The 122,320-nt window shown below is 33.6% G+C and overlaps 18 protein-coding genes across 19 annotated transcripts in view; 11 read left to right on the top strand and 7 right to left on the bottom strand.

Annotated features, from left to right (window-relative positions):
- Positions 1 to 923: 923 nt before the first annotated feature.
- Positions 924 to 7,049, bottom strand: LOC134256610 (C-1-tetrahydrofolate synthase, cytoplasmic-like; the record flags this gene model as incomplete). The annotated part of the gene is made up of 16 exons (XM_062739288.1): positions 6,908 to 7,049; positions 6,610 to 6,694; positions 6,236 to 6,349; positions 6,075 to 6,134; positions 5,893 to 5,969; positions 4,950 to 5,050; positions 4,350 to 4,486; positions 3,685 to 3,796; positions 3,428 to 3,597; positions 3,254 to 3,312; positions 2,948 to 3,121; positions 2,579 to 2,715; positions 2,197 to 2,426; positions 1,704 to 1,806; positions 1,471 to 1,547; positions 924 to 1,064 (listed from the first exon to the last, which is right to left on the bottom strand). Coding segments are annotated over exons 1-16 (1,812 nt in total), but the record flags the coding sequence as incomplete, so codon positions are not given.
- Positions 7,050 to 9,217: 2,168 nt separating this feature from the next.
- On the top strand, positions 9,218 to 12,138 carry LOC134256597 (tetratricopeptide repeat protein 12-like). Its single transcript, XM_062739275.1, has 2 exons — positions 9,218 to 9,329; positions 9,863 to 12,138. The coding sequence occupies exons 1-2, from the start codon at positions 9,252 to 9,254 to the stop codon at positions 11,990 to 11,992; spliced, it is 2,208 nt and encodes a 735-aa protein (XP_062595259.1). The 5' UTR covers positions 9,218 to 9,251; the 3' UTR covers positions 11,993 to 12,138.
- A 973-nt stretch (positions 12,139 to 13,111) lies between these two features.
- Positions 13,112 to 20,159, top strand: LOC134256609 (signal recognition particle subunit SRP54-like). The gene is given in 15 exon segments (XM_062739287.1): positions 13,112 to 13,483; positions 13,906 to 13,997; positions 14,552 to 14,636; positions 14,982 to 15,086; positions 15,284 to 15,408; positions 15,493 to 15,643; positions 16,111 to 16,170; positions 16,325 to 16,413; positions 16,731 to 16,831; positions 17,129 to 17,173; positions 17,176 to 17,192; positions 17,843 to 17,951; positions 18,212 to 18,382; positions 19,159 to 19,254; positions 19,594 to 20,159. Coding segments are annotated over 15 exon segments (1,416 nt in total). The 5' UTR covers positions 13,112 to 13,405; the 3' UTR covers positions 19,686 to 20,159.
- A 2,145-nt stretch (positions 20,160 to 22,304) lies between these two features.
- Positions 22,305 to 49,126, bottom strand: LOC134256612 (BTB/POZ domain-containing protein KCTD3-like). Its single transcript, XM_062739291.1, has 20 exons — positions 48,976 to 49,126; positions 48,790 to 48,843; positions 38,212 to 38,257; positions 38,047 to 38,120; positions 37,716 to 37,774; positions 37,277 to 37,357; positions 36,867 to 36,975; positions 36,410 to 36,555; positions 36,196 to 36,283; positions 35,790 to 35,974; positions 34,282 to 34,397; positions 33,690 to 33,777; positions 33,481 to 33,597; positions 33,017 to 33,187; positions 32,509 to 32,664; positions 32,189 to 32,285; positions 31,689 to 31,821; positions 23,686 to 23,734; positions 22,750 to 22,899; positions 22,305 to 22,443 (listed from the first exon to the last, which is right to left on the bottom strand). The coding sequence occupies exons 1-20, from the start codon at positions 49,014 to 49,016 to the stop codon at positions 22,340 to 22,342; spliced, it is 2,064 nt and encodes a 687-aa protein (XP_062595275.1). The 5' UTR covers positions 49,017 to 49,126; the 3' UTR covers positions 22,305 to 22,339.
- LOC134256600 (uncharacterized) lies at positions 25,388 to 28,829 on the top strand. The gene is made up of 2 exons (XM_062739279.1): positions 25,388 to 25,415; positions 27,014 to 28,829. The coding sequence occupies exon 2, from the start codon at positions 27,014 to 27,016 to the stop codon at positions 28,745 to 28,747; it is 1,734 nt and encodes a 577-aa protein (XP_062595263.1). The 5' UTR covers positions 25,388 to 25,415; the 3' UTR covers positions 28,748 to 28,829.
- Positions 49,127 to 49,868: 742 nt separating the features above from the next.
- On the top strand, positions 49,869 to 51,109 carry LOC134256599 (phosphatidate cytidylyltransferase, mitochondrial-like). Its single transcript, XM_062739278.1, has one exon. It carries the CDS (start codon positions 50,007 to 50,009, stop codon positions 51,093 to 51,095), a length of 1,089 nt encoding a protein of 362 aa, XP_062595262.1. The 5' UTR covers positions 49,869 to 50,006; the 3' UTR covers positions 51,096 to 51,109.
- Positions 51,110 to 55,427: 4,318 nt separating this feature from the next.
- LOC134256593 (actin-binding Rho-activating protein-like) lies at positions 55,428 to 58,176 on the top strand. Its single transcript, XM_062739272.1, has 2 exons — positions 55,428 to 55,509; positions 57,672 to 58,176. The coding sequence occupies exon 2, from the start codon at positions 57,685 to 57,687 to the stop codon at positions 58,123 to 58,125; it is 441 nt and encodes a 146-aa protein (XP_062595256.1). The 5' UTR covers positions 55,428 to 55,509; positions 57,672 to 57,684; the 3' UTR covers positions 58,126 to 58,176.
- Positions 58,177 to 59,142: 966 nt separating this feature from the next.
- LOC134256595 (uncharacterized) lies at positions 59,143 to 62,268 on the bottom strand. The gene is made up of 4 exons (XM_062739273.1): positions 62,150 to 62,268; positions 61,635 to 61,715; positions 59,977 to 60,051; positions 59,143 to 59,755 (listed from the first exon to the last, which is right to left on the bottom strand). Exons 1-4 carry the CDS (start codon positions 62,222 to 62,224, stop codon positions 59,522 to 59,524), a joined length of 465 nt encoding a protein of 154 aa, XP_062595257.1. The 5' UTR covers positions 62,225 to 62,268; the 3' UTR covers positions 59,143 to 59,521.
- Positions 62,269 to 63,647: 1,379 nt separating this feature from the next.
- On the top strand, positions 63,648 to 67,300 carry LOC134256611 (uncharacterized). 2 transcript variants are annotated; one of them, XM_062739289.1, is made up of 6 exons: positions 63,648 to 63,811; positions 65,857 to 65,931; positions 66,042 to 66,098; positions 66,243 to 66,317; positions 66,495 to 66,661; positions 67,117 to 67,300. In XM_062739289.1, exons 1-5 carry the CDS (start codon positions 63,761 to 63,763, stop codon positions 66,642 to 66,644), a joined length of 408 nt encoding a protein of 135 aa, XP_062595273.1. In that variant the 5' UTR covers positions 63,648 to 63,760; the 3' UTR covers positions 66,645 to 66,661; positions 67,117 to 67,300. The 2 variants fall into 2 exon arrangements, with proteins under 2 accessions (XP_062595273.1, XP_062595274.1); XM_062739290.1 differs by lacking the exon at positions 66,042 to 66,098.
- A 3,210-nt stretch (positions 67,301 to 70,510) lies between these two features.
- LOC134256608 (cartilage matrix protein-like) lies at positions 70,511 to 72,712 on the bottom strand. Its single transcript, XM_062739286.1, has 4 exons — positions 72,638 to 72,712; positions 72,361 to 72,424; positions 71,564 to 72,136; positions 70,511 to 71,241 (listed from the first exon to the last, which is right to left on the bottom strand). The coding sequence occupies exons 1-4, from the start codon at positions 72,710 to 72,712 to the stop codon at positions 70,610 to 70,612; spliced, it is 1,344 nt and encodes a 447-aa protein (XP_062595270.1). The 3' UTR covers positions 70,511 to 70,609.
- Positions 72,713 to 73,144: 432 nt separating this feature from the next.
- On the bottom strand, positions 73,145 to 85,966 carry LOC134256607 (neurogenic locus Notch protein-like). Its single transcript, XM_062739285.1, is given in 24 exon segments — positions 73,145 to 73,156; positions 73,581 to 73,702; positions 73,803 to 73,834; positions 73,836 to 73,912; positions 75,207 to 75,266; positions 75,550 to 75,563; positions 75,666 to 75,779; positions 75,894 to 76,007; positions 76,040 to 76,219; positions 76,323 to 76,430; positions 76,509 to 76,616; positions 77,349 to 77,462; positions 77,705 to 77,818; positions 77,902 to 78,015; positions 78,115 to 78,231; positions 78,305 to 78,424; positions 78,560 to 78,673; positions 78,813 to 78,929; positions 82,300 to 82,410; positions 82,650 to 82,769; positions 82,855 to 82,965; positions 83,531 to 84,085; positions 85,474 to 85,518; positions 85,671 to 85,966. Coding segments are annotated over 24 exon segments (2,913 nt in total). The 5' UTR covers positions 85,891 to 85,966.
- Positions 85,967 to 87,341: 1,375 nt separating this feature from the next.
- LOC134256606 (fibropellin-1-like) lies at positions 87,342 to 92,263 on the top strand. The gene is made up of 6 exons (XM_062739284.1): positions 87,342 to 87,576; positions 87,865 to 87,978; positions 88,568 to 88,681; positions 90,785 to 90,901; positions 91,179 to 91,298; positions 92,145 to 92,263. Exons 1-6 carry the CDS (start codon positions 87,342 to 87,344, stop codon positions 92,261 to 92,263), a joined length of 819 nt encoding a protein of 272 aa, XP_062595268.1.
- Positions 92,264 to 94,066: 1,803 nt separating this feature from the next.
- LOC134256604 (transmembrane matrix receptor MUP-4-like) lies at positions 94,067 to 97,959 on the top strand. The gene is made up of 11 exons (XM_062739283.1): positions 94,067 to 94,245; positions 94,342 to 94,455; positions 94,545 to 94,658; positions 94,849 to 94,962; positions 95,325 to 95,438; positions 95,528 to 95,650; positions 95,848 to 95,961; positions 96,047 to 96,163; positions 96,237 to 96,350; positions 96,489 to 97,061; positions 97,274 to 97,959. The coding sequence occupies exons 1-11, from the start codon at positions 94,161 to 94,163 to the stop codon at positions 97,900 to 97,902; spliced, it is 2,211 nt and encodes a 736-aa protein (XP_062595267.1). The 5' UTR covers positions 94,067 to 94,160; the 3' UTR covers positions 97,903 to 97,959.
- Positions 97,960 to 101,108: 3,149 nt separating this feature from the next.
- LOC134256603 (uncharacterized) lies at positions 101,109 to 102,169 on the top strand. Its single transcript, XM_062739282.1, has 3 exons — positions 101,109 to 101,457; positions 101,735 to 101,898; positions 101,981 to 102,169. The coding sequence occupies exons 1-3, from the start codon at positions 101,307 to 101,309 to the stop codon at positions 102,167 to 102,169; spliced, it is 504 nt and encodes a 167-aa protein (XP_062595266.1). The 5' UTR covers positions 101,109 to 101,306.
- Positions 102,170 to 103,517: 1,348 nt separating this feature from the next.
- Positions 103,518 to 108,697, top strand: LOC134256598 (uncharacterized). The gene is made up of 2 exons (XM_062739277.1): positions 103,518 to 103,700; positions 107,320 to 108,697. Exons 1-2 carry the CDS (start codon positions 103,681 to 103,683, stop codon positions 108,383 to 108,385), a joined length of 1,086 nt encoding a protein of 361 aa, XP_062595261.1. The 5' UTR covers positions 103,518 to 103,680; the 3' UTR covers positions 108,386 to 108,697.
- A 2,718-nt stretch (positions 108,698 to 111,415) lies between these two features.
- On the bottom strand, positions 111,416 to 113,186 carry LOC134256601 (von Willebrand factor-like). The gene is made up of 2 exons (XM_062739280.1): positions 112,824 to 113,186; positions 111,416 to 112,619 (listed from the first exon to the last, which is right to left on the bottom strand). Exons 1-2 carry the CDS (start codon positions 113,050 to 113,052, stop codon positions 111,985 to 111,987), a joined length of 864 nt encoding a protein of 287 aa, XP_062595264.1. The 5' UTR covers positions 113,053 to 113,186; the 3' UTR covers positions 111,416 to 111,984.
- A 3,056-nt stretch (positions 113,187 to 116,242) lies between these two features.
- LOC134256602 (uncharacterized) lies at positions 116,243 to 116,908 on the top strand. The gene has a single exon (XM_062739281.1). It carries the CDS (start codon positions 116,243 to 116,245, stop codon positions 116,906 to 116,908), a length of 666 nt encoding a protein of 221 aa, XP_062595265.1.
- A 3,571-nt stretch (positions 116,909 to 120,479) lies between these two features.
- LOC134256596 (cartilage matrix protein-like) overlaps positions 120,480 to 122,320 on the bottom strand; it is a gene marked incomplete at its 5' end in the record, with an annotated part of 2,429 nt that continues 588 nt past the window's right edge. Inside the window, 2 exons of the mRNA XM_062739274.1 lie at positions 120,480 to 121,646; positions 121,851 to 122,320. The exon at positions 121,851 to 122,320 is cut by the window's right edge and continues 106 nt beyond it. Coding sequence (XP_062595258.1) covers positions 121,012 to 121,646; positions 121,851 to 122,320 — 1,105 coding nt within the window. The remainder of the gene's footprint in view (positions 121,647 to 121,850) is intronic.

Here is a 122,320-nt window from a genome sequence, read left to right as displayed (position 1 = left end):
AGGCACTAGCTGGTGTGATCATGAATACTGTAAAACGAGAAAATTTGGCGCATACGTATTTTAGCGAAAACGCATGTTGTAATGCATTGAAGCAAATAAATTTTAGCGCTTGCACTTGTCATTAAAATATATAAATGTGATATTGTTTTTTTAAATCCACACCCGTTTTTTACTTTTTAGGCTAGTCAAGCACGGAAAAACAATAACAGTCCCGTATATGAGTAAACATTCGTCAACTTTACAATGGTGTTGCAATATTACATGGACGTGGCACAATGTAAATTTTATTCTAATTTAATTTTAAATAAAAGAAATGAAGTATTAACACATTTTACTTATATTAAAATAATGCATGCATTGAAGGTAATCATAATCAGGTAGAGTCTGCAAGCTCAATCGCAATGCTTGATTGCATTGTTTACCTCGAGGCGATAGATGATTGACACGCCGAGAAGCCAAACTTTGAAGGTGCTAATGATAAGTTTACAGCAAACAATATAGATTGATTAAATTATAATTTGGCAGAACTTTCTCGATCGATCCTACCATATGCATGTACAGTGCTAGTGTGTATATAAAATCCAACGATCCTTCGACATTATGTAATCGCACGTTCTGGTTTATATGTACTTAAGTGAAAGCTTTCAAGGCACACACAAAATAAAATTTAGGAATCCGTTAGCGCACAATAAATTTTAGCATTCGGGAGCTCTTGCGCCAAAGGCGCTAAAATTAGTAGTGCGCCAAATATTCTCGTTTTACAGTATGACTTTTTTAATCCTTGTTTTATATTAAAACAAATAAATTTGCACAAGGCAAATTTCATTGACGATTTGTGTACCAATTAAATATGCACACCAGTGTACATCAAAATGATCTTATGTGTCTGAAAATTGAGGAAAGTTATGACCATGAATACATACCAAATCATCTGCTGTGACTGGTACCCCTGCTTTACTGGTTCCTACCACCATTTGCCCCAGCCTCTCTCTCATATCTTGTAGTCCTGTTGTCAGTGCTAGAATTGCCATGATTTCACTGGCTACAGTGATATCAAACTGGCACTGAAATTGGAAAAAAATCTCAATTATATTCAAGCCATTTATACAATGTACATCGTACAGTACTCACATTTAGCAACAATATTAAACCATAGATTCTAAACATTTACAACATTAAATTTTAGTGTAGTCTTATTAGAAATACTGATATGTAGCACAAGACACAGAACAGGAGCAAAGGATTTTTTTGCCATTGGGGTGATAAATGGACCATGATGATTATACCCTCCCCCCATTGAACACTTGCAGACAGGTTTCAGGATAGCTTTTTTGTTACCCACATAAGCTCAATAAGCCAAAAAAAAAGTTATGCGTGGTTCAATTTTTTTTTTCAAAATTTGTAAAGATTCCAACCAAATGAATCACAAAGTCAGAAAACTCTCAGTCACAACAGTACTTTAATTCTAACCTCTCTGGTGTGGCCTTTCTCTTGTGGTCCTTGACCAACTGTTATTTTTCTCAGGAACCTGTCATTTGTATCCATCACTGAAAATATTATAGGCAAGTAGCTATTAAAGTTTATTCAATTTTTAATTGCTTGATTTGAGAGTTAAGCAGTTCTGACATTTTTATAAAAAAATACCATAATTACACACATAGCTGCCCATAACGATCATCTTAAGTAAAAGCCAATGAATATACCTCTCTGCCAAGTGATGGTGGTTGGGTCAAGGTCAAGACGGACAAACTTGTTAATTTCTTCTGGGGTTAGTTCATTAGGGTCTGTTTTGGAAATTCCAAGTTTCTTTAGAGAAAAAAATCAAAATGTGGTTAATACCCAAATATGTTTCACCATCACCACTAAAAACCTTTACTTTGTAGAAAAAAATGCTTCCGTTTACTAACAAAGTACAAGCACATGTATAATCATTACCTTAAATTTTGAATTTTCCTAATTTAAAACTACTGTACGTGAACATAAATTGGCATATTCAAAATTTAGCGCATTCACTAGGAATTGAGTTGTATGTTGGTCTATTCATGAATTAACGCTAGACACTTCTGCACTGTAGATTGTATTTGCATCTGAATTCTTAGTGGTATTGATAAATTAATGCATCTTTATCTGCACCAAAGCCTTTAAAATATGAAGCCCGCTTTTTTAAGTACACAAACAGTATCTACATAATTGTACCTTTAGTCTAGAAAACTGAATTTTGGAGAAGGCACGTTTTCCTTTATTGTCGGGAACAAGTCTGCGATACAAGTCCTCATCTTTCTGTGTACTTTCATGGAACATACGAGCCTCAATCTGAGCGGCCAATAGATTATTGGCTGCTGTGATGGCATGGATGTCTCCTGTCAGATGCAGGTTGAACTCCTCCATTGGAATGACCTGTGAATAACCCCCACCTGCAGCGCCACCTAGAATTTAAAACAGAGTGTTGTAAATGACTCTGTTATACATGAAAAAAGGATAAATATATTATTCAACTTTGTAATTACAATCACATTTTCTGACAGCATCACAAGATAAAGATAATTATATTTTAAAATAACTTAATACATTTTTATACCTTTAATGCCAAATGTTGGACCCTGAGAAGGCTGTCTGACACAAGCAAACACATTCTTCCTCAGTGCAGCTCCTAATGCCTGAGCCAGACCAATGGTTGTGGTACTTTTGCCCTCACCAAGTGGTGTTGGAGTTATACTGAGGTAAAAAATAGTTTAATATATTGAAACATCTAAAAGGTTACAGTGATGACAATTTTGGCCAAGAGCCATGTGCAAAAATCTAATGGCAAAGCACAATGCAGTTTAGCATTGCGACTCTGACAAAGTTATATTAACTTGTAATACATAATACACTGTACATACGTGTATATTCATGTAGAATATACTGTAATACATACACAAAGAAATTAACAAAAAAAATAATATACCCTGTAACAACAATGTATCTGCCATCTTTCTGTCCCTGCAGCCTTTTGAGGACATCCAGTGAAACTTTGGCTTTCTTCTTTCCATACAAGTCCACCTCTTCTGGGAGAAGGGCAATCTCCTGGGCTATCAGTTCCACATTCTTTGGTGTCTGTGACTGGGCAACTTCAAGGTCACTATTGAGTTAAAATGTATACATTGCATTAAAATTGCTTATCCCATTCTCATTGAGAAGTGAAATGCAGAAAAGGTTTCAAGTTCTGCATCAACACTGTAGATAGAGCTGATTTTAAACTTTGACCTCTGACCTTGGAACTGGAGTTTTGCAGTTCAGGGGCAGCAACTGTAGATTCCACATTCCACTACCCTATAAAAAGGACTATCTGTAATATACATTCTACTTAGTATGGGGAAAAAATGTAAGTAAGGAAAAGTTTCTTTGATAAAGAATATAAACAAAGATCACAATATTCACTAGTTACCCCAGATTTTTCCACCATTCTCTTAGCCTGCTCAAAAGTGTTCTGGAGTAACATGGCCACCGTCATTGGCCCCACACCCCCGGGGACAGGGGTGATCCAGGAGGCCACACCCTTAACCTCCTCAAAGGCCACATCCCCCACCAAACGCTTCCCAGACTTCTTTGTGTCATCTTCAAAGATACAGATCATCTTGATAATTTCAAATAAGTTTGAATCTTTATTACTGTAATATCTGAGAAATAAGACAATATGATTACCTGGAATGGAGTTGATGCCGCAATCTATGACAACAGCACCCGGTTTCACCCAATCCCCTTTCACAAACTCTGCTTTCCCTATGGCAACCACTAAAATGTCTGCTGTTTTCACCTTTAAGTTTAACAGGATAAATATTGAATCAATTTTTATTAATTTAAAACACATTAATCGATGAAAATTTCATTTCTGTGAAAGGTTCTTTAGTTGCAAAAAATAAATCATTCCTGCATTATAAAGGGAAGTAACTCTTTTTACGCATCTTATGGTGGGTGAACAAAACACTTTAGTTTGTGAATAAATTCTACTATATTTTTACTAAATACTAAATATCTCATTAAAATGAAACCAGAAGAAATCTAGGTAATTTACAATAAAAGTTAATGTTGGAAGTAAACGATTAAAAACCTTTTCATTTCTGTTTGTGATTATCAGAAAAAAACTCATCTCAATACAGTAAAACCCAGTTATAACGAAGTCACTGGGACCTATGAAATTACTTTGTTATATCTGTAATTCGTTATATCCGTGTACCGGTAAGAATTTGTTAAATTTATATAACTGGGGATTCAAGATAACTTCGCTATATCCGCTATAACTTCGCTATATCCGTGAATTCGCAATATCCGTGTTCGTACAGAGTTTTACTGTAACAGACTAAATTTACAATATCTGGCAGATTCTGTGTCTTGGAGTGGCACACTGTCACAGTAGCATGATTCCACTTTAAGAGGTCCGCCATAGGTGACCCCACAATCTTACTGCGCCCCAGAACCACGGCCGTCTTACCCACCACCGAAACACCTAGTCAAAATTACAACAAGATTTTATATGACACCTAGTCAAAATTACAACAAGATTTTATATGACACCTACCAGTAGTCAAAATTACAACAAGATTTTGCATGACACCTAGTCAAAATTACAACACAATTTATATAACACCTACGGGTAGTCAAAATTACAACAATAATTCATATTTCACTTGGTTTTTTATTTAAGATTCATGGATGAAAGAATTTTTTAAAGATCCCCTTTGAAGTCAAATCTTAATTTCTTGAACTGGTTGGTGGGAGCAAGAAATTTTTTTTAAGGTATTCTAGGAATCAAGGTATCAAGGGTGAAAGAATAAGTGGATGGAACTTCTAAAATCAATTCATCATATCCTTGGTATTTGAGATATCAGATATTGATGTCAAAACTTTTGAGGCCCCCGACAAAAGAAAAGTTTTCAAAAATACTTCAATTCCATTATCAGTATACTCACTAGATTTTTTAATAAGCTCTAGACATCCCCTTGGAGTACAGGGAAATATACATTCCTCAAGGTCACCTCTGGCCAGTTTTCCAGCATTGGATTCATGTAGTCTAAAACAGAATTATCAATTTTATTTCCATATTTTAGTGATTATACATGTATTTGCATGGTTAAAAGTCAAATTGCTTTTATGTAACAATTTAATTCAATGTTAGATAACCTTCCTAATGCAACCTTATTGTTCTGTGACTCCCCCCCTTTTTTTTGTACAAGTGAAAGACAACATGAGGTAATAAAAAATGTTAACATATAGGAAGAGTTAAGAAGGTTGGTTAGCTACATACGTTTAGTAAAGGAAAATTATTGCAAGATTAGATAATACTTCATACATTACTGATTATAAAATATTTCTATAAAATTAAAAGTTTTTATCTGGAAGTATTTTGACATTTGATTGTTATAGAAGTTCATCATATATGTAGTTTGAAATCACTCATAATAAATAAGAAACAGGAAAATTGAAACATGCAATTTCTGGGATTTCAAAGACTTCTAGATTGGTTAAAGATAGCATAACTATAAACATTGGTGTGTGGGGACGTTATCCTTCCACATTATAACTCCCTTTTTGCAAAAGCCTGCAACTTTGCCCCGGATTAAGGATTTCTTCTATATTTTTTTCTTAACATGTTCCATGTTATGTTGATTGTTGAAAGTCTAGTTATTTATTTTAATTACCAATCTGAAAGTACTTAACATACCTCCATTACAAAAAGAGTCTCCTGAAATTGCACATTCCATATCTATATGTATATCTATAACATTTAAGATAATGGTACACTCTAAGTGCATTTAGCTAACATTTATTCTCTAACAGAATCAGATTCGACAATTCATTCATATACACGTGTCACAAAACATTTTTTATGTGTTCACATTTTTTGAAACTTACCCATCAACATCTTTCTCTGGTTTAATGGCATTGGTCACCAAATGTGAATCTATTTCATTTACAGAATCCAGGGGTAACTGAAAAAATAGTTGTTGTTTTTTTTATATAATAAAATCAGTTGATTTTTTTCTTTTTTATTATTTGCAATTGGATGCAAAAGGTAAAGAAGAAAGGTTACTCACCTGAACAATAATTCCATGTACACTGGAATCATTGTTTAACCTTTCTACTGTTTGAAGAACCTTAAAGAAAACATATTGATTTGCAGTTTTGAGTTCATTTTATGTATATATGTTTTTTCTGTAGATATAAAAAATTCAGAAAAAATGACAACGAAGTAAACCTCTGTCTGTGTGGCTGTCTGTGGTAGTTTGACATGGGTGGCTTTAACTCCAACCGTTTCTGCATTTTTGAGCTTCTGCTTAATGTACACATTTGAATCTTCTCGATCCCCCACCTCAAAAGTAAAATAAATTACATTTTTTTTAATATCTATGATAATAAATTAATCTACATATTTTGAATTAGCTAAAACAGATCCAATAATGTTATTTTTGTAATATAAACATGTAAACGAAATACAATGGACTTTTGCTAATGCATGAAGCTAAGAACAGAAAATGTGAATATTTTCATATTTTGGAATTTAATGCAATACTTTTTATAGTGCATTAACATAAGAATGCATTGATGAAGAGGGCTGGGGCAACTTCTGACCTGTACAATGGCTAGTCCTGGCAGAAAACTGGGTTTGTTTTTCTTGTAACTTTCAATATCAGCCTTGAGTTTAGTTCTTATTTCCCTTCAATATTAACAAAAATCTTAAAATACAATCGAACATTACGTAATAAAATCAAACTTATGGTTTCTTTTCTCAATTAATTTTAATTTTTTATTGCTATCTAAATTATGTTACATTATCGAGTAAATTCGGATTAAAGATAAAAGTTCATTTAAGATTTCCAACAGACAATGACAGCAGCATCAGTGCATATTTTATAGTAGTTTATATTACTCTGAAACATCCTTTCCACTCAGAATATTTGCCATGTTGTTCCCTGCTGTATTATTTTCTGAAGTTAGGTGGATTATTGGATATCATTTCAGGTAACCCTGCACGTGAAATCATCAAGGGGCGTAACTCTTAAATTAGATTGTCCTTGAAACCGTAAGAATATTTAGGCCGTGGTAAATAACGTTTTACATCCCTTCATTCTTTCGACCAATACTGAATAGAACATATTTTTTATTACAAAAATAATGTATAGATAAGTAAATAAATTTAAAAAAATCAATAAATAATTAATTAGATAAATAAATAAATAAATAAATAAATAAATAAATAAATAAATATATCATAAATACAAAACATTTTTTATGTGTTCAATAAATAATCCACATTTATCATTAATAGTAAGCAATATCTACATTGGAATGACGAGAAAAAAGTCAGGGTGTGCTCTTGTCATGTACAGCGGCGGATTCAGAGGATGTTATATATATAGGGGTTTGCACCCCCCCCCCCCTTGGGATTCGCTAAAAAGAGAGGAAAAGAAGACCTCATCTGATATAGAGTTTTTGTCTCCAACTTGATGCAGTTTTTGTTACTATTGTAAAACCATTGTAGAAAATAAAATACATCAAGTTTCATATCATTATGACTGTCTTAAATATAAAAAATTGCGAAAAAAGTATTATCCTATGAACATTTGTAATTTAAAGACGTACAACACACTGGTGTAAAGAAAATCATTACAAAGTACTATGTAATCCTGACAATCATGACATTGCAGTTCATTCTAGAAGGCTATCATAAAGGGTGTTAAGAAAGTTTGTTCCACATTTTCTTTTTTTTCAACAAGAAATACGATGAGAAGATATTTACAGTTTGTGATATTTCATGTTTACAGAGTCCATTCTTGCCAGTCAGAATATTTGCCATGTTTTTACTGTATTTTTTCTGAATTAATAAGGGGTACCCTGCACGTGAAATTAAAACATAAATTAGATTGTCCTTGAAAAGAATATATTTAGGCCGTGGTAAATAATGTTTTACATCCATTCATTCTTTTGTAATAGAACATATTTTTTATTACAAAAAAATAAATAGATGAATATATAAATAATTTAAATAATTTAAATAAATAAATAAATAAATAAATAAATAAATAAATAAATAAATAAATAAATAAATAAATAAATAATCCACATAAATTTATCATTACTAGCATATATATTCTTCTTGTCAGGTACAGTGATTCTAGGGGAGGGGGGGGGGGGGGGGTTGTTCTTTTTGGATTTGCTACCTCGTCTGAGTTTTTGTCTCCAACTTGATGCAGTAAGAGCATGTTCTACCTAGTACCTACTTTTTGTTACTATTGTATATTATAAAACTGTTGTAGAAAATGAAATGTTCATTGGATAATACTTTTTTGGCAAATCTTTATATTTAGGACAGTCTTAATTATATGAAAAGTATTTCATTTTCTACAAGACGCACAACACACTGGTGTAAAGAAAATCATTATAAAGTAATATGTAATCCTGACAATCATGACATTGCAGTTCATTCTAGAATTTAAGGCTATCATAACTACTTATGCTAATTTTTACATGAATATTTTGAATAGCGTCCTAAAAATAGAGTACAATAATATATAACAATTGCCTTAATCAGTTCATTTCTGTCCATATTAAACTGTTCAGGTTGTATAATGATTATGTATATAAACTTAAAGTTGTAAACATAGCTGACTTCACACAATCTGATCTGTACACAAGTTTGCATATATGTATGTACTTCAGTTTACCAGTAATGTGAAAACACACTGTATGTAGCATAATTGTATGCCAACATGTTTGGTGAATCAGTAAACTGAAATTGAAAAAAATGAACGTACGATCACTTTCAAAATGAGGCAAGCTCCTGACAAATAAGTTGATGAAATTGGGATATCTCGCATATTCCACGGTAAATGATCTATTCAGCAAATGCATTGTTCAAGTTGAATGTTGACTTCTGACATTTTTCTTAAATATTTTAGAATGATTTTTTCATCAGCCCGACCATGACTAGGAACACACAGGCTATGCTCATGATAATACTTGAGCCCATGTCTCACTCTGACTGATGTTTTTAAAAAGTCTACGTTAATTCTGTTCCCATATTCTATTGTTTCAAATAGACAATGGATTTTGAGCTTGATTATTGTCCTTTCTGACATATCTTATGCTATGAAATGAAATCTGCAACATTAAAAAAAAATTTCTGATCGAGCTCGCACTTCGGTTTCCGTTAATTTTACGTACAACCTAATACCGGAAACAGGTGTGTGTGGTTGCCAGAGAAAAGCGTCAACATGGCGGGCGACGATATAACGAAAGATTCAAAGAAATTGGATGAATTCATCAACAAAGTGGATGAAATTGAGACTTTGGTACGAAATACAGATTTCTTACATACCTAATTTATTTTTTAATGTCTGTCGAATCCATCGACTGACCTTCTCGGCTTCTGATTGTGAGGTTGTGACCTAGCGAGGAAATTTCTAGAATGCTTGTGTTTGCAAGTACAAGTATTAGATATTTGGTCCCAGTGTAATGAATTTAATGAAACATATGGAGATAACGAACAGTATTCAAGATCAAAAGACTGTCCATAAAACAAAAAAAAAAATGAAATAGGAACAAAGCAAACTGTGAAACACGGACCTCTGAAACATCAGAGGTGGGATCAGGTGCCATGGAGGTGTGAGCTTCCCCTGCCGACAGTAATGTTTAAATTGGATTTGGACATTGAGAGCCTCAAGTCTGTTTTAGTTTTCATTTTTGAAAATTTTGATGAAAAGTTGTAAGGTAGATAATTGCAAGATGGGTGAATGCTAAGTAAACCACAGAAAAATATGGAATAAGCATATTTTTTAATCAATCAATTGAAAACAAATGTAAAATATATATATTTTCTGTTCAGGTGAAAACTCTCAAGTATGGAGAAGATAAGGATGTCAAACAAGCTATGCAGAAAGCTGATGAAATAATTGCCAAAAACCAAGCACAGCTAAATGAGAAGTTGAACCAGACAGAAGATGAGGAGGAGGAATCTAAGGAACCCTTACCCTCCACCAAAACGGGATTCAGTAAAACTGTAATCAACAAGTCCCCCTCCACAGCACCACCTCCCAGTGGTCCCCAGCCAATGGCACCACCAGATCAACTAGGTTTTATGGCAGCCATGGAAGCAGATGCAAGAGAGAGGGCAGAAAGGAGAAAAGTTGGTGAGAAGAAGGCTAATGAGTTGAAAGAGAAAGGAAATGAAGAATTCCGACAGGGGAATTATGAGAAAGCACTAGAGTTCTATACAGAGGGACTGACGCATATTAAAGATCATCTCGCTTTATGGACCAATAAGGCACAGACTAACATTAAATTAGGTAGATATGAAGATGCTCTTGTTGACTGTGATTGGGCAATAAGGGTTTTTAACAACAGCATGAAAGCCCATGTTCTGATGGGAAAGGCTAATCTTGGTCTTAGGAAATACAAGGAAGCAAGAGAGGCTTACAAGAAAGCTCTTGAATGTGACCCAACCAAACAAAACCTGATCAACGACTACTTGGCAGAAGTTGATAGGGCGGAACGGACACAGCAGGAGGAAGATAAGGCAAAGGAGGCTTTTCAGGCAGGTGATAAAGGCCCTGTAGCTTTACTTCAGCAACTCCAGAAGAAAGACCAGCTTCCTATTTACTACAGTGGAGGATTTCAAATAATGCAAAATTTCCTGAAAAACAATGAAGAACGGACTCTCTTTAGAACAGAGGGAGGATTCCAAATTGTTAATGAACATCCATGCTTCTCTAAATGTTTTTCTGCTTCACCAAAGAGTCTGTCAAAGGAGGAATTAGATATGTTGAACTCCGGATTGTGCATGTTCAGTTTGGCTTGTGAAGATAATGAGAAGAATCAGGAAGTTTTCTTGTGTATCGAAGGGATGCCTGACAAACTGATGAGGTTCATGGAAGTGAAAATGAAAGGTCTAGGTCGTGTTCTTAAATCCAGTTGTGTGAAGATTCTTCACACAGTGACGATATCTGTTATTGGACGATCATTGGTGTTTCAAAAGTTTGACATTTCCAGATTACTTACCATTGTGTTCAACTTGATCAGAGCAAATGATGATGCTGCATTAACCGCAGGATGTGTTCTGAACAATCTGGCCCTTGACAACAAGTTTAAGCAGCAACTAAGAGATAAAATTGAAATAAGTGTCATACCGGCTTTTGAAAATCTTTTGAAGGAGGGATCTAGTAAACAGTCCGTTCTACCCTCCTGTGTCTCCACAATCACCAACCTCTCCACTGATGTTGTCATCAGGAAAAAGATTTCCGACAGGAAAGATCTCTGGAAAATCCTTTTAGACACTGTTTCTAACCACAAACAAAAATTACCTCAACCTATCAGTGTGGAGCTTGTGGAAGCTTGCTTAGGCCTCATATCTAATTTGACCCATGAACAAACTAGTATGAACTTTAAGGAGTTTAGTCTTCCCATTTGCAAACAGTGCCTCATGATCTGTCAATCGCTGAAACACTACAAGTTGATGGTATCTCGCAGCCTAGGCATTCTCAGCCACATCTTACCCTACTCCATTCCATCAGTGGACTGGTTTTGTGACAACGTAGGGGTGGAGGTCTTGGTGTTCATTTTGAAGAACGACGAAGAATCGGCCAATAGGAAGTTTGCCCTGAAGGCCCTTACTGGCTGCACTCAGATAAATGACCATGCCCGAATTTTCGTGGTGGACCACAAAGGATTGGGGACTCTGATAAAACAACTGCAATGTGAGGATGAGACTGTGATAGGAAATGCTGCTCTGTGCCTCAGCCACTGCACCCAGGTGCCCAAAGTTTGTGCAGCCCTAGCAAAGACTGATATCATTAAGGACCTCTTGGTTTTGGCGCGAGATGGAAAGAAGTCTGGTCTCCAGCAAAATTGTGCCATTCTTATAGCTAAGCTTGCTCAGGGTGATAAGAGGCATTTAGAAAGACTACGGGAACTTCATGGAATTGACATTCTACATGACTGCATGAAGTACTTGAAATGATAAAGTATTTGAATGTGTTCTGTTAATGTAATGTTTTGGATATGTATTGAAAAATGGATTAAGTTGGGGATAACTGTAAATATGCATTCATATGAAGCATTAAAAAGATTCATAATGTTCTATTTTTTATAACCATTTGAGTGAGTCTGTACATAAATTATTGTAAAAATATATTTTCTTTGATGTTTATAGTGAAGTTTGAAGGAAGTGAGCTCAGAATATGTATTGGTTTCATTTAAAAGCAGACCCCCCCCCCCCCTCTGAGGGAAGCAAAGAAATACTTTAATAAAAAAAATTGGTACTATAAAAAGAAGTTTGATGCTAGGATCTTATGCAAGCCCCTATGTATATATACATATTTATTAACCTGTGTTGTTGTTAATATTAATAAAAATAAATGAATAATAAGTGTTTGTGAAACACTGATAAACCCCATATATGGCACTTATGGTTAGGGTTCAAATTCCTCAAATGCGAGTTTACTCCGACCAAGATCAGTCAAAATTATTGGTACAAAAGAAAAGTCTTGTCTCAAGGAATACACCAGTGAAATTTGAAAGCCCTAGTTCTAGCAGTTCAAAAGTTATGTCTGAGGTCAAAGGTTCTTGAAAGTGGGTCATAGTCTAAGGTCAAGGTTAAATGTAAAAAAATATTTATACCCATGGAAAGGGCTTGTTACAATGAATTTGAAGTATGAAAGCCCTAGCATCAAGCTGATAAACTGTTCAAAAGTTATGACCAATTAAAGTAGTAAAAGATGGTCTAACTCCGAGGACAAAGTCAAGAGGTCAAATTTGGTGGTACCCAAAGAAAGTTCTTGCCACAAGGAATACACTTTTGAAATATGAAATCCATAATTCTATTTACTCTATTAAAAGTTATGGACAGGTTCAAGTTTCTGCAGACAGACAGACGGACAGGGCAAAAACTATTTACTCCCAAATCTTTAATTACAGGGAGGAATGGATTCACTTTCAATTTTAAATTCTAGTGTTGCTTTCAAAAGCACTTGTTTCGAAAACTGGGCACTGCAAGTTATTTAGAAGGGGGTGCGAAACAAGTGCCTCTTAGTTACTTTGACCTACGTTAGCACGAATTACTTTTGGTACGAGCTGCTTATTCCGGAAGTTGGACGTGGAGAGGGGAAAATATTGCAACAGAAAATAAATTTTCCAGAAAGTGTTTGTTACTCGTATGAGAAGCGCTTTCAACAAGGAAATTTCCACTTATTTATTGGAGTGTATGTCCAAGAATATTCTGTAAACTATGAAGACTTCGTAGTGATTCAGATATCGTGAAAATTCCACTGAAAAGGAGGGACATATGGTTTTCTCATAAAAGAGAAAATCCTGGTTGCAGCTGTTTATTTATTTTTTTCTTTGTAAATTAACTGGTAAAACTTAAAGCAGGAAAATGGTTTTAGCAGATTTAGGAAGGAAAATTACATCCGCCCTGCGGTCTCTGGGCAATGCCACCATCATTAATGAAGAGGTTGGTACATGTCGATATTCAGAATATAAATTATAATCTATCAAACATTGTCATGACTGACTTTCACTAACTGGATTTGTAAATGAAAATTAATTTATATTCAAGAACTTCTTAATTCAAGTAATCATTTACACCTTAAAGTTGAATATGTTTTCCAAAAGGCTAGTAATCTCATTTAGACTAAAATTTTGTTTTCACTTTTGACGTCTTGTCTGATATGTCAGTACAAAATTTCTAGTCTCGTCAAATCATATGGGAATTAAAAGGCTTGATTAGATTGCATTTTTGGTAGTACTTAAATAGTACATATGCTACATATTGTCATTTTTCTAAATTTATGTTTATCAAAATATTCCAAAATGCAGAATAAATATGAAGAGAGTATTGAATGTAATAATTATCAATAATTCTGGAATTTGCAGGTACTAAATGAGATGCTGAAAGAAATTTGCAAAGCATTAATAGAAGCGGATGTAAATATCAAACTTGTCAAGACTCTGAGAGAAAATGTCAGGTACAGTATAAATTTACATAATCAGGTAGTACAGATAATGTTATTGCACAAAAAGTTATTGAGATGATAGGGTTTGACATTAACTTTTAACTACTGGACCAGTCAAGCTACTTTCCATAATTTTACTAGCCATGACGGAATACCAGTAGCCCTGACCTGACTTGCATATGAACTTTTTATAACCCTGAGATTGTTGTTTTAGATTCTTCCATTTTTTTCAGAGAATGATTGATCTGAAGCCAAATAATTATTTTATTTTAAACATTGTTTACTACACATAGGACAAGAGCAACTATAAATCAAATTGTACTTTTACCTGAATCAACAACCTAACAGCTCTTCTTTTGACCTGCAACTTTTTTTTTTACTGTCAAGAATAAAAATGAAGAATTTGTCATGAGGGAAATTTTCCTTAACATTGCATTGGCTGGGTGCTTACTAATCTAGTTTGGTCAAATGTGCCTTAGTGTCAAACCCTGGATGACATGGTAACATAGGAATGGCAGAAATAAAAAGAAATAGTCAAAAGATACAATGTTTTCCTCTACTTCCAGGTCTGTCATTGACTTTGATGAAATGGCTGGTGGTTTGAACAAGAGAAGAATGATACAGTCAGCTGTTTTCAAAGAACTGGTCAAAGTAAGTAAACATTGGTATAAATTAAAATAGAATTTTCAGTCTATTTTAAAGGAAAAAGATTTTCATGTAAAGTTTAAGTCTAGATTACAAATATACTTATGAACTGTATGTAAGGACTTTCTTTTGGTTTTATTCACAGACAGTAAAAAGTAAAATAATTGCAATGCTTTGCATTAACTGGGAGAGGATAACATATTCAGCTTTTCTTAATTTTATATCAGTGAGCTGGGACCTCTTAGACTGTTAATTATATAAAGAATTATTAAATAGAATAAATTATATACTGTTCTGATATTTATTAAGGGGTTAATTTACTAAAGTGTACACTTTTTATCACTAAAATAGCTGATTGATCCTGGTGTTAAAGCCTGGACACCCACCAAAGGAAAAAACAATGTCATCATGTTTGTTGGACTTCAGGGGAGTGGTAAAACAACCACATGTACTAAAGTAAGTATACAGAGGCCTGTGTGGGTAGGTTTACCGAAGGAAACTTTTTTTCTTAAAACTTTGGAATTTATTAATTGTATCTATCAAAATTTAAGTTTAGTACAAAACCAGTTGAATGGGGCTATGAGCACTGTATTCATAAACCATGGAATATGTATACCTGACAACGTACTTATAAAGAATATTTCAATTTTCAGCTTGCGTATTATTACCAAAAGAAAGGATGGAAAACATGCTTAATTTGTGCTGACACTTTCCGTGCAGGAGCTTTTGATCAGCTGAAACAGAATGCCACCAAAGCAAGAATTCCCTTCTATGGAAGGTAACTAACAAACAAGCCAGAAAAATCCATTTTATAGAATGTCCTATTTTGGGTGTTTTGTCATTGTACAATTTTTTCTCACAGTTACACAGAAATAGATCCTGTGTTGATAGCACAGGAGGGGGTAGAGAAGTTCCGATCGGAGAATTTCGAGATTATCATTGTGGATACGAGTGGTCGTCACAAACAGGAAGATTCGCTGTTCGAGGAAATGTTACAAGTCAATAACGTCACTGTAAGCTTAACTCAGTTTTGCCATATTTTATTACTTATATTAACAGATGGATATAAAAAATAATTAAACAAATAAAGTCTTTTTTCGATGCAATCCCTAAACGTACATGTATATAGACCTTACAAAAAGCACTTTTTGGGCGGACGATATGCTTATTCTGAGGTCTATATATCTAGAGATAAACCTCATCGAAAGGCTTACTTTATATAATGACTTTTTCTACCAATAAGCGATAAGTGAAAGTCAATATAATATGGTCATTAGTAAAGTCTTTAAAATTAGATTTCTTGTACTAAGATGTCTCACTCCATATCAGATTAGAATTAATTAAGGAATGGGACCTTAGTTTTTGAGCATACTTTTGAAGAATCAAAACGGAGAAGGTGAAGAAATATTCCAGACTAGGAACTTTTGTTATGTTTGTCATGTATGATATGAAAGAATTTTAAAACAAGTTTACTTTGTAGAATCCAGACAACATTGTGTTTGTGATGGATGCTTCAATTGGTCAAGCATGTGAGGCACAGGTAAGCTTTATAGAAAAAATGCATTCTTTATATCATTTGTATGCGTAAATATGAAGTTTGATAAATGTTGATATTTGAACAGTAGATCAGAGGAAATAGATTTCCCAGGATTATTTTTGTCAAAGGTGTATTAGAATGACTTTTATTTGTACAGGCCAAAGCCTTCAAAGACAAAGTAGATGTTGGTTCTGTCATTATAACCAAATTGGATGGCCATGCCAAGGGAGGAGGAGCACTCAGTGCGTAAGTACATGTATCAATACTGGTAGACTAACATGCCACATAATGGGTAATTTAACAAATGGTCAATAAAATAATTTTTATCTTAAACGCTAACATTTGAATGAACTACATCTATTTTTTGCATCTACATGACTATCACTAATAATGCCAAAATTAGATGATATCTAAAATATTTTCCTTATACATGTATTGTACTGCATGTTGTAAATGAAAATCTCAAGAATTCTTGATGAAGAAAGGGAGTTAACTTGGAAGTGATTTCTTAAGTGTTTCTCACAAGAGTTAAGATTTAAAAATTCACTGTATTTTTCTTTCAGGGTGGCAGCCACAAAGAGTCCTGTGATATTTATAGGAACAGGAGAACACATTGACGATTTCGAACCTTTCAAAGTTCAACCTTTTGTCAGCAAATTGTTAGGTAAAACTTTAATAATTTATTTGTCATTAAAAAATGCTAGTTCTGAAAAATCACAGAGATTAAGACAATGGTATATTGCCATAATAAATTTCATGTACAAGGAATGAATGAATGAATGTGGTTAAAATTTGCTATGATAGGAGGGTCATAGACAAAGTGAATGAACTGTTTCTTTGAAGACACAGAGGTTCTCCAACAAGGTACCCCCTTTAAAGTCAAATTATGACATTCATGAATTTAATGTTTTGATCACATTATTTTACAACTAAATAACAAAAAATGTGTATTTTAATCTAGGTCAGTTCACACTACGAGACATGTATGAACAGTTCCAGAACATCATTTTTTTAGTCAGATCATGGTAAGAGATATTTTCTTTGATAGACAAAATTTGAAATGAACTGAAACTCGGACGAATCTAAGTGTGGCTTTTAGTGTGCTGAATGCTCCTTTGTTGAAGCAGGTGACAGTCTTTAAAATCAAAGTGCACTACAATTTTCATTCGCTAGCATTTCTGAATTTCCTCAATGTACGGTGAAGTAAAGACACATGATCTTGGCATTATTTTACCTCTGAAGAAAATAAACAAAAAAAAATTAAATTTTTTTTAAAGTTTTTTCAGGTAATTTACACAATAATTGAGTAATGTTTATTTCTTATTATAGTACAAACAAGTTCCAGATTCTTAATCACATATTTAGAAGATATTGGATGACACCATAGCTATTCATAGAATTGCATGTTATCTTAAGATCGTTGTTTTCTTTTCTTTATCCACTTACATTTAAAGTATGATGGATTATCTCATTTACAAAAAACAATTTGTTAATGCACTGAAATCCTTTATTAATAAACCATTTTTATGAACACCGTATGCAAGGGTTTATGATGAGATTTCACTGATCAGAAACCCTTGCACCACAATATTAATTTAAAATAATTTTACACTTAATTAATAATGTACATGTAAATGTAGATCATTATGTAATATAAATTTTGTGTTGTTGACAGGGCATGATTCCTGGATTCAGCTCAGACTTCTTGACCAAAGGAGGAGAACAGGAGTCCATGGCTCGTCTAAAGAAACTCATGACCATTATGGACAGTATGAATGACAAAGGTTAGAATCTTATTAAATTTATATATATTGTTCGTAAAATATGTCTTAAGTTTATAACTATAAAGAATTTTGATATAAAATCTCAGGGTGAACTTTATCTTTTTTTAACTTCAAGGACCTGTGTCTGTCAAAAATAGTTTGCCGAACCTTTGAAGAATCAAAACACAACAAATTTTATATCTGCCAAGTAAAGAAACCTGTGATATAGTATTTAGCAAGTAGATATGTAAGCTTGCTAAGTCTTGTTTTCCCTATAACAGAGTTGGATAGTTTGGATGGGGAGAGGTTGTTTACCAGACAGACTGGACGTATACAGAGGGTAGCCAGGGGAGCTGGGGTGTCCATAAGGGAGGTCAACGAGTTACTGACCCAGTACAAGAAGTTTGCTCAGATGGTGAAGAAAATGGGAGGCATCAAAGGACTCTTTAAAGGTAAGCATTCATAAATTATTTATAGGAAAAGGTATTTAAAAAATAGCAAGTAAACCTATGTACATGTACATTGTCATTGTAAATAATTCTAAATATACAGTGCCCTGTAATGTACTTTAACTATGTATGTATTTGGGGGGGGGGGAATAGTGAAAACCTCCACCAATTTTAGGGGAAAATGTACCAAATGTGTGTGCCATAAACTCATAAAAGATAGATAAATCTCATTTGGATAAATACCTATTGTGCTTTGTAATTTTGTTGAAAATCATTTACTAAAACAATCTTTTTAATGAATTAACAGAGGAATATTTACATTTGCAAATGTTTTCCTTTACATAACACTACTGAAGGCAAGCGTTTTTATAACTGTGTAAATACAGGTTTGGGGTCAAGAGGTCATAGATGTGCGTTTGGATAAACATTCCACGTAATTTCTCTGTGACGTCATAAATGGTCGACGCGCGTTTAGTGGATTACATACATGCCGTTGGGTTTGAAAAATTAACGCATTTCACACGTTAAAAGTAACAATCAGGCAAATATAAAGTATGAATAAGTCACAAATGTAAATATAAGAAATAAGGTATCATTTTTGGAGTTTTATTGAGATGTAATACGGGTTGACACATGATCAAATCTTCCATAAAGCCCTTCGGGCTTTATGGGATTTGATGTTTTACATTCAATAAAATAAAAAATGATACCTTATTTCTTAAATAATGAAACTTTTAAAAATGCCACATATTCATTTTTTGATTGGCTTGCAATTGTAGGTGGGGACATGAGTAAGAATGTGAATCCCTCTCAGATGGCCAAACTGAATCAACAGATGGCAAAAATGATGGATCCCAGAGTTCTACAGCAAATGGGTAAGTGGAGCATTCTTAGTAAAACTAGAGGAGGAGATTTAGTGTCTAAGTTTGAGTTTTGTTTTGTCACAGATATCACGAAAGCTGCTTTGTAAAAACTTGAGTCAAGGTTGAAATTATGTCAATTATGCATGTACAATTACAAGCTCAAAAGTGGACTGAAGGCTGAAGCCACAGTTTCGTGGCGTTTCTTTAAAGTGCTTGAGAGCATATAGTTGAGTAATATAGAATGATATAAAAGAATTTGGTGATAGAATTTGTTAACAATGACATGTAGTTTAGGAATGTATAAATTAACTAAGTGTCCAAAAATATGCATGTACTTTGTTTCTTATGAAGGAGGAATGCAGGGACTCCAGGGCATGATGAGACAGTTCCAGCAGGGAGCTGCAGGAAAGTTTGGGAACATGTTTGGAAACATGGACAGATAACACATGGGGGGATTGTGAACAGAGAAATCAGTGGACTCCGATTTTCCCCGTTGATTGTGCCGTGTTTTAAGTCATCGAGTCTCTTGTTGTCACACATCATGGATGAAAATTGTTAAATGAAGATACAATCCTTATTTCATGAACTTCAACATGTTTATCATGTGCCATTCTCATTTCGTGCATATATTTAATGTGAATATTTTAATGAAGTACATGTATGAAATATGTTGAAATGTTCTTTTGCAATGTGTACTGGATGTACAATGTGCATGTACATGTAATTTTATGAAGACTGGATTTTACATTTGTGTAATTGTAATAAATGTTTTGTGATAACGAAACCATTGATTTCAACATGGTGCATTTACATATTCATGTATCTTGTAGGTAACTGGTTTGATTTGTAAATTTAAATTTGTCTAATGTTCTCATTGTTAACAAAGACCCAGTTGAGATAAATGAACTTTCATATGACGTCTTTTTTTTATTTCCTACAACATTGAGTTGATTTAAGAGGGCTGGATGGTTGTGGCTTTTTGTCTATATTGATCTCCTTTAGAAGAAGAGCTCAATATAAAAATACACAAAATTAATCAAATTTTAAAACTAAAATGTATGAAATTTTTCATTGCTAAATGATGTTTAACAGCTTGAGATATCATATCTTAAAAATGAATTTATATCTGCTGGTTTCATTCACCTCCCAGCTTCCTTAAAAGGATTAATATTGCAAATTTACTCATTAGTGAAATACAGTAAAATGTATATAATGAAGTGCCAGGGACAAACAGTTTTGATTCGTTACAAACGTAATTTGTGTATCCATTTATAATATATAATAGAACCATAGAGAATAAAAGTAAATTCCATGTATAAAGCGTCAATTCATTACAAATGTGTTCGCTATAACCATGATTTAGTGTACTGCCTTTTAATAGAGGTACCAGATGAAAAGTATACATAGTCAAGTACATATGTGTGATACTAACAATGAAGTTCTCTGTTTAAAATTAGAACTGTCCAAACGGGACAAAATACCCCCCGCTGGTTTATTCAGAACTGCTAAATCATGAATATTTTATGGATCTAAGAGAAGAGAGAAATGCTAAAACATTTTTAGTGCAAATGTAGTTGCTCATTATATTTTTTATAAATGAAACGAAGGTGCAGCCTAATAATAAAAATAGACTAAATATACGAACCAGACAGGAATTATGAACTTTTTCTGTCAGTGACCTTGAATTGGCATAAATGACCTTGGTTTAAAGTCATGACACAACCTCAGGTTATAAGCAACATTTGTGTGAAGTAGTAAATTCAAGATTTTCCATAATAAAGAAAGATATGGACACAAATTATAAAATTTTTCTTCCAGTGACCTTGAACTTCCCCAAATGACCTTGACCCAAGTTCATGACACATCCTTAGGTCAGGAGGAATCTTTGTGTGAAATGAGAACCTACCAAGTTTATCCATAAGAAAGATATGGACTGGACACAAATTATGAATTTTTTCTTCCAGTGACCTTGAACTTCCCCATATGACCTTGGTTCAAGGTCATGACACACCCTTAGGTCAGGAGGAATCTTTGTGTGACATAAGAACCTAGCAAGTTTATCCATAAGAAAGATATGGACCGGACACGAATTATGAAATTTTTTTTCCAGTGACCTTGAACTTCCCCAAATGACCTTGGGTCAAAGTCATAACAAACCCTTAGGTTATAAGCAATCTTTGTGTGAAATTAGAACTTACCAAGTTTATCCATAAGAAAGATATGAACTGGACACGAATTCTGAATTTTTTCTTCCAGTGACCTTGAACTTCCCCAAATGACCTTGGGTCAAGGTCATGACACACCCTTAGGTCATGGGCTGTCTTTTGTGGAGTAGCAGATTCTAATGTTCCTCTGTAAGAAAGATATGGACCGGACACATTTGCACAGACAGATGGACAAGGTGATTCCTATATACCCCCCCAAACTTCGTTTGCGGGGGTTATAAATACTTAAGTAATTAACACAACAAATTGACAAACTTAAATGTACACAAACATTGATATAAAATCAATTAAGCACATGTGCATGCTGCTGCAATGCCCTCCATGCATAATGAATTAAAAAGAATGCAAATGTTTTTAACATTTTATTTTGTGTTGTAATGGAATAACAATTTCTATTAATATTACAAAGAATTCATTAATAATGAAACATATAATAAGGACATGATACATCACATTGTCAAATTGGGGAGAAAATAAATTATGCCTCGAGACATATTTGTATGTTTTTCTAAATCTCTTCACACATAGTGACAGTGAAAGGGATAAAAAGGAATTCTTTTGATCATCAACGCCTGTCCGAGATTCAAACAATTAATTGTACTACAATCCACTATAAAACAGTGAATTGTAAAGTCTGCATTTTCACTGAAAATGTTAAGATTAAATGATAAGAACAGTGACGTACCAACTTATCACACACACAATGTAAGAAAATCTAAAAATTAATGTAATGAAGCCATCATATCATTGATGCTTATGATGTATGCTCTTGACAAAATGGCATTTAAAATAACATTACAGTGCAAATATCTCATTCAATAAATATGCTCATTTTAAAAGTCATTTAAATGCTGCTCCTTTTTAGTCTCTGATCAAATTCTTGTGACCTGTGTGTCTGTTTCTACTGTTTCCATGTAGTCCCCTCCTGTGGCCCCTTCTCCAAGACTCTCTGTTTCTGTCTGCATTATCCATGGACCTTCAAAAGTAAGGATATTACTGGTATTAGGCACTGCCAAAAAATGGAAATTTTGTGAAATTCTTGAATATTTATGCCATTGTGTCAAAATGGTAGCACTTAGTGAAATACCCTGATTAATTTCACAAAGGATTTTTACCCATTTTATATTGCATAAATTATAAAGAAAAAAATGTTTGACAATAAAAATGATTGAAGCTGATCAAATCCTCAATTTTTGCCCCACCATAATCCCAAATTTCATTTTAAAAAATCCATACAACTTTAAAATCCTAGAATATCTGCAAAAGTACAAATTCCTCCTACCAGAAGTTGCCCCGTGCTGAGGTGGGGCCATGTGAATCACAGAGGGGGTTCTGCTGACACAAGGGGTGGGTGACCTTGAGGAAGAAAGGTCACATTGTTCAAGGAGTTTCACCAGTTCTTTGGCAGTGGGTCCACCATCCTTCACTGTTCCTGTCAAGTATAAAGGAAAAGTTTGAAAGCTCGTAGCACATAATCTTGTATACTGGAAGAAGTGCATGTTTAAAATAATATGAAATCATCTCTGCTCGTGGGGGACCAATGTTTGTGGATTTTGTAGTTCATCCTTTTCCCATGAATTTACATCCCAAGATTTTTTATTTTGTGGATACTAGTGTATTCTTTCATTGAATCTTCCATATTCAAGTTACCTATTTAAAGAAATAACCTCCTCAAGAACAAATAAAATTTGCCCACAAACATAGACCCCCACAAATTAAAATGATTTCACAGGTCTGCATTTACCAAATTTACAACTAAACTTGCAAAAATTTATTTAAAGATGTGAAAGACAGTGTTTTTTCGATCTCTCATAAGTGAAAATTTTGTAAATAAATGTCATAAGGCCAACCAGACAAACATTACAGACTTTTTAAAATGATTTGACGATCATCAAGATTGTGCAGTACAATGTACAGTGTACTTCACGCTTTTAAAATATTTATCGCTTGCGGAAATAAACTGTTCTTGACTATAAATCTTTTGTAATAGAAGAAATGAAACCAAATATATCTGTAAATCTTGTATCTTACATACCAAACATACTTTAAAATATTGATAACACACTAGTGGTTTGATTGTGTTCACGGTAAAGGTGTACTGAGGACTTCTGGTCTCTGTTTATAAAGTACACCAGCTATAACGTAGGATTTACCACATTCCTGTGAGATATATACATTATAAAAGATGTTTTCTGTATTACTTCAGACATTTTCTAACCTTGTTCAGTCTTGACCATTTTATCCAAAGCTGTAGTTAAATCCCACATCTGAAAATTCAAAGACAAATACATTAACCTTTATAATGTTAAAGAACTAGAAACTAGCCGTCAAAAAACATTCCAGACAAAAATATACTGTATGTGAATTTGATGATAATGATTTATTGTAGGGATGGCAGTTTGTAACCAGTTAACCATTAATAGGTCGGAATGATGTCAATTGGTTAGAAAATCTGTAATTGATTAGTCTGAAAAAATAAAATAATTCTATGTAAAATTGTATACAATTTTCTTAAAATTAATTTGAAACAAGATGTGTTTGTGCAACACTATGCGCCCGGCGGCAACACAATTTTTAAAAAACTGTCTTATGTCACAGTCAAAGTCACAAGGCCATTGATTTTGATATCATTTGAAAGAACTTGATGAGTAAATATCAAATATGCAGTCACAAGGTCATTGACCTTGGTTTCATTTGAAAGAGCTTAATTATTGGAGTATGCATACCAAATACGAAGTCTCTATCTTTCATGGTTCAAAAGTTAGGGTGAAGGTTAAAGTTTGCAAACAAACAAACAGACAGACAGATAGGACAACAAGAGGCCCATGGGCCACATCACTCACCTAAGTAGCTTGGGTGATGCAGTTCTTTACCAGATTTTCCCTCTTGCTATACCTATAGAGCCCCCCTACCCCCTCGCCTTTCATGATTTTAATACTTTAGAATCTACACTACCCCAGGATGCTTCTACATTAGTTTCAGCTTTCCTGGCCCAATGGTTTTTAAGAAGAAGATTCTTAAAAGATTTTTCCTAATACTTCTATGTAAAACTTGGATTCCCTATTGTGGCCCTGCCCTACCCCGGGGTCATGATTTAAAAATTTAATATCTACACTACCCAAGGATGCTTCCACATAAGTTTCAGCTTTCCAGGTCCAGTGGTTCTTGAGAAGAAGATTATTACATGTAAAGATTTTTTCTATACATTTATGTGTAAATTTTGGATTCCCTACTGTGGCCCCACCCTATAATCCGGGGTCATGATTTAAAAATTGAATATCTACACTACCCAAGGATGCTTCCACATAAGTTTCAGCTTTCCTGGCCCAGTGGTTCTTGAGAAAAAGATTTTGTAATGACCCCACCATATTTTTGTCTTTTCTTGATTATCTCCCCTTGGAAGGGGACTTGGGCCTTTACTTTAATAATTTAAACTCCCCATCCCCCAAGGATGCTTTATTTTAACTTTGGTTAAAATTGGCCCAGTGGTTCTTGAGAAGCAGTTGAAAATGTGAAAAGTTTACAGGTGGACAGACGTACTACGGACAAAATGTGATCATAAAAGCTCACTTGAGCCTTCGGCTCAGGTGAGCTAAAAATGTTTCCTTCATTGTTTGAAAAAAATTATCATGAGCTTATATAATCAAACTTTGCTAATTCATTCGTTACTTTCCTTAAGCAAACAATTACATTATATCAAAAAATGGATATATTTGAAAATAAATTGTTTACACTATAATATTTTCCCCAGTAATAACAGACTACATTTATCAATCTCATTCATTTAGTGGTGTATACATATCTGGGTTAACAGGACATTTAAATCTATATTTATCTCCAGCCAGGAAGTAAATTACAGATCTCGTCTAAGTCTCGACTAAAATCTAACACTGACATTCCAAAAGTTTGTTAACAGATGTATACATTTAGTGGTCATTTACATCAAAAGTAAGTACAGGGTTGCCTGAGGACTTTTTACTTGAATTTTTCTAAAAAAGGGTATTTTTGGGCAGATTCTCTGAGATAATTTAATATCTTAATTCAACAGAATAGTTTAAAAACTTAATTCCTTTATGGGGGCAATTTCCTCTTTCGCCTGGTTAGAGTATATTTGAATGATGAGGTGGATCCAAAACATATAAACAACCAAAGCATATTAAATGTTTTCATTCAGCTTAAAGTATAAGTACTTCAGCCTAAACTAATACGAGGGCTGTTCAATAAATAATGTCCTGAACTGTATACAATACAGATGTCATATGACATTAAACTTGACTTTCTCTCATTATTGAATCTTTAATGAATTTATAACAGTTTATGTGACCACTTTTCATCACATAGTTTCATTGTGAGAAACTGGGAAACAAGGGCTATTCGAGACACCGCATTATAAATAAGTGGTAAAGAACCAGTAAACTAGAGTGAAAATAAAAGCATCATTAAAGCTGCTGTTAAAAATCCCAAAGAAACAATCAGTGAAATTCAAATATGACATTTACAGCAACCAATGCCTGTTTTATAGACAAATGATCAGGTGGATTTCAATGATAAAAAATTATATAATGGGTATCAAAAATGGGTACTACCGTCCTTGCCAACAAAAATTATAACAATTATGTACTGTTTGCTAAATTTCAACAAATAATATTTGATGATGTACGGGAGTAGTTTACACTGTCTTTAAGAAACGTTTGACAGTAAAAAAAGCTAATGGTTCTCAAAGGTCACCCTATATTTTGAAAAATGAGTGAAAACGACAGTGTGTATGAATATCTTAACAATTATTTTAAAATACCAGTAATTTTAGTTATTCACCTTTGTTTGATATTCAAACAGATATTGGAACATTAATCTATTGCTTAAAACTCTCAAAACAAAATTTACCATAAGATGTACTTGATAAAAACAGCGAAGGTCTGACAAGAGCAAAGATATGCAAGAGCACAGATAGATTTATATGTAATTTTCTTTAATATTAGTGGTATTGTTGTTCAAATTCGCATTCGGGGAGACAGTTTTATTTCTGGAGGAGTCTAGAAAGAATTTTTTTTGCAAAAAAATGGAAAGGTTTATTAGAGGAAGGACCTAAAATCAGGAATCTCCTACATTAAATTTCTTCATGACAGTGTTTAAACCCGCACGGCCCAAAGGGTAAAGGGGTTTTCAGGATAAACAGAAAGTTAATGTTTTTTGACATTAACAATATTTGTCAGATCTTTGACCTTTTGACTTGTTTTCATTTCTTAACTTGAAAAAAAACACCTTTCAGAAGGAAGAAAGAAGTCCAGGGAATCATTGGATCTGCCATTTTCCAGTATACTAAGGGTCATACCCAAAAATGAGTTTAAAAAACTCTCAGAAATTGAATAAAAAATGTTACGGACATGTGTTTTAATTAAAAGAGATTAATAAGTAAAATCATGAAGACTAAATCATTGCAAATCGTCTTTTGCTTCTTTCCGAGCACCGAGGATATTATTTATTGAACAGCCCTCATAAATTCAAGAATATTAATGCATGTAACAAACTTTAAACTTTAATTTCAGATGGCACATTCAAAACCAAAAACTCCAGGCACTGCCCAACACTTTCTGGAGTGTGGTTCTGAAGATTGTGAGAGAAATTGTGAATTCTACTGCAATTCCTGCCATCATCAGATGTGTAAACCATGCAGAGATCAACATCTAAAAATTCCAGAAAACAAGAACCATGAAGTGGTCCTTTATCAGCAACGTAGACGACAACTCCCAGTGAAGAAATGCAAGATCCACCCCACTAAAGAAATAGATATTTTCTGCAAAGAATGCAATATTCCTTTATGTTCGAAGTGTTCAACAATGCAAGAGCACCATGGACATATATTTACTGATTTAGAGACTATTTACACTGAGAAATTTACTCATTGCCAAACAGAACTCTCTAAAATTCATAATTATTTTATTCCTACATCACAGGATTTACAGAGAGAAGTTCAGGAAGATGCTACAGAAGTTAAACAGATCATGGACAGCATACGGACATCCATGAAGGCTGAAGCCGAGTCTCTCAAAAACATGGTGGACACAGTACTCTCAGAAAATATGGAAGAATTACACCAAATAGAGAAATCATTGCTACAGAAATTAAAGAGCCAAGAGAAGACATTTGATGATTATATTGCCTATCTCAGTGACCTTGTTAAAGAGTTCCAGAGTTACCTGTCCTCTACTGAACTCACTAACTTCACAACTAAACTTCCAGACAACTTAAAAATAAAATCCATACCAGAAACCACAAAACCTGTCACGCCGGAATTTTCTCCTGCTCAATACAACAAAGCAGATGTTGCAAAATTATTTGGAAATATAATTCAAACAGATAGAAAGGCAGAACTAAGAAGAGTCAAGTCAATGGAAATTCCTCCTATTGCTACATCAACGAAATCTACAAGTGAACAGACAAAACAAGATAAACATGTGAAATCTGACAAGAAACAAACATTGTCTCTATCTGCCTCTGTCACCAAGGTCAGGGAGTTCAATGAACCAGGTGTTGATACTGTATACCATGTATCACTAGATCAATCAGGCAGACTCTGGATCAGTGACTGGGATGGTAATCTTGTCAAAACAGATCTACAGGGGAATGAGATACAGAAGATAGAAACCAGTGGTGGATCTCAAGGTTACCACACAGTCACACAGGACAGGGATCTGATCTTTACAGACAGAGACAAGAAAGTCATCAAAAGGATAACACAGGATAATAATATCACTGAATTCATTAATACTGGAGACTGGAAACCGCTCAGTATACACTCCTCCCAAATCAACGGGGACTTACTAGTGGGGATGGAGAAGGATAGAGAGGGTAAAGTCATTAGGTACAACAAGACAGGAAAAGAACTACAGAACATACAGAGGAATAATAAAGGACGGGAACTGTATCGTTATCCACAATACATCACAGAAAACATCAATGGAGATATCTGTACATCAGACTATTTTAATGGAGTGGTGGTGGTGAATAAATCAGGACAACACAGGTTCTCCTACACAGGTCAGAAGTCAAGGTTCTGGCCCTTTGGAATCTGTACTGATGTCCTGGGTCACATCATGGTGTGTGATAGTAACAGTGAGTCTGTTCACCTCCTTGATCAGGATGGACAGTTTTTGTCTCTTTTACTCACACAACAACAAGGGGTACGCCGCCCCCGTAGTGTGTGTGTGGATGATGAGAACAATCTCTATGTAGGACAACGAGACACCAAAACACTGACAGTGTACAAGTATCTTAAGTGATTCTTACTTTGTCACAATCACATTGGTTGTAATTATAATTTAATGTACAGAACAGAATAAATTATGTGATCTCAAGAGTAGATATTGTCATTCCTGGCAATGTTTGCTACAGGCAGAACATAATGAATATAGTGCACAAATAAAATGTAATTGAGTTGCGTCAAGCGAAAAGGGACCTTTGTGACCAAATTTTCAGAAATTGGTTTTTTACCGTTTCTGACAGAGCTAGTCTTTCTGAATATTTTGATACCAAAATTTTAATAATGCACCTTTTATATTCTAATTAAAACTCAAAATGAAAACAATAGAATGCGAACAATATAACACCATAAAACGTTAAATAACGTCACAAAACATCATTGATAATTGAAACTTTGTAACAAAATCACCCTTTTGCGTTAGTTAAAAAATTATTTTGTATTTTAAAGTTTCTTCAATATCTATTTCTCCAAATTTTAGCATTTGTATATATGATCATATACATTGTAAAATAGCAATAAGGTTGTTGAAAAAAAAGATCACCTAAATGTACATGTATATATTGAAATAATAAAGTAAGCGTGTGTGTGTGTGTTGTTTGACGTCCCTCTCGAGAATTTTTCACTCACATGGAGACGCCAAAACTTGTCAGTGGAGAGCTGCAAATTTAGTAAATTCTCAAGGAAAATATTTAACGAATTATCTCACCTTTTTACTACATCATCAACCTAATCATGCTTTAATCACTGGACATTTGTATTTGAAAGGGTCCTTGACAAGGGGACAGACTGCTGACCATACAAAACCAAACAAGTTCCTACTCTAAACTAAAATCATCTTGCAAAGCATTCGTAACAACACGCCATTTTCCAAGGGAAATTAAATATTTCTATGTTAAACTTTGATTCCCTATTGTGGCCCCGCCCTACCCCAAGGGGTCATGATTTTTATAATTTATTATCTACACTACCCAAGGATGCTTCCACATGAGTTTCAGCTTTCCTGGCCCAGTGGTTCTTGAGAAGAAGATTTTTTAATAACCCCACCCTATTTTTGTCTTTTCTTGATTATCTCCCCTTGTAAGGGGACTTGGCCCTTCATTTTTACAATTTAAACTCCCCTTTATAACCAAGTTTGGTTAAAATTGGCCCATTGGTTCTTGAGAAGAAGTAAAAAAAATGAAAAGTTTAAAGACGGACGGACAGCTAGACTAACGACGGACAAATGTGATCAGAAAAGCTCACTTAAGCCTTCGGCTCAGGTGAGCTAAAAACAATATACGCACCAGATCTATCAATCCGGGCACATAAAAAAATTTTCTGCACATAGGGTTGATAATTAGCCTTTTAACTTTTTAAAATTAATTAAGCTGATTTTGAGGTAATTATGGCTCTCCGGATCAAGACATTGGGGTAAATTGGTCAGTTTGTATGGTGTTAATCACTTTGTAAACACCATGTTGTTACCCCGATAGTACTGTAATTCTTTAATAATTACAAATGAATCCCTCTAAGCTCTGTTAATTGGTATGTTTTTTGTTTTCAGTAATCTATTCAATTAAACAAACATGTTAATTGAATTTAGGGCATATTTATAGCTTAAATCTGCTTTTGTGACAATGCAGAAAAACAAAATATGTGTGACCTCTTAACGTTATCGATGATTTTTCTATGCTTTTTTCTATGTTTTTCTTTAATTTTTCTTTTCCATGGAAATTAAAAAATATATGTATTACCTTACTTTGCTGATTCAAACAAATAAAACTTTTTGAACTTTCGTTATTTTTGAAGTCTTTTTGCATAATACAGTGAAACTTCTCCAAACCGGCCCCCCTGGAAACCGGTTCTCCCTGAACATCGGCCAAATTCATAAGTCCCGGCAAAATTATTAACATTTCTTTACACATAAACTCTCGTAAAACTGGCCACCCCTGAAAACCGGACACTTTTCCAAGAACAAAAGTTAAGAAAGGTAGGAAATATCCCCTCATCATACCGGCCACTTTTTGATTGCAAGAAATTTTACTGTCATTGGCCAGAGGGGTAATAATGACCGGCCGGAAGTGTGAAAAATAGCCTACCCACGATAAGTCAGAGGTGTGAAAAACTGAATATGGCCTCATAGGGTTTTCTTTTGTTTAGCCGTCTTGAAGGGGTAGTCATCGTGCCAGACTACGTAGATGGCCGGTCTAAGCTGTGTACATATGATTGATATCAATTAAACTTGAATTAATAAAATATCAAGCGACTAATAATTAAATTTAAATCACAGAATGAATCAACAAATTCTCGCACGCCAAATTGCATCATCTTTTTAAATACACATAAGCGGCCTTAAAATTTAGGAACTGTTAAAAAATACTGAGAAAATAAAATAAAATAAAATGTTTACCAAAATAGACATTTCATAATTAAAATAACAGAAGTTTTGCTCAGAAATGTTTTAATTATTTACTTTTAACTGAAGTAGAAACAATTTTTTTTAATGACGTAAGCGATACACAGATACACATGCAGTATTCTGTATAGAGTTCACTTGAGGTAAAGGGTCCGTTTTATTTCTTCTTATATGGTTAATAAAGTAACTTTCCATGTTTTTTTTCTGTTCTTATTTTTTAATTTCTTTTTATAAAAATCAACATGTATTAATAACATATTGACAGATAAATATAACAGAAACCAATATTAAATATTTTTCCTAGCATCTGTCACATAGTTCTGCATTTCTTCAATATGTTAGATTCTCGGGAAACCAGCCACCCCTCTAGTCCGACCATTTTATTCAGTCCGGCAGCTGGCCGGTGTAGAGAAGTTTTACTGTATATGGATAGAGATACTTAAAATAAATTGTCAAAAAAAATATGTATTTTTGATACGATTAACCGGTTAAGTGGTCGGCATGTGTTGCGGTTAACTGATTAGGAATTCTGTATTTGATTGCCATCCCTAATTTATTGGTTTACCTGAATGGCTCCGTTGGAATGACCAGTAAAGAGGTATCGTCGAGGACGAGATCCCATACGATTCGACCCCTCACACTCATGAACACAGAAAGCACTGATATTGCAACTATCCACCGACTTAATGACGCAAACCCTGAAAAGATAATAATTCAAGAAATACTGTAGAAGCACAAATCTTTGTGGGGATAAAATTTTATTGAATTGTCATCTAAAATAGTTTCATGGGCATTAAATTTCGTATATTTGAAAGTAAGCCTATTAAATATATAGTCATATAAAAATTTCATGTTTGATTTATATTTTGTTGATTATTGTTAACAATGAGATAAATGAAATGCTTTTACAGTACATGTAGTTAGTACATGTACATGTTAATACATTTACATGTAATAAATCAATAGTATATAATAAATCCATCATCCAAATATGACAAATACAAGTACGGGTACCTGTTATAAATTTTTCACTTTGATTATATGTACTAAATAATTTTTGCATACCTCTGACCATTTGATGAAAGTCTGATAAACAGCTGATTGGTTTCTGGTACAACTTTCTGAATGAAAACCTGCTGATCATCCTGCTCACCATAGGGACCTAACGGATATTTTATGTAGAAATAGTATATATCGAATATAGAAGAAGAAAGAATCACTGAGGTTTATATAACGACCAAAAAAATTACCAGTCGTTTGACATACATTTCTTTTATTTTTTATTTTTAAAAAGCAATTTATTGGCATTGCTCAAGTATTTGTATTTTTTTTTACTTTAACTGACACCTATAAGGTATGTGTTTTAAGATTTTCTGTTTTTTTACCAATATCATTGCTGGCAGAGTAACTGATAATTGGGTCTACATCTTCAAGAGACACGATCTTAAAAGAAGCCAGAGGAGTGGATCCAGGCTGGGTGGAAATCATTCCTCTGAAGCGGGTCACACTCCATGTCCTCACATGATTATATTCACTACACACTACAACAGAGTACAGAGCTCAAAATATCTATCCCAAAATCTTTGTTGCTGAAATAACTGAATGCTAAATTAGCTCGGATCCTTGCCAGGTTTGGATTAATCTCACATGCAAATCTTTAAATTCAATAAATATCTCAGTTTTGTTAAGCATAAAAACTGACATACATATACTAAGAATTTAGAAAAAAAAAAACCATACTATTAGAACAATGATTTGAAACAAGGAAAAAAAATCATATCCAAAAATCAAGTTTCCAGGTTTTATTTAAGAAAACAACCCGAATAGGAAATTAAGAATTTGACAATGTCTACTTTCTCACAGAGATACTCGTTACTTCCCCTGAGCTCTTACCTGACACCAGGTGTCTCTCTGACAGCATCACTTTAGTAACAGGACTTCTGTGTACTGTGAAGGTCTGGAACAGCTGAGGTCCACTCCCCACAGTTTCTGGGTGTTGGACAATGACCCTAACTATCCCTGAGCTTGTGCCATATGCTATCTCTATCCAGTTACCACTTATACCTTTAATATCCACATAAATAGTTTGTTATATCTTTGTGAAAAGGACAGATTCATATAGATATTTTATTCACATATAAAAGTTTATATTTTTTGGTTTCAACTTGTTGAATAATCAATCATTAGCAGAAAAATTCAATTTTACGCTTTTTGCATGTAATTGCTGAAGTCTGAAGACTGTTATATCCCTGCTAAAATCACTTTTGTGAAGCACACTATTGTTTTAGACAATGATAGACACTAGTCAGCCTGAAGATTGGTTATCAATGTTACATCAATATGTTTGAAATACTCACTTGTTTTGGGGGTGAGATACACACTGAGGGCTGTAACCATGTCTTCTGACGGATCCTTGTACAGCTCTGTCACCAACAGGTCATTGTCCTTCATCCTCAAGGGGAATTTCTGCATGTCTGAAGACGAAGAGGTCAAAATTAATTATGACATTTCATGCATATATAAACTGTGTGAGGCTAATTCAGAAAATTGAATTGTAAGGACTTACCTATGTAATAAATGGAGCCATTCTCACAGCCCAATAACAAGAAAGATCCTGCTGTGTCATAACTTGACACTGGAACTACATCTTGGATCTGAAAAACATCAAGTTAGGCTAAATAAAATTCTCAAGTTAAGGTTCTCAGAACCATATGCATCTGTTTTGAGGTAGCCACATTTCAAAATTTATCATATTTTTGATAAAATAAAAAAATGGTTATGAAAAAAATTCCATGCTCATTTTCTTGTGGTTGAGTAGTCGAATATGGCTTTGTATGTATGCAGTCATAAATTTTCCACAGAATAACTTTATCAAATGCACCTAAGACAAACAATTGCAATCTATTAAATATAATTTACTACTTGTGGATTGAAGGTAGATTGTGTTTCCCCACAATTACAACCTCACAGATAAAGTACATTTACAGTATCACAAAGTTGAAGTTTGTAACTCTTCAGGACAACATTGTTAAACATGATAAGATTTCAGGACACTGATGTTAAAGTTTGTTAACTTTCACAACAGCAATGTTCAAGTTTATTAGGTTTTGGGACATAATGTTAAAGTTTTATTAGGTTTTAAGACAATTTGTCAGTACCTGCCAGTGCTGAGTCATGGCATGCCACACTCCGACCTTCCCTGTCTGACTCAGGGCCACCAGCTGACTTCCAATGAAGAACAAGGAGTCAACTGACACATTCAGACTGAACTTCCCTATAAATATATCACAGGTCAATATAGAGTACATTTACACATTGTATGTGATAAGTACAAACTGGATAAGCATTTGCATGAACTTAAAATGCACTTCAAAAGAGTTTAAAATCATTTATCAAAGACTCATAGCTTTCTTATTAAGGAGGAACAGGACCTTTACCTGAAAAAAATCCTGTCAATGAATTTTTTTCGTATTTTTTATATTACTAATTTAATATATACTTAACATTTTAAAACGGTCCTGTCATGGGATTTCTTGACTTATTAAAAAGATATCGTCCCACAAATACCACCCTATTTAGAGTTTGTATGGAGTTTAGATACTTCGTGTTTACGGGCCCATAACAGAGTCCATAATGCGATTTTTTACGCTCAAACGATAAATATGATAGATAACACTATATACTCAAATATTTCATAATATTCATAGTGTTTAAATTATCGGAAAGCAATTGTTTTTATTTTATATAGTATTTGGGTGGGATAATTTTTGCATTTTTCAAGGCAGCTTCAACGACAAAAAACCTCATTTGGAAAAAATTTTGTCAATAAATATTTCTAAATTTACGATTTAATGTCAGTCCTTCATCGTAATTATTTACTGCATAAATATCACAGGGTGAAGCTTACCTCAATATCGCACAGGACATCATTGAATTAGACGTAAGCATGATAAAAACGCTTCAAGTTTGTATTTTCCGAGTGCGGGAAATTAATTGTGACGTCACACGAAAACATAAACATTCAAAATCATCTAAATAGAGAGAATATCTGTTACTAAACACGAAAAAATATTAATTAAACAAAATCTGCTTCAGAATTTATCACGATACATTGACTGTGACCTGTTTATTATGAAATAAAACTGATCATGACGGGTGTGTGTACTTGATCTCGCTGCACTGAGAATTCAAACACTACGTCTATGACGTCACTGACGTCAGACTGCAGGGTAAAGAGAAACAAATGTGTATTGGACAACTTCACAATATCTAAATGATGGGAAGATCTTTAAAAATTTTATTGATAATAATTTCTAAAACTAAATGTTTTAAAACAATTTTAGAATTTAGAATAAAATTACACAATAACTGTTGATTCTAACAATGTTTAACATGTATATCATAACCGATTATGACGTAATATGTCTTTTTAGTCATGTGACATGTTCCCTGTCTCCCCTTAATTCTTAGTAATTAAGTTTCTTAAAAGTTTATCAGTGTGACATCATCATTACCATGTTTGTATTTTATTAAGATGTCCGTGCAAATAGTTCATTCATGCATACCTATGTATATTACATGTTCATGTAGTTTATATGAATAAAAAATGAATGTTCAAATATCCAATCTTTCTTTGTCTTCATATTAAAGTATTACAGAAACCCACCAATCTCTCTGCTGATTCCTTCCTCTGTCACAGACCACAGTTGTATCATGTTGCCCATGGCAGCCGCCACCATCTTGTTTGGATTGTCTGGATTTAAAACCTTAGCATTGATGGCCACTCTGTCTACAACATTCTCCATGTAGGGACTGGTCCATCTCAACTGCCAACCTGCAGAGTCCTTCATTCTATCACAAAAGATGTGTTGCATTGTTATTTGAATAAAACTGGTTATCACAGTTTAGCAAATGAATTCAATATCGAGATATTTAGTTTCAGCAAATGAGTTCGATATTGAGTAGTTTAGTTAAAGCAAGAGAGTTCTATATGGAGAAATTTAGTTTTACAAGTGTAGCAAGTTTGTTCATTGTTAAGAAAAAACAATTCCATAAACATAGACAAATTTTACCTGAAGCAGCACACAAAATGGGGATAAGCCACACAGAGCCAGTTGTGATGACCTCTCACCATGGTGACTTTCAAAGGTTCCTCATGACCTGCAGAAGCAAACAAACAAATTAATATATCCCTGTCTTTTTTCTGCCTTCTGTCCTTAGAACTTAAACATTCAATCCTAAACAAAATGAATTTTTTGGTCTGCTACCCTCTATTCCTTGACTTACTGTGATGGGTTTGTATTTTGTCCACATCAGCAGAATGGCTGGGTAGAACTTCTGATGCGGGACGGACAGGTCTAAGTTCGTTGACCTGGGGGGAACTACACGTCTCAGACACTGGGCGAGGGGATCTTGGGCTCTGGGACTCATGTCTAAATAATAGAAACTCAAATATCATTTTGTATGCAATGCTTGTGTAAAAAAAAAAATATATCTACTCTCCATAAAACAGCTGATCCTTGGTGATCTGGACACCCAATATTCTGAACACTTTACATTCCAGCAGAAAATTGGGGCAACACAATTTACACAATTATATATGCTATGTTTCAGTATTACCCAGATGCTTCATTAATCATGACAAATTACTTGAAAACACAAAGGTCCAGATTAACAGTGCTCAACTGTACTAAATGTAATTTTACATTAACACTAAGTAAGATTATGTGACAGACATAGGTACCTGGAAGTGGTACTAGGGCTCCTGGCATGAGAAGGAGCTGTACCTGAAGACCCAACCACAGACACAGAATGCCTCTTTTTCTCTACTTTAGGAGGAGGTAGGGGTGGTTCTACAAATTCAAATGTAAAATATTTTTTATTTTTTTCTAATAATCATATTTTCAACACATTTTAATCAGTTTCCTTTATTTTCATTTGTCCCATAAGTTCATGAAATTTTAATGCTTTTTTCCCTGGTAAACTACTGTAGATTAAAAAAATCTATGAACACAATTACCAGTAAGCAATGTTCGTTTTACATTGATTTGGTAGATCAGGGTACTGTAATACACATACAATTATTTGGGGGATTAAGGCTTTTCATGTTTAACTTTATCTGGTGGATGAAGATGTGATATAGATGACACTAACCTGGTGGGTTAAGATAGCCATGGAATAAGACATCACCACAGGAAGCATGTTCAAGATCTTCACACAGAGTCAAACGTCTCACTGTTATCATAGAAATATATGTGTAATAGACTAAATATCTCTATCTATATAAGAATTGAAGTTATTCAAAATATTCATCTTATAAGTGTATTTGGTTAGGAAAATAATCATATTGCTGTTTTGTTAGTTTAGAAAAATATAGCAATGCATAATTTTTGTAATCTTACAAAGATAATGACTGAAAATCGACAAGTAAATTTACATTAAAGAGTTTAATATCTGTTCAGTATGTCAGTAATTGAGAAAGAATGCAAGTATTGTGGTCTATATTTCATTAAAATTAGAACAAAAAAAATCATTAAAAAAAAGAAAACAAGAGTTCTGAATGAAAATAGAACAAAATACAATACAAGTATACCTAAAGGGGTAATGCCAAAATATTCTGCTTCATGGCGGAGGGCTGATATGTCAACACTTCTGAAATAACAAGATACAGATCATCAATAAGCATTTAGTTGTTTCAACACAACTGAAATGGCATTTATGTATACTAGTATGCAATGCATATTTTTTTTTCTGTTTTTCTCATACATGTATGTTTACACAGTTCAGTGCTTCTGTCAAAAGTACAATAAAGTACAGAAAATTGGATCATTTATCAAGCCATTCTATACTTTTACTCCACATTATCACAAAGGTTGATTCATTCCTCTAAATGACAATTTGGAATGTATTAAAAGGTCCTATACCCAAAATCTACTTCCTTGGTTCTCATAAAGTTCAGTATCACAGAAAATATCACCGGATCTCTGTCAATAAAAATCTGAAAAGAAATGAGTCATTATTCCAAAATGACATTTAATATAATATTGTAATCAAGTCTTATATTGATGAAAATGATTTCAATCACTTACTGCACCAGTTTCATCCATCTGGGATGATATCCTGCCACTCAGCATACTGAAAAAAAAAATAATGTAAAATGATGAATACGTTTTAAAAACATTCTTATGATTAAGTTCATTAAAATCCATATCCAAACTAGTGCTAATTGTAACGGGGACCGTTACAGATGTTCCCCAAACCCTCCCCATCTCCCTTTTGGTGCCATATTCCCTATAAGCTTCATTAAATAAGACAATCTTTATGCATTTGAGACTTTTAGAACGTTTACCCAGATGGGTACCAAGTTCATTCAAATTTTAGCATTGCACGCGTGCGCATGTTAATGCATGTGCGTAATGACCATATCATCTTGTTTACACAATCTATATACTTAAATTTACTAAATATTAAAGTATTTAATCCAAAAGTATTAAAAAATACGCTCATTCAAGTGTTTTTTTGATTTTACTAATTTCACGTGCACGCCCGTGCATACATGAGCATGGTGACATACCTTCTTGTAGAAGTCCATTACATCTATCTATGTTCTAAATCCCACTCCGTTTGGTTGAAAACCAAGGGAGTTATAGCTGATTAAAGTTTCAGCCAATCAGATTGCAGCGTACGAACACGCACGTGTATTGATGTGCTTGGTGATCATACCTTCTTGTAGAAGTCCATAATATTTATCTATGTTCCAAATCCCATCTTGTTTGGTTGAAAACTAAGGGAGTTATAGCTATTTAAAGTTTCAGCCAATCACATTGCAGCGCACGTACACGCACGTGTATGGATGTGCATGGTGACCATACCTTCTTGTAGAAGTCTATTATATCTATCTATGTTCCAAATCCCATCCTGTTTGGTTGAAAACCAAGGGAGTTGTGGCTATTTAAAGTTTCAGCCAATCAGATTGCAGCGCACGTGCATGCACGTGTTTTCATGAAAATTGTTATATTTCATGTTGTAGGATATCCTAATGCATGGCTATGTTCAAAATTTCAAATGATTTCATAAAAAAACAAGAAAGATTTTGAGACTTTAGTTTCAGCCAATCAGAGCAAAGCACACGTGCATGCGCGTGAGATCTTGCTATTTTGACCATGTCATATTGTCTATGCTACTACTATATCCTTATATTATGAGTTTCAAAGCATTTCATCAAAAAGGTAAAAATATACGCCTATATCAATTAAATCGGTCATTTCACGTGTTGCTCGTGCGCGCTCTTGCAAGCACGTGCACACAAAATGGCATGTTGACAATGTCATCTTACCTACATTTATAATGTGTCTATATATTATAAAAATCAAAGCATTACATCGAAAAATGTAAAAGTTACGGCAATTTCAAGTATATTGGTCATTTCACGTGTTGCACGTGCGCGCTCTTGCAAGCACGTGCGCGCAAAATGACCTTCGTTCCGCAAATCTACATAACATGCCTACTTACCCTAAAAAGGTTTCCCCTTAATCGGATGTGTACTTTACAAGATCATTCGCGGACAATATTTTCCCGAGAAGAAAAATAATAATAACTAGATGAGAAACTCGTTGCGAGCAACGAGAGGTCTTCCGTCCGATTCCGGAAAGAAAACGTAAAATCGAGCTGAAAAAGTAAAAAAAAAATTGCACACAAGGAGAATTGAACCCATGTAGCCAGCATGAAATTCCGACGGCACTAAATATTACGCTATCGGGACCTCTTCTCTAAATCTATTTATATATATTTATGAAACAGTGATTCTCTTTTAAAATTATGAAAGGCGGGTCACTATTCAAAATTTAGCACCTAACGCCACGAGTTAATCTTCGCACCTTTTCTTTGGAATGTTCTAGTAAATAGGTGTGATAGCTTCAATGAAATTAAAAAAAGAACATTCTTATAGCCTAAGATTCGAGGTTTAGAAAGTATATTTAACACATTTTACAAATTCCATATGGTATATATGCCTGTAACACTAAAGCGGTGAAATGGTTATGAATTTCTAACTTTTTTCAATTTCCTGTTTATCCCCAAAGTAAACTATCCCGATTAGTTAATTGAAAAAGGTTGAAACGTTTCGCCGAAAAACATGGCTCGCCCTATGATGGTCAAGGAATCAGATATCATTTATGCTCCATAACTTGAATCAGGTCTTTGAGACAAGAATGCTAAAATAAACTCCATGAAGCGATCTTTAAAAAAATCGTCTTCTTATTTTTGTCTTATTTATTAGTTTAATATGACACAAGTGTGCATAGGAAAAACAGTGGTTAAGATTTCTACTGACAATATTAATCAATATTCTTTTTTGAGAAAGTATTACTTATAAATTTGATGAGATCTATTTTCCGTGGTGCACAAAAGATATTAGGTATCGAATTTTATTTGCACATTTAGTCTTTTCTTTTTCAACTTTGGGAACTAGCCAAAACCAATTATACAAGAAGTTAGTTTGACACAGAACTGCAACGTAACTATGACGTGACTATCCAAGTATTCCTATACATTTCATTTATCCTTATGTTACTTTCATTCAAGCAAACGCTCGACTGCCTCCGTAAATCCCTATTGCGAAATGTCGGCGTTGACAGAGACAGCCGCCATTTTGGACCCGCTTCAGATTTTTGAATGCTAATATCTAGAGTTTAGATTGATCAACATTCAAACAAATTATATAGTAAGCATTATCAGGAGGGTTTCTATTAACAAACCAAAAATAAATGAAAAATACTGAAAAACAAAAAAGTTAGAAAATACGATTTTTTTAAATTTGCATCTCGTTACAACCGGAAGAACTGACGACGCACAAAAAGGTGATTCTGCAAACCACAAAGTCACGAACTATCATCTCCAATAAGTCTCCAGTTCATATCTTTAGCCATTTTCGAAAAAAAGGGGCGACAAAATTGCATTTTAAAATCAGGAAATTGCCCATAACTTGGCACCAGAAGCAAATTTCCAAATTTCCTTAAAAATGTATCAAGTTCATCTTATTGCGCATAATTCCTGAAAATTTCATAGAAATCCGCCGAATAGTTGCTGAGAAATCGCGTGCACAAAATTTTGGGAAAAAAAATAAGAATAATAATAATAATAATAAGAAACAGTAGAATAACTATAAGGTCTTCCGTGAAGACGAAAGACCTTAACTAGAGGAGATCTCGTTGCAAGCAACGAGTAGGTCTTCCGTTCGATTTTTGATACGATCATAAAACAACTTAAAATAAAAAAAAAGTTCATATCAATTCTTCTAAATACGTGAGAACACATTTAAGAGTGAAATTTGTAAATTTCAGACAACTTCCGGTCTTTATAATTCACTTCCGGTGTGACCGGAAGTACTAAAAATGACCTATAACTCCTCTCTGAGTGTGAAGGAATCATCCCTGATAATTTCGATGAAAAATGCTCATTTTTTGGACTACTTCCGGTTTGGAAAAAATAACTTCCGGTGGACATAATAATACTCGAGACACTCTATTTGCCTATATAAGAAATATTTAAAAAAGAAAAAAATAAAATTTTGCATATTTTTAAACTACTTCCGGTGGACAACGGACGTGACGGCAACAAAAACTTTATACAAAATTCAAGAGAGCCTGTCACAATCTATCATCCCTGAAAGTTTCAAGACTCAATCTCATACCGTTTTTGAGAACACTTCCGGACAAAATGACACTTTAAAAAAAGAAAATTGGCCGTATCTCGCGACCGGAAGTGACGACGGCAAAATTAAAAAAAACGCCTTAAGTTCATATGATTTGCCATCATTGCTGAAAGTTTCATAAAGATCTGTCGAGGCGTTCTCGAGAAATCGCCTGCACAAAATCGGTAAGAAAAAAAATAATAATAATAATAATAGTGGAAAAGAAACAAACGAATCAGTAGAAGGTCTTCCGTTGGAAACGGAAGACCTTAACTAGATACGATCTCGTTGCGAGCAACGAGAGGTCTTCCGTCCGATTCCGTTAAAAAAAACGTAAAGTCGAGATGAAAATGTAAAAAAAATTATTGCACTCAAGGGAGATTGAATCCAAGTCGCCAGCATGAAAATCGAACGCGCTAAATATTACGCTATTGGGACCTCTGCTCTAAATCTTTATGTATATACCTCTGTATAACAGTGCTTTTGTTTTAGAATTATAAAAGGCTAGTCACTATTCATAATTTCGCCCAAACGCCACGAGTTAATCTTGGCGCCTTTTCTATGAAATGTTCTATTTAATACGTGTGATAGCTTCAATGAAATAAAAAAACCGTTCATGTAACCTAAAATTCGACGATTAGAAAGTATATTTAACACATTTTACAAAGTCCATATAGTATGTAAGCAAGTAACACCTTTTTTTACTTTGAGAACCAGTCAAAACCAATTATAGAATTCGAAGACGTTTAAGAAGAACGTAGTTTAACACAAAATTGCAACGTAACTATGACGTGAAAATCCAAGTATTCCTTTACATTTCATTTGTCCCTATGTAACTTTCGTTCAAGCAAACGTTCGGCTGCCTCCGTAAACCCCTATTGCGAAATGTCGGAGTTGACAGAGACGGCCGCCATTTTGGACTCGCTTCAGATTTTTAATTGTTAATATCTAGAGTTTGGATTTATCAATATTCAAACAAATCATACAGTAAGCATTATAAGAAGGGTCTCTATTACCATTCCAAAAATAAATGAAAAATATTGAAAAACAAAAAAGTTAGAAAATGCGGACTTTTTAATTTCGCTTCCGGCAGCAACCGGAAGTACCGACGACACACGAATAGGTGATTCGTCATATCTAAAAGTCATCATCTTTCATCTCTAAAAGGTCTCCAGTTAATATCTTAAACCATTTTCGAAAAAAAGGGGGGACAAAATTGCATTTTAATATCAGAAAAGTGTCAATAACTTGGAACCAAAGGTGAGTATTCCAAATTTTTCTATCATGCCACAACTTCATATAATGACGCATAATTCCTGAAAGTTTAATTAAAAACCACTGAATAGTTTTCGAGAAATCGCGTGCACAAAATTTTGGGGAAAAAAATAATAATAATAATAATAATAATAATAAGAAACAGTAGAATCACTAGAAGGTCTTCCGTGAAAACGGAAGACCTTAACTAGTGCTAATTGTAACGGGGACTGTTACAGATGTTCCCCAAACGCTTCCCAACACCCTTTTGGTGCCATATTCCCTGTTATCTCTATTAAATAAGAAATACTTTATGGAATTTAGACTTAATCAAGGTCTTCCAAGAAAAATACAAAATATATTTAAAAAATAGGCATTGCACGCGTGTTCATTTGTGTAAAGACCATCTTATCTTGTCTACACTATCTAAAATTTTAATAATATCAAAGCATTTAATCCAAAAGTATTAAAAAATGCACTCATTCGAGTGTATTTTTTATTTTACTCATTTGACGTGCACACACGTGCAAGCACGTGCATAATGACTACACCTTCTTGTAGGAGTCCCTTATATTTATCCAAGTTCTAAATCCCATCCTGTTTGGTTGAAAAACAAGAAAGTTATAGCCATTTGAAGTTTCAGCCAATCAGATTGCAGCACACGTGCATGCGCGTGATTTCATGAATATTTTCTATATCATATTTTAGGATATCGTAATGCATGACTATGTTTTAAATTTCAAAGCACTTCGTCAAAAAACAAAGGAGATATAGCCATTTAAAGTTTTAGCCAATCAGATTACAGCACATGCGCATGCGCATGCTTTTATTAAAATTTTAATATATCATGCTCTAGATCTTCATAATGTAGGACCATGTTCAAAATTTCAAAAGATTATGACAAGAAACAAGAAAGATATTGAGACTTTAGTTTCAGCCAATCAGAGCGAAGCGCACGTGCATGCGCGTGAGATCTTGCTATTTTGACCATGCCATCTTGTCTATACTACTAATGTATCCTTACATTATGAGTTTCAAAGCATTTTATCAAAAAATAGAAAAGTTCCGACTATATCTATTATATTGGTTATTTCAAGTGTTGCACGTGCGCGCTCTTGCAAGCACGTGCGCGCAAAATGACCTTGATTCCGCAAATCTGCATAACATGTCTACTTACCCTAAAAAGGTTTAACCTACCTCGGACGAACAGTTTACAAGATCATTCCCGGACAAAAAAGTACCCAGGAAGAAGAAGAAGAAAAATAATAATAACTAGATGCGTTCTTGTTGCTGGAGCAACAAGCAGGTCTTCCGACCGACTTTTCTTTAGAGTTCTATGCTGCGTCATCCCATGAAATAGATTTCAGAATGTATTTTTTGCTCACGTTTATTTACAACAGTCTCTCAACATATATCATGATAATTACAGGTATTCCTCAAAAATCTCAAAAAAAAGCTTTTAAAAATCGGCAAAATATTCCATATGTGATATGAAAGATATAAAAGTCATTTGAAGCTGAAAAAAGACAGAAACAAAGAAAAAAAATTTGAAACGCCCACAGCGGGATTCGAACCCCCGACGGTAGGAGAAAGTTTGGTTTGGTCATATCTTTTCAATATATGCACGCATCAAGATACTAAACACATATTTAGAATTCTCATAAGACACACTATTAACCCTGTAAATTCTAAAGAAAAATATTGAAAAACAAAAGAGTTGAGAAATGGGACTTTTTGAATTCACTTCCGTTTGCGACCGGAAGTGCCGACGACGAAAAATAAAGGCCGTTCCCCATAATGGAGTTTGATGTTCTATCACCTCAGTGAGTTTCACTTTCATATCTTTAGCCGTTCTCGAGAAAACTGCTGGACAAAATGCCTTTTAAAAAATACAAAAATCCCCAAAAATCGCGAACGAAGGTGAATTTTGAAAAAATGAAAAACACGTCTGGAGATATTTTCATGATGCATCATCCCTGTAAAAATCTTCCAAATCCGTCCACGCACAGCTGAGATATCGCCCTAACTATGAAAAAAAGAATAATAATAATAATAATAAAAAACAGACGAATAACAATAAGGTCTTCCGAAGGAAGTCGGAAGACCTTAATAATAATAACTAGAAACGATCTCGTTGCGAGCAACGAGAGGTCTTCCGTCCGATTCTGGAAAAAAAACTCGTAAAGTCGAGCTGAGAGGTGAATAAAAAATTTTGGTCAAAAATTGAATCCAGGTCGCCAGCGCGAAAATCCGATCCGCTTTTTTTCCCTTTTATCCCCTACGCGCTAACCATTACGCTATTGAGAGTGCTGCTCTAAATGTACTTGTGTATACTTTTGCTACAGTACACCTGTCTAAGAATTATAAAAGACGGACCATTATTCATAATTTCGCGCCAAACGCCACGTTAAATCTTCGCGCCTTTTCTTTGGACTGATCTATTAAATAGGTGTGATAGCTTCAATGAAATTAAGAAAAAAGAACGTTCTCATAGCCTACATTTCGAGGTTTAGAAAATATATTTAACACACTGTACACATTCTACAGAAAAGTAACACAAAAGCAGTGAAAATTACCATAATTTAATTTTTTTTCCGTCTCAGAAGTGAACTATACCGACTAGTTACACTTAAAAAAAAAGGTTGAAATGTTTCGCCGAAAAAACATGCCTCGCTCTACGACAGTCAAGGAATCAGATACCATTCATGTTCAATAACTTGATTCAGATCTTTGAGAAAAGAATGTTAATTTAAACTACATTAGACGATCTTATTAAAATGGTTTTCTTATTTTTGTCTTTTCTATTCGTTTAATGTCACACAAGTGTGCATGGGAAAAACAGTGGTTATACGTTTTATACTTACTATATGTACATGCATCGATATTGTTTCTTGAAAAAACTATAACTTTTAACTATGATTAAAGATCTGTATTTCCATCTTGTAAAGCAAATGATGGTAGGTATCTCTCATTTGCACATTTAGTCTTTTCTTTTTCTACTTTGAGAACCAACCAAAACCAGTCACAGAAGACGTTTGAGAAGACTCTGGAATACATCTTTATTTTGACACAGAATTGTAACGTAATTACTTCGTGTTTGATTAACACGAAAACCATTAAGCTATTGGGAGCAGTGCTCTAAATATACTTGTGTATACATTTGCAACAGTACACCTGTCTAAGAATTATAAACGACCGGCCACTATTCATAATTTCGCGCCAAACGCCATGAGTAAATGTTTGCACCTTTTCTTTGGACTGATCTATTAAATAGGTGTGATAGCTTCAATGAAATTAAATTAATAAAACGTTCTTATCGCCTTTATTTTATTTCGACGTTAAGAAGGTATATTTAACACATTGTACACATTACATATCGTATCTAGCCCAGTTAAACTAAAGCAGTGAAACGGAAATTAAGTTTTAAGATTGACACGTAATTACAACGTACTACTACGTGAAAGTCCAAGTAGTTTTTTACATTTCATGTATCATTATGTCAGAATGGTTTAATCAAACGCTCAGCTGCCTCCATAAACCCCTACTCGCGAAATGGCGGAGTTGACAGAGGCAGACGCCATCTTGGACCCGCTTCAGATTTTCAAATATTAATATCTAGAGTTCAGATTAACCAATATTCAAACAACTTATATAGTAAGCATCAATAGAAGTGTCTCTATTAATATTCCAAAAATAAATAAAAAATATTGAAAAACAAAAAAGTTAGAAAATGCGATTTTTTCAATCCCCTTCACCTAACGACAGGAAGTACCGACGACGAACATAAAGTCGCGTCCTGGATAGTATATATCACGATCTATAATCCCTGAAAGTTTCATGTTGATATCTTTTACCGTTTTTAAGTTTAATCGAGGACAAAATGTCATTTTAATTTCAGGAAATTGTCCGTAACTTGGCACCGGAAGTGAGTTTCCAAATTTTCTCTCGGATATACAAAATTCATGTTACGACACATCTTTTCTGAAAGTTTTACGTCATTCCATCCAGTAGTCTTCGAGAAATCGCGTGCACAAAATTATAAAGTCAAAAAAATAATAAAAAGAATAATAAGAAACAGTAGAATCACTATAAGGTCTTCCGTGAAGACGGAAGACCTTAATAATAAGAAACAGAGTAAAAACAATATGTTCCCCAACTTCGTTTGGGGAACATAACTAGAGCAAAGCTCGTTGCAAAGCAACGAGTAGGTCTTCCGTCCTGTTTGACCGGAAGTTACTTTTATTTGTAACAAAATTGAGTAATAATGCCGAAAAATGGTTTAAATCCTCAAAATCTATGTTAATTAAAGCAGAAATAAGCTAATTTTTGCTACTTTCGGTTTGACCGGAAGTGATGACGACGGATGGAAATTTAATTTTTAGGCTCCCAGTGACAGATGATACCCAAAATCTTGTCAAGAACGGCCAAAATATGCGTTTTCTGACTACTTCCGGTTTGGCCGGAAGTGACGTCGCCGGACGTATTTTGATGACTCCAATAAATGAAGCTTAACATTTTGAACAATTTTGCTTCTTTGACGTATTACAAATTCTCAATACTTTTTGAGATATAAAAGAAAAACTTTCGACCCCGCTAGGCCCTTAATTTTAGGGGCCAGCCCTTTTTTCGAGATATCATTTGAAAGATCTTGGAATTCTACACTTCTTTTGTTATACATGTTTTAAAAAAATATTTCTAGGTAAAAAGTTATCGATGAAAAGGTGTAAAAATTTTTGAAATTCGCGATAGGACTATTTTCGGGCCAAAACTAGCTTCCGTACAAAGCAATTTCGGTGAATATGAAATACGTTCCGCACAACTACATTTATTGCTCTATTATCACTGAAAATCTCAAGTTTCTATTTTAAGCCGTTTTCGAGAAAACTCGCGGACAAACTAACCCTCTGAAATTCACTAAAATGCAAAAATCTCGGAACCGGAAGTGACGTCATCAAAATTAAAAAATATATATCTAGATTTTTTGATGTTCCATCAGCCCTGAAAGTTTCATGAAAATCGAACAAGCCGTTTCCGAGAACTCGCGTGCACAAAATCGGTAAGAAAAAAAAGAAAAAAACTGGAAAAGAAACCTAAGAATAACAGAAAGGTCTTCCGTTGGAAATGGAAGACCTTAATAATAATAAGAAACAGAGTAAAAACAATATGTTCCCCAACTTCGTTTGGGGAACATAATTAGGAGGATCTAATGTTTTGACAGTAAATTTTGCAAATTTACTTGTGTTAGGAGAAAGGAGAATATTTACTTGTGTTAGGAGAGAGGAGAAAAATGCAGTAGACCAGACCATGATTCAAACTTTGGGCCCCCTGAATCTCTGGTCAGGTGCTGTACCCACTGAGCTACAATTGGCCAGCGGAGAACGAACCCAGCTGACTGCCACATTCCTCCCTCCTTAAAGGTCTTTGGCCTCTAAAGACCCCAACCCCCGCTCATTTCTGGTTCTAGGGCATGGTCACGACATCAAATGTAAAGGGAGAGGAGAAAATGCAGTGGAACAGACCGGGATTCGAACCCTGGCCCCCTGAATCTCTGATCAGGTGCTCTACCGACTGAGCTATCTGGCCATCAGCAATCAAACTCGGTTGACCGCCACCCTTGATTTCAAGAACATGCCAGGGGATACTAGGCTAAAAAAATTGGGCATTATATTGTTTTAAACAGTACCTCACTCAATGCATTTTCTTTTTTAAGATTTAATCATACCTTGTAAAGAACGAATCTGGAATCCATGTCAGGGTATGTCTTGATGTTGAAAACCTGTATGAAAAAGAAACTCTCATGTAATAGTGGAGCAACCATATTTGATGAGCAACAACAAATCAAATGCAACTACTTTGCTGCAGAAAATTTTTAACAAACGAAATTTTACTAAATTACTTCTTTTCTTACCTTGTTCCTCCTACATTGAGGTGAATCACGTCTCCTGGCATCGAATCAATCGTTACAGAACTGCTACACACGCTATCCTCGTTAATATAGAAGAAAATCAAAATGAAATGTGTTTATAAAGGTCTATAAATAAAATATCTATTTTTAACTTGTTGGTTAACTCGAACGATTTCTATTTCGAAGTAAAGCGTATTCTTTTATCAAGATTTTTATCTTGTTAAATGTCATCGAATTCTTTCAGTTTAGTGTAGAAAAAACAGAGAACAATAATTTTTTTAAAACAATCTTTATAAGTCTTTCAAATTAATAAAGAAAGGGTCATGACACATGTGTACGCTTTACTAAATATTTTGCTGGTTCGCTTTCCATATGATAGGAACCAGAATCAGAATGCAGTCAGCTTATGGAAGGACAAATTGATCCTGGTAGGCGTGTTCATTGTGTTTAAATTAATATACATAAAATTAATACCATCTCCTCAATAGTAAATTAACAATGTTAGATATTTTTATTGTCTTCAATACGTTAACCTAAAAATAATGAGATTTTTAACGTGATATATAGATAAGTCAGAATTTCCTCGACACATGCCCTGAATAAATAGTACTATAGTTGATCCAGGGACCGATAGGCCTATATATAAGTCTCTGGTTGATCTAAGTATTTGTTAATGTACCAAGGCCTAAACTGAGTATGTGTGCAATTTATTAATTGATTAACAAGATATTCTTACAAGATATACAAATAATACATGATTCTTTTTTCCATTTCAGATTCAAGTTGATAAAACTTGTCATGCCAAAACACAGTCAAATTCAGCTTCAAATTTTAAGCCTCTACAAGGAATTTTTAAAACTCTCAAAAGATAAACCAGGTTTAAAAGAAATAATCCGTACTGAGTTCCGCAAAAATGCAAAATTGCCTCGAACAGACACATTGAGGATAGAGTATCAATATAGGTTGGGAAAAAAGCAACTTGATAATCTGAAGAATTCAGAAGTGGACGGTGTTGGTGTGTTTGAGCGAGAGAAATGATGTGGTCTGTTTTATCTCGACTTTCAGTTTGTCGTTCAGTGTTTTGTGTAAAACGATATGCAACCTACAGTAATCCCTCAAAGCATTTGGATCAGTATGAAGCTATCTTGGAGCAGTTTCCTGGAGGAATACAAATGGCATTTGCTTATGGATCTGGAGTATTTAAACAGGAGGGTCAAAGTGATGCCCAAGTTAAGGGAAATATGATTGATTTGATATTTGTTGTAGATGATTCATACAGCTGGCATTACAAAAATATGAAACAAAATGGGAAACACTATTCATTCCTAAAATTTTTGGGAGCAAAACAAGTTTCAAATATTCAAGAGAAGTATGGTGCTGCTGTTTATTTCAATACTAAAGTTCAGTGTGCGGGGAGAGAAATTAAATATGGAGTTATAAGCACTAAACAACTTATAACTGACCTATTGGATTGGAACACTTTGTATGTGAGTGGTAGAATGCATAAACCAATCAAAATTCTTATTTCACCCAAGAAGATGGAGCTGTGTTCGGCTATGCAAATTAATCTGGAGAATGCCATACATGCAGCATTACTTTTACTTCCAGAAACTTTCACGGAGGAGGAACTGTATCAGCAGATTGCTGCCCTCTCGTACGATGGTGACTTCAGGATGAAATTTGGTGAAGACAAAAACAAAATTTCTAATATTGTCAAACCAAATATGGCTTACTTTAGGAACCTTTACGAACAAATTTTATTAAAAGAGGAACATGTCAAATGGAATATGAAGCAAGGTGTCTTAGAACAATACCCCAATCATGTGTCCCAATTTCATCACTTGAACCTTCTTCCAAAAACAGTTCAGTTAAATCTTTTATCTTGTATGCACAAAAGGCCAGGGAAATACCCTGACTTAGAGGAAATCATTAGACAGCTAGCTTTTGACAGTAACTGTGCGGACTATGTGAGACAGAGTATTGCAGATATTGTGAAGAGTTCCAGCAGAAGCCAGAGCATTAAAGGCATATTCACCGCAGGAATAGTGAAATCTGTACTTTATGGTAGTAGGAAAGTCCAAAAGATGCTCGACAGTAGAACAGAACAAAAAAGTCTCACATAACCCTGATGTCAAATTATTTATATCTCATATTGACTTTTTTGAAAATAAATTTTTATATATTTTACATAATGTGTTTGGTTCATTGTCCTTGTGTATTTGTAGAATTTCTAATCCAAATACTGGTATTTATTAAAAACTATATTTCATTTAAATGCATTGTACATGTACATATATTACTAAAATTCCTTTTAAAGTAAAGTGTTAATCTTTTTTATATATATGTTGTTACAGCTTATTCACTGGGTACTTTGAATATTATTTGGAGATGGTTTTAAAAAAAAAAACATTTTTACAAGTTGAAAGCACTCAAAGTGACCACTGAACACCTGTAAAACTATACTCACTGACACAGGGGCATCTTAAACACTATATTCTAATTGTTCTCTACTACATATATGTATAAATACACAAGTGAATATACTAAGATGCCCCTGTGCTCTACTCCTTCTAGCTGCAGATCTGTAGCTCACTGGTCTGAAGAAATTAGGGTGGACGACCAGAGATCTGTGTCTCTGATCATCCTAATCCATCCAATTTTTATTCAGACCAGCAAGCTACAGATCTGCAGTTAGCCGCAAAACCACAAACTGAGAACAGAATGTATTGAAAATTTGACATGAGTATAACTTCTGAAATAATTTTAAATGAACAACATTTTTAAAACACAGGTTTTGGATAGCTCAGTATAAGGCATCCTTAGTACTACATATAATTGTCTGACTTCAGGGGACCAGGCTGGGGTTTAAAACATGGCCTTAGGAACTGTGCCCCCCCGCCTAATTTTGTAGATATTATAGAACACCATAGAAAACAAAGCTACCCCCCCCCCCAATATAATGTCTGATAACTTTTTTTGTAATTTGCTTGTCAAGTTTTTTTGCCCCCAACTGAAAATTGGTTGTGCCCCCCCCCCCCCCCCCCCCAAATGAAATTGCTTTCCACGGGCTTATAAGATATTATTAAACTGAATTATATCACAGTTTGTCACTTTAAACATATTTTATTGAATAATTCAATAAGGATTGGGCAACAGGCAAGGCCTATGTACACCCTCTCCTTGTATAATAGGTCAAGATACATGTAATAATACATGAACATGATAATCAATAAAATTATAATGAAAAATAAAGAATCACAATCAACTATATCACAGTTTGTCATGTACACTATCACTGTTTCAACTATATTGATTACACTAAAAAGATTTAGTTTTGTTGTTTTCTCAAAAGGAAGGTAACCTACTTGTTCAGTGATGTTCAGCTGTGAATAACGAAATTTCATCTTTCATGTATGTTTGCTGTTTTCTTCTATGGCTTACGTGATGGTTAACAACCCCCCCCACGTTTCAAAATTGAACCAAACTTGCTTTTTTGGATGCTTATAAGATAATTTCATAAAATTTCTGATTTAATTATATAGTTTTTCAACTGGTAATGTTCAGTAAATGTTACTGTTTAATTAAAATTCATAAAAAATTTAAAAGTGAAATGTTAACAATCTTGTCATAAAATAAATAAATAAATAATTAAAATAGGAAGAATATTGTCCATTTTATTATTTTTATTTTAAAACTAAGGGAGATAATATTCTGAGATATGATGTTCAGCTTTGTAATTAGTGCCATAGTACACAAAGTGAGGAATTTCAAGCAACATCTTTATCGTAATGGTGATCATTTTTTGTCGCTGTTATTTCTATTATTAAGTTAATGTTTACGTGATGGATAACAACCCATTTGATTTTGTCCATTAATTCATGAGTTATTGAAGCTCGACTTATCTTCAATGTCTCTCCTGTGCATCTGTCAGAGCCTTATTGCAGCCCGGAGGACCGGGCTGCTCTATACATATAAGTTTATATGTTGGTATATGGGGATTGGGGTGGGAGTAGTTATTCAAAATTAATGGTTTTATAAACATTGAATTGCAATCCATTAGTTGTTATAAGATATTATGTCATAAATATATTTCTTATCATTTAATTACTAGTAGCTTTTTGAAAACTGACAAATAATGTTCAGAAATAAATGTTAATCAAAATTAATTAAAATTCCATATAGTAATTTAAAAGTGAAATGTTAACAATATATTTCCCGGGCTCATAAAATTGATAAATAAAAAAATTTAATTAAAATAGGCAAAGAAATAAGTCAAACGGCGTGCGCATGCGCCATTGCCCAAAAAAACAAATTTTATTATTTTTATTTTAAAACTGGGATAAATAATATTCTGAGATATGACTATGCTAACTAGGTGTTTTGTTACCGAAGCCCATTAGTGCCATAGTACGTAAGTAAAGTGAGGGCAACGAGTGTATAAAAAGGACAAGCAACATGTGAAAACGAAACACCCCAAGATATATCGTATATGCTGGCAGAAACACGCGTACATTTTTTGTATTCCGTTCTCCGTTGCTTGATTTTTTCAATAATATATATATCAAGAGCGACCAAGAAAAGTGTCGCCGTAAATCAAAGGTTTTTACGATGTTTGGATGTAGCTCTCTGGTTTGTCTGTTCGAATTTTCTCAACCAGAAAGCTGCAATATGAAAATAAAATATTAAAAATATGAATTAAAAGAAGCTTTAATAAACGTATATTCGTCAGAAAAACTGTTTTCTATATCTCATTGCTTAATTATATGAAATGTAATCTATATAAATCTTTGCATGTTGACCTCCAATATACAGCAGATGTAGCAGTCAACGGGGAAAAAAAACTCTTTATGAATCATTTCTTTCGAAAAGCAAGTCTTTGTTTTGGGGGTTTTAACGAATTATATAACAGGTCAACAAAAGAAATCCTTTCGAACACTTACGTGTTCGTGCATTCTGCCTCTTCTCAGGTGATTACTACGAAAAGATAAATGTCTATCATTAAATTGTTTCACGTGATGGATAATGACCCGTCGGTCTACTTCCCTCACGTTTCAAAATAAAACTAAACTTGCATGGATATTTGGATGCAAATTGTGAATTGAAATTTCAAGCATTATATATTTGCTAGCATTTAATAATCGATAGGTTTGGTAAACGTAAGAAAAAAGTTTGCAAGTACATTGAAATCCTTTTAATAAAATTTCATTTTGAAATCATTAAAAAATATAATTTATACAATCTTGTTATAAAAGAATTCAGCTGAGTCATAAATTTGTAATTCAAAATGATGAAAAATCATTGTCAATTTAATTTTTGTATCATAGATTTTAAAGTTTGAATGAATGTAAAAGAGAGATAACATTTCTATATATTATCAGCACGATGGTGAAAACTGAGAAGATTGTTTCTGTTTACAAACGTTTTTCCTAGCCACATTTCCGAATGTTTATCATTCCAAACATTTGAATTGATATATTCATAGATGATAATTGAGGAGAATTAAAACGTTCCGAACACATATACAAAAGCAAGTCTTTGTAAAATTTTATAACAGGTCACAAAAGAAATGTTCAAAATATAGATTTTATAAGGCTGAATTTGGACGTGATGGATAATGACCCGACTTCCCTCACGTTTCAAAATTAAACCAAACTTGCATTTTTGTATTACATGTAACTGATTATATATTTGCGATATAATATTGATGGTTGGTAAACATAAGTACTTTGAAATCCTTTTAATAAAATTTCATAAATCATCCATAATTGAAAAGAAATAAATTTGTAATTCAAAATGTGAAAATCATTGTCATTTTTTTTAGTATAGAATGAATTGAGTGAAAGATTATGTATACTCTGCGGAATTTATATTCATAGACATGTAAAATTGGGTTATGAGCTGAATTACGAGAAGTATTTTGTGTTATAATTGTTTTCTTTAAACAATTGCAAGTGCTTAACCTTCCAATAAAAGTGGGAATAAGGTTGAAAGATATAAGAGTGTGTTATCTGGATGTGCAATAATAAAATATGACTACTTAAAGGGATGTAATATGTAAAATTCGGATTATTTGGTTACAAAATATTTAATTTATCAATATCCAAATATTTTTAACTTCGGTTGGTTGACGATATTACCAAAATTCAAAGTATAACTTCGTAAATATATATTGCATGATGGTCATGCTTGTTGCATTTTACATTTCCTACTTGAAAATATTGCTCTTTCATTAATTTTTACTCAGTAAAGAATGGTATAAAATTACTCGATATCCATTCATGCATTACATAATTAATTTTAAAAATATTCTGTTATTCATAGTTATATATTCACTTATTTTTATTATGTTCTTCGATTCAGGTTTTCTTGACCTTTTCTATTCAAGATGAATTCTGAATTTACAGGTAAAGTACTAGTATTTTAAGAAATGTCCCTCTTGGGCCACCTTACGTAAACAATCCTCCCACGCAGATTAAATTCTATATGGCAGAATGCATGCGGAATTAGGCTTGGAATTCTTCGAATACTGACACAAAGGTATGCATATGCCCTATTCTTTATTACATGTACTATTTTGGTGGTTAACTGTCCGTATTTTTACTTGGTTTAAAATACAGTTTAACTTTTTTTGCGCCGCTGATAAAGTGCATGTTTATTTAAGTTTGATGGGTAATCAAAAACATTCCTAGCTGGCCAGTATACTATATGGTATCCCTCCTGCTGGGGTGGGGATAAGGGCATAGATTCTGGGTTGGTGTCTTTCTGAAACATTATAAACCGCTACCCTTTTCTTATGAATGTAATGCATTTGCCATATATGTATATATACATATACATATGTACCCATTGGAAACTGAAAGCAGATATATAGACTCATTATAAACTGACCGGACGTCTTCTTTTCAAAAAAGAATTTCAAATTATTTTTTTCTCCAATTCTACAATAAAGATTTACTTTTAAAATAAATTAATGTTATCCATCTATTTTAGTAACACATACATTATCCAAATTTTAATACATGTACTCTCTTGATCTCCATCCTCCCTGCCACCTGCGGGTGTTCGAACCCTATTTCGTTTGACGATTGCCTTTCGTTGATGTCTATAGCTATTTTGTTTGTGTTTATTACTGTACCATTTTCCTTGGAACTGTTTGTAGACGTGTGCATTGTCGAATCGAGGAGTATGAGTTGGACTTGTTCCAACAATCAAGCAGAATGATTACAGACACCATACAGCAACTGTATGAACGTGTGTTCGACATACAGTCTTGCTATAAAAAATAAACTAGATTCGTGCAGATATTTGCGCTACTCATGGTCACACTATCGGAGGTTGAAATGAAATATAAACCTATACACTATGACAAAACTATAATTGCAAAAAAAATCGACCCTTTCCTTAGTGATGAGTATAATCAGGATTTACAATGATCGTTGGGAGATGTCGGTAGTTGAGCTCCAAGAAAGTGTTTGTACTGCCATCATGGCTACTCGCTGGTACCAGAAACATTATTCTTTCATATAGAATTTGAAATAAATAATTTCAAACTAATTTCACATTGTTACAAGTGTCATTGTATTAATACTGATTCATTAAAAGGCTTCTCTGAAATTATAATTAAAAAGGCATCTTTATGAAACTTAATTAAATCATATAAAATATTACATAAAGTTTACACGTACTTTATGAACATTTAACTCTAAAACTGTTTACCAAAATGTTTTTATATCACTTGTATAAGTATTCCAGGTTTTATTTGGACTCAAGAACATCTTTCCACTTCTAAAGATATGAAGTCCTAAAGAATCCAAGGGTTTATCCCACCATTCTCCCATGGGAGAAAAAATGTCAGCTCCTCCTCATTCAAATAGGATAAATCCCTTTGACAATAAATTATTTTTTCCAATACGTTGTGAAACATGGAATATATTTAATATATTATGATGAGAAATTTGTCATCGTCATAATGAATGGGATATATTCCATGTTTCACAAGGGTTTAATGTCAATATCCGCGGGATTTATCCCATTTGAACAAATTCATGGGAGAAAAAATCCCCTAGGAGAAAACCCTTGGCTATAGGAGAATGGTGGGATAGTTGCTTTCAAGCAGAGCTGCAAAAGTAGAGATGTTCGTGTAAACTTAAGACTTTACTACATATATAAAAATATTTTGGTTATCATAATTAGAAATGCCTAAAAAGTCTGGACATGTCTGTCCATTATGTCAGTCTGTTTTTTGCAGTTGCTTTCAAGCAGAACGTGTAAACTAGGCTTTATATATGCACTGCATGCCAAGCTATATATAAACGTTAACCAAACTATAATACGAAATTATCTGTCACAATGTGATAGCAGAAGTAGTGGTGTAAATGTCTGCTACATGTATGTAGAGAAAAAATGCAGACCTATTAAAAAGCATGTAACTACAAGCGTGTATTCCAAGTTATACGAGGGTCGTCAAGCTGCAGATTTTTTTTTTTGAAAATATGTCATAAAGGTCATCAAAATCATGGACTTTTCCTTAAAAGGAAGTGGTTGGAGAGGGTCTTAAAGGCTACCCATTACGCCAAGTTCTTTTCACTCTTCTTTGTAAAAGACCATGTTGGTTAATCGTTGCTAAGTGCGATTGCAACCCCCTTATTTCATTATGTATTTATTTTTGTAAAACTATGCTGTATTATTTATACCCACAGAATCTATGTTACCATGGCAGGGATATCAAAGAGGGTCAACCAGTGGCAGAAATTCTTTGACGAACACGAACAAAAACAGAAAATAAACCCCTTCTCTGAATGGGAGGGGGCCTCACATCGTCAGAAACTGGACAAAAATGACCCTAACTACGGACGCCCCGTGGAGGGATCTATGACAGAATATAGGGGTCAAAAGGCCGGAGAACTCATCAGCGGAGAAATCGTGGAACTATGTCACGTGATCGCTGATCTTGGACAAAAGAACGCGGATGGAACATTCAGTATATCCTTTGGAAATCTATTCGAAGCATACACAACGATATCAAACAAACTGGTGGGGATGTTGATGCGTGCACGAAAACAAAAATTATTAACTTTTCCTGGAGAAATGTTATTTCAGAGACGAGATGATGACGTTACAATTACTTTATTTAAAATTCCGTATACCACGTGATTAATATTTAAAAATAATTTATTTAAGTTTTTAATAAATAAAAGAATTTTTTGACATTTTGAAGTGTTGTTAATTTATTTTTTTTTTTCACATTCAAATGATATCCTACTTTATATTCATGCAGTATAACATTCCTCTGTCTCCTGAAAGTGGAACTGATTCAGTATACAAGAACATGCTTCGAGTACCATCAAGTTTAATCTGAGGCAGGTTACTGACAAATAATTGAATGATACAAGGATTTCAACAATCTCATAAAGTCAGTACATCTCAAATTCTACATAACGACCTTGTTTACAAATACAACATTGTATTGTATTACTATGTTTGGTGACAGTTGTTTGGGTCATTTATTATATTGATTATGAAATACACTGTACTCTGTTTACCTGATTAAAACATAGGGCTCACACAGATGTGATTGTTTGAAAGGGGCTTATTTCTTCAATAAAGCACCTGATCAGCCTCTGATTTAAAATCTGTGTCTTTGATAGGGCTTTCACATATATCAGATTTTTTCCCACAATATCACGATAATATCATGATATTTTTAAAAGCAGTTTTTACAATGATATTATTTGAAAAGTCATAATTTTTTCTAAAAAATATGCTAGAAAAACAAAATTTTACTTCCTTGAAATTTTTATGTATTTAAAATCAATTATGTTTGGACGGTAAGATGCCGTTCTTTTAACTTTTTACATTTTTAACACTTTCTGTAATTGTGATTAGAAAGATTGAACAAATAAATGAATAATTTCTGGACTTTATAATATGTACCTAAAGACTGGTATCTGTGTCTTTCGCGATATACCTATATAAAATTGCACATCCCTAGTCTTTGACCTAATCATAGATTGTGTACAGATTTAGGATCACTGTGCTAAATGGAACATTTGGTTTATTCACGTTTAAGAATATTAAACTGGGTTTCAAATATCATAAAAAAAGTTATTTTTCATAACCAGACATTAAAAAGACCTTGAAATAAAAAGAAAGGAGAATAACAAATTCCTATAAAGTATTTTGAAATCTTTTATTGCAGATTGCATTAACACAAACAAGTGCTACAAAAAATATCTTTTCCATTGGAAATACAATATACACTTCAGTGCTAAAAAAAAGTCAACAATTGAAAGCTGAAAGAAAATATTGTTCACTGACTGTACATCATTTCACAATATTATACTGTAAAGGTATTTCACATGAATGAAAGATTGTAGTGCACTCAACATTTTCACTTTAATCAAATATTACATATATACATCTTACGTTTTCAATTATCTTTCACACATTCAAAAATGCAATTATGGAAACACAGCCTAAGTAAATAAAGCTTTGTTCCACACAATCCTTCACTTTAAAAATACTATATATCAATCATACTTAAAGAACTTCACTTATTTTTCATTGCAATATCCTGCTGATGTTGAATCGTTTCGTAAAACTTTCTTTTAACTTCCTGTTGTTTTTTGTAATCTTCACTGCTCCTCAATCGTTTGTTTTTGGCTGCGGCTTCTCTGTCACCCTCCTCTTTGATCTTCATGAAGGTTTTCATGGAGTTATCATCATCGGGCCGAGGCCCGCGAAAGTTAGCCCATTTATCTAGCTGACCATGCTTCTGGGTTTCCTGAGTAAGTAAAACAAAATATAATGTTCCACTGAATAGCCCGTTCATACTTGATGTAGCAAATAACAGAGAATAAAAGGTCAATTACAAAAAAGATAAGCTATGAATTATCAACTTTTGCTTGTCACACAAATAATTCAGTAAATCTAATGTGAGAAAAGGTCCTTGTCTTAAACATTACAAGAAGCTGTAATATGATTGTTCAATAAACACTGACTTACTTTTTGAAGTTGTTGTAATGTTTTTACTTCTCCAATTTCTTCAAAAAATTTCTGGGTTTCTCTATCTGACAGAAGCTAAAAGTTAAGGGAACAAATAATTTCTTATATAATATCAGAAAGAATTAAATAATATAATAGGAACCAGAAGTCTCTGTCGAGACTGTAGCTCTACTGGTTTATACTTAAAACAAAGGAAGAGAAAAGTAGCAGTTGGGACTTGAGACTTTAAATCAGCAATAAATAGAAAAATGGTCCTTGCCACTCATCAAAATAAAAACCAATGCACAGAATTATGTATCTTAGTATAGTCTACTTGTGTGCCAAGTTATACTGAAATCAGACCAAAACTGTAGGAGGAGTAGCATTTTGAAAGAATTTCACAGAAATTTCTATTTTTAGTAACCATGGCAACATTGTTCATTGAAATCAAAAACCGATGCACAGAATTATGTATCTTAGTGTAGTCTACTTGTATGCCAAGTTATATCAAAATCAGACCAAAACTGTAGGAGGAGTAGCATTTTGAAAGAATTTCACAGAAATTTCTATTTTTAGTAACCATGGCAACACCGTTTATCGAAATCAAAAACCGATGCACAGAATTATGTAACTTAGTAGTCTACTTTTGTGCCAAGTTATAATGAAATTGGACCAAAACTGTAGGAGGAGTAGCATTTTGAAAGAATTTCACAGAAATTTCTATTTTTAGTAATCACGGCAACACCGTTTACCGAAATCAAAAACCGATGCACAGAATTATGTATCTTAGTGTAGTCTACTTGTGTGCCAAGTTATACTGAAATCGGACCAAATCTGTAGGAAGATAGCATTTTGAAAGAATTTCACAGAAATTTCTATTTTTAGTAACCACGGCAACACCGTTCATCGAAATCAAAAACCGATGCACAGAATTATGTATTTTAGTGTAGTCTACTTGTGTGCCAAGAAATATTGAAATTGGACCAAAACTGTAGGAGGAGTAGCATTTTGAAAGAATTTCAAAGAAATTTCTATTTTTAGTAACCACGGCAACACCATTCATCGAAATCAAAAACCGATGCACAGAATTATGTATCTTAGTGTATTCTACTTTTGTGCCAAGTTATATTGAAATCAGACCAAAACTGTAGGAGGAGTAGCATTTTGAAAGAATTTCACAGAAATTTCTATTTTTAGTAACCACGGCAACACCGTTCATTGAAATCAAAAACCGATGCACAAAATTATGTATCTTAGTGTAGTCTACTTGTGTGCCAAGTTATATTGAAATTCGGACCAAAACTGTAGGAGGAGTAGCATTTTGAAAAATTGTTTACAGACAGACAGACAGACAAAACTTTATTAACTCGCATAAGCTCTCCTGGTCTCTGACCAGTAGAGCTAAAAATGTGAATAAACAAATAAATAGCAGTGTCTGTTTTGTATAAATGAAATCTGAGAGAAGAAAGAATGAAAATTTTGCGTTATGACTCGTACATTACCAGTACAATTTAAAAAAAAAACCTACCTATCTTACAATTCACATATTTTCAAAGTGAGAAAATGCCGCAGCAGCGGCCCTTCACTTCATAGGAAGAAGAAGATTATTTAGAATTATTACGCTGAATTTAAAAAAAAAGAAATAAATGATTTTGATGACAGTCTTAAATTACACTTACTGAAGACTTCTTTTTGTCTCTTTTTCTGTATACAAGTTTTTGTGTTTGGACCAATATTGCTGCACCTGTCAGTACAAACAGCTGAAATCGAAAACATGATATTAAAAAAAATTAAAAATTGCAATTTGCTCATACATTTTCATGTGATAAAACTTTATTAACTGTGTCAGCATATCAAAGCTATCAATTAATACCAAAAAAAAAAAATATATATTATTATATATATATATTCAGGCCGGAATGGCTTTATTTCTTCAATACTGATTAGAGATTTCAGATTTGAGCTTTCTCAGTTTCTGAATTTTATTGTACTGTATGGTATGTTTATGGTTATAATAACTATTATATACAAATGTTAACAATTAACTTTTTTCTCGCCCCATGAGGGCCCTTAACTGGTCAATAAATTAATTGAATTGAATTGTACAGATGTTTGCCTATAAAATAAATTTAAATCAATCGGTTTTTCACTGGTCAGTCCTGTCGTGTCAACGCTCAAAAAAGTATAGAAGTACCATCAAAGGCAATCCCTTGTTAAAGAAAGGAGATCGTCTCAGCTCCCGAATATTCTGTTGGAAAAAGGAAAACATCCTTTATCTTATTCAAGAAATTTCAACAAGTAAACAATATCGTAATCGTTGTCACATCCATTGCGTCAGGTCATTTCTACTTTCAATTTCAAAAGGAAAGTAACAACCAGTCATTGGTTAGCCCGTACATGGAAGTTTCTAACAAATCGTTGCGTACTGTTTATGTATAATTTACCACTCAAATTAGTATAAAAGACTGAAAAAATCTGTACTCAACAAAGTATTTTATCATATTATAGGTGTCTTAAATTAATTTGTCCATACTTACAATTTTTAAAGGATCATATGATATGGACACAGTTTCAACTAAAAATTTCAAATTAATTTTCCATTTTTACAAATATTTAACTAGGGTCTTTCTAATGATCACAAAAAATTGAACTGCAGTTGTCGAGATACAAGGCAGATTTAGAGATCCAAACCTTTGTTATGTAAACATATGGCCCGTGTCATGTTTTTGTTAACATATACTAATATAATGTTCTTCCAAAGCAGATAATTTCAATAAAAATTCCATCATCAAATGATCATATTTTGTTATTATGCCATTGATACCAGCGTAAATTTTTCCCCACTTTATTGCTAATTAATACAGGGCCTTGCATGTTAGCTGGCTTAGTCTACTACGTCGTTTTTTCTGCATTTTTAGCCGGGCTTATTGCTCAAAGAGCAATTGCCGGCTTATGTGATCCTGTTCAAGGCAGGATGTTGACCCCATAGTCGCCATTTTAAAGTTACGTGCAAAAATATAGTTCTTACTCTCAACCGCTTTAGAGATAATACAAACGCTAAATAAAGCAACAAAAATAAAACGACGTTTTATCTATATAAAATAAACATTAGTAGTAATGACTTTGAAAACTTCATAAGTCAAAGAACATAGTTCATTAGCGTAAGGACTTTTGATAATCAGTGTTACCGTATTTCTCTACACATACGAGGTAAAGCAGGAGAGGGGACCAGACTGGCCTGTTTGTTTACATTCAGCTGCGGTACCAGATTAATTCTGATTCTGACAAAATCGGACCGTGGTATTAGGATTGAAAAACTCACTGTCAGTGTCTTATCATTTATATTGATAGTTTTAAAATAATTTTTTCATCAGAATATAAACGTGATTCATGTAAGAAATCCATTCTACTCAAATTCTCTGTACTTCTGAGTACTTTGATTTTTTTCGGGTCCAAACTCGGCAAGTTTCCCGCCTTATGACGTCATTGAACATTCGCCTTAATGTGCATTGAAAGTCAAAGCCTTTATAATGGTAATAAATCATTATGAAATCATCTAAAACGCAAGCATTATGCCCTAGCAAGTTTCTGTCGAAAACCTCTTCACACCTATTATATTTCATTTTGTTTTATACATCTATACGTTTTGGCCTAGCTCTACCTTCAAGCGTTGCCATTGGTGACGACGTCATTCTTGGCAACTGCAAGGAACCGTTGCGTTGTGGTTACTGTCGTTAGTTACTCACTTCGATCAGTTGCGAGTAGACGTGTTTTTTAAACAGCCACGAAAATCTCAAATTTCACAATGAAAAGAGAAAGATCTTCTGAAAGAAACAGCAAGAGTGTGTCTAAGAGGGTAATTTTTCAGAAAATAAATTTTTATTGGTCTTTTATGTTTGTTTTCACGAAAAATAGGGACATTTTATGACGTCAATGAAAATGGCAAAATCCCTCTGAGTAGTCTGAGTCAACTATTCAAACGATCTCAATTGTTAGGCCAAAAATACAAAATTCTTCGATCATTTGGAAGGGGGAGGGGTGCGTTGAGTTTGGGAAGGGCATGTATATCAGTCCCCTACAAACAACCACGTCGACTTCGACCCCAGTCTCTCGTTAAATTTTAAAATCTGTAAGATTTATGTAAAGTAGTCCCCCCCCCTCGGGTTGTGGTTTTAGACCTCAGCGTAGAAAAACAAAATTGAAAAAAAAAAATAAAATGTAAGGATTTGTCAGAACACGAAGAATAAGCATGGGCATTATCGATAATAGAGGAAATTCGGTTAAATATAATCATAATATTTACAGCATATGTATAGGAAAAATGTTTTAGCTTTACCAAATCCTGCTTGAAAAGTTCATCCGTTTGCAAACTTACCTCTCAAAATTCATAGCGTGCTAATAGCAATAGAGATTATTTTGATTCCTTTGAACGATACTTTGAGTCTTTCTCATCTGCGAAGTCATTATAGAAAAGGGGAGACTACTGAGGGCAATCGTTATAAGAGTTCTTTCCCTTTGATGTCAACTAACTTTATTACAACTACAATGCGAATATTCAATTTTAGCGATCTCAGAACCCTCGCTAATAATGCCAAAATCAAATCCTTGCAAAAATTTCTGCTTATACGCTAAGTTCTAGATTTGTCCGTTAAAAGAAAAAACAAAGCGATCTGCGACGATGTCCACTTCGTACAATATGAAAAAAATCGTAGGAAAAACATTGCGGGGATAGCACATTTGTACACCATATTTTCGGGGGGGGGGGGGGGGGGGGGAAAAAAAAAAAAACAAAAAAAAAAATGGGGGTATGGGTATGGTGGAAAGTTGGAGAATTTACTACTAAGACCGAATACAATTTTCTAATAAGCATTTGATTGACAATGGTTAAAGTATATGTTTACAATAGCAATTTAAAAGAAAAATAATTAATTTTGCAAAATTATACAACCAACTAAATTTTAAGGTCTTAGTCGTTAAGTTTTTTTTGTTTGTCTCTTTGGTTTTTTTTTTTATAAAATGAACCTATAAATTATTATGCTACATATCTTTTAACGGTTGTTAGGAAATACTGCAATTTTAATTTATTAAATGTATATATCTGGATTTTTAGATAAAAGTTGGAAAATGTAAGCTCATTAGAATTAGTTTTATGATCAAATAACAGTACGACATTTAACTCTGGACACGACAAAGTCCAGACTTTTTACTACCATTTCTAACTGTGATATCCAAAATATTTTTATATCACTTTGTGGTATTTCTTAGCAGTATACCAGGATCTCATGTTTAACTCACAAGCATCAGTTCTCTACTTCTAAAGATATTAAGTCTTAAAACTCAGAATCCCATGGGAGAATGGTGGGATTTTCAATCCCAAGAACTATCCCACCTTTCTCCCATGGGAGAAAAAATGTCAGATGAGATATTTTCATCCTTGGGGATTTTTTCTCCCACATATTTGTTCAAATGGGATAAATCACATGGTTATTGACAAATGAATTATTTTCTCCAATACACTGTTATAGATTCTATGTTTCACAATGTATGGGAGAAGTTGTTTGATTGTCAATATCCGTGGGATTTATCCCATTTGAACAAATATGTGGGAGAAAAAAACCTAATGGGAGAAAATATCCCATTTGACATTTTTTCTCCCGGAAGAGAATGGTGGGATAGTTGATGGGATTGAAAATCCCACCATTCTCCCATGGAATTCTGAGTTTTAAGACTTCTATAGAAGTAGAGATGTTTGTGAGTTCAACGTGAGACCCTGAGATACATCCAAGGATGTTTATAAAAGTATTTTGAATATCACAGTAAGAAATGGTTGGAAAAAGTCTGGACTTTGTCGTGTCCAGAGTTATATATCGTACTGTTAAATACATTTTGTTGTAATTTTAGCGCCGTATAGAGGCCTCTTCAGATGACAGTCGTCAGTGGTACGAGGTGATGGTTGCCCTGGCGGCCAAATCAGCTGTAAGTCTCTCTCTCTCTCCCCTTTCCTAATCTCTATCTCTTTCTCTATCGACCTCTTTCTTACTCTCTCAAACTGAACCTCTAAATCCTTTTATACAATTTCTCCCCAGTGCAAGCAAGTCTTTGCTTCTGCTGTTCATGAATGGAGAGATCACATTCGAGACTGGGTAAGAATCTGAATGGGGCATTTTTTTTTTTTCAATAAATGAAATTCACTTTTTAGGGCCGGGTGTCTTATATTCTTAATTATTTTCTTTTTTTTTTTTTTTAGATAGTCACGTTTTATGAAATTGTTTCTATCTTTTTTTCAGCGTGAACTGACCAGTGCCATCAACAGTTCTGATGAGCGTAGGGAGCTTCCTACCATACCACAACCTACGAATCACGTAAGTGTCGGACTCATTCTGGGAACAACATAATGGTCACAAATGTTCTTTTTACTTAATTACATGTAAATATACATGTACAGCATCGAAATGTGAAATAAAAAGTCGTGTCTTCATGAAAATTTCTCGTTTGACTGTAAGGCATTCAAATTAAAATGTATTATATTTTCCTCACAGATTGAATGGTTGGCCAGAGTCAATTTTAAGCATAGGCCAGTGCGCCGCTATGACATACCAGAACAGAGACGCTGTGACGTCCCAAAGCAGAGACGTCATCACAAAGTCTCCAAGAAACAAGATTTGGATTCCTCCTTTTGTGTCTACTAAAGAGGAGAGCGATATTGGTAAGTGGAACCACCCATAAAACGCATTAAAATGTTATTTTCTACAGAGATGCTCAATAAAAGTTTTTTTGGGGGAAAAAAGTAGCGTCATCCATTTAATTTTTCCAAAAAAACTTGTGTATACTTGTATAAACCCAATCAAATTGACTGTTATGTCCCCTATGATAATGTCTGATAACTTTGCTTTAAATTAATGGGTTTTTTCATTGCTCCCCACTTCTGGATTACAGAAATTTTAAGATATATATAAAATTTAACTACAGAACAAGCTTTATTCAAAATTAGATAGTATGGCTTTCTCAGAATTAGAAGTTGTCTTTATAAATGTATGAATTTGCCCTTTTCAACAACTAATACATGTTTGTTCATTTAACACTATATACTTTGATAATTTTTCTGCAATATTCTTTTACGCATTCTTATTATATCTAATGTCTTTTTCTCTTTTCTTGTAGGTTATGCATGGTCGCAAATGGTGTGCAAATGTCAGAAACCGAACCGCCACTACCATCTCTGTACCAATGGGCTCGACATTGATGTTTCACGTCCCTTATGGATTGCATGCTGGGGTAGTTGCATGTGATACTGAACATGGGCATATATAGACAAGACATGCAGATATACATGTGTTGTATTATTTGGCAAAGCACCGTTTGCCTACCACAAAGTGCGTGTACCTGGTGGTCACGTCCCTTTTATGGGCTACATGTGATTTAAACACTGGAAGAAACCTAGTTAACAAAGTCAATGTGCTGCTATCTTCGGACTTGACAACGTTCCTTTTATGGGCAATATGTGATAAAACACTGAAAAAGACCTGTTATTTTATATAACAATGTCAGGATCCATATACATTTGTACCATCTCCCGGAACTTCGCGACAGTGCCCTTTTTATGGGCTATATGCGATTTGAAACTGGGCTATACGTGATAAGACATCGGAACAAACCTATAATTTCTATACCACAAAGTTCGTGTACCACTATCCTCGGACTTGGTGACAACGCCCTTTTTATGGGCTATATGTGATAAGAAACTTGAAGAGACCTATTATTTTTATACCACAATGTCCGTGTACCACTGCTTCAGAACTTTGTGACAACGCCTTTTTATGGGCTATATGTGAATAGATAAATAAAGAATATACCACGAAGTCCTTGTATCACTATCCTCGGATTTGTTACACCCTTTGATGGGCTTTATGTGATAAGACACTGCATGGAAGAGACCCATCATTTCTATACCACAAAGTCCGTGTACCGCAATTCTCGGACTTGGTGACAACGCCCCTTTTATGGGCTATATGTGATTAGACAATCGAAGAGACTTAGTATTTCTGTATAACACAAAGTCTGTGTTCTACTATCCCTGGATCTGATGACAGCGCCCCTTTTGTGGGATACTTTAGACAATGGCATCGCAAAAGTCGTGACCATCTTGGTACTTTAATTGTAATCTGACCTGGAGTCCATGCCTCCTTTTGACCTTGTATTTTTAAAGGGCATGTGTACATGTATGTGGACGCGTGTGTGATTACATATGTGTAAAGACAATGACATTGTCGATGCTGACTTACCTGTGCACTATGTGCATATTTGTATATAGTTCTTGCATGATTTATTTTTATTAGGGATGTCAACGAGTACCCGGTTAACCGGGTACTCGATCGAACGTCCGAGTATCGAATACTAAAATCGGTACTCGGTTACTCGGATGTATATTTTTGAATATTTCTAAGCTTATTTATTAATGCATTAAACAATCTGTTTTAAAATGTAAAATACTCATTGCACTTGTACATACAGTAATTAGGGTTTCCTACTCGTTACCGCCCGTGGCAGTGTTTATACTAACAGTAATTATCGCGCGTGACCAAGCACCTGTTACCTGGGGCGCTGTCTTCTACCCGTATTTTTTGATTTTCTTTAATTATTTGTTTTCACTGAACATCGTTTAAGGTCTGTTATGATTAAATAAATTAGATAATTTTGTCAATTCCCCGAGAAGCTGTAATTTCTCGAGAAAAGGGACAGATGATTGTTACATGCGCGACTGTTAATATGGTTGTTTGATTACATGCCAATACACGTACAAATTAAATAGTTGAAGGCAAAGGCTTTAAAAAACTGATGTGCATCGTTGCACCAAACTACAAAATACGTCCCGTGATACTATAAAATCTAGGATCGAAAAGTATACGAAAATCGTAAATCGGCTCTGTTAGAACTTGAATGGTCAAGTTTAAGTCAAACTGTACGACTGATATATACCTTGACGTCAAATGAACAAAGAGTTACATTACAATTACGGAGTAGATTATTTTTTTTAAACAAAAACATCATGAACCACTTACGATTTTATTTCTTGTGTTAATCTGTTAAATAAATTGAATTTTAAAAAATGTAGTAAATTTCGTCGGGCACGAAGTTCTCATCGTTGTTCCAACAGAAATGCAATTTACGTGTAAACCTCCTATCAGAGCATGTGGTTTTATTTCTACAAGTGATACAATGTTTTACATTCATCAATTTACTTGTTCATATTTACTTACACTTTTACCGAGTACCCGGGTACTATATCCGGGTAACCGAGTATTAAAAATTGACCGATTTGACATACCTAATTTTTATGTTTATTGTTGAGATAACTATGCTTTAAATTTATTTTGTATGTATTTCTTGCAAGATTATTTTTTATTTTTGAAATAAACATGCTTTATATTCACAATGTTTTTTACATACAAGGCTGTACTTCTTTGTGATTTATTAGTATTTTTTAATTTTTTAAATAAATTTTTAATACAATTTTCATGATATATTTTTTTTTATTTTTGAAATAAAATACGTTTAAACTTATTTTTTTAAGTACTTATTTCATCAATGACATTTTTTCTACTGTTCAATAAAATATGTTTAAAATTAAAATCATTTTTTTTTACATAGTTCTTTCGTAATTTTTTTTAAACTGTTGAATAAAGTATGTTTAAAAATTATATTGACTTGTGTTTTATTCGGCAGTACCCTGTCGCCCGCGTGGCGCAGTGGTTAGAGCGTCTGCTCTAGAGTCACAAAGTAAGGAGTTGATCCTTACGTCACGGGTTCGAATCCCATTGTGGGACGTAGAAACCGGTCCTTCGGATGAGATCGCATAAACCTAGGTCTCGTGTCGCAGTAGGTGCTGGCACGAAAAAAGATCCCTCACTGCTCAATTGGTCAACATTTGTAGCTCTCGACCCGGAAGTGGTGGCGTTTGCATCTGAGTGCAAAATTCTCGAGAGGGACGTTAATCAATCAATCAATCAATCGGCATTACCCAGAAATTTTGCCCAGTCTCGGACAGTGACAGAGATTCTGATTTTGATCAGTGCACAATGCACGAGTATCTAAAGGAAGAGGTTAACAGTAAGACTTTATATTCTTTATTATTTATATATCCCTTTTTAATTTAACTTTACGTGTTCTTTATTAAAATGGGAGGCTCACTCATCTCTGTAAAAACAAAATCTACACATTCCTGAGTCACCATTCCACCTTGCGTGTTGCATTTCACAATGAATGAGGTCCACTTTTTTTTATTTCCAAAGAGAGATTTTCGGACGTTCTTATTGACATATGAAAATAGGTGAACTTTTGTTTTAGCATTGATTGTGAAAAGTATCAAGCCCTATTAGCGAAAAGTATAATTGGTCACAGTACATGTTGCTAGAATAATCTTAGGCTACAAAATAATATACGTTTGTCTAAAAACAGGCATATACGGGTTCATCTATGGGGCTTTTCGGTAAATGTATCAAAATGGCATATATGATAAATAAATTTATATTATCGAGTTAAAATATTATTAATATCATTCAAATCAATCTCCGCGTCACTGGCTTTAAGGTGGATGTCTCAACAGACATTCTGCCAAGCAACAAAATACTGGCAATAAGAATTTTAGAAAAGTATTTTAAGCATTCACTCTGTTTGTGCATTCCAGCCTTCTATTAATTAGTCTTTTGATGAATTCGAACTCGGTATCCTGCAAAGTCCACTGATTCGTTGATCGATCCTGTTCCGAAAAATAAGCATGGAAAGGACTAGAAGCCGTATTTAAAACCTGTCCGTCCTTATAATTCTTCCCTACGCCTATGGAGATTAAGGCAATTCCATCCTTTGTCATTTCTTCTACTAAATTATAAGTCTCTGTCATATTAATATCGAATCCATTATTGACGAAAACAACGTACTTCAAAGCACTGTATCTAGCCCCCTGTCTGTCCGAGAACATTTCTTGCCAGATGAATTGAAGAGCATTTGCAAGACTTGACGAACTGTTACGGTTGTCTTGCTTTGCGGCTTGAAAAGTACTTGCAAATGTATCTAAATCGGTCGTAAAATTCAACGGTAAAAAGGACAATGCGGTATCGGAGAAGTGAACGGTGCCTATTTGAACGTACTCAGATCCTAAGAAAACGAATTCATCCATGGATTGCATAAGTTGTACGAAGATACCCAGACTGGCTTTGTAAGTAGTCTGCGATTGTATGGTTGATGTGTCGAGAGCAAACACTATATCACTATCCCGTCTTACCTTACACGCTGAAAAAAAAAATAAATTATTTACCGTGAAATCACTTTTTTCGTGGCGGTTTAATTTTCGATGCTTTCAAGGCATGGAGAAACCCACGAATTTATTAAACCAGGAAATCTAAAATTTCATATGCTTTACTACCTTAACTTTTCCGTCCACAAAACAAGAATTTTTTCTTCAAACCTCGAAAATTTGACCCAACAAAAATATGTGATTTTACGGTATTTAATTAGCAGATCTGCTTCTGTACCAATAAGGTATTCATTTAGAAAAGCCTTTTCTAAGAACAATTTATAATAAAAAATGGTTTCGGCTTATTCTGATCCATACCTGAACATCGTATGTTTACGGTTTTCTTGAAGACTTGATGCAGCGGTTCCATATTAATGCTGGGATACACATCACCGAATCGGTGATCCCCGGATAACTGCCTAAATCCCTCATGTCTGACGTCATCACCAAACGCCACCAAGAAAACGTCATTCCACTCATTTGATAATTTCAAGAAACCTCTCAAATCGACAATGGAACCTACTGCAGCACTCAGACTTGTAGGCATGCCATCGGTGAAGAGAAATACAAACTGAAAATCATTGGGTGTTAATTGTAGTATCCTTTTGACCTCGATACAGGCCGATGGTATGTTAGTTGTTCCGTTGACAAAAGTGATGTTTTGAATGAAACTAAGAAGTTCCGTTTTGTTTTCGTAAGAGTTGAAATTAATGTCTGCCCTCGCCTCTGTTCCATATGAGATAACCGCTACTGAAAATTTACTTGCAGAAATGGTGATTCGTGAAACAACGTCCGTAATGTACTGCAACTGTTTTCTGAACGGTTCTCCCGAAGAACTATAGGAACTGTCTACCATGAAGATTAACTTGGTAGCGTTTGTTTTACATAGATCTGAAATTAAGTTAAGAATTTCATTTTCATTCAGTTTTGATTTAAAATTCTTACCATTGTCAAGAGCGTCATAGCTGCTTTATGGTCGTTTGAGATTTTCAGATTTATATGTATTTTCCCCACAAGAAATTGAAATACATTGAACTTGAATTTGTTTGTCTGACTTACATATGTATATGCACCTTATTCACATTCACCCAATCATTCAACAATTACAATAAAACGAGCCTGGGATATTAACACAAGAGCCATTGTTTTTGCACGGATCAAGCAGACACTCATTGATTTCTGTTTCAAAGAATATCATTTAAACATATCACTTGATAATAACAAAAACATGCATAGATTGAAAGCCTTCTATTTTTCTAAAATACATTAAGACGAACATATGCCAAATGGTAAAAAAACCCTATGTGAACATATTTCCACAAAAGCAAAAATATATGCAAACTGATAACTTCACAAAGAATATTTGACAATTTTCATTTATGTTACAATTACCTGTATCACAGCGTGGTCCTGTGTATATTTGGCAAACACAGCTAAACCCGCCATCAAAATTGTAACAATCACCATTGTTACATACATTGATTTCTGTTTCAAAGAATATCACATTAAAAAAATCATTTGATATATAACAAAAATATACATAGAGAGAGAGAGAGAGAGAGAGAGAGAGAGAGAGAGAGAGAGAGAGGGAGAGAAAATATTTACCCTCAAATACATTTTTAAAAGATGTACAATTACAATAAAATGATCCCTTTGTGTTTGTAACAAAAAATTCTTACAGTGAACATATTTTCAAACAAGACAAGAATTCATGTAAAATTTGTACTGATATATTCACTTTTTATTATATATTATATAAATTACTTCTGTGCTATACATTCAATACATAGAATCATGTTTTTAATGATAATTTTAAAAGGATTCTAACATTTTGAAATTGACACCATACATTTGTTTCAACTTCTGACAAGTGAGGGTAATATTAGCACGTTACCTGTATCACAGTGGGTCCTGTGTACCAGTATGGACAATGGCATTTATAAAGTCCACATAAATTCTCACATCACCATTGTTACATACAGGGTTCCTGGATTCTCAACACATTCATTTACATCTGTTGCGAGTTAAACGTATAAGTGTTATAAAATTCGAATAATTTACATAGAGAGAGAGAGAGAGAGAGAGAGAGAGAGAGAGAGAGAGAGAGAGAGAGAGAGAGAGAGAGAAAATTAAACATACCTTCTTCACAATATTCAGCCCCTTCCAGTAATTAGTACAATGGCATTCAAAAGAGCCATTGGTGTTGATGCATGTTCCATTATTAGCACATCCACCATCATCGCATTCGTTTATATCTAAGGAAAAAATCCATGCATTAAATATGATTTTCTTTTCAAACTTTTAAAATTTTTTGCAAAAATTTATTTGGAAATACATCCTCAACCTGTTTGGCATCTATTTCCTTTCCAGCCTGCTCCACATGAACAAAAGAATGCACCAGGTACATTTTTACAACTCCCTCCATTATCGAAGTCTCCTCTAAACATTCATCAATATCTGTAACATTTTGATATATAAACTTGTCAAGCATTTTGCATGACTTTCATTATTAGTTACAAGACAAATGATAAAGAGTTGTAGGAAAGCAGAAACCTACCCAGTTCACAATCCGTTCCGTTGTACCCAGAGACAAACACATACATACCCTCCGACCAAGTTTATACAATAACCTCCATGTTGGCATGGGTTTTTCACATTCATCAAAATCTATGATAGAATAAAAATGAACACATTTATTTAAAAAAATGGAGAAGTTAAAACCTCTGCAATAAAAAATTTTTTTGTTTTTATTTCAGCCTGAAAAAAAAGTAAAAATAAAAAAACCTAAAAAAAACATGAAACATATGCATAAACATTAAAAGTTATTTCTCTTTTTTATTCTTTTTTCAATAATACAAAATTCTCCACACTCAAAAATTATAGACACGTATGGCATTACAATTTCGCCAGTTACTCCATCATCACAATAACAGATATATGAACCATTAGTATTTGAACAAGTTCCACCAATCCACATATATTCGTTTATTCATCTATATAGAAAAAACAATGCATATATTTTTCTTTCATTTTTGTTAAAGCTTTGGTTAAATTTGATCAAAAGCATTAGATGTCATTATCCTCAACCTGTTTGGCATCTATTTCCTTTCTCTCTGTCTCTCTGTTCCACATTGAACAAAAACTTTAACCTTGCCCATAACTTTTGATTTATTAGCTATGACTTTCATATTTCATTTGTATATTCCTTGTGACAGGAATTTCAAAATATGTAAAATTGTAGATAATGATGATGACTTTGCATTGACTACTTTTACATGAAAATTTTTAACTTTTATTTTGGTGATATCTTGTAGGAAAGTAGAAACCTACATTTATACTTCACATATGTAATGTTTTTTGAAAAACCTTTCATTGGAACACAACACACATTGACCCTTTGACCTTGACCTTGAGTTTCTACAAAAAACTTTAACCTTGACCATAACTTTTGAACGGTGAGATTGAGCTTTCACATTCATCAAAATCTATGAGTAGAATAAAGGGAAGCGTTAATTCTTTTAAAGGAGAAGTTTGAAGTGATTTTTTGTCTTAATTTCCGATGAAATCTTGACCATAACTTTTAAAAGTTACCCATAAGAATACTTTACATATTTGATTCTTATGAAACATTTATTGACATCAAAATTTATTTCTTTCCCCTTTATGTTTTTGTAGTACAACATTTTGCACGCTCAAAAATTAAAGACACGTGACGATACCTTGATTACAATTTTGACCAGTTACTCCATCATCACACTGACAAATATATTGAACCTTTTGTGTTTAACCTTAAGATTTTTGTACCTATTCAAAAAATATATTAACATTGGCATTCTTTCATATTTCAAAAAAAGTTTTCTGAAGATATATTTCTTTCATTTTTGTTAAAGCTTGTTTAGATATGATCCAAAACATTAGATGTCATTTTAATTTTTTATCATTGGGATTCAATTGGCAATACCTTGTTCACAGCTTGGTCCCGTCCATCCAGTTTCACATTGGCAAACAAAAGATCCTGGGACTAGAGTGCAATTGCCATTCAAACATGGCTTGGAAGAACAAACGTTTTGACCTGTTTATGAGAATAAGACCTATCGATGAATTATATATAACTGGTGCACCAGTATCTCCTCTAATAAGCTATTTAATAACTATCCGATGATAATTTGACGAGTTTGATTTTTTGGTTGAAAAAGTGTTGCGTTGCCTACTATTTGAAATTACAAGTTACAAATAAACCTTTTGAACTTATAATTCCATAATAAAATAAAAATATGTTTTAGGAATTTACAATGCTTACATACTGGTTTTGAACAAGCTATCAACCGGATTTAATTACTCATCTGATTTAAATTGATCTCAATATTTTATTAGATTTTATTATTATTTTGAAATAAGATTTCCTAGCTAATGATACTACCATTTTCACATTGATCTCCTTCAAAACTTTCGGAACAGTTACAATGAAACTCCCCTAGAACGTTGATGCATGTTCCATTGTTCCAACATGGAGATAAGCCGCACTCGTCAACATCTACGTTGACAAAATGATTGCAAAATAAATAGATATCATAAATTAATATGAAAGGCAAACAGAATCTAGAGATAATCGTTGACTAGTTCATGCTTTTAACGATTTTATTGTTACCTAGTTCACAGGCTTCATCACGATATCCTCGAGGACACACACAGTAAATCTTCCCAAATTTGGAGACGCAGACACCGCTATTGTGGCATGTTACATTACTACAACCATCAATCACTACAACGAGTGTATTATCAGAAAGGCTTTACTTTTAAGGCAATATTTTAGATGTATGGATTTTGTTCTCTGATATTTGACTCTGCAAAGCATGTTACCTGTTTCGCACATCTTTCCTGTCCAACCCTTTTTACACAGACAGGAAAAGGTGGAATTTTCAGCGATGCAAAGACCTTCATTTTGGCAAGGCAACTGGTTACATGTACTATAGTCTGTTAACACAATATTTTTGAAATAAAAAGGAATGTCAGTTACAAATGAAATCTAATTGCAAAAATGATAAATAAATTCTTAAAAGTATTCGAGTTCAATAACCTATGGTACAGTTGCCTGGCGAAGCACACAACACACACTCATAACCACCAAAGGTGTTATTGCATACTGTGTTTTGAGGACATGGGGAGTAGTTGCATTCGTCTACATCTAAAAAATACGTTAAAAAAGATGAAACTTACAATTCTGTTTGGAAATATATAGGAATTCCACTACACCTTAACTTACCTTGTGAACAATTTTCTCCAGTAAAACCTGCTGTACAGGCACATATTGCAGTCATTCCAAATGTAAAACATGTACCATTGTTGTAACAGGCATGCATATCGCAAGATTCTGGAAAAATACAGTTTTACTTTTACTAGGAGCCAAGAGAACGCATTTTCTTTAAATTCTTCCTCGTCTTGACCCGTTTATTCATTGAATATACTTTATTGCTTACTTGTGTTTTATCCCCTCGCTAACGTAAATGCAAATTGGATTAAATTCATAAACGAATAAAGCATTTGGAGATCCTAAATAAGAGAGTTGATCCGAATTAATCATAAGTTTTGTACAAAATCTTCAAAATAGAGAGGTTTAGCAAGCTAATTTGTACGCGAACGTGTAAACTACAAGTTAGAAATACACGTACACGTTTACACGTCTTTGTTGTTTAGTAAAGTACATGTATAATCTTTATGCGTACTTGTAATACTATGCATATCAATCGTTTCAAATAAATATATGCATGTATATATTAGATCATTATTGAAAAGAGCTTTTATAATTTTATTCCATCAAAGTTTGTCTTGAAAGTCTAGATGTGTATTTCACACTCTTTAAAATTATCCTTTTTATTTAGAGAGGTTTAGTTCTTTATATCATTATTTGTATTAAATATTCACAGGGTTTAGAAAAAAAACACACTTTTAAAAAAATAAACAACAGTTAAAGAAATATGAGGTACAATTTTTACCATAAATTTCGACAATGTGTTTAATGCATACACTCTTTATAGCCGAAAGTCATATTTTTTTTTATATTCATTCTTATTTATATCATAATTGATAACAATTAAAAGGCAACCTTGTTCACATCGTTTTCCGTAAAATCCATTCTGACAAACACAGGAGAAATCTCCATCCATATTAATGCAATGTCCATCATTTGAGCAGGGGGAAGACATGCACTCATTTATTTCTACAAGTAAACACACCATATGAGTAAATGATCTTACTATACATTTCACTGAAAAAAAAATCAAGATTAATATGAATGCATTACTTTTTGTTCATTTATTTTTATCAATGTGAAATTTATTCTTTTTACATTAAAATAAATTCGATTGATTTCTGTTAGAAAATTGTACCGATGCTAATTTTACATCATGATTTAAAGATCAAGATGAAAGCATTTACGAAACTGGAAAAGTGAAACCTCACCATCCATGCAGTGTATTCCTTGATAACCTTGGGGACATTCACAAAAGTAACTGCCACCCGTATTTTGACATGTGGCATTAACACTACAAGGGTTTCTTGCACATTCGTCGATGTCTATGCAATGGAAAAAAGAAATAAATGAAAACTCACTCTTGTGATCAATTTGATCATTTATCAAAGCAAATGAAATACAGTACCTCTTTCACATTGTTCTCCAGTAAATCCAGGTGGACAAATACATGAAAAAGTAGAATTCCCTGAAAAACAACTTCCTCCATTCTGACAAGGCGATGATTCACATTCCCCCAAATCTATGAAAAGTTTTTTTTCAAAACCCGGCATGTCAGTTTTGTTTTAATATTCATACTTAACAAATCATTTTAATGTCAAAAACAAATAAAAACTCTTACAAAATTGACAGAAATTTCCAGTCCAAGCTGTTGGACAACTACATAGAACTGTTCCATTGCTATGACTACAGTTTCCATCGTTTTGACAAAGGGATGAATACGAACATACATCCAGTTCTACAAAAAAGATATGCATTCTCATATTCTATATCAAATAGAGAAAAACCAGTTCTATATTTGTATCTCCTACCTTCTTCACAAAGTTTCCCAAAATTATTGCTGTCCTTTTTGCAATCACAAGCAAACCCTCCAAGAACATTTCGACACACTCCTCCATTTTTGCAAGGAGACGACACACACTCGTTCACATCTTGATTACAACAAGTACAAGTTTTGTAGTTTCGTTATTTTGATAATTTTCTATGTTCAATCTTAAGATTTTTGGTTTCAATTTTTTTTTCATTATTTCAAATAAATAAAAAAGAAAAAAAAAAAGTAGACGAACCATTTTGGCATAAAGTTCCCGAAAATCCATCACGACAACGGCAAAGGAAATGCCCGGGTAAGTTGATGCACACTCCATTGTTTTCACAAGGCATTGCATTACACTCATTGATGTCTTAAGATGAAAAGTCAATAAAAAACAAAAATAACAAATATTAACTCAATTTTATGCATTCATGTCAAAAATGAAACATTTGCTTAATAAACGTCTTAGATTAATTCATACCAGTGTTTGTTTCTGAATGTTTATTTACCTTTTTCACAAATACTTCCGGTCCACCCTGGCTGACATCCACAGGAAAACGAACCTGCTGTATTTGTACAGTCCCCATTGCAACACACCGATGGCGAGGTTAAGCACTCATCAATATCTAATGAGGAAATTTAATGATAGAGGGTTTGTTTTTAAGCTTGCTTTACTTCTGTATTTATGACTTGATAACTTGTTCTCCGTAAGAATGGAACTTGTTGAGAATCCAAACATAATTATGATAACTTAAATTCACAAAGTTATTTAAGCTTTTAAGAGAAACATGTGAAATAAAATAATGCAAGCTAATGTTTCAAAAAAGAATTTTAATCTAAATTAAATTTGAAAAATTAACAAAATTTAAAAAGAACTAAATCAAATCTTAATTATATATCAGTTTTATAGAAATAGAAATCGATTTTAAGTAAACTTTTTTTTATTATTGTTTCCTAATTCGTGAGTAGTAAGCCAAGTCATGAATTTTTCGGTATCGGTACCATCTCGGGTGAATAATTTTCATAGTTAATTTTTGAAGGACATACATCTCTACCTTTAGAAAATGTATGATAGCATTCAATTGATTGTGGCTTTAATGGTGTATCAACTGTTTATATACACCAACCCAACTTGTTCGTTCTCTCAGCTGTGTCTTTGAAAGAAGAGGGTTGGTTTCTCAATACACAAGTTCTGTCTTATTTCGGATGATATTTTCTTGAAAATTCTTTTGAATGCAGACCATGCTATTACCCTGTTCAGTTATTATTCAATATTGGCTCTGTAATGAGCCGTCTAAATTATATAGGAAATTGATTCTTCCCTTGATCATAAAAGTGGAATACTAGTATGCAATTTTGAAATTTTAATCAGAGGAAACAAATTACTACTGTGACAATTTTCACACCAAAAACATGGTCATTTTATTTAAAGAATTTTTTTTATCAGGTATTAGCATTTCAAAACATTATTTCAGTAACAAATATATATAACTTGATTTAATAGTAAATCTTTATCCCTATCCTAAAAATGAAAATTGAAGGAAAATTCCCTTGATTTACCCTTGTATTGTGAATATGTCATATCTCAAGTAAAGCCTTTACGTAAAATGTTTTATTTATTTAATCTCATGCTAAACCAGTGTGATAATGGACACTTATATGTTCATCTATGTTAAACGTGTAGTATATTATATATATTTTTGACATCAAAATTAAGCAACATATGTGCACAATCATATATGTGCTTTTTGGGCAGTGTGCTGTCTCTAACGACCCGCAAGGGCCTAACGCCCCTTCCCTCCACTAGCCCGGTTAGATAGAACTCGTATCCTTTTGAGGGAGATCCCTCTAGGAGAGTACTCTCTACACAAAGCGCTGACGGGTCTCAACCCCTGTTGATTGAGGGCTTGCCTACCTGTAACGCATGTAAAAACTGTGCGTCGGCGGACTCTACGGAGGAAACCGTCATGGTTCAACGGAGAAGAAGGCAAACACAGCAAGCACCGTGGAATGCTTGGAACAAGACAAGGCACAAATAGCACGTCTTGGTCATCCGCTTCATCTGTCTTCATCTCCAGACGTCATGACATCTGTCTTGCCACTGGATCTAAATGGTTGCAGGCGAAAGAGTGAGGTCGGCGACAGGCAACCCATCTTCATTTTAATCAAACTCACCGCGCAAGTCAATGATAAATTTCCATCCCTTCTATCATCCACCCCAAAGCTCTGTGGCGACAGGCGGGCAACGAAGGTGACAGGTGCGGGTTGACTGGAAGTCGGTAGTCGCGAACTTGCACACAGGCGGCACAGGCCACATGGTCGCTCTTCACCGACCAGAGCAGCGTTGGAGTTCGGCAGCCACCCGTGGTACTGAGCAGCTCTCTTTAGGAACAGACTGCTCACCTCCATGGCAAAAGGAGCAGATTATAAAAGGTATCACAAATGTTGCCTGTTCCACCTTTCCCTAACCAGTTTACCGCGGCTGACGGGGACCCTACACATGCGGTCGAAATAACAATGAGAACAAAAAGAAACAAGGATCAGTACTTCGTCATTGTCAGGAATAGAGACAGGGAGACAGTTCGTTTTATCATCAAGGCTATGTGTGGCACGGAGTGCTGGACAGATCACCGTCCTCAGGAGACTAAAGCTTCAAAACGTTTCAACGTTGGTAAGCACAAGTTGCCTTCTACCTCTCAGTACTTAGCTGACACCCTGGAAGAACGTCTGAACTCCACCGTGCTGGATGACCACGACGCGGAAGCAGCATGAAACACATTTCGTAATACAGTGTAAAATACAGCCTTCGAGTGTCTTGAGTCCTCCACCAAAAGTAACACAAATACTGGTTTGATGAGAACCGAGCCGAAATCACGCAGCTTCTTGAGGACAAGCATCGTGCTTACAAGGTTCATATAGATGATCCCACCTCCACAGCCAAGAAAGACGCTCTGAGGAACGCTAGCAGCATAGTACAGCAAAAGTTTCGGGATATGAAGGACTCCTGGCTGAATGCCAAATCTGATGAGATCCAACTCTACGCCGAATCTCATGACAGGCCTAGGAAAAGATTTTTACTGTGGGCTTGGGGAAGTATACGGGCCAACTCCATCAGACTCATCCCCTCTCCTCAGTGATGACGGGCTAACACTCATCACAAAGAAGGAAAAGATACTCGACAGGTGGGCGGAAAATTTCATTGGCGTTATGAACCGCCCTTCTACCATCAAAGATGAAGCCATCAAACGTCTTCCCAGGTTCCCATCAACCAACCACTGGATGCCGTTCCCACGATGAGATCCAGAAAGCAATTAGTCTGTTGTCAACTGGCAAAGCACCTGGCCGATTGCGTGATACTCCATCCCAGCTGAAATTTACAAAGAAGGGGGCGTGGCTCTATTCGAAAAACTGCATCATCTGCTTTTGCGAGGATCGGCCTGACCTGTCACCTCCGCACCCACTGTCCAGGTCAACCCCCTCTCCCACGAAGGTGAGACAGTGGTCATCGTCGTCACCGACGGACGAATAACTGAACTAGTATCTGTGTGTTGATACTTATCTGTTTCTTTATACAAATTTTTGAGGTACATATAATTGTTGATAAAATAAAGTGGTACAAATATGCAATTTTTGTTAGAATTACGGCTTGTAACTCAGTTAATGCTCCTTTAATATGTTCATCATATTTCGGAGTAATTCTGGTAAAACTTTCTATCACGATTGGCAACTGTGTGACAAATACTTTTCAGGTAGCAAATTTATTTAGCTCAAAATACCTAATTTGAGCTAATAAAGGGCAATAACTGTGTCTCCAGCATTAAAGCCACAACAGATTTGATGCTATCATACATTTTCTCACTAGTTGGGGGTATACCTTACCAAATATCACTATAAAGTTTATTCACCCAAAATAGTACCGACCACCCCCAGTGGCTCATGGACTATAGCAATAACTTTTAATCTAAATAAAAATCTTTTATTTGCAAGATTTTGTACCTGAGTCACAATTTTTGCCAGTCCATCCATCATTGCAGGAACATTTGTATGACCCGATTGTGTTTTGACAATCTCCGTGTTTACACGGATTGCTAAGGCATTCGTCTATATCTGAACAAGAAGTACAATTTATAACTGTACAAATGAACAATGATTATAAAATGAAAATGAGTGAAGATTGGTCGGTCTCATAAACAGCAATGTGAACAGGGCATAGACACGACTTCTGGAAATTCTTCTGGAGGAATCAGGTGCCTATGAGGAATAAGCATCCTCTCCCGCCGTGATCCCTATTTATTGATCAAGATAATTTTGTAGATAAAATAATATCAATTCAGTAATATTTTTACCTCTGCTGCAGTCGTTACCAGTAAACCCCGTGTAACAGGTACAAGTGAAACTACCCGGATAATTGGTGCAATCTCCATGGATGCAAGGGTATATATGACTTTTAGTACATTCATCAATGTCTGAGGAAAAGAAAATGATAAATTTGGAAACTTATTTTATAAAGAAAAACTGATTATTTGTTAACGTGAGAGCAGGACAACTCACCCACATCACAGTTAAATGAAGTCCAACCAATCAAACAGTTACAGTGATATGATCCAAGAGTATTTATACATAATCCATTATTACAAGGAGAAGACTGACATTCATCAATGTCTGAAATAGATAAAGAAATATACGTACATGTAATGATAATTTTTTAAAATCCATTTCAGCACCTTTTCCAAATTACTGGAAAAATGGAAGAAGAGATGAATATTGAGTGATCTTTTATTATATGGCAAGAAACCCCCACAATGATCATATACTAATACTTTATCAATCAATGAACATAAGAAACAAAATATCTAGCTGAATGAAAAAAAAAATGAAAAGACTTTTTCTAGCTACAGTTACTTTGCAACATGGAAAATACGCCTCTCTTTCTAATGACATCTTTTCTCGTTTTATTTGAAGGAGAGTAAATAAAATGACAGAAAATGAATAGCTTGATAATTATCTGAATGAAAAGTGCTCATTTGCTGAATTCAACAGAAGATCAGCATAAATGTTTGCATTATTTATTCGAGCTTCTGTCCAGATACATGTATATATTTTTAGAAATTTAGAAATGTCTAAAGCAAAACCAAGAATTAAACTTCCATTCCCTCCAAATGCAAATGCCGTTACTTGGGCTAATACAGTCACCAATTACATTATAGCTCAATATCCTTAAGTTTACCTTCACAAAGCCCATTAATAAAATGCTGAAGTTTGTTATACAAATCGTTGAAGTCGATGGTTGTAACAAGATATTTAGAGTCAGGGTCACTAGCGATGGTTCTCAGTTCATCCAAATTTACATAACTTCCAATACCGACACCGAATACTTTGGTGCCTGTGTGTTGAAGACTTCCTGCTTCATATACGGTTGCTTGGTGATTATTTGAATATCCATCAGTTAAAACAATGGCAGCTTTGGCGGCATTGGGACGACTATAGCCAGTGATAAACTTAGCAAGTCTCAAACCAGCTGCTGTGTCAGTCCCGCCTCCGACGTATTTTGATTTCATATCTTGCAAAGCATGCCATATATCTGAAAAAGTTCCGTAAGTATCGAAATTGAACTCAAGGTTTGCATAGGAACCAAACTTGATCATAGCAACTCTCATGTCACTTTGTCCAATTTTAAAGTTTCCTAGTAAAGCTATGACAAAGTTTAGCATCTTCTCATAGTTTTCAAAACCAACGCTTCCAGATTCATCCATTACAAACATAAGATCAACTGGTGAGCATTCTGAAATGAAATACAACATTTGACTCATAATGTTCTATAGGTACTAGTATATATTATTTACAAACAAAAAGATAAACATTTATAAAGTGGTCTAATCACTTTTTGAAAACTGATTTATGTAACTCAAGAATTCTTAAATTTTTCATATAATATCCATATATAACCTTACATATACATACATGTATTGCATACATTAAAGCTTGCAAAATCAACTGGTTTTCATATGGTGATCTTAATACTCTTAAAAATTAAAAACTCTAAACTAAAGGTAGGATTCTTCTCATATTTCTAATATTTAAAAATTAATGAAATTTTCACAGAATCAAGAAGACAATATCAGTAAGTGACAGTATCAGTGAAATTAAATTTGACCGTTTTATATTAGAGGCAAGGTCAGGTCAAGGTCATTATCTTTTTCCTTGACATTAAGAATAAAAAAATACTGTTGCCAATCATGTGATACTTACTTCTATTTCAAAAGTTTAAAGATTGTTCTTTTTGCATAAAAACATTTTACTATATCGGGTCTATAGCATGATATTACCAATTTTTCATAAATAATTTAACTAAACTGGATATTGGCTAATCCGAATTTTCTCTGTTTTTCTTAGTTTTTTAGGATATATTAGTTATTTTCATATGCTTCCTATATTTAACTTTTTCTTATTTTCACATATAATAAAGTAGTCTTATAAATGTACAAAATGATGCAAAAACAAAAAGTTTTGATCGTTTACTAAGAGAGAAAAAAATACTTTTTATGGATTTTTGGCCCAAATCTGCACTTTGATAGGAAGCGTTTAAAAGCTAACAAAATTCTAGTTTGTTTGAAAAATAATATTTATTTGATATATTTTGAAAGTTTAGTTTTATTAATTTAACTTACATTTGAAAATTTCTCCATGTCTTTGATCGTGTAAAAATAATAACTAAATTCATTGTTCTATTGTAATTTTGAGAGGCAGAAAAGAAAATATTTTCATACGCCACCATTCCGCCAAAAATATAGTCCCTGCCAGTTTTCAAACGCAGTTTACCATTTGTATTTAAAGTTGTACAATTGTGATGAGAAAAGAAAAATATGGCCTTTTAAATTCTTTACACCTCAATATGTAAGTCATGTAAGCAAATATAATTTTAATGTTTCATCTAGTCAGAAACCAGAGAAGAATCCCATTATCAACAGGAGTATTTCTCAAGTCTTAAAAGGTTAAGGAAGGTTTTTATGGCCGTCTTTTACATTATTATGTGTTAATCAGACATCTGTAAATGATGTCACAATGAGTTTTTTTTTTGAAGATCAAAAAAGGATTAATTTTCAACTGAAAGCATCTCATAGAGGAGCTTTATCAGATAAGAGATAAGAAAACTTAAAATATTTATCTTACTCATTCCTGCTGACCTCCGTTTTCGACGAACTGGATGAGATACTCCTGTGAAACAAAATAAAAAAGAAACATTTTACTATCTCTAAGAACTTTTGTGTTCTGAAAAAAGGACCTAATTTTGTAACAACATAATCATATATGTATTATGAAGAAAAGTGGATATTGACTGCTCAGAAATGAGTGATAAATAACACAACCCTTGTTTACACAGGTGACGATATAGTCCTCGCAGCAGTCCCCCAGTTCCTGACAGGCATCATCACAGTAACATTGGTCAGTGTGTCCAGTCAGTGACTGACATGTCCTGTTGTGTCCAGTACAACAAAGACCCGCCTCTCTACAACTTTCACTTTCCACAGAAGCCAAAATCATGATCACCAATACTATCCAAAAAATCACCTGTCCTAATACATCCATATCTTTTAGATGTTTATTAAAATGTTCTATACTTCCCGGTTATCTTAAATCTTTTTTTTTTCTTTACTTCTTTAAAGAGTCGGCTATTTGCTTTACCTGGTCTTATAAATTATCAGCAAACATTAAGTGCACGTTGCCAAGAATATTTGTTTTACCGAGTATGTTTATGGATCTCATAATTTACACTGCACACTTTCACTATACGTGAGAACAATTAACTTATTACGATTGAAATCCACAAATAGAAATTTAACATTAAAAAAGGAAACAAAGGTAACGAAAGTAGCAATGTTGTTATCGTTAATTAAGAAGTGTTTGATCAAATACTGCTCCAGCTTTGACATTGATAGGATTTGATATAAGAGTGTCAAGATGAAATGCTTTAATCTTTAGATCATTATTCATATTTTGTTGTTCATTGGGCGAAAGATGCCACAAAGCTTGCAGTTTCTGGATATACTACTATAGTTTATTTAAATATCGAATGTAACGCATGTCTCAGCGTAGCTTCGACTCCGCTCAATGTGACGGGGAGACTGCGGTGTCGATTGTACCAAGCATTGCACCAGACATATAAAACTTTAACAAAAGTCATGTATTTTTTCTCCTTTTTTACTTAACAGAAGACTACCATCATCATGTTGTTGCTGTTGTAAATAAACAGTATCATCTATATAGATATTGAACATTCAAAAGAGGTAAGAATTACTGTATACAGGGAAACTTTCGCTCCCGTTTTATTTTTGCCCTTTTCGCCATATCCTCATTTGGGCGATTTTAAAACGGAGGCGAAATGAATTAATACATATAATTTCTGTAATAAAACTATGAATGGGCGAATTTAAGACGGGGCTAAATTGTTTGCAAGTGTGAAAGGGCGAAAATTTAACGGGGCGAAAATAACCCTGTATAAAGTGCTAATAATAGCAAGGGTTTTTTTATGACCTGTGTAAACGAAAGTTTCATATGTACAAAATTTGTCTTGCCTCTCACGGAGCCAACAAGCTAATGTTGTTATAATTGTGACCATGCTTGTCAAGAGCAAGCTGTTGTGTCCACTGCAACACAACTACGTGTTTTATAGCTTTCAGAAAAGCTAAAATCAAATTTCAAAAAATATCCACTACAACACAACTACGTGTTTTTATAGCTTTCAGAAAAGCTAAAATCAAATTTCAAATAATATCCACAAAACAATTTGTCCTTGCATATTGATATCCCAAAAGCTTAACAACGTTTCAATACATCTTGGATATTTATGTTTAAATGTTTTAAAGGGTCAGCAAAAAGAACTGATTTACCTAGTTTTAAAAAAATTATCAGCAAACAGTGAATTTCCGTTCGAGGAAAATAAAGGAACAGAACTACTTGAAAACTCGACTTGACATAGTAGCTCTCATAAACTAGGAAGTTTCAGGCTTTGGCATCGAAAGACTACATTTGGTTCAAGCATGCCAAGATTGAATATCTTACTCTTTGGCATACTATTCATATTCTTTGGTGAAGTCCATTGGGTGAGAAGTGCAACAAATTGTGCAGAAGCTGGATTTTGTTGCCCTGGTTTGAACAGTGGATGTAACGCTCGAGGACCTTACCTCTATCGTCCTGACCAGGGTCATTGTTACTGTGACGAAGAGTGTCTTAGAATAAAAGATTGCTGTGCCGACTACATCAAGCACTGCACAGGTAAGTATCATATCCTACAAAAGATTCAATATTTTCTCTTCAATAATAAGAGACTTTTAAACTTTTAATATGCGGTGATAACAAACAGTGTTCAAGCTCAAAAATCCATGAATCATTATAGAATAGGAGCAGAGCAAACATTGACCTAGCTCTAAAATATCAGAGACGGGATCAGGTGCCATGGAAGATATTTTTGATATCTCTGCAGCTGTCTCTCTTTTTTTGGGGAAAACACAATTAATCAACATGTATATTAATGGTTCAAATATATTCAATTTCAAATTCCAGATCGATACAAATGTGATGAGACAAGATGTAAAAATGGAGGGACATGTCATGAGAACCTCACTGGATTTACCTGTACATGTCCACCTGGATTTAAAGGAAGCACGTGTGAAGAAGGTAATATAACGTTTATGTCTTTAAATTTTTAGAATTGTGCATCTGCCATAAAAACTCACTATGTAAACTTATAATGTCAAACATGACCAAAAAAAATTGAATATTCAGTTTGAAAGGTTTTTTTTTATCTCTGTTACTCTCTGATTGGATTTTTTTGATTCATATTTGTTTCATTTTAATCAAAATGATGAATTTGCTATCAATAAATGATGAAAATTTTCTAAGAAAACGGCAAAAAAGAAAATAACCCATGGAAGGTACACCTACTAAAATGATAAATACAGCTGAAAAAAGATCCATCTTCAAGAGATTTGAGAAAAAGATCCAACCTCAAGAGATTTGAGAAATTTTTTTTTGTTACGACATTGAAACAGGAGATCTAGTGGAGAACGAGGGAAATTATTTATTCTTTATTGAAAGAGAGCAAAAGGCTTATGGAAGCTACATATATAATAAAGACATATAGAGACAACAGAAATTATACGTGCAAGTTCTGTTTTGTACCAGTATCCATGATTGTGATCTTAATTAAGTATTTTAAGGTTTGATAGTGTCTATAAGATACTGAATTATCAATCTTAATTCACAGATATTAACGAATGCATGAGCGGTCCGTGCGATAATCAAGGCACGTGCGTGAATACCCCTGGTTCTTATCATTGTGTATGCAATAGCGGATGGACTTCAAAGCAATGTGACCTTGGTATGGTAATATGGAGTGAAAACTATACAGTTGTATATACATGGCATATAGTCAGATCGACTCTTGTTGCAGTACTACAGTAAAGTTAAAATAAAATTAATATACATGAACAATAAAATGTTTGATGGTTTTCGACTTGTCTGCAACTAAACATGATTTAGCAAAAAGAACATAGTTGATTCATATGATAAATCATTCAAAGAAATACTTCTTCTAAAGCAGGCTATATTATTAGTATTATCAATACTAATTTTTTCTCAATCACATTTTAAAAGTTAGATGAATATTTTTTCAATCATTGTAAATATCTCTAGGAATTATTTCAAATGTAAAACAGATTGAATTATTTTGCGAAACATAAATTTTTCATATAATAAAAAATGTTCATTTTTCGGAAATATGAAAGTTGTTGTTTGGGATATTTTGGAACTTGTTTTGGGTTTTTATATTATTTTATCTGGTTACTGGATCTGATTGTAAACTCCGGGATCGTTCGCTTTTCCGCATGTGAGAGGTTTTAAGGGCCAGGGAAAAACCTTCCTTCAATTCCCTGGTCCTGACAAGACAAAGTTCATCCGGTTTTCAATGTACCAGTTTGCATCTTATCTGCCTCGGATTTATTTATTCTTTTTCTGTATGTCCAGGGCATTACAGATTATGGGGAGTGGCGATGTTACCCAACCTGTATAAATGCAACCAGAAAGAGACAAAATCCAGCGTTCCACTCTTTATTAAATTAAACAATCCATTTTAATATCTATAATTCCAATAAATAATTTTACACAAGATATTATAGTTTGAACAAACAATGATTTAGCCATCTGTAGTATTTGAGCCCGAAGGGCGAGGTGAATTTGCTTTAAAGATGCTAAAAATTGGCATAATTGTTTTATTATATGATTCACTATAAAATGATACAGCTCATTACTTGTATGCATTTAATTAAGTCCTAGTCAAATACAAGAGAGAAGCAGAATTAGAATGTAATTAAACCTTACTAGTCGTATCAATCTGAAGGGGTTTTTTTTTATCAATTTTAGTTGCTATGAAAAGAAATATAATGTAAGTTATTTATAGGATAAATTTTGAAAGGAAGGAGTTATCAGGGAAAACTGACTGCCAAAAAGTAAAAATTGTTGTTCATAAAAGTGTTGGAGGGGGTTTCCTGCATCCCCTCTTACCACACTCACCCGAAAATATATTATTTGATTATGTTTTGTTCATATGAAAAAAAGTCATAGTCCTTTAAATAGCTTTCCAAAACAATTTGTATCAATTTGGAATTTCCCGATCTATTTTTAGATCAATGTACTGGAAATAAATCCTTGTATTCACCCGGAACGTTACGTGCAGGTCAATACAACGTAGTATTTTTCTAACATAGTTGGATCTCAGCCAATCAGAGAGATGGAAATTATTCAATCATATAATAATAAACATTATTATAAATATAAATATATATATACTTATGATATAAAACATTTAACCTGTAAATAAAATTAGCCATGTGAAAATTTAATAATTTTTACCAAAACGCGCGCAAGTCTACAAAATAATCTTACCTGTATAAATGCAACCAGAAAGAGACAAAATCCAGCGTTCCACTGCCGAATTATTCTCACTGAGTTACATTTATACCCCTGTGCGTGCCCTGCATAATTTAGTATTTCTTTTAAAATTGCAATAATTATTTTTCATCTGAATTTGAATTTGTAATTACTTTTATTCTGACCTTCAGTACTTTTAAATTTTCTAATGCACTTTTAAAATAATTACCAATCTTTTGCATAATCTTGAAATATTTTTTTCTGTCGATAATTTATTCAAACACCTGAACTCTGATCACCCCCGATTTTTTTTCTTCCTCCTGACCAAATACATCTTCCGATAAACAAGTAAACAACTGCATTCTAATGAATATTTTTTCAATCATTGGTCACCCTACTGGCCAGCATCTAGTATGTTTATTTTCAACTTCAGAACTCGCGTTATCTTTTTCCGCCAAAGAGTGCAAATACACGAAAACGTGTTACAGTCCTATTTTAGCGCAATTTTTGTTGTGATAAATTCATCAAAAAATGCATGAATTGCTCTTTTGTCTAGATATCAATGAATGCGATAAGTCTCCATTTCCATGCCATAATGGAAACTGTACAAATACCCCGGGATCTTTTACATGCAAATGCAATATTGGCTGGGAGCCTCCAAATTGTGCTCAAGGTATTTTACCATTATTTTTTTTATTTCTTTTTCACTTCATTATTTTGATATATTATACTTTCATGTTAATAAATGAAATCTGATCGGTCGATAAACATTTATTTGAAACAAAATCATTTCTTTGAATGGGGAAATTTAGAAACATTGAAAATTGTCACCCTTTGAAAAATATTGTCAACCTCGATTACAGTTTGCTTGGGACAAGTACAGACATTAATGTTTTTTTTAAAATTAAGTTTCCATAGTTGTCAATGAATATAATTTGTTCACGTTTTAGACACTGACGAATGTGTAAGAGACCCGTCCGTTTGCTGTGATGGAGGAACATGTATAAACTCACAGGGGTCTTTCTCTTGTAACTGTTCTAATGGATGGTTTGGAGCTGCTTGTGAAAAAGGTGAGTACTTTTTGCCACTACCACATAGGTTCTCGTACTTGAAAAAATATGATAAGAGGACTAAATACTTTTGAACGATTTCTTACTAAATATAACAACAGTTGCCAAATATTTGCCATTTGCAACAAAACCAGTATTGTATTCACATTTCTGCCTCCACATATTTGAATTTTATATATAACTCCGTAATCAGATGTAGATATATACAATAAGAAAAAAAGAACAAGGTATGGTTTCCATACAAATCTTGCCCTGTGATTTTCTAAAAAATGAAACTGGTGTAAAAGACGAAAACTGATGCTTTCTGAATCATTGAAATTCCATGCAGAAAAATCATACAAATCATTTTTTTCACACGTATTTTTAAATGCTAATTGTGATATCATAAAGATGCACATTTTCCCGTATTTTCCTAAAAAGTTGCAGTAGACACCAATATTCAATGGAATTTTCTTTCAGATAATATTGTCCACAGGCATCGCCCACAAAGATTTTGAGATATCTGATTTTTTATTGACTTTTGCACGACATATCAAAAAATTAAAGTGGGCGACGGCTGTGGACACTATTTTCTAAAGGAAAATTACCCTTGAAATGTGTCATTTTGAAGTTTTTTTCTGTTTAAAAATAAAAAAAATGCTTCATATTTGCAGAATTGTAATTCTTCAAGCTATATTTTTTCCCTGATAGTCATATATTTATCTAATATTTAAGCCAGTTTCAAAACTTTTTGATGACATTATATTTTTAGGGCACAATAAAGCTAAAATCATACCTTCATCTTTTTTAATCAGAGTTACTGAATCTGAAATAATCAATTTTGATGAAGAATCTGATTTTTTTTAGATGTGGATGAATGCATTGGGAGTCCGTGTGATAACAACGGAACATGCTTCAACACGCCTGGCAGCTACGATTGTCAATGTAGAACAGGATATGTTGGCCCATCGTGTGAAAGTGGTTAAGACTCCAAAAATATTTTTCTGATGATATAATAGAGAATAAGAAAAAAATTGAAATATTTTGATAAAAGGAGATATCAAATTTGTTTAGATTTGGACGAATGCAGCTCCTCTCCTTGTAAAAATGGCGGATTATGTCAAACCGCTATTGGTGGATATCAATGCATTTGCGCAAGTCATCTGGGATACACTGGGGCGCATTGTGATGAAGGTGTGTATTTGTGGTCCAATATTAACGCCATTTTGATTTTTTTTAGTTTTAGGAAACTTATTTTTATTCATTGAAGTACTTAGTATTCCTTCTAGACATTTTCTTTTTCTTTTCCTAAGTTTGTTTCGATGTTTTTATCTTCAGACATAGATGAATGTACAGATTTTTCTCCTTGTTTGAATAATGCAACCTGCACGAACCAGGAAGGATCATTTAACTGTGTGTGTCCCAGTACACACAAAGGGGAATTTTGTCAATTTGGTAAGTTCGAATCAAATTAGAAAAAAAAGATGTTAACTAAAATGTCATAATTAGCCAGTTTCATTATAACAATAATCTAGTTCAATGGGCATATCAGGGTTGAAAATTAACACCTTTTGTATCATAATATTAAGGGAATGAATTTCATATATAACCAAATTCATAGATACTGGCTGATTGGGTCGGGGCAGTTTAAGCCTTATAATCTGCAAAGCAAACTAAAAGGGAGCAAACTGTTCAAATCCAGTTTATACCGTATAAATTGAGCTGTTATTAAATTCATGTTATATCTTAATTTTCCTTTCCTTTTGTCTAAGAAAATTATATGACTTGTTTTTAAAATGATTTCAAATTATATAAAACTTAACTTCAAACTTTGTGACCTGTTAAAGGTAACTTAAATTACACGACATAAGATAATTTTTATCCTGTCAATTAAATGGCTCATTACGTCCGTATTAAAATATTTTAAAATGCATGTAGATATTTTTGTTTAATTAGGGACGAATTCCTGTGATTCGAGTCCTTGTATTAACAACGGGATATGTCGTGCAGTTAATAACAGTTTTGTCTGCTTATGCAAATTTGGTTTTGATGGAATACAGTGTGACAGAGGTATATAACCGAAAATTTCCGAACATTAATCTTACATTTTCATACTAAAAAAAAGATTATAAAGTTATTATACTTGAACGTTTTGATATAGATATCAACGAATGCGAAGAAAATCCTTGTCGAAATAATGGTACCTGTATTAATAATCACGGAAGCTTTGAATGCCAGTGTTCTGAAGGATATTCAGGAAAATTTTGTTCAGAAGGTAAAACTGGTTTTTTGTTTATTTTTCATTTCAACAATTCTGGAATGGTATACAAGTAGAATGTTTATTTTTTAAATATCATGGAATGGAAATAATGGATGCAGGTCTTTTTTATTTTATGTTTAAGGTAAGAGCTAGTGGTAATCATTTTACTTAAGGACGGATGATACAAACAAACTTTTATCAAGAAATATGAAAATAACAACTTAAAACATGTTTTAATGAGTAAAATGAACAAATTTCACATCATGGTTTTAAATTTTTCTTTCATAATTTCTCGAAAATTGGATTTAAAGTGAAATATTTTTGTACAGATTGATAAGGATGTTTGCAGAAAGGTAGAATTTGAACAACATGGAAGGTTTACAACTTTTTTTATATTTAAGAAACTTATCATTTGCAATATTTGCAACAAAATTACATGTATACCCAAAAATATATACCATCCAGACATCCATTTTTGGTTTGTGTCGTTTGTCCTTAAAATTAATCAAAATATGATCATCTCTCCCCTTCTTCAGTAATAGTTTCTTGACCTATTAACTGCGTTCGCTTTTTGTTTTTTAACTTCCTTGAAAGAAATTGACAAATGTACTTCGAGTCCTTGCATGAACAACGGATCATGCGTCTCCTTACCTGAAGATTTTAAATGTATGTGCTCTAAGGGGTGGACTGGAAAATTATGCGAAGATGGTAAATATGTCTTTCTTTGGAAAACCTTTGAACAACTGAGAATTTAGTGTTCAATGAGATACAATTTTGAAAAACCTTATTCGCAATTTTTTTTAGACATTGACGAGTGTTCTTGGGAAGTCTGTGGGTTGAAAGGGTTGTGTACAAACACCATTGGTTCTTTTAATTGCAGTTGTTTTTCTGGTGTAGGAGGCACAATCTGTAATAGAGGTGATCCATAAAATTTATCATTTTGGATATTGAAAGCTGTATGTTTTACCTTCATTTAAGAAACAAATGAGATTATATTTACGTTTTAGACTACGATGAGTGTAATAGCAATCCATGTTCTAATGGCGGAGTGTGCATTAATATGGTCGGACATTTCCAGTGCGTTTGTCCAAAAGGATATTCTGGTTCTGTCTGCGATACAGGTAAAACAGTAGTATACTAGAAAATACTTATCAAATTGTGTAAAAGTTCCACACATGCATCCACTCATTCTTTATTTTGTTTGCTTTAAATACTTTGATAACTCCATTAAAATATTTTACATTACATTTCTGAGTTAAGAAAAATTAGGTTTTCAATAATTTGCCAGTAGTTTGCTAAATCTTTTTAAAGATATTGACGAGTGTCTAGGATATCCTTGTGAAAATAATGGGAGCTGTATTAACACTGTTGGAAGCTATGCATGTATTTGTCCTAAGGGTTGGACTGGAGACAGGTGTCAGAATGGTTAGATCTTTTTTCCTATTTGGTCTGGTCCAAATCTGATTAAAACCTGGTTACCTTCATAAAAAAGTAAGGCTATCTTTTTAAAAAAGTTATTTAATTTGCCGACACCAGATTATCTGATTTAAAATTACTCGAGCCCTAGTAAATTTTAACCCCGGAATTGGCAAGGAATTAATTGTATGTTATGCATTTTGGAAAATACCTTTTGAAAATTCAGCTTTGATGTTGACATTGTTTTGGAAAGAAAATCCTATCTACCGACCGCCCCCTTTATCTTATGCAGAGACGGGATAGGGTAAACAAATATTATTTTCAAGTTGATCAAAAAGATTTTTAATACAATTTTAATTTATTCCAATAAGATATTGATGAATGCCTCCAGTATGGTTGTGTCAACGGCGGTACATGTATCAACACACAAGGATCATCCCATTGTCAGTGTAACCCATTTTTCACTGGAACTCATTGCGAGGAAGGTACAGAATCTGAAGTGCTATAAGATTGGTAGTTTTTAACATTTAGAATGTTTCTCACATACTGTTTTAATTCATAAGATATTTTGTAGATATCAACGAATGTGTAACAACATCCGGTATATGTAAACATGGAGGAACCTGTAAAACACGTGTGGTGGGTATAACTGCCACTGTTCACGTGGATATCAAGGCACAAAATGTGATGGAGGTGAGTTTTGTCTACCGATTACAATTATATTTTTGTTTATATTCTGTTTTGGACTTTTCAACAAGTCTATATTTTACAGTAGTTTTTGAGATTTCAGTTTAGCACTGACTAACTACTAGTACAGATTTTCAAATGCATAGTTCGTCATTGAATTAAAAGTAGTTAATACTCAACGATTTGTTTTATTTATATAATTTGAAGATATTGATGAGTGTGAATTGAAACCCTGCAAGAATGGTGGAAACTGTACAAATACAAATGGATCATTTTATTGTAATTGTACATCAAGCTGGACAGGCTATACTTGTGAAAAAGGTATATATTGCACGGGAAAACATTCAATTATGTATTTGCTAAACCGCATAAAATATTTAAAAATAATAAATTTATATTTTCATAGATGTAAATGAATGCAGACCTTACCCCGGACCATGCATTAATGGTTCCTGCAATGATTTTGATGGTGGATTTAAGTGCATTTGTGACTCTGGTTTCACTGGTGTATTTTGTGAGATTAGTAAGTTCATTTTTTCCCCTTATGCTATACGTTTCATCGATGATTTTCTCTCACTGTTGGTTTGTTGCTGTAGATGTGGACGAATGCTTGTCTAATCCTTGCACGAACAATGGATCATGTGTAGATGTGTCAGGATCTTTCTTGTGTGAATGCATCAATGACTGGGGTGGACCCCTGTGTGAAATTGGTACATAGAGTATTACAGAAATTTTTTAAATTTCTGGAAATTTCCGTTTTAATTTTCGATGCATTGTGTCTTTATAATTGACAAGAATCATAAAAAAATTGTAGTTTTATTAGTACTGTTATAATTTTATATTTATAGATTTATGCAAAACAATCCATGCGCAGATAGTTTTTGCAATGGATTCTTCCCTTAGCACCACGGAGTCAATCTTGAAAGAACAAGTGCATTTTGTTTCCGAAGTCATAAAAAGAATAACAGTTTCTGAAGAGAAATTTGACATAGCACTGGTATCTTATGGATCTGATGCACTAATTGATATCCCTTTTGGCGCATATAACAAAAGCGTTGCATTACTCGACCAGGTATCAAACATTTCTTCTATAAATGGAACAACCGATATTTTTAAAGCTTGTCAAACATTGAAGCAAATTTTGTCGAGGAAACAATACACTTCGCAGTTTGTCTTATTTCTCACTGATGGAATGCCCAGTAACTTACAATTAGCTGTCAGTGCTATGACGTCATTGCGTTACCAGATGCAATCCACTATGCCAATGAATGACGTCATTCTTGTTGAAGTTGGTGAAGATATACGTCATGAAGGTCTACGCAGGTTATCTTCTGATGGCGATGGCAAAAATGTTTTTAGTCATGTAAACATGGACGCACTGCATCATATTTTTTCGAAATTGGTAAACGCAAAGTGTTCTGGTACGTCATATTTTTTCACCACCTTTTTTTTATTAAATTAAAAAACGACATGCAAATGTTTTTAATTGAAAATTTTAATGACTTAAAACATTAAAACATTTCAACTTCACATAAAAAAATTCCGAAAATATTGATATTCTGAGACATATTCAAGACATTTTTATACGCCGGGATTCTAAATATAATACTTTGAATTATTTTTTCTCTTACAGCATGCAAAGAACAAAGGTCATTTGATCTCATTTTGGCTCTTGATACATCATCGGTACAGCATAAAAATACTTTTACCTCTAGTTTATCAATATTCAAAACCATTTTACAAAAACTTCAACAAAACTTTGTCTTAGGTGAAAATGACTTACAAATCGGTGCTGTCCATATTTCCTCAGAACCATTTCTCGTGACAAGACTGAACCATTCTCAAGATATAAACAATTTTGCTGGAGTTTTCTTGAAATCAGAACAAGACTCTAAACAAATGAATTCTACCCCTGATGTTGCAAAGGGCCTCCGTTTCATTTCATCGGAAGCTCTGTCGTTAAAAAATGGAGGTAGGAAAAATTCTCGGAAGTACATTATTCATACGTTTACAGGATATGACAAAAACACAACAGAATCTATTAAAGAAACAAGAAAATTGACAAATGAAAATGTAACTGTGATATCTATTGGTATTGGAGAGAAATTTGACAACACGGATGTTCTTCAGACAGCATCCAGTGCTTACTTTGTTTTCTTTAGCGAAAAAAGGAAGGATACTCTCTGGCATATTACTGAAACGGATTTAAAATTTATGTTGAAGTTTGAGCATGTATATTGTAGCAATAGAATTAATGCATGACTTATATTGGTAACTCATACCGTCAGACTATCATATTGTAGAGCATAATAATGAATAATTAAGGAATAATAATGAATATTATTATAATTTATATACATATTTTGCCATAGAAGCATCTTTTGTTTGTCAAAGAAAAGTATATATATTAATAAATAAATAAGAAAATAATCAAAATGTCTATTACATTGATGTCTAAGAGAGAGGAACTAAAAATCTTTATTTTTTCAATATATATGAAGGAATAACAAATACATATATCTTCCTTATTTTGTCATATGTTAGAGAGGAAAATTTATTTAACCTAACGTATATTTCCGAACGTATTCGACATATGTTTTTTATTAAGTTTCAGCGTTTTCTGAAAAAATTTATCGGTTAATTGTAAATGTTTAATGCCCCATTCGAGAGAGGGATGAGTTTGTGACATATCCCAAAATATATACATTTGCAAATGTTAGCTCTTATATAACACTATTTGAAGAAGGCGTTTTTACACATGTGTAAAACACGTTCGTCAAATGACCTTAAATTGATTGTGTAGTCATAAGCTATCTACGTTATTTCATATTGATGTCATAAGTGATAGACGTGCTCAACACGTAAAGTTTTGAAAGAATATATCCTTCACGGATTTAAAACTTTAGTACCATACTCACAAATGTAAAAATAAGTAAAAAGATATCTCTTGAGTTTTATTGGGATGTAAAACGGGTTGGTCACGTGATCGAATCTTCCCTAAAGCCCGACGCTTTATGGAAGATTTGATCACGCGACCAACCCGTTTTACATTAAAAAAAAACCCTCAAAAAATGATACCTTGTTTGTTAAGTATTATTTATTAATTAAAAACTTGATATGATTAAAGGTCCAATAATCGATTGAAGTCAGCAAATCTGTTGTGTCAGAAAAGATTATCTTAAAGAAGATAGTTTTGCAACAGCTATTGAGATTCCGCTGTCAAATAAGAGATCAAAATCAATTTTGACTTCCTTGTGAGGGAAGTGAACATTTTGATGATTTTATCCTCTTTTTTTCTGATTAATATTCAATATTTTATCGTAACATTTCAATTTATATAAATCTAACTGTATCTTTGATATCATCACATAACCATTAACTCAATGATTTAATGAGGATAGAATGATAAATAACTGATAAGTATTTATCAACTGTTGCTTCTGCATAATGATTGCTTATAAAGAACAAGAGAAACAGGAGATTCCTGGAAATCATTGGTTATGGAACATTTAAATCCACATGTGTCACAAATCATACATGACTGATTGATTGTATGTCGTTAACGTCCCTCTCGAGAATTTTTCACTGATATGGATAAAACACCACTTGCCGGTGGAGAGCTTCAAATTCAGGTCCTATACTCGGCATTCAGGGCAGTTGAGAAGTGAGTGATTTTTTTAAAAAGATTGCATTAGAATGGGAATATCTATCTTCTAATTTGGTATTTGCGACCGTTACACATTGTAATGCTGATTTACTGGGCGCTTTCCATTAACGTTGCCTTCTCGGCGACGTCACCTGGAAACGGTGACGTTAATGGAACGGTTGGTAACGTCACAATTACTAAATATGGAGGAATGCGAATCCAAGCGAAACACTCGCATAATAAAGATATTTCTCCTTCAAGAACTTGAAAGCGATGAGATGAATGTTTGTGACGACGATGTTACGCCAGAGGTTATACGTCATTTATTGTCAGAAAAAAGAATAAGCCGACAGCGTATTTCTGATTATTTCAACGTAACAATACCAGGATACTCCCTTTAAATTATTAATAATTTAATTTTATTTGTATTCTCGCCTCTCATTGATTTCCAAAAAGGAACGCATTTTTGCCTCGCATTTTCGAATGCGAAGAGAGACTTTTTAAACAATTACTCGAGGAAGTCTGTAGACAGGTATGCTTTAAATTATTAATAAATCACTCAAGAAAATACACCATTTCATATATAAAATGCTTCCAATGCAAAGTTTATCGATCTGCCCAAGGGCTGCGTTCAACAGCTGAGTTTGATAACTGTTTTAAAATTCTTTGTTTGATATATTTTAAATTTCTTTTTAGAAATGTTCACAAATTCTTCTAGGCAAAAAAAAAAGGGGGGGTTTATGTAAAAAGTCTTTGAAATGCATTTACTTAAGTGTTCATTCTAGAACTTAATTGTGATCGCTTGAATGCGAGAAAAATAAAATAATAAAACAGATAAAATTGCGCTCCATTAAGAGTACCCGAGATGCGCAGAATTAAAAATCGATTGTACATATGAATTGAAATTTAATTCACTAGTATCTCATAGCTGTCGATGTATAGTGGAGTCATATAACATTTCGTTAAATAAACTTCCAACAAGCGTCGCAATATCATGTTTAAGTTTATGTGTAGAAGAGTTCTTTTTTTAACTTCATATATGTATGGCCTGTTTTTTTTATAAGTTCAGACTAGCTAAAATTAAAAATTAAAAAAAAAAATATCTTTCTATTTGTTTTGCTTCTTTATATAAAGATAGGACTTACCTGTAAATTTCACAATTTAAATCAATCGTGTTTTATAAATATCAAAGATTTAAAACAATAACCGAATTATTTGAATTTGAACGTAAATAACAAATTTCATTTAAGGATAAATAACACAAACAAACTTTTTTCAGAAATCAGCATTATTTCTCATAGATTTAAATTGACAACCTGAATAATGTTTACCAAGTAGAGTGGGAGAATTATATAAGATTTTGTCATAAGGTTAAAAAAACTGTGCAAAATTTTGTATGGAATTAAATAGAAGGTAAAATTAAATCTCAAATCTAAGCACCAAGGAAAACCTACGAATTCTTTATACGTATTTCAGGGATTTATTATTTATGCCATTTCAAATCAAAATCAGTCAAAAAATATATATCAAGCCGCGCATCCATTTTTTGTTTGTGGTAAGTACCCTTAAACCTACACTTAAAATCTTATATTTTTATCTTTTACTTAGTAATACCATATGTCATATTTAGCTTTCACAAAAGATTTTTTAACGAGGATTATTTATACTTTGATAATATTTTAGCTTACTATGACTTCTTTACACAAACTTGTTTTGATTACGGCGATGCACTTATCCCCCTTCATAATATAATAAAATGTACTTTTGATCACATCCTATATTATTTTTAAAAATCACACGTTTATTATTCAATACTGTCATCAATAAAAAATGAATAACCGGTTATGAAATTTATGTATGGTTAAGGTACAAATATGGTGAAAGGGGGGAGGTGACTTAAAAAAAAAAATCCAAAATATCATTGAAGTAAACTTTATTGAATTAACAGATACTGTCAACAGGCCACATCCCAAAAGAACATGATCATGGCAGAGAAATCATTGAACCTTCAAAACAAATAATGATTTCTATATGGATGCTGGCCAACATGGAAGGGTACAGACAAATAAGTGACAGGTTACACGTCACTTATTCCTCCGTGTACAGATGCTTCATGCGGACATGTACCGCTTTACAATGCCTGTCTGTAGAAAAAATCAAGTGGCCTACTGGTTAGTGCATTTGTGTGTGTGTGTGTGTGTGTGTGTGTGTGTGTGTAAAAATAGGTGTTCATTTATAAGCTTTCATTGTCAACTTTTAATAAGGGGCCGGCAATGCTAAGCAAAAACCCTTCACAAAAAATATGACATTATCATTGGGGGAAGTAAAAGTATTTTTCTTTTCTACAGTAAACAATATATCTAAAAATTATACGGAGCATTTCCAAGTGCTCCCCCTTTTTTTAAAAATTATTCAGTAAAATAATAAAACTGGAATTTATCGTTACAGGAGCTAGGGTAAATGAAGTCATTGAAGGCTTTGAAAACCTCATGGGTTTCCCTCGAGTTTTAGGGGCTGTCGACGGATGTCACATTCAGATAAAAGCTCCACAAGAAAAATACCATCCCATGTCTTATCTGAATAGGAAACGGGACTATTCGGTTATTTTACAGGTGAACATATAATTCGGTTTCAAAAATAATATTAATTGCCTCCATGATTCCTGTGATTTAATCCATTCATTTTACTTTTTAGGCAGTGTGTGATCATACTTTGCGGTTCACGGACATTGTATCCGGATGGCCTGGTTCTGTACACGATGCAAGGGTCTTAAAAAATTCACCCCTTTATGAGGCCAACGAAAACCTCTTTCCTGGCGATACACATATTGTTGGAGATGCAGCACATCCACTGCAAAGGTTATTAAAATCAACATTCATTTAAAGAAACGGGCAGATTATATTCTTTACGTCTCTGGATCGAAAGATCCTGGGATATAGTGTTTTTGTCTGTCTGTAGTTAACTTTAACCTAGCCCATAAACTATTGAGTGGGTAGGGCTATGGCTTTCATATTTCACAGGTGTATTCCCTTTGACAAGACCAAATTTAACTTCTTGACCTTGGAATTCGATCTACTTCTACAAAAAAAAAGATAACACTCTTTAACCTTAGCCATAACTTTTGAACAGTACAAGCTATGACTTTCATCTGGTATAAATATTTTCACCTTTTGACCTTCACCTAAGAGTATGACCCATTTTTAATACTTCAACCTTGGTCATAACTTTTGAACAGCTAGAATTATGTCTTTCATATTTCACATGTATATTCCTTGTAACAAGGCCCTCCTTTCGGTACCAACACTTTTGACATTTGACATTGACGTTTTGAGTTTGATATGCATTTGAAAGAATTCAACCCTCGTCATAAGATGCCACATGAGGGCATCAGTATTTTACAAACAAATCTTGATTTGAAAATCATGTACATTATTTTTATGTACAAGTTATTTGTATTGCATTTCAGTTGGATTTTAACACCATATAAATATACAAGAAATCTGGCCGAGTGTCACAAAAGGTACAACTTCATACACTCCAACACTCGTCAGATGATTGAAAGAGCATTTGGTTTGTTAAAAGGAAAATGGAGAAGGTTGAGATTCCTTGAGATGACCAAACTAGAAGACGTTCCAAGTGTTATGCCTATATTTCTTAAGGTATTTTCCCCCTCACAATTTTATAGGTTCAAAGTACAAAAACTGCATTCATTTTCATTTAATATACTTTAAATTTTCCAATTATTACAAAAAATGTATAGGTCACCATATTATTTAAGATACGAAACATAAATAAACAGAAGTGTATGTCAACGTAAAAAATCGCACATTTTTTGTAAACAGTATTATGAAAAATATGTAAAAACTGGTTAAAATGCATAATTCTGATGCTGAATGTTCCTAAATATTTCCTACTTAAAAGATACTTTTGAATTGTGAATATCAGGGAAACTATTTTACAATAAAGCAAATGCCTGAATGAAGAGACCCTAGAAGGAGTTATTGCCCTTATCAACATTTTTTAAAGATTAAATAATTGATTAAGTATAGAAAAAATGCATTTTTCAAATTCTTTAACTTAACAATATTTATTATTGCACCTATTGTAAAGCATTCTTCCAAGAGATATTGTTCTATTAGGTATGAATGTAAACTAATTACAGTTTTTGCAAAAACCTATGACATCATAGGAGGATGGAATTACCTTAATCTATTTCCTGTGAGACCGGGTAAGTGATCTGAAGCAGTATTTATTCTGACTTATAAGCCATGTTTAGAGGTTGCTTTAGTCCGACATAAATGACGTTTTCCAGGCTTTATGTATGACAAAACTTATATTACAAAATATAGATTGCATTTTTATTTAACAATATTCAAACCGGAGTTGAGGGAGAAATGAATATTTCATCATCAAGGTATTTAGTTTTTTAATTCATATTTTTTCCTTTGTATTTTGTTAACACTGAACTTAGATACATTTTCCTTATATTTCTCTTATTTATTAAAAATTATGTGGCTTTGGAACAATTCTCATCGCTTTATACGATTGAGTCCGAGGATAAAATGCTAACGATGCCTTTATATGACATTCACTTGCTCCTACTAAGCACAAAGAGGGATTAATCTAACATAATTTAAAGATTCAACAACCAAATTTTAGTGAATACTAGTTACATGTATAAGTTTCAAATACCTTTATAAATTGCTTTTTTTTCGACAGTGAAAATGAATTTTTTTTATGCATTTGATTATCTGTCAAATGTAAACCTATAGGATTTGAGACAATTATTTTAATCAAGAAAATAAAATAATTTTATTAAAATGTACTCGTGATAGAGTGCACTGACCCCTAATTCAAGAAGGATACAGAAGTGTAAGACTTTTCCGTAAAAGTAAACAAACAAGTTAATCGGATTAAGGACTATATAACATACCAGGATGTTTATCTATCTACGGACATCAATCCAGGAACAATAACTGAACATTATTAAAGTTTATATTAAAGTTATACTTACTTTTGCCTAATACAAGGACACTGACTACCAGTTTACAAAAACTTATGTTTAGATTATAAATTGTTTTGTCAAAATTCCAGGATTTAGACCCATTTATTGAATAACTTGTTTATCGTATATGCAAATGATTATTATGTATTGTATATTATAAATACTATCTACGGCGATCTTCGAGATATTCTTTGCTCTAGCTCACTCTCTCGCTCTCATCTGGGCCGCACTTCTCAGAGCGGGGCTCTTTGGAGCTACGTTCTAGGAGGTAGAGACACTATACGATCACGAGCCATTTTATCTTTTCTCTTAACCACTATACGATCATTGTTTGTATTCTTTCATAATTTCATAACTGTTAAATAAATTCTTAGAAAAAATTATTTTCCTTCTCATTGGTTCACACAGTTTCTTTTTAGTATTCTGTCCATCTGTATATTTATCCATATATTTAAGTTGTGTGAAAACAATTGGTAGCTTAAGGACTCTATTCATCTTTCTCATCTGTCAAAAGAAATGAATGTAGCTATAGATGACTATAAGTTCCGTTCAGTATTTTTAATATATATAGCAAGATATAATGGCAGGATATATAACACAATGGGAGGTTAAGTACTTGCATAACCAAGAAACGCATTTTAACATTAAGTGGTTGAATTAATTATTTCAGTCAGATGATCTGATACAAGACACATGCATATACAAGAACAAAATTAATCTAAAGGCCTATCGGTCACAGCGCTCACATGAATCTTACTGGCCATCCTTATTTTCTTCACAAGGCTTATTCACAAGAAATATTATTATCCAATGTTGTAATGTGTCAAGAACTAATCTAACTTGAATCATTTTCAGTGCCGATTTGAGGTTTTAACGTGCCAATCGTCTTTTTAAAACAAAATTCTTACGACTTTTGAAACTGAGCATGAATGTCCAATTCATGTAGAAAAAAAACTTGTTTACCACCTTTACTGTACAATGCAAGGCACGGTTAATATTTTTTTTCTACCTCTGCAACACGTAAAAAATATAACGAGGTAATTTCTTTCCTTAACTTAACTCGACCCGCCTTGGTATTGTGTAATGGATTAGTTTCTATACGCTCAGCCTTACAGATATGGTAATAAATCATATTAAAGTTTGAAGTTTTACTTCAAGGTTGACATGTCGCCCGCGTGGTGCAGTGGTTAGAACGTGAGTTAGAAATTCTCGAGAGGGAGTAAAACAATATACAATCCATCAAGGTCGACAAAACATGACTCTTGGTCATTTCATACTTTATTATTACAACACAGTGTCTAAATTCATTTCAAGGAAAATTTGAATGTAAATAACGATACTCCACATCGTCACTGCAGAAAATGGGAATAGATTGTGATCCATGAAATTGGAGAAACTGATATGATCATAGCACCAATCACTCAATATTGGGTTGACTGAACGATGAATTCGTTTTTAGCTCACCTGAGCCGAATGCTCAAGTGAGCTTTTCTGATCACATTTTGTCCGTCGTCCGTCCGTCCGTCTGTCCGTCTGTCCGTCTGTCTGTCCGTCTGTAAACTTTTCACATTTTCTACTTCTTCTCAAGAACCACTGGGCCAATTTTGACCAAACTTGGTACAAAGCATCCTTGGGTGAAGGGGAATTTAAATTGTTAAAATAAAGGGCCAAGTCCCCTCATCAGGGGAGATAATCAAGAAAAGACAAAAATAGGGTGGGGTCATTAAAAAATCTTCTTCTCAAGAACCACTGGGCCAGAAAAGCTGAAACTTATGTGGAAGCATCCTGAGGTAGTGTAGATTCTAAATTATTCAAATCATGACCCCCGGGGGAAGGGTGGGGCCATAATGGGGAATCAAAGTTTTACATAGAAATATATAGGAAAAATCTTTGAAAATCTTCTTCTCCAGAACCACTGAGCCAGAAAAGCTGAAACTTATGTGGAAGCATCCTGGTATAGTGTAGATTCTAAATTGTTCAAATCATGACCCCTGGGGGAAGGGTGGGGCCACAATGGGGAATCAAAGTTTTATATAGAAATATATAGGAAAATCTTTGAAAATCTTCTTCTCAAGAAACACTGGGCCAGAAAAGCTGAAACTTATGTGGAAGCATCCTGGTATAGTGTAGATTCTAAATTTTTCAAATCATGACCCCCGGGGGAAGGGCGGGGCCACAATAGGGAATCAAAGTTTTACATAGATATATATATGAAAAATCTTTGAAAATCTTCTTCTCAAGAACCACTGGGCCAGAAAAGCTGAAACATATGTGCCCATGGAAGGATCATGGGGTAGTGTAGATTTCAAAATGTCTTAATTATGATCAGTGGGGTAGGGTGGGGATGCATTATGTATTACAAGGGGGAAATCTGGTAAAGAACAGAATGGTCAAAGCTTCTCAGGTGAGCGATGTGGCCCATGGGCCTCTTGTTCATTCTTCTGGCAAATAAAATTTAGCATACATCTGGTTTTTAGTTCGCCTTAGCGAAAGGCTTAAGTTATCTATTTCTGATCAAAATTTGCATAGAAGTTTTTTTACTAGTTGCCCCACAACTCCAGATGGCTGTCAGATGTAAATTAAAGAGAAAGTTATTATACATGTACAGATATTTGAATTTTAACACAAGACATTTTCCCCATTTAATATTTTATTTAGGGACAAGTCTCACTATTGTGATAGATATTGCCCAGTCGATAATCAATTAAAAAAATATTAATTTTCAGCAAAAGAACCTTTGAATAAAAATTCAACGCCAAATTAAATCAATAAAAATTATGGGAAAATTATGGGAAAATAGGGTACGAAACATGCTAATATTTAGCAAAAGATTTTTAAACGTCAACTTCATGTAATATCAATATACATTTCGTCATTTCCTTTTCGATCTGCATAGTGTGTTACATTTAAGAAACAAGACCATTACCTTTTATATACAAGGTAGCATGAAAACTTTCACACAATGAGGCTCAAAATACCAAACCAAAACCATGTTTCAATTATATAATTATTTTCCTTTTCATTTCAGAATTGCAACCATTATAGAAGTCTCAAGAAAGAAATGCAGCTTGCTGGGAATTCTTGTTATTATGGCCAGTTTCATGTTTTTCGTGTGGCAAAACCATTGGGATCAGTACACAAAAAGCCCTCCCATCTTCGATCCTGCTCCACGAACAGAAACCTACAGGAAATATAATCCTCTTCCCAAAGGTCCTGATGGTATACCGTATGCCGAAATAGAAGTAATACGAAGCGACTGTGGGCAACTATGCAATACGTCACGGCCTGGCACTCCAGGTCCGTATTTTAACCATGTTACGGCACCAATAAACTGTATAGCAATTTTCAGAAATGAATACATTGATAAAGGGCATGGTTTGAAAGTGGCACCAAAAAAGATTCCAAAAAAACTTCTCAAGGATTTTACAATGAATTTTCGGCTGCCAGTATCATATTATTATTATAACAATCCATACTTTGCCCAAAAGGCTAGAACGCCAGTATGGACAAAAGCAAGCGTAGAACAAATGGTCTCGCTGGCAAAGAGAGGGGCTTTAGGAGGAAATTATGGAATTTCCGAAACAAACGCGTTAAGAGATGGAATGCGGCATGCTCCTGGCATCAAAGGTGGACGCGTCTTAGTTATAGGGTCTGAGAATCCATGGGTTGAGGCATGCGTATTGGAGGCTGGAGCAAAAGAAGTTGTAACTCTTGAATATGGAGAAATTAAATCCCTACATCCAAAAATTAAAACTTTCACTCCTAGAGAATTTAGCAAGGCGTTTCTGAACAATAAACTTGGTGAATTTGATGCTGTGGTAACATTCAGTTCGGTGGAACATTCTGGACTTGGTAGATATGGCGATGGACTTAATCCTTGGGGAGATATCATAGCAATCGCCAGGGCATGGTGTGTTACAAAGAAAGGGGGATCGCTGACTATAGGAGTAATGTTTGATAATGGAAAAGGCTATATTGGATATAATGGTGGACGATATTATGGAAAAATAAGATACCCGTATCTCGCCACTAACTGGAAACAACACTACAGAGGGAGTGGACTTCAAAGAGTCCATGTGTTCACAAAACCATAAATCTAGGAAATAAGAACATCATTTTGTCATCAGACTCCATACTGTAGAATTTTTTATGCATGTGTGTGTACCATGTTTGTTCAGTTCATTTGACTTGAAATCTTTGATATGGAAGATTTTTTTTTACGAAAAGGATTATAACAATGCTCCTGGGTACTATTTAATTAAACTAAGTGCATGGTTATGATAAGCATTGATGCCTTTTCCAAAATAAAAATTTCATGGCTCCTGGGTCATGGGCTCTGGTGTTAGGACTTGGCTCTATTGATTATTTAGTGAAAATACATCAATTCTTTTAAAATCTTCTCTCCTGCTCCTTGGTTTTATTTAAAACAAACTAAGTGCATGCTTTTAATACACAAAGATGCTTTTTTTTAGATTGAGAATTTCATGGGTCATGGGGTTTTGGTGTTAGAGGTAGGACTCTATTAAGTATATAGTAAAAATTTAAAAATGCATTAATTCTTAGAGATTCTTCTCTGATCCTAGGTATTATTTAAACAAACTAAATGCATGGTTATGATAATCATTGATGCCTTTGCCGAAATTGTGAATTTCATGGCCCCTGGTTCAGGGGCTTTGGTGTTAGGGCGTGGCTCTTTCGATTATTTAGTTAAAATACATTAATTTCTTAAAAATCTTCTTCTCTGCTATTGGGTATTATTTGAACAATCTAAGTGCATAAATTATTTTTCCTCTTCTGTAATTACTCTATACAAAATAAATAATAACGTAAAGCGGGGAGCCATAAATTTGCTATTTCCCTCGTACCCATTCCATAACTGCATACTATAGACCTAGTGCAATTTTTGTCGAAAGACATTGCAGAGTAATTTTTTGTTTCTTTCAAAGATTTCTACAAACTGAAAGCCTTTTTCTGATTTACGCTATTATTTATTTATTTATTCGAGCAAAGGTTATTGGGTGGTACAGGAATTTGGGAAGGTTTCACACAAATATGTGCTTGACGTATGTGTAGATTTAATTTCAAATTTCCTCTGTTCTTACGTGTTGGTCTATTGAGCTCGCTGCGCTCGCTATTAGTACTCTTATGATTTTATATTTGTAGATTTATGAAAAACAATCCATGCACAGATAGTTTTTGCAATGGATTCTTCCCTTAGCACCAAGGAGTCAATCTTGAAAGATCAAGTGCATTTTGTTTCCAAAGTCATTAAAAGAATAACAGTTTCTATAGAAAAATTTGACATAGCGCTTGCATCTTATGGATCTGATGCACTAGTTGATATCCCTTTTTGCGCATGTAACAAAAGCATTGCATTACTCGACCAGGTATCAAACTATGCCATTGAATGACGTCATTCTTGTTGAGGTTGGTGAAGATATACGTCACGAAGGCCTACGCGGGTTATCTTCAAATGGCGATGGCAAAAATGTTTTAAGTGATGCAAACATGGACGCTCTGTATCATATTTTTACGAAACTGGTAAAGGCCAAGTGCTCTGGTACGTTCATATTTTTTTCGCTACTTTTTTAAACAAGAAAACTACATGTAAATGATTTTGAATGAAAATTTTAAAGATTAAACTTTAACTTTCAAAGACAAGCTTTCATCAGAATAATTCATTTAAATCAAAGATTAGAAAAAAATATCTATTCGCGGTAAAGTGTAAGTTGTTTTTATCGTTTGGAAATTCACTATTGTATAATCATAGGTATCCGCATTACACAAAAATTGATATTCCGACAATATTGATATTATATTGATATCAAGACATTTATATTCTAAATATAATAATTTAATTATTTTTTCTCTGATAGCATGCAAAGGACAAAGGTCATTTGATCTCATTTTGGCTCTTGATACATCATCGATACAGGATAAACTACTTTTACCTCTAGTCTATCAATATAGGCGAATTTCACATTCCTAAGAGTTATCTCTCGTTGTCGGCGTAACGCTCATTTTCCCCACTTTGTCCTTTGTAAGTTATCTGTTAATGTTTTTAATCTTCACACGTTATCGGACAATTTCGGTCTGTACCTGTATTGCCAGAGTGTGGGGCAACATGAAAAATTTAACATATTCATATAGATTTTATTCCTAAGATACTGACCCAAATAGTTGGTAAGGTTATAGAGGGAAAACAGTATTTTACGCCAGTTGACCCTGGTTGACCCTGCAAAGGGGAACTACTTTTGTAAATGTGAATGTGAAACCAATTTACAAAAACTTCAACAAAACTTTGTGTTCGGTGAAAATGACTTACAAATCGGTGCCGTCCATATTTCTTCAGAATCAGTACTTATGACAAGACTGAACCAGTCGCAAGATGTAAACAATTTTGCTGGATTTTTCTTAAAATCAGAACAAGACTGTAAACAAATAAATTCTACCCCTTATGTTGCGAAGGGTTTCCGTTTCATTTCATCGGAAGCTCTGTCATTAAAAAATTGAGGTAGGAAAAATTCTCGAAAGTACATTATTCATACGTATACAGGATATGACAAAAACACAACAGAATCTGTTAAAAACAAGAAGATTGACAAATGAAAATGTAACAGTGATATCTATTGGTATTGGAGAAAAAATTGACTAGAAAGATGTTCTTCAGACAGCATACAGAGCTTACTATGCTTTCTTCAGCGAAAAATGGAAGGATAATTGCTGGTATATCACTGAAACAGATTTAAATTTATGTTGAAGTTTGAACATGTACATGTATATTGTAGCAATAGAATTAAAGCATAGCTAACAATGATCACATATTGTAAAGCATACTAATGAATATTATAATTGATATATGAAATCATATTGCCAAAGAAGCATCTTCTATATATGTCAAAGGGAAATATTTTATTCGGAGAAAAATAATGAAAATCTTCATTCTTTCATATGTGAAGGAAGGAATAAAAAACAAATGCATTCTCATTATTTTGAAGAGAAATTTGTTGAAACTGACATATTTTGCCAAACGTTGCAGTGAAAGACATGTTTTTTGTGATATACATGACATTGTACCTCGAAGTATATTTAATCATTAAAAAACTTAATTTGATTAAAAGTTCCCATAGTCATTTGCAGTAATCAAAACAGTTGTATCAGAGAATATTAAGTAAATGAAGGACGGTTTTGCAACAGTCCATTTTACGCAATTAATGTCACCCGCTATTAATTAACAGATCGAAATCGGTTTTGACTTCCTTTTAAGGCTTTTGAACATTTTATCCTCTGATGTTTCTTTTTATTTTCAGGGTTTTATTGTAAAGAACAAGAATTACATGAGATTTCTGAAAGTTTAATCATTATGGATTGTTGGAAATTTATACACACCTGTGTCGCTTATCATATTATTCATGAACAAACTGTAATGATGACAAGAAAACATGCGAGTTAAAAACTAATGTGACGACCAATATTGCAAACGACGTAAAACTTTGACAGGAAAGGCTGAAGGAAAAGTAGTAATCTAATATAATAATTTAAAAATACAAATAAGTATGCAATAAATAAAGGTCTTGATTCGTGGAATTATTGTAAGCTATTGCTTTTTCAGATATATTCTGAACATTTTCCAAAGAAGTTGTAAGACAATAAATGTATAAGTGAATGAAGTCGCTGCCATTTTAAGGTTGCTTTAAGCATTTACCCTTTCCGTACAAAGTATTGAGTATATCTTGCTAATAAAGTTTAATTCTGTGTCTGTAAGCCTCCAACTTTGGTCCATTTTAGTATATTCTGCAAAATAAGCATGAAATGCACTGGAAGCAGTAGATAAAACGTCTTCATCTTTGTATTTGTCTCCGACTCCAATTGAAAAGATGGTAATATCATCCCTCGTTAATGACTGTGTCACCTTCACAGACTCTGTAATATTAGCATCAAATCCGGTGTACATATGGATCAGAAGTTTTCGAGATGAATTTCTGGCACCGTGTTCGGGGGACAAAAGATGGGTTCGTGTAAATTCCAAAGCTCTTGCTACATTTGTAGAGGAATTCCGAAAGCTTGTACAATCTTGTTCTATACCCATAATTCTGCTTGCACAACTATCAAAATCGTATGTCTCGTTCAATTGCATTAACAGGTGAGGTTCATTTGAAAAATAAACAGCTCCAAATTGAGTTTTATTTTGTCCCAAAGAAGTTACAACTTTTAGGCGCTCTAAAATTGAGTTGATGACTCTTAAACTACCGGAGAATGTTTCTTGTGGTAGAATTGAAGATACGTCAATAACGAACATAAGATCCACCATAAATTGATGAAAACAAGCTGAAAAGATAAATTGATAAACAGGTCGAAAAAATAAAAAGAAGAAAAGTGAATTTATACAAAAGAATAAGAGTGTATACAGCTGTAAAGGTACGGTTAAATGAATGGATGTACTATTTATAGTGATATTTTTGTCAAACTGTTTTCCAAAATATATAGTTACACGTAAATACCCGGGTATTTCAATCAATATATGTACATTACCTGTACATTTTCTATCTACCAGTCTCTTCATCGCGTAATACATCGGATCCATGGAAGTATGCGTGAAAACATCATCATAATGTGGATCTCCAGACAATCTTTTTAAACCCTCATGTCTTACGTCTTCACCAAAAGCCACGAACAACAAAGCATTATTAAAGCTAGAGTTCAGCAAACGTGCTCGTAACTCCCCTGTTCCATTTATAGCTAGTTGTAGATCAGTTGGCATCCCGTCCGTGAAGAAGAAGACAAACTGGTTACTCCCTTTGGTTTCATTCAAGATATCTCTCACCTTGTATGAGGCGTCATGAATGTCCGTTTTTCCATTCCTGACTGAAAGTTTGGAGACGTGCTCCAGCAGTACTGTTTTACTGTTTTGGTAGGAATCGAACCCAATGTCGATGCTTGTATTTGTTCCATATGATGCTACCGCTACTTTGAATTTTTCGTTTGTGCATATTACCAGGAAATTCGGATTCCTTTATTTTTCCCGACAAATTCAGCACTTCGAGTTTTGGTGGAGCGTGGGGTATATGAGCTTGTTAACTTTGCCCAATGGTGACAATTAGCAAGGATTATGCATATAAAAATGTATACAAAGCCAAAGAGATAAAATCTAGGCAAATATTCTAGAAGCAAGTCTAGTAAATAAATGTACATCCCTAATTGCAGTCCTAGATGCCTCTAGATATGCACTTTCATGTTCCAGGGTTGCTTTTGATCCTGGATCTTAAGTATCTATTTCCCATGTGAGACCGGGTAAGTGATCTGAAGCAGAATTTATTCTGACTTATAAGCCATGTTTAGAGGTTGCTTTAGTCCGACATAACTGACGTTTTCAAGGCTTTATGTATGACAAAACTTATATTACAAAATATAGATTGCATTTTTATTTAACAATATTCAAACTGGAGTTGAGGGAGAAATGAATATTTCATCATCAAGGTATTTATTTTTTTAATTCATATTTTTTCCATTGTATTTTGTCAACACTGAACTTAGATACATTTTCCTTATATTTCTCTTATTTATTAAAAATTATGTGGCTTTGGAACAATTCTCATCGCTTTATACGATTGAGTCCGAGGATAAAATGCTAACGATACCTTTATATGACATTCACTTGCTCCTACTAAACACAAAGAGGGATTAATCTAACATAATTTAAAGATTCAACAACCAAATTTTAGTGAATACTAGTTACATTTATAAGTTTCAAATACCTGTATAAATTGCTTTTTTTTCGACAGTGAAAATGAATTTTCAAATGCATTTGATTATCTGTCAATCAGTTTTTTTTAGTATTCCGTCCATCTGTATATTCATCCATATATTTAAGGTGTGTGAAAACAATTGGTAGCTTAAGGACTCTATTCATCTTTCTCATCTGTCAAAAGAAATGAATGTAGCTATAGATGACTATAAGTTCCGTTCAGTATTTTTAATATATATAGCAGGATATAATGGCATAACACAATGGGAGGTTAAGTACTTGCATAACCAAGAAACGGATTTTAACATTAAGTGGTTGAATTAATTATTTTAATCAGATGATCTGATACAAGACACATGCACATACAAGAACAAAATTAATCTAAAGGCCTATCGGTCACAGTGCTCACATGAGTCTTACTGGCCATCCTTATTTTCTTCACAAGGTTTATTCACAAGAAATATTATTATCCAATGTTGTAATGTGTCAAGAACTAATCTAACTTGAATCATTTTTCAGTGCCGATTTGAGATTTTAACGTGCCAATCTTCTTTAAAAAAAACATTCTTACGACTTTTGAAACCGACCATGAATGTCCAATTTACGTAGAAAAAACTTGCTATGGCTGATCATGATCAGCAGAGAAATGTTTGTGCATGGTTTAGAGTTAGCAACTTTTAATACCCCTATCAAATCACAACAGTTTATTGTGTTTACCATCTTTACTGTGCAAGGCACAGTTAATATTTTTTTTTCTACCACTGCAACACGTAAAAAAATATAACGAGGTAATTTCTTTCAGAGATCTTAACTTAACTCGACCCGCCTTGGTATTGTGTAATGGATTAGTTTCTATACGCTCAGCCTTACAGATATGGTAATAAATCATAGTAAAGTTTGAAGTTTTACTTCAAGGTCGACATGTCGCCCGCGTGGTGCAGTGGTTAGAATGTGAGTTAGAAATTCTCGAGAGGGAGTTAAACAATATACAATCCATCAAGGTCGACAAAACATGACTCTTGGTCATTTCATACTTTATTATTACAACACAGTGTCTAAATTCATTTCAGGGAAAATTTGAATGTAAATAACGATACTCCACATCGTCACTGCAGAAAATGGGGAATAGATTGTGATCCATGAAATTGGAGAAACTGATATGATCATAGCACCAATCACTCAATATTGGGTTGATTAAACGACGACTTCATTTTTCATTCTTCTGGCAAATAAAATTTAGCATACATCTGGTTTTTTGTTCGCCTTAGCGAAAGGTTTAAGTTATCTATTTCTGATCAAAATTTGCATAGAAGTTTTTTTACTAGTTGCCCCTCAACTCCAGATGGCTGTCAGATGTAAATTAAAGAGAAAGTTATTATACATGTACAGATATTTGAATTTTAACACAAGACATTTTCCCCATTTAATATTTTATTTAGGGACAAGTCTCACTATTGTGATAGATATTGCCCAGTCGATAATCAATTAAAAAAATATTCATTTTCAGCAAAAGAACCTTTGAATAAAAATCCAACACCAAAAATTAAATCAATAAAAATTATGTGAAAATTATGGGAAAATAGGGTACGAAACATGCTAATATTTAGCAAAAGATTTTTAAACGTCAACTTCATGTAATATCAATATACATTTCCTTTTCGATCTGCATAGTGTGTTACCTTTAAGAAACAAGACCATTACATTTTATATACAAGGTAGCATGAAAACTTTCACACAATGAGGCTCAAAATACCAAACCAAAACCATGTTTCAATTATATAATTATTTTCCTTTCCATTTCAGAATTGCAACCATCACAGAAGTCTCAAGAAATAAATGCAGCTTGCTGGGAATTCTTGTTATTATGGCCAGTTTCATGTTTTTCGTGTGGCAAAACCATTGGGATCAGTACATAAAAAGCCCTCCCATCTTCGATCCTGTTCCACGAACAGAAACCTACAGGAAATATAATCCTCTTCCTAAAGGTCCTGATGGTATACCGTATGCCGAAATAGAAGTAATACGAAGCGACTGTGGGCAACTATGCAATACGTCACGGCCTGGCACTCCAGGTCCGTATTTTAACCATGTTACGGCACCAATAAACTGTATAGCAATTTTCAGAAATGAATACATTGATATTAAAGGGCATGGTTTGAAAGTGGCAACAAAAAAGATTCCAAAAAAACTTCTCAAGGATTTTACAATGAATTTTCGGCTGCCAGTATCAGATTATTATTTTAACAATCCATACTTTGCCCAAAAGGCTAGAACGCCAGTATGGACAAAAGCAAGCGTAGAACAAATGGTCTCGCTGGCAAAGAGAGGGGCTTTAGGAGGAAATTATGGAATTTCCGAAACAAACGCGTTAAGAGATGGGATGCGGCATGCTCTTGGCATCAAAGGTGGACGCGTCTTAGTTATAGGGTCTGAGAATCCATGGGTTGAGGCATGCGTATTGGAGGCTGGAGCAAAAGAAGTTGTAACTCTTGAATATGGAGAAATTAAATCCCTACATCCAAAAATTAAAACTTTCACTCCTAGAGAATTTAGCAAGGCGTTTCTGAACAATAAACTTGGTGAATTTGACGCTGTGGTAACATTCAGCTCTGTGGAACATTCTGGACTAGGTAGATATGGCGATGGACTTAATCCTTGGGGAGATATCATAGCAATCGCCAGGGCATGGTGTGTTACAAAGAAAGGGGGATCGCTGACTATAGGAGTAATGTATGATAATGGAAAAGGCTATATTGGATATAATGGTGGACGATATTATGGAAAAATAAGATACCCGTATCTCGCCACTAACTGGAAACAACACTACAGAGGGAGTGGACTTCAAAGAGTCCATGTGTTCACAAAACCATAAATCTAGGAAATAAGAACATCATTTTGTCATCTGACTCCATACTGTAGAATTTTTTATGCATGTGTGTGCACCATGTTTGTTCAGTTCATTTGACTTGAAATCTTTGATATGGAAGATTTTTTTTTACGAAAAGGATTATAACAATGCTCCTGGGTACTATTTAATTAAACTAAGTGCATGGTTATGATAAGCATTGATGCCTTTTCCAAAATAAAATTTCATGGCTCCTGGGTCAGGGGCTCTGGTGTTAGGACTTGGCTCTATTGATTATTTAGTGAAAATACATCAATTCTTTTAACATCTTCTTTCCTGCTCCTTGGTTTTATTTAAAACAAACTAAGTGCATGCTTTTAATACACAAAGATGCTTTTTTTAAATTGAGAATTTCCTGGGTCATGGGGTTTTGGTGTTAGGGGTAGGGCTCTATTGAGTATATAGTAAAAATTTAAAAATGCATTAATTCTTAGAGATTCTTCTCTGATCCTAGGTATTATTTAAACAAACTAAATGCATGGTTATGATAATCATTGATGCCTTTGCCGAAATTGTAAATTTCATGGCCCCTACTTCAGGGGCTTTGGTGTTAGGGCGTGGCTCTTTCGATTATTTAGTAAAGATACATTAATTTTTAAAAAAAATCTTCTTCTCTGCTATTGGGTATTATTTGAACAATCGAAGTGCATCAATTATTTTTCCTCATCTGTAATTACTCTATACAAAAAAAAATAATAACGTAAAGCGGGGAGCCATAAGTTTGCTATTTCCCTCGTACCCATTCCATAACTGCATACTACAGACCTAGTGCAATTTTTGTCGAAAGACATTGCAGAGTTATTTTTTGTTTCTTTCAAAGATTTCTACAAACTGAAAGCCTGTTATGATTTACGTTATTATTTATTTATTTATTTATTCGCGCAAAGGTTATTGGGTGGTACAGGAATTTGGGAAGGTTTCACACAAAAATGTGCTTGACGTATGTGTAGGTTTAATTCCAAATTTCCTCTGTTCTAACACGTTGGTCTATTGAGCTCGCTGCGCTCGCTATTAGTACTCTTATGATTTTATATTTATAGATTTATGCAAAACAATCCATGCACAGATAGTTTTTGCAATGGATTCTTCCCTTAGCACCACGGAGTCAATCTTGAAAGATCAAGTGCATTTTGTTTCCAAAGTCATTAAAAGAATAACAGTTTCTGAAGAAAAAATTGACATAGCACTTGTATCTTATGGATCTGATGCTCTAGTTGATATCCCTTTTTTGCGCATATAACAAAAGCATTGCATTACTCGACCAGGTATCAAACTATGCCATTGAATGACGTCATTCTTGTTGAGGTTGGTGAAGATATACGTCACGAAGGTCTACGCGGGTTGTCTTCAAATGGCGATGGAAAAAATGTTTTAAGTGATGCAAACATGGACGCTCTGTATCATATTTTTAAGAAACTGGTGAACGCCAAGTGCTCTGGTACGTTCATATTTTTTCGCTACTTTTTCTTAAACAAGAAAACTACGTGTAAATGATTTTGAATGAAAATTTTAAAGACTAAACTTTAACTTTCAAAGACAAACTTTCATCAGAATAATTCATTTAAATCAAAGATTAGAAAAAAAATATCTATTTGCGGTAAAGTGCAAGTTAAATTTGTTTTTATCGTTTGGAAATTCACTATTGTATAATCATAGGTATCCGCATTACACAAAAAGGGATATTCCGACAATATTGATATTATATTGATATCAAGACATTTATATTCTAAATATAATACTTTAATTATTTTTTCTCTTATAGCATGCAAAGAATAAAGGTCATTTGATCTCATTTTGGCTCTTGATACATCATCGCTACAGGATAAACTACTTTTACCTCTAGTCTATCAATATAGGCGAATTTCACATTCCTAAGAGTTATCTCTCGTTGTCGGCGTAACGCTCATTTTCCCCACTTTGTCTTTTGTAACTTATCTGTTAATATTTTTAATCTTCACACGTTATCGGACAATTTCGATCTGTACCTGTATTGCCAGAGTGTGGGGCAACATGAAAAATTTAACATATTCATATAGATTTTATTTCTAAGATACTGACCCAAATAGTTGGTAAGGTTATATAGGGAAAACAGTACCTTACGCCAGTTGACCCTGGTTGACCCTGCAAAGGGGAACTACTTTTGTAAATGTGAATGTGAAACCAATTTGCAAAAACTTCAACAAAACTTTGTGTTCGGTGAAAATGACTTACAAATCGGTGCCGTCCATATTTCTTCAGAATCAGTACTTATGACAAGACTGAACCAGTCGCAAGATATAAACAATTTTGCTGGATTTTTCTTAAAATCAGAACAAGACTGTAAACAAATGAATTCTACCCCTTATGTTGCGAAGGGTTTCCGTTTCATTTCATCGGAAGCTCTGTCATTAAAAAATTGAGGTAGGAAAAATTCTCGAAAGTACATTATTCATACGTATACAGGATATGACAAAAACACAACAAAATCTGTTAAAAACAAGAAGATTGACAAATGAAAATGTAACTGTGATATCTATTGGTGTTGGAGAAAAATTTGACTAGAAAGATGTTCTTCAGACAGCATACAGTGCTTACTATGCTTTCTTCAGCGAAAAATGGAAGGATAATTGCTGGTATATCACTGAAACAGATTTAAAATTTATGTTGAAGTTTGAACATGTGTATTGTAGCAATAGAATTAAAGCATAGCTAACAATGATCACATATTGTAAAGCATACTAATGAATATTATAATTGATATATGAAATTATATTGCCAAAGAAGCATCTTCTATATATGTCAAAGGAAAATATTTTATTCGGAGAAAAATAATGAAAATCTTCATTCTTTCATATGTAAAGGAAGGAATAAAAAACAAATGCATTCTCATTATTTTGAAGAGAAATTTGTTGAAACTGACATATTTTACCAAACGTTGTAGTGAAAGACATGTTTTTCGTGATATACATGACATTGTACCTCGAAGTATATTTAATCATTAAAAAACTTGATTTGATTAAAAGGTCCCATAGTCATTTGCAGTAATCGTATATAAATGGTGCCTGTTTTGGAGGGTAACATTTGAAATTGACACCCCAAGGAAAACCATTGTCAACCGACGCGTCAGCGGAGGTTGAATATTAAGTAAATGATTTTATCATACTGAATGTCTAATGAATGAAAAAAAACCGTCGATCGTCTTTACGTTCATGTATAGAAAGCTTTCACACTCACCGGTTCACTAATCTCCTTATTCTTTGTTTGATACTCGAATTAGAGTCATTTATCATATAAAGTTTCGTTACTTCTGGCTCGCAAGCATGTTTCCTACACTTGCAAGCATGTAAAGCTATATCGGACGCAAGCTTTTATTGACGTCAAGTTAATTCGGTTTTGCGCAACTGACATTTTGAGAATTCTACTGAACCGTACGCGCATAATTTCCATGCATGTGGCATTACCGTTGTGTTACCCGTTGTCACATTTTATTGTTAACTGCGTCTGATGTTTTAGTATTTAACATGAAAGTATAATAAAAACAGTTGTATCAGACAATATTAACTAAGTGAAGGATGGTTTTGCAACAGTCCACATTACGCAATTAATGTCACCCGTTATTAATTAACAGATCGAAATCGGTTTTGACTTCCTCTTAAGGCTTTTGAACATTTTATCCTCTGGTGTTTCTATTTATTTTCAGGGTTTTATTGTAAAGAACAAGAATTACATGAAAATTCTGAAAGTTTAATCATTATGGATTGTAGGAAATTTATACACACCTGTGTCGCTTATCATATTATTCATGAACAAACTGTAATGATGACAAGAAAACATGCGAGTTAAAAACTAATGTGACGACCAATATTGCAAACGACGTAAAACTTTGATCGGAAAGGCTGAATGAAAAGTAGTATTTTAATATAATAATTTCAAAATACAAATAAGTATGCAATAAATAAATAAAGGTCTTGATTTGTGAAATTATTGTAAGCTATTGCTTTTTTTTCAGACATATTCTGAACATTTTCCAAAGAAGTTGTAAGACAATAAATGTACAAGTTAATGAAGTCGCTGCGATTTTAAAGAATGCTTTAAGCATTTACCCTCTCCGTACAAAGTATTGAGTATATCTTGCTAATAAAGTTTAATTCTGTGTCTGTAAGCCTCCAGCTTTGGTCCATTTCAGTATATTCTGCAAAATAAGCATGAAATGCACTGGAAGCAGTAGATAAAACGTCTTCATCCTTGTATTTGTCTCCGACTCCAATTGAAAAGACGGTAATATTGTCCCTCGTTAATGACTGTGTCACCTTCACAGACTCTGTAATATTAACATCAAATCCGGTGTAGATATGGATCAGAAGTTTTCGAGATGAATTTCTAGCACCGTGTTCGGGGGACAAAAGATGGGTTCGTGTAAATTCCAAAGCTCTTGCTACATTTGTAGAGGAATTCCGATAGCTTGTGCAATCTTGTTCTATTCCCATAATTCTGCTTGCACAACTATCAAAATCGTATGTCTCGTTCAAGTGCATTAACAGGTGAGGTTCATTTGAAAAATAAACAGCTCCAAATTGAGTTTCATTTTGTCCCAAAGAAGTTACAAGTTTTAGGCGCTCTAAAATTGAGTTGATGACTCTTAAACTACCGGAGAATGTTTCTTGTGGTAGAATTGAAGATACGTCAATAACGAACATAAGATCCACCATAAATTGATGAAAACATGCTGAAAAGATAAATTGATAAACAGGTCGAAAAAATAAAAAGAAGAAAAGTGAATTTATACAAAAGAATAAGAGTGTATACAGCTGTAAAGGTACGGTTAAATGAATGGATGTACTATTTATAGTGATATTTTTGTCAAACTGTTTTCCAAAATATATAGTTACATGTAAATACCCGGGTATTTCAATCAATATATGTACATTACCTGTACATTTTCTATCTACCAGTCTCTTCATCGCGTAATACATCGGATCCATGGAAGTATGCGTGAAAACATCATCATAATGTGGATCTCCAGACAATCTTTTTAAACCCTCATGTCTTACGTCTTCACCAAAAGCCACGAACAACAAAGCATTATTAAAGCTAGAGTTCAGCAAACGTGCTCGTAACTCCCCTGTTCCATTTATAGCTAGTTGTAGATCAGTTGGCATCCCGTCCGTGAAGAAGAAGACAAACTGGTTACTCCCTTTGGTTTCATTCAAGATATCTCTCACCTTGTATGAGGCGTCATGAATGTCCGTTTTTCCATTCCTGACTGAAACTTTGGAGACGTGCTCCAGCAGTACTGTTTTATTGTTTTGGTAGGAATCGAACCCAATGTCGATGCTTGTATTTGTTCCATATGATGCTACCGCTACTTTGAATTTTTCGTTTGAGAGGGAAATTCTTGAA

Source organism: Saccostrea cucullata, unplaced genomic scaffold (genome assembly GCF_032062105.1).
Source record: "Saccostrea cucullata isolate Sc308-1 unplaced genomic scaffold, CSIRO_AGI_Scuc_v1 ctg7276, whole genome shotgun sequence".
NCBI lineage: Eukaryota > Metazoa > Mollusca > Bivalvia > Ostreida > Ostreidae > Saccostrea > Saccostrea cuccullata.
The sequence above is the reverse complement of the archived record's forward strand: the minus strand, read 5'-3'. Positions and strand labels throughout refer to the sequence as shown.

Excerpts from the sequence above, each read along its gene's own strand:
- LOC134256597 (XM_062739275.1), top strand. The coding sequence starts at position 9,252 with ATGGCGGGCGACGATATAACGAAAGATTCAAAGAAATTGGATGAATTC. Across the intron at positions 9,330-9,862 it reads TGGATGAAATTGAGACTTTG|GTGAAAACTCTCAAGTATGG; the intron begins GTACGAAATACA and ends TTTTCTGTTCAG.
- LOC134256604 (XM_062739283.1), top strand. The coding sequence starts at position 94,161 with ATGAACAACGGATCATGCGTCTCCTTACCTGAAGATTTTAAATGTATG. Across the intron at positions 94,659-94,848 it reads TGGTTCTGTCTGCGATACAG|ATATTGACGAGTGTCTAGGA; the intron begins GTAAAACAGTAG and ends ATCTTTTTAAAG. Across the intron at positions 95,962-96,046 it reads AGGCTATACTTGTGAAAAAG|ATGTAAATGAATGCAGACCT; the intron begins GTATATATTGCA and ends ATATTTTCATAG.
- LOC134256606 (XM_062739284.1), top strand. The coding sequence starts at position 87,342 with ATGCCAAGATTGAATATCTTACTCTTTGGCATACTATTCATATTCTTT. Across the intron at positions 87,979-88,567 it reads AGGAAGCACGTGTGAAGAAG|ATATTAACGAATGCATGAGC; the intron begins GTAATATAACGT and ends CTTAATTCACAG. Across the intron at positions 88,682-90,784 it reads TTCAAAGCAATGTGACCTTG|ATATCAATGAATGCGATAAG; the intron begins GTATGGTAATAT and ends TCTTTTGTCTAG.
- LOC134256608 (XM_062739286.1), bottom strand. The coding sequence starts at position 72,712 with ATGGTGATTGTTACAATTTTGATGGCGGGTTTAGCTGTGTTTGCCAAA. Across the intron at positions 72,425-72,637 it reads AGGACCACGCTGTGATACAG|AAATCAATGAGTGTCTGCTT; the intron begins GTAATTGTAACA and ends TCTTTGAAACAG. Across the intron at positions 72,137-72,360 it reads TGTGTTAATATCCCAGGCTC|ATCTATGTAAAACAAACGCT; the intron begins GTTTTATTGTAA and ends ACTTAATTTCAG.
- LOC134256593 (XM_062739272.1), top strand. The coding sequence starts at position 57,685 with ATGGCAGGGATATCAAAGAGGGTCAACCAGTGGCAGAAATTCTTTGAC.
- LOC134256598 (XM_062739277.1), top strand. The coding sequence starts at position 103,681 with ATGAATATTTCATCATCAAG. Across the intron at positions 103,701-107,319 it reads ATGAATATTTCATCATCAAG|AATTGCAACCATTATAGAAG; the intron begins GTATTTAGTTTT and ends TTTTCATTTCAG.
- LOC134256601 (XM_062739280.1), bottom strand. The coding sequence starts at position 113,052 with ATGCCAACTGATCTACAACTAGCTATAAATGGAACAGGGGAGTTACGA. Across the intron at positions 112,620-112,823 it reads GGTAGATAGAAAATGTACAG|CTTGTTTTCATCAATTTATG; the intron begins GTAATGTACATA and ends TTATCTTTTCAG.
- LOC134256603 (XM_062739282.1), top strand. The coding sequence starts at position 101,307 with ATGATTTCTATATGGATGCTGGCCAACATGGAAGGGTACAGACAAATA. Across the intron at positions 101,458-101,734 it reads AAAAATCAAGTGGCCTACTG|GAGCTAGGGTAAATGAAGTC; the intron begins GTTAGTGCATTT and ends TTATCGTTACAG. Across the intron at positions 101,899-101,980 it reads ACTATTCGGTTATTTTACAG|GCAGTGTGTGATCATACTTT; the intron begins GTGAACATATAA and ends TTTACTTTTTAG.
- LOC134256595 (XM_062739273.1), bottom strand. The coding sequence starts at position 62,224 with ATGTTTTCCTTTTTCCAACAGAATATTCGGGAGCTGAGACGATCTCCT. Across the intron at positions 61,716-62,149 it reads ACAAGGGATTGCCTTTGATG|CTGTTTGTACTGACAGGTGC; the intron begins GTACTTCTATAC and ends TTTCGATTTCAG. Across the intron at positions 60,052-61,634 it reads GAGACAAAAAGAAGTCTTCA|CTTCTGTCAGATAGAGAAAC; the intron begins GTAAGTGTAATT and ends CTTAACTTTTAG.
- LOC134256600 (XM_062739279.1), top strand. The coding sequence starts at position 27,014 with ATGGCACATTCAAAACCAAAAACTCCAGGCACTGCCCAACACTTTCTG.
- LOC134256612 (XM_062739291.1), bottom strand. The coding sequence starts at position 49,016 with ATGCCAGGAGACGTGATTCACCTCAATGTAGGAGGAACAAG. Across the intron at positions 48,844-48,975 it reads CTCAATGTAGGAGGAACAAG|GTTTTCAACATCAAGACATA; the intron begins GTAAGAAAAGAA and ends TTTTTCATACAG. Across the intron at positions 36,284-36,409 it reads CAAAATACAAACCCATCACA|GTCATGAGGAACCTTTGAAA; the intron begins GTAAGTCAAGGA and ends TTGCTTCTGCAG.
- LOC134256611 (XM_062739289.1), top strand. The coding sequence starts at position 63,761 with ATGAAAAGAGAAAGATCTTCTGAAAGAAACAGCAAGAGTGTGTCTAAG. Across the intron at positions 63,812-65,856 it reads GCAAGAGTGTGTCTAAGAGG|CGCCGTATAGAGGCCTCTTC; the intron begins GTAATTTTTCAG and ends TTGTAATTTTAG. Across the intron at positions 66,099-66,242 it reads GAGATCACATTCGAGACTGG|CGTGAACTGACCAGTGCCAT; the intron begins GTAAGAATCTGA and ends TCTTTTTTTCAG.
- LOC134256599 (XM_062739278.1), top strand. The coding sequence starts at position 50,007 with ATGATGTGGTCTGTTTTATCTCGACTTTCAGTTTGTCGTTCAGTGTTT.
- LOC134256602 (XM_062739281.1), top strand. The coding sequence starts at position 116,243 with ATGAATTTTCGGCTGCCAGTATCAGATTATTATTTTAACAATCCATAC.